Source organism: Coregonus clupeaformis, chromosome 24 (genome assembly GCF_020615455.1).
Source record: "Coregonus clupeaformis isolate EN_2021a chromosome 24, ASM2061545v1, whole genome shotgun sequence".
In the NCBI taxonomy this organism is placed as follows: domain Eukaryota; kingdom Metazoa; phylum Chordata; class Actinopteri; order Salmoniformes; family Salmonidae; genus Coregonus; species Coregonus clupeaformis.
Window position 1 is genome coordinate 48,709,105 of NC_059215.1, and position 144,179 is coordinate 48,853,283.

The 144,179-nt window shown below is 44.4% G+C and overlaps 5 protein-coding genes across 7 annotated transcripts in view; 3 read left to right on the top strand and 2 right to left on the bottom strand.

The window, feature by feature from the left end:
- LOC121537716 (S-adenosylhomocysteine hydrolase-like protein 1) overlaps positions 1-7,639 on the top strand; it is a 57,775-nt gene extending 50,136 nt beyond the window's left edge. For 2 of the 3 annotated variants that reach the window (XM_045207296.1, XM_045207298.1), the window contains exons 5-17: positions 61-163; positions 1,006-1,100; positions 1,489-1,595; positions 1,723-1,839; positions 1,979-2,042; positions 2,172-2,260; positions 2,373-2,443; positions 3,217-3,311; positions 3,470-3,568; positions 4,690-4,758; positions 5,492-5,570; positions 6,054-6,174; positions 6,982-7,639. In XM_045207296.1, coding sequence (XP_045063231.1) covers positions 61-163; positions 1,006-1,100; positions 1,489-1,595; positions 1,723-1,839; positions 1,979-2,042; positions 2,172-2,260; positions 2,373-2,443; positions 3,217-3,311; positions 3,470-3,568; positions 4,690-4,758; positions 5,492-5,570; positions 6,054-6,174; positions 6,982-6,988 — 1,116 coding nt within the window. In that variant the 3' untranslated portion in view covers positions 6,989-7,639. Of the gene's footprint in view, positions 1-60; positions 164-1,005; positions 1,101-1,488; positions 1,596-1,722; positions 1,840-1,978; positions 2,043-2,171; positions 2,261-2,372; positions 2,444-3,216; positions 3,312-3,469; positions 3,569-4,689; positions 4,759-5,491; positions 5,571-6,053; positions 6,182-6,981 lie in introns of those variants that run through there. The other variant, XM_045207297.1, reaches the window with a different exon arrangement.
- A 2,878-nt stretch (positions 7,640-10,517) lies between these two features.
- On the top strand, positions 10,518-14,855 carry LOC121537714 (heat shock 70 kDa protein). The gene is made up of 4 exons (XM_041845316.1): positions 10,518-10,938; positions 11,308-11,516; positions 11,819-11,923; positions 12,995-14,855. The coding sequence occupies exons 2-4, from the start codon at positions 11,337-11,339 to the stop codon at positions 14,642-14,644; spliced, it is 1,935 nt and encodes a 644-aa protein (XP_041701250.1). The 5' UTR covers positions 10,518-10,938; positions 11,308-11,336; the 3' UTR covers positions 14,645-14,855.
- Positions 14,856-16,399: 1,544 nt separating this feature from the next.
- On the top strand, positions 16,400-76,377 carry LOC121537713 (potassium voltage-gated channel subfamily C member 1). The gene is made up of 5 exons (XM_041845315.2): positions 16,400-17,869; positions 57,015-57,158; positions 58,727-59,516; positions 63,302-63,532; positions 75,468-76,377. Exons 1-5 carry the CDS (start codon positions 17,222-17,224, stop codon positions 75,533-75,535), a joined length of 1,881 nt encoding a protein of 626 aa, XP_041701249.1. The 5' UTR covers positions 16,400-17,221; the 3' UTR covers positions 75,536-76,377.
- Positions 76,378-92,114: 15,737 nt separating this feature from the next.
- Positions 92,115-102,965, bottom strand: LOC121537994 (putative uncharacterized protein ENSP00000383309). Its single transcript, XM_041845698.2, has 2 exons — positions 102,815-102,965; positions 92,115-93,928 (listed from the first exon to the last, which is right to left on the bottom strand). The coding sequence occupies exons 1-2, from the start codon at positions 102,963-102,965 to the stop codon at positions 92,115-92,117; spliced, it is 1,965 nt and encodes a 654-aa protein (XP_041701632.2).
- A 35,371-nt stretch (positions 102,966-138,336) lies between these two features.
- The window catches only part of LOC121537712 (sodium-dependent neutral amino acid transporter SLC6A17), a 50,892-nt gene continuing 45,049 nt past the window's right edge, over positions 138,337-144,179 (bottom strand). Inside the window, exons 7-12 of the mRNA XM_041845314.2 lie at positions 144,106-144,179; positions 143,377-143,569; positions 141,578-141,773; positions 139,922-140,081; positions 139,567-139,729; positions 138,337-139,042 (exon numbers count right to left, since the gene is read on the bottom strand). The exon at positions 144,106-144,179 is cut by the window's right edge and continues 168 nt beyond it. Of these exons, the coding sequence (XP_041701248.1) occupies positions 138,668-139,042; positions 139,567-139,729; positions 139,922-140,081; positions 141,578-141,773; positions 143,377-143,569; positions 144,106-144,179 (1,161 nt within the window). The 3' untranslated portion in view covers positions 138,337-138,667. The remainder of the gene's footprint in view (positions 139,043-139,566; positions 139,730-139,921; positions 140,082-141,577; positions 141,774-143,376; positions 143,570-144,105) is intronic.

Consider the following 144,179-nt stretch of genomic DNA (forward strand, 5'->3'; position numbering starts at 1 on the left):
AATCCTAATGAATACTAAAATGTAGTGTGTTGTGTGTTTTGTGTATTTTTCCCCCCTCAGGTTCTGATTGAAACCCTGGTAGCTCTTGGAGCTCAGTGTCGTTGGACAGCCTGTAACATCTACTCTACTCAGAACGAGGTGGCTGCTGCCCTGGCAGAGACTGGTGAGAACACATCATACTGTCCTCTGTCTTTCTCTCTCTGTCTGTCTCTCCCCTTCTCTCTCTCTCTCTCACCCTCCCGCTCCTCTCTCTCTCGCTCTCTCTCTCACCCCTCTCTCTCTCTCTGCCTCTCTCTCTGTCTCTCTCTCTCACCCTCCCGCTCCTCTCTCTCTCGCTCTCTCTCTCTCACCCCCTCTCTCTCTCTCTGCCTCTCTCTCTCTCTCTCTCTCTCTCACCCTCCCGCTCCTCTCTCTCTCGCTCTCTCTCTCTCTCTCTCACCCCCTCTCTCTCTCTCTCTGCCTCTCTCTCTCTCTCTCCCTCTCTCCCTATCTCTCGCTCTCTATCTCTCTCTCTCTCACCCTCTCTCTCTCTCTCTCACCCCATCTCTCTCTCTCTGCCTCTGCCTCTCTCTCTCTCTCTCTCTCTGCCCCTGCCTCTCTCTGTCTCTCTCTCTCTCTCTCTCCCTCTTCTCTCTCTCTCTCTCTCCCCTTCCCCTCTCTCTCCCTCTCTCTCTCACCCTCTCTCGCTCTCTCTCTCTCTCTGTCTCTCACCCTCTCTTGCTCTCGCACTCTCTCTCTCTCTCTCTCTCTCTCTCTCTCTCTCTCTCTCTCTCGCTCTCTCTCTCTCAATTCAATTCAATTTCAATTCAATTTAAGGGCTCTATTGGCATGGGAAACGTGTGTTAACATTGCCAAAGCAAGTGAAGTAGATAGTAAACAAAAGTGAAATAAATATTAACAGTAAACATTACACTCAGAAGTTTCAAAAGAATAAAGACATTTCAAATGTCATATTATGTATATATACAGCGTCTCTCTCTCTCTCTCTCTCTCTCTCCCCAACAGGTGTGCCTGTGTTTGCGTGGAAGGGCGAGTCAGAGGATGACTTCTGGTGGTGCATCGATCGCTGTGTCAACACGGAAGGCTGGCAGGCCAACATGGTACCTAATGACTAAACCATCCCATAATAATGTACTTTACATCTGTTGTGTAGTGACACGCTCACACATTGTGGAGGCTTATTTTTCCATCCATCACTTATCTTCCGTACATTAGCTATTTAGTATGCAGACTTAATGCTGCAGATGTCTCTATTTAGTATGCAGACTTAATGCTGCAGATGTCTCTATTTAGTAGGCAGACTTAATGCTGCAGATGTCTCTATTTAGTAGGCAGACTTAATGCTGCAGATTTCTCTATTTAGTATGCAGACTTAATGCTGCAGATGTCTCTATTTAGTAGGCAGACTTAATGCTGCAGATGTCTCTATTTCTTGAGTCCACCATCTGCTCTGCTACCATTGCTCTTCCTGTGTTTGTGTTACTGTAGATCCTCGATGACGGAGGGGATCTGACCCACTGGGTTTATAAGAAGTACCCCAGCGTGTTCAAGAAGGCTCAGGGCATCGTGGAGGAGAGTGTCACTGGGGTCCACAGGTGAGAAAGAACCTTCCCAAAACATTGGTCCCATACATCCAACGCATTGGTCTAGTTTATCCTCAGTCCGTTGGTCTGTGGCTCACCTAAAGCACTGTCTTTATTTCTTTCCATCCTTTATCCTCAGGTTGTACCAGCTGTCCAAGGCAGGCAAGCTGTGTGTCCCGGCCATGAACGTGAACGACTCTGTTACCAAGCAGAAGTTTGACAACCTCTACTGCTGCAGAGAGTCCATCCTGGACGGGTGAGGACCTTTTTTTAAACACTACATATCAAATGTTTTTCTCACAAGAAGTGTGTGATCGTTTTGTTCGTTTTTTGTTTGTAATTTATAAATGTATAATGTCTGATTTGTAATTGTTACCTTTCCCCGCTTGCTGCAGCTTGAAGAGGACCACTGATGTGATGTTTGGAGGGAAACAGGTGGTGGTGTGCGGTTATGGAGAGGTGAGTCCTTCAGATTCTGGATTCTTTTATTCTGATGACTGTTAGCTGACACCTTTAGTTTAAAAAGTTGACGTATGGCTTTTGAACATAGATTTGAGTGTACTGTCCTGGACTGTCCTCTGTCTGTAGGTGGGGAAGGGTTGCTGTTCTGCTCTGAAGGCCCTGGGTGCCATCGTCTGCATCACAGAGATAGACCCCATCTGTGCCCTGCAGGGCTGGTGAGTGACTGGAGCTTGTGCCCTACGTCTAATGTATCCAAATCTTTTAAAAGACGTGTGTTTTTTAGTTATTTTCTGCTACTTTTTCCTACAAATCTTCCTGTGTATACAGCATGGATGGGTTCAGGGTGGTGAAGCTGAATGAAGTCATTCGTCAGATGGACGTGGTGATAACCTGCGCAGGTAAACTAGATCAGTCCGAGCACGGCTCCTCCAGACTCCTCTCTGATAATTATACAAGCAGACCTCCCAGCCGCTGTCCTTGTTTATGACTCAGGTTTATCCAACAGATGTCAAGTTAGAGGTCACCCGTTTGAACGTGTATCTTTATCAAACAACTCGGTGACTCACTTACAGACACATCAATTATACTCTCTCCCTCTACTCTCGCTCTCTCTCTCTCTCTCCTTCTACTCTCTCTCTCTCTCTGTCCCCCTCCCTCCTTCCCTCTCTCTCTCTCTCTCTCTCTCTCTCTCTCTTCCTCTGTCCCTCTCTCTCTCTCTCTCTCTCTCTCTCTCTCTCTCTCTCTCTCTCTCTCTCTCTCTCTCTCTCTCTCTCTCTCTCTCTCTCTCTCTCTCTCTCTCTCTCTCTCTCTCTCTCTCTCTCTCTCTCTCTCTCTCTTCCTCTGTCTCTCTCTCTCTCTCTCTCTCTCTCTCTCTCTCTCTTCCTCTGTCTCTCTCTCTCTCTCTCTCTCTCCCTCTGTCTCTCGCTCTCCTCTCACTCTGTCTCTCCCTCTCCCTCTCTCTCTCTCTCCTCCCTCTCTCTCTCTCTCTCTCTCTCTCTCTCTCTCTCTCTCTCTCTCTCTCTCTCTCTCTCTCTCTCTCTCTCTCTCTCTCTCTCTCTCTCTCTCTCTCTCTCTCTCTCTCTCTCTCTCTCTCTCTCTCTCTCCCTCTCATTATTATTCATTTTAATCAGATCTGAGCTTAGCTGACTGTATTGTTGTTGTTGTCACTCAGGCAATAAGAACGTGGTGACCAGAGAGCAACTGGACCGGATGAAGAACGGATGTATAGTCTGCAACATGGGACATTCCAATACTGAGATTGATGTGGCGAGTTACTTTTACGTGTGTGTGTGTGTGTGTGTGTGTGTGTGTGTGTGTGTGTGTGTGTGTGTGTGTGTGTGCGTGCGTGTGCGTGTGCGTGCGTGCATGCGCGCTGTGTGTTTCTGCTGTGTCACTAATCCTGCCCTGGTCTCTCTCGCCCCTAGGCCAGCCTGCGGAGCCCGGAGCTCACCTGGGAGAGGGTGCGTTCTCAGGTGGACCATGTGATCTGGCCTGACGGCAAGAGGGTCGTCCTGCTGGCTGAGGTACGGTTACTGTCCTCTACGACCCCTGTGTCCCTGGCCTGGAACCAAACTGAGCATCACTCCCATTCGCTGTTGTTTCACCCTAGTGCAGCGTTTCCCAAACTCACCAAGGGGTGCACATTTTGGTTTTTGCCCTAGCGCTACGCAGCTGATTCAAATAATCAAAGCTTGGACCGAGTTTGGGGAACGCTGCTTTAGTGACATGGAGCAGTGAGTGAAGCAATAGTGAGACAGAATGACCTTTAGCTTGGATCTCAGGATACTTTATTCCCTCCCAAACCTTTGTCTGTGATTCAGAGAGCTACAAAAACATTCTAGAGTTACAAAATAGGGAGAGTTTCCCACCATGATATGTATCCTGGTGACCTTTCTGTCACCTTTGTCTGCTTCCAAACCTGTCTCTGTTATTGAAAACACAACAAAATAGTGACTTGGCCTGAGAGGTTTCCCAACATGTAACTAAAGGCTTTGTCTTCCCATCGTTGATCCATGTTGTGTAGTGTGTACTCTACTGTGAGGTGATAGTGTGTACTCTACTGTGAGGGGATAGTGTGTACTCTACTGTGAGGTGATAGTGTGTACTCTACTGTGAGGTGATAGTGTGTAGTCTACTGTGAGGTGATAGTGTGTACTCTACTGTGAGGTGATAGTGTGTACTCTACTGTGAGGTGATAGTGTGTACTCTACTGTGAGGTGATAGTGTGTACTCTACTGTGAGGTGATAGTGTGTACTCTACTGTGAGGTGATAGTGTGTACTCTACTGTGAGGTGATAGTGTGTAGTCTATTGTGAGGTGATAGTGTGTACTCTACTGTGAGGTGATAGTGTGTAGTCTACTGTGAGGTGATAGTGTGTACTCTACTGTGAGGTGATAGTGTGTACTCTACTGTGAGGTGATAGTGTGTACTCTACTGTGAGGTGATAGTGTGTACTCTACTGTGAGGTGATAGTGTGTACTCTACTGTGAGGTGATAGTTGATGACAGTTCATTATCACAACGTATCTCTTCTAATCTCTGTAATTGATTTCAAAGTTGTTTCCCTGAGAATGGCTACACAACTGACCAGTGTATTGATATAGTTACTTCGTGTGTGTGTGTGTGTGTGTGTTGTTTCCTATAGGGTCGTCTGTTGAATCTGAGCTGTTCTACAGTACCTACGTTTGTCCTGTCTATCACAGCCACTACTCAGGTGAGACATATTGTCCTGTCTTAACACAGCCACTACTCAGGTGAGACATATTGTCCTGTCTTAACACAGCCACTACTCAGGTGAGACATATTGTCCTGTCTTAACACAGCCACTACTCAGGTGAGACATATTGTCCTGTCTTAACACAGCCACTACTCAGGTGAGACATATTGTCCTGTCTTAACACAGCCACTACTCAGGTGAGACATATTGTCCTGTCTTAACACAGCCACTACTCAGGTGAGACATATTGTCCTGTCTTAACACAGCCACTACTCAGGTGAGACATATTGTCCTGTCTTAACACAGCCACTACTCAGGTGAGACATATTGTCCTGTCTATCACAGCCACTACTCAGGTGAGACATATTGTCCTGTCTTAACACAGCCACTACTCCGGTGAGACATATTGACATTGTTTATTTACATAGAGACAGATCCAATCAGAACATTGACACATGGAAATACAACAGTTAGATGCATTGTACCATCACAATTTAGCTAACACTAGTTTTCAGTGCTTGTCCCCAGATGTACACATACTAGTTTATTTTGAAATACTGGGCTGCATTCATTACAGACGTTGTATTAGTCCTACTTCTAGTTTTTGGCGGTTTGCTGAAGACAGACTGGAGTTACTCTGTGTCCTCTTGTTCCGCTGCTACCTGAGCTTTGTGAGAACGGGATGTTGGCAGCGTGGAGACTCTGTGGTGGTCTGTGTCTCTCTCTGTAGGCTCTGGCTCTGATTGAGCTGTTCAACGCTCCGGAGGGACGCTACAAACAGGACGTCTATCTGCTGCCTAAGAAGATGGGTAAGAACATGGATTGAGTCCCAAATGGCACCCTATTCCCTATATAGTGCACTACTTTAGACCAGGGCCCATAGAGCTCTGATTAAAAGTAGGGCACTATTTAGGAAATAGGGTGCCGTTTGGAACGCACTTGGCGCTGCACATATACAAGTCGTCTCTGACTGAGCCTTATTGATAAAATCGTAATAAACACTGTAGATGTCAAATCTGAATAAATACCGTAGATATCAAATCTTGATGAATAGAAACCACACAGTTTTCAATGCTCAGTTTGTTGTGTGTGGGTTCAATGTCACAACCTAAAGCGTTTACCATAAAACTGCATTTTCCAAAGTGTTGTTTTGTCCCAAATGGCACCCTGTTCCTTATATAGGGCACTACTACCATATGGGCCATGGTCAGATGTAGTGAACTAGGTAGGGAGCCATCCGTACTGTTGTTGCGATCCGTGTACCGCTTCACAAGCCCACCCATGTATTTCAGATGAGTACGTGGCCAGCTTGCATCTGTCCAACTTTGACACACACCTGACAGAGCTGTCTGATGAGCAGGCTAAGTACATGGGCCTGAACAAGAACGGCCCCTTCAAACCCAACTACTACAGGTACTGAGAGATTCTGACACACACACACACACACACACACACACACACACACACACACACACACACACACACACACACACACACACACCTTATTACATTTCTCTTTTTCACCTAGTCAGCTCAGGGATTCGAACCAGCGAGCTTTCAGTTACTGGTCCAATGCTCTTAACCACTAGGCTACCTGCTGATGTTACAGCTCTAGGATAGGGTTGGAGTGAGGCTAACTAAACCATTAGGCTATGGCTACAAACAAAAGAATATAAACAAATATAAAGGGTAAAGTATTTGGTGAAAAGGAAAGGACAACTCCCATAATCATTGACACGTTCAGGGAAATAAGGAATTTGATATACAAACGGTTAAGAACCACTGACGTACAGAACCCTGTGATACACAGCCGGTTAAGCCATGCAAAAAGAACCAGGTCAGCTTTTCAAAACAAAACAAAAACATTCTCTCAAACATTTCAGATAATGGTTTCCCCTGTAATTACTCTGACAGGTGAGGCTATTTAAGTGGGTGTGGGTAGAAGTCCCGCCTTCCTTTCTAGTGTGGTGATTGGCTGTTGGGGAAAGCAGTCAAGTAGGAGTGATCTGGGTTTTTGTTTGTTTGTTTCTTTTGTTGGTTGAGTAGTTTAGAGGTAGTAGTCGTAGGACAGCACAAATCATATTTTATTTATGGTTCTGTATGGCACAGATATTGGCTTCCTTTTGTGGGTGATTTTTTTTGTTTTTGAAGTTATAAATCCCACTGTAGTTTTACATGGTTGTTTTTAATGAAATCATATCTATTGTCTATTGCTCCAAGGTATTGACAGGACAATGCACTGACCTGCAACCAACATCCGGGGGGAAAAAAACAAGATCATTTCTCTTTTATTTTCTAAATTGTAACAAAAGGGAAGAAAGAAGAATTATTTTTGCTTTTATGCTGAATATAAAACTGTATTATTAACACTGTCAGTAATAATTATAATTATAATAACATAATAACATAACATTGAAATAATATCTAACTTGTCTGTCAGGTATCTGAATCAATTCATGCATTTCAAGCATATGAAACAAGACCAAGTGTATTCCAAATGGCACCCCACTCCCTATGTAAATGGGACCCTATTCCCTATGTAGTGCACTACTTTTGACCAGAGCCCTATAGGCCATGGTCAAAAGTAGTGCACTACATAGGTAATAGGGTGCCATTTGGGACACATCACAAGAGAAGTAACCATTAAAAAAAAATGTCATTCATATATTTTAAAATAGTCTGCTTTTATCTTTAAGATTATTCATTTTGTTGCTAATGCTAATTGTTGCTAAATCACAATGTTTATCACTGGCGGCTGGTGGCAGGAGCTATAGGAGGAGGGGCTCATTGTAATGGCTGGAACAGAATAAATGGTATGGTATCAACACATCAATCATATGGAAACCACGTTTGACACCGTTCCATTAATTCCATTCCAGTCATTACAATAAGCCCATCCTCCTATAGTTCCTCTCACCAGCCGCCACTGATGTTTATTCATGGTTAATTGTCAGTGTGCTGTAGTCTTATTTGCTCCTGAAAGTCATGTGATGGTGTTACTGTTCGAGAGGAGAATGACAGGGATATGTTTCCACACACCACACCACACCACACCACACCACACACACACCACACCACACCACACCACACCACACCACACCACACCACACCACACCACACACACACCACACCACACCATACACACACACACCACACCACACCACACCACACCATACACACACACACCACACCATACACACACACACCACACACCACACCACACCATACACACACACACCACACACACACCACACCATACACACACACACACCACACCACACCACACCACACCACACCATACACACACACACCACACACACACCACACCACACCATACACACACCACACACAGACCACACCACACCACACCACACCATACACACACACACCACACCACACCACACCATACACACACACACCACACCATACACACACACACACACACACACCACACCACACCACAACACACACACACCACACCACACCACACACACACACACACACACACCACACCACACCACACCATACACACACACACCACACGCACACCACACACACAAGAACACACACCACACACAAGAACACACACACACCACACACACACACACACACACACACCATACACACACACACCACACACACACCACACGCACACCACACACGAACCACACACACAAGAACACACACCACACACAAGAACACACACACACAAGAACACTCACACACACCACACACACATTGTCAGCACACTGACATCTTAATTAAAGTCCATTCCATGAACCAGAATTGGTGTTGTGAACCCAATTGGGCTCCTTTTATGTCTAATACGGTAATCGACAAGTGTTTCATAACTGAAGCAAAGCGATGATGAAACTCGCTGACTGGTCTCTGCATACATACTTGCCATTCATGTCAGAGTGTGGATGTGCCTTCTGAAGCACTTGCTTATCAGTTAACTTCAATATTCAGTTAAACTCATTGGTTGGGAGTTCATTATATTTGAGAAATTCCAAGATTTAGATTTGAGATTATTTTCGAGTTCTAGAAGAGTTATTAGTCTGTTGGCCTACAGTGACCTACTACATAGAATCCGGTTTTTTCTGCTTCTGTTCATTGTTAAATAAGTTAAATGTCAACATATGATAAGGGACTCTTCATATGTTTGCCTTACCTGTTTCTGCTTCCATGTCCTTCATATGTTTGCCTTACCTGTTTCTGCTTCCATGTCCTTCATATGTTTGCCTTACCTGTTTCTGCTTCCATGTCCTTCATATGTTTGCCTTACCTGTTTCTGCTTCCATGTCCTTCATATGTTTGCCTTACCTGTTTCTGCTTCCATGTCCTTCATATGTTTGCCTTACCTGTTTCTGCTTCCATGTCCTTCATATGTTTGCCTTACCTGTTTCTGCTTCCATGTCCTTCATATGTTTGCCTTACCTGTTTCTGCTTCCATGTCCTTCATATGTTTGCCTTACCTGTTTCTGCTTCCATGTCCTTCATATGTTTGCCTTACCTGTTTCTGCTTCCATGTCCTTCATATGTTTGCCTTACCTGTTTCTGCTTCCATGTCCTTCATATGTTTGCCTTACCTGTTTCTGCTTCCATGTCCTTCATATGTTTGCCTTACCTGTTTCTGCTTCCATGTCCTTCATATGTTTGCCTTACCTGTTTCTGCTTCCATGTCCTTCATATGTTTGCCTTACCTGTTTCTGCTTCCATGTCCTTCATATGTTTGCCTTACCTGTTTCTGCTTCCATGTCCTTCATATGTTTGCCTTACCTGTTTCTGCTTCCATGTCCTTCTTTTTTGATCACGTAAAGGATTTATACTTTGCTTGTGATTGTTGTATCGTTTATGTGAATGAATGTCTAATATATCAGCAATAAACTCATCCTATATAATAAATACAAGCATACAATTTGTTTGTAGACTATGATTTGCTGTGTGCGTGTGCGCGTGTGCGTGCGCGCGCGTGTGTGCGTGTGTGCGTGTGTGCGTGTGTGTGCGTGTGTGTGTGTGTGTGTGTGTGTGTGACGTCCACCTGACAATAGTTGACATTGTCCTTTTTTACATCCGAGGGAGCTCAAAAAGTATTGGGAGGGTGACCATTGTTGTTGTTGTTTTTGGCTCTGTACTCCAGCACTTTAGGTTTGAAATGATACAATGACGGAGGTTAAAGTGCAGACTGTAAGCTTTAATTTGAGGGTATTTTCATCCATATCGGTGGTTAGAAATGACGGCAGTTTCTGTTCATAGTCCCCCCATTTTAGGGGAACAGAATGTATTGGGACAAATTCACTTATGTGTGTATTAAAGTAGTCAAACGTTTAGTATTTGGTCCCTCTACAAACGTGTTGGATCCATTTGCTGTTTATTTTGGTTGTGTTTATTATTTTGTGCCTAATAGAAATGAATGGTAAATAATGTATTGTGTCATTTTGGAGTCACTTTTATTGTAAATAAGAATACAATATTAAACTACTTTATTACACATATAAGTGATTTTGTCCCAATACTTTTGGTCCTCTAAAATGGGGGGGACTATGTACAGAAAGTGATGTAATTTCTAAACGGTTCACCCAATATGAATGAAAAAAAACCTCACATTAAAGCTGACAGTCTGCACTTCAACCCATTGTTAAATTTCAAACCCAAAGTGCTGGAGTACAGAGACAAAACAACAACAAATGGTCACAGTCCCAATACTTTTGGAGCTCACTGTACGTTTTTCATGATGCCACTGAGGCCCTGAGGCGCATGTCTAAAACTAATTTCCATGTCTTGTTTATAATGCTCTTTCGCGCGCTTTCCGGAACCTGCCTCGCTGCACCGCTTTTCCCTATTTAAACAGTACAGCGTGTTGACTATCCGCCCGGTGTTGAGCGCTACTGGTGCGGTGTCGGGTTTCGTCGATGGGGCCTAGAATATTCACCGGCTTTCCCAGAGCGCCCAACTAGCTGCAGTTACTAATATTACCGGCTGTGTCACAAAATGTCATAGCAGACGTGCGATCATTCTAGAAAGGTGCTTTTAGTATATAAGCCATGGATCTCTCTGTTGACGCATACCTTTTGGAGTAACCACACGACTCAGAAGCAAGACCCAAACAGGGAAAACTACTCAGGACTCATCCGAGATCCTTCAATATCTCAAGAGAAGAACAAGCTGTCAATCATTGTAAGTAAGGTTAATCTATAATGCTACAATGTTGATACTGACAGGCAGTTTTCAGATAATGCCTAAACAGTTGGCTTAGATGGACTAATTATTGATTGTGCCCATGAACAGGGAAAGAAAAATCATGATCTAACGAAAGAATTTCTAATAAAATTTAAAATAAGCAGTTTTGACTAATACATTTGCATTGGTATATTGAAGATATGTAGAATATTCATATCCAATATTAGATTATACACCTCTAGACCATCTCAGTTGAGTGTACATGAGTGAAATATAATTGTCATAATAATAACAGTAAGACATTAATAAAAGACAAAATATTAAATCATGATAATAAAATGTTGTTCTTAATCTTTACCCATGCAGAAACAAACAAAACAAAAATATACACCAAGATGTCTTCAGCAAAGGGAGTATCCATTGGTATTGACCTGGGCACCACATACTCCTGTGTGGGGGTGTTTCAGCATGGCAAGGTGGAGATCATCGCCAACGACCAGGGAAACAGGACCACCCCCAGCTACGTGGCCTTCACCGACACAGAGAGACTCATCGGGGACGCAGCAAAGAACCAGGTAGGTCCCACTTCTGTCTCTGTCTGTCTATAAGTGTTTTTAATAAATGCTATCAAAGTAATAGTCTCTGGGATCAAATGTTGATCATATCTTGTTGATTTTAAATTTTAGTCATTTAGCAGAAGCTCTTATCCAGAGCGACTTACAGTTAGTGAGTGCATACATATTTTTTTTCTTCATACTGGCCCCCCGTGGGAATCGAACCCACAACCCTCTACCCACTGAGCTACACGGGACTTGTTGATGCATGTATTGTTTTGTTTACCCAAAATAACATTGAATTGTAATTAATTTCAATGCAGGTGGCCATGAACCCCACCAACACTGTGTTTGATGCAAAACGCCTGATCGGCAGGAAGTTCGACGACCAGATCGTTCAGTCAGACGTGAAGCTGTGGCCTTTCAAGGTACAGGGTTAGACGCATACAGGGTTAGACGCATACAGGGTTAGACGCATACAGGGTTAGACGCATACAGGGTTAGACACATACAGGGTTAGATACATACAGGGTTAGATACATACATGCAGGTTTACATACATACATGCAGGTTTACATACATACATGCAGGTTTACATACATACATGCAGGTTTACATACATACATGCAGGTTTACATACATACATGCAGGTTTACATACATACATACAGGGTTAGTAACATACAGGGTTAGATACATACATACATACATACATACATACATACATACATACATACATACATACATACATACATACATACATACATGCATACAGGTTTACATACATGCAGGGTTACATACATACATACAGTACCAGTCAAAAGTTTGGACACACCAGGGTTTCTCTTTATTTTTACTATTTTCTACATTGTAGAATAATAGTGAAGACATCAAAACTAATAAATAACACATATGGAATCATGTAGTAACCAAAAAAGCCTTGAAGACAGCTTTGCACACTCTTGGCATTTTCTCAACCAGCTTCATGAGGTAGTCACCTGGAATGCATTTCAATTAACAGGTGTGCCTTCTTAAAAGTTAATTTGTGGAATTTCTTTCCTTAATGCGTTTGAGCCAATCAGTTGTGTTGTGACAAGGTAGGGGGAGGGCGGGTGGTATACAGAAGATAGCCCTATTTGGTAAAAGACCAAGTCCATATTATGGCAAGAACAGCTCAAATAAGCAAAGAGAAACGACAGTCCATCATTACTTTAAGACATAAAGGTCAGTCTATCCGTACATTTTTCATATTCATATGTGTTATTTCATAGTTTTGATGTCTTCACTATTATTCTACAAAGCATAAAATAGTAAAAATAAAGAAAAACCCTTGAATGACTAGGTGTGTCCAGACTTTTGACTGGTACTGTACATACATACATACATACATACATACATACATACATGGTTACATACTGTACATACAGGGTACATACATTAAAATACATTTGAAAAGCTTGAGTATATCAATAGATTACCTTGGTCTTCTCACCCTTCTAGGTGATCAGCGATGGTGGGAAGCCCAAAGTCCAGGTGGAGTACAAGGGAGAGACCAAGGCCTTCTACCCCGAAGAGATCTCCTCAATGGTCCTGGTCAAGATGAAGGAGATCGCTGAGGCCTACCTGGGCCAGAAGGTGTCCAATGCAGTCATCACAGTCCCAGCCTACTTCAACGACTCCCAGAGGCAGGCTACCAAAGACGCTGGGGTGATCTCCGGTCTAAACGTCCTTAGGATCATCAATGAGCCCACGGCGGCGGCTATCGCTTACGGCTTGGATAAGGGAAAGAGGGAGGAGCGCAATGTACTCATCTTTGATCTCGGCGGAGGCACCTTTGACGTCTCAATCTTGACCATCGAGGATGGGATATTCGAGGTGAAGGCCACAGCTGGGGACACTCACCTGGGAGGGGAGGACTTTGACAACCGCCTGGTCAATCACTTTGTGGAGGAGTTCAAGAGGAAGTACAAGAAGGACATCAGCCAGAACAAGAGGGCAGTGAGGAGGCTGAGAACAGCCTGTGAGAGGGCCAAGAGAACCCTCTCTTCCAGTTCCCAGGCCAGCATTGAGATTGACTCCCTCTTTGAAGGCGTCGACTTCTACACCTCCATCACTAGGGCTCGGTTTGAAGAACTCAACTCCGAGCTCTTCAGGGGAACCCTGGACCCTGTGGAAAAAGCCCTGAAAGACGCCAAGATGGACAAGGCTCAGATCCACGAGATCGTCCTGGTTGGTGGCTCCACACGAATCCCTAAGATCCAGAAGCTCCTGCAGGACTTCTTCAACGGAAGGGAACTCAACAAGAGCATCAACCCAGATGAAGCGGTGGCATACGGTGCTGCCGTCCAGGCGGCCATCTTGATGGGCGACACCTCTAAGAATGTCCAGGACCTTCTCCTCCTGGACGTGGCTCCTCTGTCCCTGGGCATCGAGACGGCTGGAGGGGTCATGACCGCCCTGATCAAACGTAACACCACCATCCCCACCAAGCAGACCCAGATCTTCTCCACCTACGCTGACAACCAGCCAGGTGTGCTCATCCAGGTGTACGAGGGAGAGAGAGCCATGACCAAGGACAATAATCTGCTGGGAAAGTTTGAGCTCACGGGTATCCCTCCCGCTCCGAGAGGAGTTCCCCAAGTCGAGGTGACTTTCGACATCGACGCTAACGGCATCCTGAATGTGTCGGCAGTGGATAAAAGTACCGGCAAAGAGAACAAGATCACCATCACCAACGACAAGGGGCGGCTCAGCAAAGAGGACATCGAGAAGATGGTGCAGGATGCCGACAAATACAAAGCTGAGGACGATGCCCAGAGGGAGAAGATAGCAGCCAAGAATGGGTTGGAGTCCTACACGTTCAACATAAAGAGTAGTGTAGAAGAACCAAACCTGGCAGGGAAGATCAGCGAGGATGACAAGAAGAAGGTCGTTGAGAAATGCAACCAAACTATCTCCTGGTTGGAGAACAATCAGATGGCTGAGAAGGAGGAGTTTGAGTACCAGCAGAAGGAGCTGGAGAGAGTGTGTAACCCAATCGTATCCAAGCTCTACCAGGGGGCGGGAGGGGCTCCTCCAATGGGGAGCTGTGGAAGCCAGGCCGGGGGCGGGGCTAGCTCTCAGGGCCCTACCATTGAGGAGGTGGACTAGTCAATCAATAAATCACTAAAAAGAGACCTGTTCATGATAGAACTACTGTTTGTCAACTAGCTTTGCATTCTTAGAACTTTGCATGTACATAGATTTGCAGTCACTGCAAGATCACTTTAGGTTGTTGTGTCAAAACTTCAACCCTAAACGGTATGATCACGTTAGACCAATATTATGAGTGCGCTATTTTTTTGTTATTCATTTGACTTGTTACAATAAAAAAATATGAAAAATAAACTTTTTTAAAGTATTTTCATTAACACTGTCTCATATTCACAGTTAAGGGTATTCTCTGTAACAATGTTACCTTTCAAATTGGTAATACAAAATAACAAATACTATACTCACATTTATAATCAAGTAATAATCAAGTTTATAAACAATGTACAGTACAACAGTACATAATAGTGGTTATCATCATTTTTAATTGCTCACAATATAATTACATTTCTGGTATTATATTGACATTGATATTCAAATCAAACTTAAATGTACATGTTTGGGTAGATGACTCACTCAATGCCCACAGAACAACTATTGACTAAATTCAATTAAAATATATGCAGCCCAAATGGTAGGTGGCTATATAGGGAGTAGGGTTTCATTAATCTATTGTGAACCAATATGGCCACTAGATGGCAATCTTAGGTAACCAAAAACACATTTTTCAAAATGCCACAAATGCTGTCATTTTGAACCTGTTCACCTGTTGGACTAGACTATCTTATGAAATATGAATATGCTAATATTTTCCTAGAAAAGCTCTGAACAAATGTTTAACCACTAAGCACGCTTTGTGAGCTGAATTGAATTGAACTGAATTTGATTTGGGGTTTGTTAAGAAAACATCTTCACAAGATGCACATTCGAAGAGGATGGATGACACATGAACGCATTCATATTTAAAACATGTCTTTCCGTAGTGGTCCTAGCATTCGGACGCAACAGGTAGTGTTAACCGTTATTCTAACCTTAGCCAATTGTTGGTTACAAATTGATAAAGATTACTTGGTGCTGATGAGTTTTGTAAAATCTGTCTCTTAAAATGAAGGAGAAAGCATCGGTAAGAGGAAGAGAGCAATGAAGAACTGTAGAAGCATCGCTTCTGATGACAAGGGGATCCACGTGTTATTGAGAGACGTCTTTATACAAGTGGCCACAGCTCAAAGGACGGATAAGTGCTCCAGTTAACTAAATCATTCTGGTAGATACAATGATGTGGGCTAAACGTGCTTGGCATGGTCTATAGAACACGAGTGAGTCAGCGGTGAGGAAGTGCTATAGTCTGAATGGTACCTGTTGCCTTACAAAGAGCAGTGGCAAAATAAACTATGTTTCATGGGATCTCCCAATAATGTGACTTTGAATTCATATAAATGTGTGTGTGTGTGTGTGTGTGTGTGTGTGTGTGTGTGTGTGTGTGTGAATTCATTGTTTTAGTTATCCTAATTGAGGATCAATATATTTAATGATGGATACCCTGTCTGTCCACAGCCTACATTGTGGCACAAAGATACAGTATTATAATAGACCTGCATGAATCTACAGTCCTAATAGTCCTATTAACGTTTTCAAATGATATCAACGGAAATCATGAGTAGAATTAAAGGTGTGGTATAGAAAATAATAACCTCTCATATAGGCTAAATTAATCATATTATAATTAATTTATCGAGGCTGTTGCGTGCCCCGGTCAGCCTACAGGGTGGGTCGTGTGTTATCTGTCTGACTGGACTATGGTGTGGCTAAGCTGAGGGAGGATACTTCTGGGGCACAGATACTAAACCTTCCCTGAAAAACAACCTCACATCACATCTCATTCGCCTCGAGGAAGACATCATCGCAAATTGATGGAATATTCCAATGCACGCGTCGTGCTCGTTTATTAATTTGGATCATTATGGCGGTCAATTTCCATGTTCAGGAAACTTGTTAGATTTTTGGGGGGTCAGACGGATTTTGTGAATTTTGTGAATTTTCGTATAAGGAATAATACAAGAATAGGTGAGGACCTTGCGTTATTGCTCCAATATTTTAAAAAAAATCGTCTAGAAATAGTGGTTCTTTAAATTGGCGTATTTTGTAGATTCGATGTAGAATACAACACTCCCAATATTCCATAGCCTAACCTGAAACTATCGCTGAAGGTCGCCAAGTATCCGTGACTGAACTGTTGAATCTTTGAAGCCTATTTTCGGCTACAACTTCTGCTTATTTATAGACATTTAGCTATAAATAATTTATATTATTCAACAAATATCTTGACCACAAAAGTCTGCCTAGTCCAGATTTATAGAGATGTTTGAGATTCCAACCATAGATAGAGTCGTTAAGGGAGTTGTATTGTAGCCTATAACAGGTGGTTTTAGTCAAGGGCACTCTGCCTGCCTGCCGCGCGCATTGGACTTGTTGAAGCAACAACCCGTACAGTTGGATAAATCAGTAGTGTTACAACAAGGACTGACATGAGGACAAACTCAACTGTCACCGTGTGATTTTTGATTTTGCTTCAGCGGTATATAATAACGGAATAACAAAACAAACCAACGGAATAACCAACCATCTCCATCTAAATCTATGATCAGCTCGGTGTGTGTTTCGTCTTACCGAGGACGGAAATCAGGCAACAAACCCCAGTCCAAGACATGTCTGAAGGAAGAGATGGCCAGGGGGGAAGAATCGGAAAAAATAATAATCAATGTTGGTGGCACAAGACACGAAACCTACAAGAGCACACTTAGGACCCTACCGGGGACGCGCCTGGCATTGTTAGCCGACCCGCCAGAGCCGGTGAACGACCCAGACACGGACTCCCTCCCACGAACGCCCTCCCAATCCAGACCCATATCTCCATATCCAACTACAAACGAGTTATTTTTCGACCGGCACCCTGGCATATTCGCTTACGTGTTGAACTATTACAGGACTGGCAAGCTTCATTGCCCCGCGGATGTCTGCGGGCCTCTTTTTGAAGAGGAGTTGGCGTTTTGGATGATAGATGAGACCGACGTGGAGCCGTGTTGCTGGATGACATACCGGCAGCACCGGGATGCAGAGGAGGCACTGGACATATTCGAACCACCGGACCCAAATGACACGGACGATGAACTACCCAGACGGTTCGGGATCGATGACTGCCCGGGCAGATCGAGGGGATGCTGCGAAGTTTGGCAACCAAAGATATGGGCTCTCTTTGAGGACCCATACTCATCCAGGGCTGCTAGAGTAAGTTTACATTTCTTTGCATATGAATACTATTGTAATATATAGGATTAGGCTTTCTGTTCATAAACTCCCACAGTTAGTCATTACAATCATGCAATGCAATCAACAGGTGTTCTAGAGCCTGTCATTTTCGCGCGCAATGAGGCGCCGATGCGCCACTGACAACCAACAGGTGTCTGTTCTCTCACTAATACTGCGTGACAACAAACACGACAAGACAGTAGCAGGACAGCATGTGCAAATAGCATCATGGGATGATGATGTTGTGTCGTTAAGTTCAAAGCTATATTATTTTACTGTGGTAGTTATTAGAAGTCTGTGACCCGAATTCAATCTACATTTGTACATTTTAGTCATTTAGCAGACGCTCTTATCCAGAGCGACTTACAGGTGCATACATTTTCATACTGCCCCCCGTGGGAAACGAACCCACAACCCTGGCGTTGCAAGCGCCATGCTCTACCAACTGAGCTACAGGGGACTATTGTGTTATGTTCTATATTAAGGGACACTAAAGTAAATCATTCAAGTCCAATTCTGACCTTGAAGTCTTAGGCCTGGCTATGTTCAAATATGACTGTCTGGCACCCAATTGGTTTACAGTCAATGACTGGTGGTTATCTCTGTCATGAGTGTGTACCATAGGCCTATGTGTGATATGTAATGGTTGTGTCTCATGCCCCTTGTATATGTCTCCTAGAAGTGATTTGATGATAAGAGCCTTTCAAATGAGAACATCACTTCAGGACAATATACCATTTGGTAGCCTATAATATAATAATAATATGCCATTTAGTAGACGCTTTTATCCACAGCGACTTACAGTCAGGTGCGCATACATTTTTACGTATGGGTGGTCCCGGGGATCGAACCCACTACCTTGGCGTTACAAGCGCCATGCTCTACCAATTGAGCTACAGAGGACCACACACACTACTAATTGGGAAAATTGACCTTTGAACAGTTAAATCTCTTTTAATTAATGACAACATGCTATATCACTTATAGCCTATAATACACTGCTCAAAAAAATAAAATAACACATCCTAGATCTGAATGAATGAAATAATCTTATTAAATACTTTTTTCTTTACATAGTTGAATGTGCTGACAACAAAATCACACAAAAATTATCAATGGAAATCAAATTTATCAACCCATGGAGGTCTGGATTTGGAGTCACACTCAAAATTAAAGTGGAAAACCACACTACAGGCTGATCCAACTTTGATGTAATGTCCTTAAAACAAGTCAAAATGAGGCTCAGTAGTGTGTGTGGCCTCCACGTGCCTGTATGACCTCCCTACAACGCCTGGGCATGCTTCTGATGAGGTGGCGGATGGTCTCCTGAGGGATCTCCTCCCAGACCTGGACTAAAGCATCCGCCAACTCCTGGACAGTCTGTGGTGCAACGTGGCGTTGGTGGATGGAGCGAGACATGATGTCCCAGATGTGCTCAATTGGATTCAGGTCTGGGGAACGGGCGGGCCAGTCCATAGCATCAATGCCTTCCTCTTGTAGGAACTGCTGACACACTCCAGCCACATGAGGTCTAGCATTGTCTTGCATTAGGGGGAACCCAGGGCTAACCGCACCAGCACATGATCTCACAAGGGGTCTGAGGATCTCATCTCGGTACCTAATGGCAGTCAGGCTACCTCTGGCGAGCACATGGAGGGCTGTGCGGCCCCCCAAAGAAATGCCACCCCACACCATGACTGACCCACCGCCAAACCGGTCATGCTGGAGGATGTTGCAGCCAGCAGAACGTTCTCCACGGCGTCTCCAGACTCTGTCACGTCTGTCACGTGCTCAGTGTGAACCTGCTTTCATCTGTGAAGAGCACAGGGCGCCAGTGGCGAATTTGCCAATCTTGGTATTCTCTGGCAAATGCCAAACGTCCTGCACGGTGTTGGGCTGTAAGCCCAACCCCCACCTGTGGACGTCGGGCCCTCATACCACCCTCATGGAGTCTGTTTCTGACCGTTTGAGCAGACACATGCACATTTGTGGCCTGCTGGAGGTCATTTTGCAGGGCTCTGTCAGTGCTCCTCCTGCTCCTCCTTGCACAAAGGCGGAGGTAGCAGTCCTGCTGCTGGGTTGTTGCCCTCCTACGGCCTCCTCCACGTCTCCTGATGTACTGGCCTGTCTCCTGGTAGCGCCTCCATGCTCTGGACACTACGCTGACAGACACAGCAAACCTTCTTGCCACAGCTCGCATTGATGTGCCATCCTGGATGAGCTGCACTACCTGAGCCACTTGTGTGGGTTGTAGACTCCGTCTCATGCTACCCGCCAGCATTCAAAAAGTGACCAAAACATCAGCCAGGAAGCATAGGAACTGAGAAGTGGTCTGTGGTCACCATCTGCAAAACCAGTCCTTTATTGGGGGTGTCTTGCTAATTGCCTATAATTTCCACCTGTTGTCTATTCCATTTGCACAACAGCATGTGAAATATATTGTCAATCAGTGTTGCTTCCTACGTGGACAGTTTGATTTCACAGAAGTGTGATTGACTTGGAGTTACATTGTGTTGTTTAAGTGTTCCCTTTATTTTTTTGAGCAGTGTAGATTATTTGGTAGCTTATAATTAAGATAATTGACCTTTGATTAATTATCATATAAATCTATTTATCTAATTAAATAAATATAATCTATCTATTTATATAAATCTAGCTATGACCATAATACAAACCATAAAAGGTGGACCAGGTGGTGTTTTGTGCGTATTTCATCAGTGTAATAGTTCATGTTAATCTTTCCTGCCAGTTGAGATGATCTTCGATTTCCAGCTAAATATTTCCCAGAGGACATTGCATTATGAGGCAGTGTGAGAGTTTAACAGCTAATGGCTAGTATCTAGCAGCTAATGGTATCTCAACAAAGGCTTAGAAAGAGAGAGAGAGACAGAGACAGAGAGAGAGAGAGAGAGAGAGATGGACAGAGAGAGAGAGAGCTGGACAGAGAGAGAGAGAGAGAGAGAGAGAGCTGGACAGAGAGAGAGAGAAAGAGAGAGAGGGATGGAGAGAGAGAAATTATTGAGGCTAATGTGAAGGCAGGTACCAAGTTACATTATACACTATACCAGCAGCTGCCTCTTAAATGGGAGGCAAGGCCAGGTTGCTGTATGCATTGTGATCAAGTGCATTTATCATTTGATGGACCTGTGATTGCATTGCGTTCAAGGAGAATGCCCTACTAGCCATAGGCTTTCTATCATGTCTATTGACAGTTCTAAAGATTTATGTTAACTGTGCAATGTTGCCTTCAATGCCTTGGTGGAAAGGACAGTTTGCTTTTAAAGATGCCACACAAGTCTTCTCTTCTCTATAAAGAAACATGATATTTTCCATTCATACACCAGTCAAAAGTTTGGACACACCTACTCATTCAAGGGTTTTTCTTTATTTGTACAATGTTTTACATTGTAGAATAATAGTGAAGACATCAAAACTATGAAATAACACATATGGGATCATGTAGTAACTAAAAAAGTGTTAAACAAATCAAAATATATCTTATATTTGAGATTCTTCAAATAGCCACACTTTGCCTTGATGACAGCTTTGCACACTCTTGGCGTTCTCTCAACCAGCTTCATGAGGTAGTCACCTGGAATGCATTTCAATTAACAGATGTGCCTTCTTAAAAGTTAATTTGTGGAATTTCTTTCCACATTAATGCATTTGAGCCAATCAGTTGTGTTGTGACAAGGTAGGGGGAGTATACAGAAGATAGCCCTAATTGGTAAAAGACCAAGTCCATATTATGGCAAGAACAGCTCAAATAAGCAAAGAAAAACAACAGTCCATCATTACTTTAAGACATGAAGGTCAGTCAATACGGAACATTTCAAGAACTTTGAAAGTTTCTTCAAGTGCAGTCGCAAAAACCATCAAGCGCTATAATGAAACTGGCTCTCGTGAGAACCACCACAGCAATGGAATACCCAGAGTTACCTCTGCTGCAGAGGATACGTTCATTAGAGTTACCAGCCTCAGAAATTGCAGCCCAAATAAATGCTTCACAGAGTTCAAGTAACAGACACATCTCAACATCAACTGTTCAGAGGGGACTGTGTGAATCAGGCCTTCATGATCTACCTTTTGGGAGGTTTATAACAACGTGTTGTTCAGTATAATGGAGAACATAGTCAAATGGTTATTTTCCCCAACAATGTTTTACTCACTGACTCCATCCCACTTCTGACACCAATGTAGCGATCAGATGGGTCTGCCAGCCCATAGGCAAATGTAATAACCACTGCTCCAATAGGGTTAACCTGCTTGGGGGAACATACCCAGGCAGGGGGTTGTTACAATATTTATGCATGCTTACTGTGAACATGTGTACGTTATTAAAATATGACCCACAACATATAGGAGGACTCCCATTACCTTTATAGCCGTTATATTCGCAGAGAGCTCCTTGGTCTGTGGCTCAACCCCACCCAGAAAATGTGATTCTAGCCTGGTCCCAGATCTGTTTTTGCGGTACAGCCAACTCCTATGGTCGTTAATGTGATGTTAAAGAGCAGATAGAGGCGAAGCAAATCCGATCCATCATCACAGGACAGACAGGAGCAATACATCTACCTCTTCAACACCAGAGCATAGGGATAGTAGCATACTGCATAGAATACAATGTTATCTTTACCATCTCTGACTGGGCGTGGAGACAGTAGCATAGAATACAATGTTACCTTTACCATCTCTGACTGAGCAGAGAGACAGTAGAATAGCATACAATGTTACCTCTACCATCTCTGACTGGGCGTGGAGACAGTAACATAGAATACAATGTTACCTTTACCATCTCTGACTGAGCAGAGAGACAGTAGAATAGCATACAATGTTACCTTTACCATCTCTGACTGAGCAGAGAGACAGTAGAATAGCATACAATCTTTACCATCTCTGACTGAGCAGAGAGACAGTAGAATAGCATACAATCTTTACCATCTCTGACTGAGCAGAGAGACAGTAGAATAGCATACAATGTTACCTTTACCATCTCTAACTGAGCAGAGAGACAGTAGAATAGCATACAATCTTTACCATCTCTGACTGAGCAGAGAGACAGTAGAATAGCATACAATGTTACCTTTACCATCTCTGACTGAGCAGAGATACAGTAGAATAGCATACAATCTTTACCATCTCTGACTGAGCAGAGAGACAGTAGAATAGCATACAATTTTTACCATCTCTGACTGAGCAGAGAGACAGTAGAATAGCATACAATCTTTACCATCTCTGACTGAGCGTGGAGACAGTAACAATCTTTACCATCTCTGACTGAGCGTGGAGACAGTAACAATCTTTACCATCTCTGATTGGATGATGGGTGCAGAAAGTGCTAGGCAGATGTTGTTGCCTTCAGCCACAAAGCTGGAATTAGATGATTTCTACCCCCCGGTCCTAACCTTAACCATTAACATAAAAACATAATATATGACCCTGGCCTGGATCAGTAGTCATGTGCAACCAGGGGACATTGGCTGGCAGACCTGCGAACCTAGTGGTGAACTATGGTAATGCAGGGGACATTGGCTGACAGACCTGCGAACCTAGTGGGGAACAATGGTAATGCAGGGGACATTGGCTGGCAGACCTGCGAACGTAGTGGTGAACAATGGTAATGCAGGGGACATTGGCTGGCAGACCTGCGAACCTAGTGGTGAACAATGGTAATGCAGGGGACATTGGCTGGCAGACCTGCAAACCTAGTGGTGAACAATGGTATAGCATACATTGCCAGAAAGCCATGTCCTGCTTTGAAAGCCATAATAAAGTAGATACTTACAGTGTTCAAATAAAACTATTTATGACAGCAACTTTAGGTTTCAACTTTCTCTACCAACTCACCTCCCAGACTTTACCAACTCTTCTTCTGGGACCACCCAACTAGCAGGGTATTGGAGACTGGGTGATGAGGAAATAGTTGAGATAGGGAAGCACTCCTATCTTTATAGTTAATCTTTATAGTATAGGACAGAGGTGATAGACCACCAGAGCTAGCATTATTTGGTCCTCTGTAGCTCAGCTGGTAGAGTGGGTTCGACCTCCGGGACCACCCATACACAAAAAAAAACCCCCACAGAGACAGGAAGGAACAAAGTGGTTGCCTCGAGGCAGGCTGGAGAGAGGAATGAATTTATTGCCACAGTAACAAAAATACAATTTAAAGGTTGGACCGTTTGGGCAAATTAGAAATTAGAATGCAGACAGTGACAATGAGGACAATTGTGGCATCAATGGTAGCCTGAAATTGCATCCCAGCTGTTGTTGAGCTAACTATCGGGCTGAGAGGTACAAACAGAGCCATAGATCTGGCAGTGGGAAATAACCTGTTGCTATAGAGACTGAGAGTTTGTAATGTTCTGTGTTGTTTTTCTATCGCTGTTCGCACCTGGAATGGGATTTTTTTGTATAATATTATGATTGTTAGTAGCATCAATATTGTTAGTAGCATCAGTACAATCTAACTGTCAATAACAAAATAGCTGGCATTTAAGCACTTATTCTTGAGTGTTCACGAAGTGCAAAGAAGAAGTGATTTTAAATGAATCAATGATTGAATGCTTGTTGACTGAAGCTCTCCTTATTCAATAGTGTTCTAGGGTGATCCCGTCACGCTGATGTGGTGGATTGATTATTCCTCCGCCTCAAATCAGAAATAACAGACAGACACACACTGACATGCACACACGCATACATGCAGGCACGCACACGCACACGGACACCGACACACACACACACCGACACACACACACACACACACACACACACACACACACACACACACACACACACACACACACACACACACACACACACACACACACACACACACACACACACACACACACACACACACACACACACACACAGACAGACAGACCCCTCTCTGAGCCTGGCTCTCACCACACTGTTTGACACCCCTCTCTGAGCCTGGCTCTCACCACACTGTTTGACACCTCTCTCTGAGCCTGGCTCTCACCACACTGTTTGACACCCTCTCTAAGCCTGGCTCTCACCACACTGTTTGACACCCCTCTCTGAGCCTGACTCTCACCACACTGTTTGACACCCCTCTCTGAGCCTGGCTCTCACCACACTGTTTGACACCCCCTCTCTGAGCCTGACTCTCACCACACTGTTTGACACCTCTCTCTGAGCCTGGCTCTCACCACACTGTTTGACACCCCCTCTCTGAGCCTGGCTCTCACCACACTGTTTGACACCCCTCTCTGAGCCTGGCTCTCACCACACTGTTTGACACCTCTCTCTGAGCCTGGCTCTCACCACACTGTTTGACACCCCTCTCTGAGCCTGGCTCTCACCACACTGTTTGACACCCCTCTCTGAGCCTGGCTCTCACCACACTGTTTGACACCTCTCTCTGAGCCTGGCTCTCACCACACTGTTTGACACCCCTTTCTGAGCCTGGCTCTCACCACACTGTTTGACACATCTCTCTGAGCCTGGCTCTCACCACACTGTTTGACACCCCTCTCTGAACCTGGCTCTCACCACACTGTTTGACACCTCTCTCTGAGCCTGGCTCTCATCACACTGTTTGACACCCCTCTCTGAGCCTGGCTCTCACCACACTGTTTGACACCCCTCTCTGAGCCTGGCTCTCACCACACTGTTTGACACCTCTCTCTGAGCCTGGCTCTCACCACACTGTTTGACACCCTCTCTGAGCCTGGCTCTCACCACACTGTTTGACACCCCTCTCTGAGCCAGGCTCTCACCACACTGTTTGACACCTCTCTCTGAGCCTGGCTCTCACCACACTGTTTGACACCTCTCTCTGAGCCTGGCTCTCACCACACTGTTTGACACCCCTCTCTGAGCCTGGCTCTCACCACACTGTTTGACACCCCTCTCTGAGCCTGGCTCTCACCACACTGTTTGACACCCCTCTCTGAGCCTGGCTCTCACCACACAGTTTGACACCCCTCTCTGAGCCTGGCTCTCACCACAGTGTTCTCTTTGACACCCCTCTCTACTACTTCTCTGTTCATTTCTTTTCATTAATCCATTATTGATCCTTTATCAATCTATTTTGACAGGTAGACCTCCTCCGATAATCAATTATCACAATCGAAACAAAAAAAACACGTTACACAAATATATGAATGAACCAAATGAGGGACTGGATCTCCATCAATGTATTTCTCTCATTTAATCTAAGCCTATTATCCCCCCTTCCTGTTATATTAACACAGGTTCCAGATCAGTGCCTCCCCTAAAAAGGCGATTAACATCAGGTGTGAGTGAATATATTTGCTGTTTAATTCTACTGTGGGCTATGCTGTTTGTACACTGTCTGGAAGACAGCAAGGGCCCCTTGCTGTGAAATCATTAGACGCATCAGAGGAGCAGGAAATAATCAAGTCTAAGAGTGTGTGTGTGTGTGTGTGTGTGTGTGTGTGTGTGTGTGTGTGTGTGTGTGCGTGAAAGACAGTCAAGGCTATAATTACCCACAGTAAAAGCAAAATAGCTCAGGCAAAAAAAGCCTTCCAACAGGTAAAAATATAAAATATGACCTTTTCATTCAAGACAGGATAAATCAAATCAAATTGTATTTGTCACATGCGCCGAATACAACAGGTGTAGACCTTACAGTGAAATGCTTACTTACAAGCCCTTAACCAACAATGCAGTTTTAAGAAAAAGAAGTGTTTAATAAAAAATAGATAAGTAAAAATAAAAAAAGAAGAACAGTTAAAAATTATTAAAGAGCAGCAGTAAAATATAATAGCAGTAGGGAGGCTATATACAGGGGGTACGGGTACAGAGTCAATGTGAAATAACAGTAGGGAGGCTATATACAGGGGGGTACCGGTACGGAGTCAATGTGAAATAACAGTAGGGAGGCTATATACAGGGGGTACCGGTACAGAGTCAATGTGAAATAACAGTAGGGAGGCTATATACAGGGGGGTACCGGTACAGAGTCAATGTGAAATAACAGTAGGGAGGCTATATACAGGGGTACCGGTACAGAGTCAATGTGAAATAACAGTAGGGAGGCTATATACAGGGGGTACCGGTACAGAGTCAATGGGAAATAACAGTAGGGAGGCTATATACAGGGGGTACCGGTACAGAGTCAATGTGAAATAACAGTAGGGAGGCTATATACAGGGGGTACCGGTACAGAGTCAATGTGAAATAACAGTAGGGAGGCTATATACAGGGGGTACCGGTACAGAGTCAATGTGAAATAACAGTAGGGAGGCTATATACAGGGGGTACCAGTACAGAGTCAATGTGAAATAACAGTAGCGAGGCTATATACAGGGGGTACCGGTACAGAGTCAATGTGAAATAACAGTAGGGAGGCTATATACAGGGGGTACCAGTACAGAGTCAATGTGAAATAACAGTAGGGAGGCTATATACAGGGGGGTACCGGTACAGAGTCAATTTGCGGGGGCACCGGTTAGTCGAGGTAATTGAGGTAATATGTACATGTAGGTAGAGTTATTAAAGTGACTATGCATAGATAATAAACAGAGAGTAGCAGCAGCGTTAAAAGAGGGGGTGGGGGACAATGCAAATAGTCCGGGTAGCCATGTCAGGCTTTTGGATGTCTCAGAGTTATTTGACTTTAAAGCCACAATTCTGAGTCTGTGTTTTAGCCCAATTGCATTCCTGCCACTTGATTTGGTATAAAGCTGAGAGATGGGGCTGGGAAACTGTAACCACTCTCAAATTCATAGACAGATCTATGGAAGCAAAGACTGGCAGTCCATGATATCCACATGTCATTATCAGGATCAATATTTTGAAACTATACTACTAGTGATAGTATTTGTTTACAGTGACTGAAATTACAAAAAAACAAGCAGTTGTCCTAAACTCATCATATTCTTCAGGAGTCGATGGGTAGGCCTATAGATCATTAACTGGCCTATAGATCATTAACTGGCCTATAGATCATTAACTGGCCTATAGATCATTAACTGGCCTATAGATCATTAACTGGCCTATATATCATTAACTGATTAACTGGCCTATATATCATTAACTGATTAACTGGCCTATAGATCATTAACTGATTAACTGGCCTATATATCATTAACTGGCCTATATATCATTAACTGGCCTATATATCATTAACTGGCCTATAGATCATTAACTGGCCTATATAGCATTAACTGATTAACTGGCCTATATATCATTAACTGATTAACTGGCCTATATATCATTAACTGATTAACTGGCCTATAGATCATTAACTGATTAACTGGCCTATATATCATTAACTGATTAACTGGCCTATAGATCATTAACTGGCCTATATAGCATTAACTGATTAACTGGCCTATATATCATTAACTGGCCTATATATCATTAACTGGCCTATATATCATTAACTGGCCTATATCATTAACTGATTAACTGGCCTATATATCATTAACTGATTAACTGGCCTATATATCATTAACTGATTAACTGGCCTATAGATCATTAACTGATTAACTGGCCTATAGATCATTAACTGATTAACTGGCCTATAGATCATTAACTGATTAACTGGCCTATAGATCATTAACTGATTAACTGGCCTATATATCATTAACTGATTAACTGGCCTATATATCATTAACTGATTAACTGGCCTATAGATCATTAACTGATTAACTGGCCTATAGATCATTAACTGATTAACTGGCCTATAGATCATTAACTGATTAACTGGCCTATATATCATTAACTGATTAACTGGCCTATAGATCATTAACTGATTAACTGGCCTATAGATCATTAACTGATTAACTGGCCTATATATCATTAACTGATTAACTGGCCTATAGATCATTAACTGATTAACTGGCCTATATATCATTAATTGATTAACTGGCCTATATATCATTAACTGATTAACTGGCCTATAGATCATTAACTGATTAACTGGCCTATAGATCATTAACTGATTAACTGGCCTATAGATCATTAACTGATTAACTGGCCTATATATCATTAACTGATTAACTGGCCTATAGATCATTAACTGATTAACTGGCCTATAGATCATTAACTGATTAACTGGCCTATATATCATTAACTGATTAACTGGCCTATAGATCATTAACTGATTAACTGGCCTATATATCATTAATTGATTAACTGGCCTATATATCATTAACTGATTAACTGGCCTATATATCATTAATTGATTAACTGGCCTATATATCATTAACTGATTAACTGGCCTATATATCATTAACTGATTAACTGGCCTATATATCATTAATTGATTAACTGGCCTATATATCATTAACTCATTAACTGGCCTATATATCATTAACTGATTAACTGGCCTATATATCATTAACTGATTAACTGGCCTATATATCATTAATTGATTAACTGGCCTATATATCATTAACTGATTAACTGGCCTATATATATTAACTGATTAACTGGCCTATAGTTCATTAACTGATTAACTGGCCTATAGATCATTAACTGATTAACTGGCCTATATATCATTAACTGATTAACTGGCCTATATATCATTAACTGATTAACTGGCCTATAGATCATTAACTGATTAACTGGCCTATATATCATTAACTGATTAACTGGCCTATAGATCGTTAACTGATTAACTGGCCTATAGATCATTAACTGATTAACTGGCCTATATATCATTAACTGATTAACTGACCGATATATCATTAACTGATTAACTGGCCTATAGATCATTAACTGATTAAGTGGCCATATATCATTAACTGATTAACTGGCCTATTTATCATTAACTGGGTTAACTGGCCTATATATCATTAACTGATTAACTGGGCTATAGATCATTAACTGATTAACTAGCCTATATATCATTAACTGATTAACTGGCCTATATATCATTAACTGATTAACTGGCCTATATATCATTAACTGGGCCTATATCATTAACTGATTAACTGGCCTATATATCATTAACTGATTAACTGGCCTATATATCATTAACTGATTAACTGGCCTATATATCATTAACTGATTAACTGGCCTATAGATCATTAACTGATTAACTGGCCTATTTATCATTAACTGATTAACTAGCCTATATATCATTAACTGATTAACTGGCCTATATATCATTAACTGATTAACTGGCCTATATATCATTAACTGATTAACTGGCCTATATATCATTAACTGAGTAACTGGCCTATAGATCATTAACTGATTAACTGGCCTATAGATCATTAACTGATTAACTGGCCTATAGATCATTAACTGGCCTATATGTCATTAACTGATTAACTGGGCTATAGATCATTAACTGATTAACTAGCCTATATATCATTAACTGATTAACTGGCCTATATATCATTAACTGATTAACTGGCCTATATATCATTAACTGGCCTATATATCATTAACTGATTAACTGGCCTATATATCATTAACTGATTAACTGGCCTATATATCATTAACTGATTAACTGGCCTATAGATCATTAACTGATTAACTGGCCTATTTATCATTAACTGATTAACTAGCCTATATATCATTAACTGATTAACTGGCCTATATATCATTAACTGATTAACTGGCCTATATATCATTAACTGATTAACTGGCCTATATATCATTAACTGATTAACTGGCCTATAGATCATTAACTGATTAACTGGCCTATAGATCATTAACTGATTAACTGGCCTATAGATCATTAACTGATTAACTGGCCTATAGATCATTAACTGATTAACTGGCCTATAGATCATTAACTGATTAACTGGCCTATATATCATTAACTGATTAACTGGCCTATATATCATTAACTGATTAACTGGCCTATAGATCATTAACTGATTAACTGGCCTATATATCATTAACTGATTAACTGGCCTGTATATCATTAACTGATTAACTGGCCTATATATCATTAACTGATTAACTGGCCTATATATCATTAACTGATTAACTGGCCTATAGATCATTAACTCATTAACTGGCCTATAGATCATTAACTGATTAACTGGCCTATATATCATTAACTGATTAACTGGCCTATATATCATTAACTGATTAACTGGCCTATATATCATTAACTGATTAACTGGCCTATAGATCATTAACTGATTAACTGGCCTATAGATCATTAACTGATTAACTGGCCTATAGATCATTAACTGATTAACTGGCCTATAGTTCATTAACTGATTAACTGGCCTATAGATCATTAACTGATTAACTGGCCTATATATCATTAACTGATTAACTGGCCTATATATCATTAACTGATTAACTGGCCTATATATCATTAACTGATTAACTGGCCTATAGATCATTAACTAGCCTATATATCATTAACTGATTAACTGGCCTATATATCATTAACTGATTAACTGGCCTATATATCATTAACTGATTAACTGGCCTATAGATCATTAACTGATTAACTGGCCTATATATCATTAACTGATTAACTGGCCTATATATCATTAACTGATTAACTGGCCTATATATCATTAACTGATTAACTGGCCTATAGATCATTCATTGATTAACTGGCCTATAGATAATTCATTGAAATAACCTTTGAACAGCGGGGAATATCCCAGATTGACGAGCAGGGAATATCCCAGATTGAACAGCGGGGAATATCCCAGATTGAACAGCAGGGAATACCCCAGATTGAACAGCAGGGAATATCCCAGATTGAACAGCAGGGAATATCCCAGATTGAACAGCAGGGAATACCCCAGATTGAACAGCAGGGAATATCCCAGATTGAACAGCAGGGAATATCCCAGATTGAACAGCAGGGAATATCCCAGATTGAACAGCGGGGAATATCCCAGATTGAACAGCAGGGAATATCCCAGATTGAACAGCAGGGAATATCCCAGATTGAACAGCGGGGAATATCCCAGATTGGAAGCGCGGGAATACCCCCAGATTGAACAGCAGGGAATATCCCAGATTGAACAGCAGGGAATATTCCAGATTGAACAGCAGGGAATATCCCAGATTGAACAGCAGGGAATATCCCAGATTGAACAGCAGGGAATATCCCAGATTGAACAGCAGGGAATATCCTAGATTGAACAGCAGGGAATATCCCAGATTGAACAGCAGGGAATATCCCAGATTGAACAGCGGGGAATATCCCAGATTGAACAGCAGGGAATATCCCAGATTGAACAGCAGGGAATATCCCAGATTGAACAGCAGGGAATATCCCAGATTGAACAGCGGGGAATATCCCAGATTGAACAGCAGGGAATATCCCAGATTGAACAGCAGGGAATATCCCAGATTGAACAGCGGGGAATATCCCAGATTGAAGCGCGGGGAATACCCCAGATTGAACAGCAGGGAATATCCCAGATTGAACAGCAGGGAATATTCCAGATTGAACAGCAGGGAATATCCCAGATTGAACAGCAGGGAATATCCCAGATTGAACAGCAGGGAATATCCCAGATTGAACAGCAGGGAATATCCCAGATTGAACAGCGGGGAATATCCCAGATTGAACAGCAGGGAATATCCCAGATTGAACAGCAGGGAATATCCCAGATTGAACAGCAGGGAATATCCCAGATTGAACAGCAGGGAATATCCCAGATTGAACAGCAGGAAATATCCCAGATTGAACAGCAGGGAATATCCCAGATTGAACAGCGGGGAATATCCCAGATTGTGCCTTGCAAATATCACTAGAGTTATTTTACAGACAATGTGAATTTAGATGACACACTAACCCCAGGATTCTTATCTATCCTCTGCTCTTCTCCTCCCAGCTAGCTGCTCATTACTGCTCATGAATATGGCTTCTTCTCACTCTAAGATCAGATATTCTCTTGCTACTTTTCAGCCGTTCTTTTCACTTGAGCTCGTTGTTTCAATGGACCTGTTCGAATGTGTAATGGAGTTATGGAATGTTCTACATTGACATGGTGGATGTGTAACCAGGCCAGCACAGTACAGCTCGGCTTGGCTCAGTTCAGTAGTGTGAAAAGGGTACAACAGTACTGACAGCTCTGCGGGCCCCCAGCACAGACCAGTTGCTCCAGCAGGGCCCAATCAGGACTAGAGTAACCCAGGCCAGTAGGCGACCAGTGACAAGGCACGGTGTGGGCTCAGCTTGGTTGGTGTACTGTAAGAAGAATCCCAGATTAGATAAACAGCCAGCAGGGCAGCTGGGAGGTAGCAGCTGGGGTGTTCTCTCTCTCTCTCTCTCTCTCTCTCTCTCTCTCTCTCTCTCTCTCTCTCTCTCTCTCTGCTCTCTCTCTCTCTCTCTCTCTCTCTCTCTCTCTCTCTCTCTGTCTCTCTCTCTCGCTCTCTCTCTCTCTCCTCTCTCTCTCTCTCTCTCTCTCTCTCTCTCTCTCTCTCTCTCTCTCTCTCTCTCTCTCTCTCTTCCCCTCCTCTCCTCTGGGAGGTAGCAGCTGGGAAGTCCTCTCTCTCTCTCTCTCTCTCTCTCTCTCTCTCTCTCTCTCTCTCTTCTTTCTTTCTCTCTTCTTTCCTCTCTGGAGGTGGGAGGTAGCAGCTGGGAAGTCCTCTCTCTCTCTCTCTCTCTCTCTCTCTCTCTCTCTCTCTCTCTCTCTCTGGGAGGTGGGAGGTAGCAGCTGGGAAGTCCTCTCTCTCTCTCTCTCTCTCTCTCTCTCTCTCTCTCTCTCTCTCTCTCTCTCTCTCTCTCTCTCTCCTCTCTCTCTCTTCTCTGGGAGGTGGGAGGTAGCAGCTGGGAAGTCCTCTCTCTCTCTCTCTCTCTCTCTCTCTCTCTCCTCTCTGGGAGGTGAGTGCAGCTGGGAAGTCCTCTCTCTCTCTCTCTCTCTCTCTCTCTCTCTCTCTCTCTCTCTCTCTCTCTCTCTCTTTCTCTCTCTGCCTCTTTCCTTTTTTCCTCTTTCCCTCCAGTCCAGCTGTTTATCTTCACAGTTTGTTAGTTCTGTTAGCAGCACAGTGACACTGTTTAAGGCAACAGCCTTGTGTTGACAGCCTTGTCTTGACAGCCTTGTGTTGACAGGCTTGTGATGACAGCCTTGTGTTGACAGCCTTGTGTTGACAGCCTTGTGTTGACAGCCTTTTGTTGACAGCCTTGTGTTGACAGCCTTGTGTGGACAGTACAATGGCATAACAGCTGGAGACTTAATAAGAGCAGTGACTGCTGATTTGGCCCACTATAGTTGTTCTGAGTTCATGTCAAACTGGATCATATCTCTGTGATACAGGTGGCAGTGAACCCATTTAATCCTACTCTCTCAGTGAACCCATTTAATCCTACTCTCTCAGTGAACCCATTTAATCCTACTGTCTCTCTCAGTGAACCCATTTAATCCTACTCTCTCAGTGAACCCATTTAATCCTACTCTCTCAGTGAACCCATTTAATCCTACTCTCTCAGTGAACCCATTTAATCCTACTCTCTCAGTGAACCCATTTAATCCTACTCTCTCAGTGAACCCATTTAATCCTACTCTCTCAGTGAACCCATTTAATCCTACTGTCTCTCTCATTGAACCCAGTTACTCCTACTGTCTCTCTCAGTGAACCCAGTTACTCCTGCTGTCTCTCTCAGTGAACCCAGTTACTCCTGCTGTCTCTCTCAGTGAACCCAGTTACTCCTGCTGTCTCTCTCAGTGAACCCAGTTACTCCTGCTGTTTCTCTCCTGTTCCCATGTGCTTATACCCTTCCACACTACAGAGCCAAGCCGAGTTGAAAGAACAATGCAAGGAAAATGTCAGAGCCAGCACAGTACTGTAGCAGCCAGCACAGAGCTGTGTACGTTACCTGACCTGGGGGTGTAAAGTAAAGCAGACCCTGTTTATACAGTCACCGGACCTGGGGGTGTAAAGTAAAGCAGACCCTGTTTATACAGTCACCGGACCTGGGGGTGTAAAGTAAAGCAGACCCTGTTTATACAGTCACTGGACCTGGGGGTGTAAAGTAAAGCAGAACCTGTTTATACAGTCACCTGACCTGGGGGTGTAAAGTAAAGCAGACCCTGTTTATACGGTCACTGGACCTGGGGGTGTAAAGTAAAGCAGACCCTGTTTATACGGTCACTGGACCTGGGGGTGTAAAGTAAAGCAGACCCTGTTTATACAGTCACCTGACCTGGGGGTTTAAAGTAAAGCAGACCCTGTTTATACGGTCACTGGACCTGGGGGTGTAAAGTAAAGCAGACCCTGTTTATACAGTCACCTGACCTGGGGGTTTAAAGTAAAGCAGACCCTGTTTATACGGTCACTGGACCTGGGGGTGTAAAGTAAAGCAGACCCTGTTTATACAGTCACCTGACCTGGGGGTGTAAAGTAAAGCAGAACCTGTTTATACAGTCACCGGACCTGGGGGTGTAAAGTAAAGCAGACCCTGTTTATACAGTCACTGGACCTGGGGGTGTAAAGTAAAGCAGACCCTGTTTATACAGTCACCTGACCTGGGGGTGTAAAGTAAAGCAGACCCTGTTTATACGGTCACTGGACCTGGGGGTGTAAAGTAAAGCAGACCCTGTTTATACAGTCACCGGACCTGGGGGTGTAAAGTAAAGCAGACCCTGTTTATACGGTCACTGGACCTGGGGGTGTAAAGTAAAGCAGAACCTGTTTATACAGTCACCAGACCTGGGGGTGTAAAGTAAAGCAGACCCTGTTTATACAGTCACTGGACCTGGGGGTGTAAAGTAAAGCAGACCCTGTTTATACAGTCACCCAGGGACGGCCTGTTCAATAGGGCGATATGGGCGACGCACTGCCAAACGGGGAAAAGGAAGGGATTTTTTTCTAATCAATTATATCACGGCAACAGTAGTTATCAGTGTTGTAATCTATACGTCTGATCTGCCACAGTGCCACACTGCCACTAAATGTCGAATCAGGCTAAAGTCGTGCTTCAAATGGCTCCACCCCCTTTTTGGGGCGATTTCAGTCAGATTGAAAATCGCCCAGAACTTCTGTCATAGACTCCCATGTAAAATCTATTTTTTTCAAATTTCAGAGCCTTCAATACAATCTCAATGGGTGTCTGTGGGCTTGCACTTACGCGCTTCGCCATATGTTACGTAACCATGAACGTAACTGAGAAAAGAGTGGATTGTTTGAAAGAAGTTCCTTTTTGTCGGCGAACAAATGAAGATAAATTGGCAACGAAACAATTAGGACCTCCCAGACCAAATTTAATAATTCAACAGGTTTCTACTAAAGGCGGAAAGTCCTACACCCGAGGATTTTCCAAAAATTGGTACTGAACGAAAAAGACATTGCCACTCACTCAACTGGATGACGAGGGATACAGGCTAGCTGTCCGCCGCCACAACGATGAGGTTAGTGTTGATAATCACAAGTTTACTGGATGTGGATATGGTGTAATAAAGGCAGTTTATTCAGAGGTAAATATATCTGGAATCGCGTTCACGGACCCGTTCGTCAAACTCTTAGGGAGCTATAAATTAAGCCCCCTTACTTACCATATCAGATAAGAGAAATTGCTGCAGCTACATATATTTTACATCCTGGCCCTACATAGTTCACTATTTGCATCACTTACCAAAATATTACATGTGGTCATATATGCTTGGAAAGTGGAGATGCCATAGAACGTCAAAAAAGTAAACATTGCTGGAGACACATTGCCGTTTTGGAGAAGACATCGCGTTTGCTAGCGAAGAGATTTGTTGTGGCAAATGAACTTGGGCTGGGAATTGCCAGGAACCTCACGATAAGATATATGCATCAGCATTGCGAGTCTCATGATTCTATACGTATTGCGATTCGATACTGTGATTTTATTGCGCACCATATGTCTGTTGCAGAGGGATCAGAAAGCCATGAGAACGAGTTTTGATCAGTCATGGAAATAAAAGTGCTGAAAACAAATTGGCTCCCAATGTGGAAAGATTGAGAACAAGCTATGAAGGAACAATAATGGTGTTTTGGTGCAGGTACAGCCAACTAGCGCTAAAATATTGCGATATTGTCAATACAGTATATCGTAAAGTATCACTATGTAACTCGATTTCTTTCACCCCAATCCCTCAAATTAACGGTAAATAACTGAATTGTTTGCCCCACATTTAGCTAAGATGATTAGCTAGCCAGCTAAAATGTTTTAGTTAGTTAGCAGTCGCATCTACAATAGTTTACTGTCAATAACATGTCTCCAAAAATGACGTGGTGTCTCCAATTGTGTTGACATTTTACAATTGCAATGCGCATCCATGAGTATCCACTTTCTGTAGCTCAGCTGGTAGAGCATGGTGCTTGTAACGCCAAGGTAGTGGGTTCGATCCCCGGGACCACCCATACACAAAAATGTATGCACGCATGACTGTAAGTCGCTTTGGATAAAAGCGTCTGCTAAATGGCATATTATTATTATTATTATTATTATTATTATTATCTGAAGAGAGCCCCGAAACATTGTGTGCAGACATTTTATGCAATAAATGAAGTAGGTTCAATCTAGTAGTTCTGATCTTCTGATTGGTCCTGATGAGTTGGGCGAGGTCCCCTGCAGGCTACTGTCACTGTTGCATTGGCTCTGAGTCGGGTTCTCTGTCTTCAAATGTTCAGCCTAAGAGAGGGGATTTTTGTGTGTGTGTGTGTGTGTGTGTGTGTTTAACAGTGATGATGTGTGTGTGTGTGTGTGTGTGTTTAACAGTGATGATGTGTGTGTGTGTGTGTTTGTGTGTGTGTGTGTCCTCAGAGCAAGAACTCGTGAGTTGGAAGAACTGAGAGGCCTATGGCGTGGGTGTTGTCCTTGGCCACCTGCTGACAAGGCTGACAAGATAGGACCCTTTTGTCCATTGTTATTGGATAGGAACAGAACTTATAACCAGCTCCTGACCTAAATAGATCTTAGCACAACATTTTACTCAACATATCATATTCCATATTCACTATAACAAATATATTTACTACGACATTAGCAAGAACCGCCACATCCTCAGCCGGCTAATCCAGTGTGTGAAGTTTTGCGGAGTGTTTGAGTTAGCTTTGCGAGGCAAAGATGAAACTGAGGGCTCCACCAACCTGGTAAGCCAACACTTTTGAGATCTGTCAATAAATGCTTCTGGTATTGACTTATATGCTGCCCCTGTCTTCATGTTGTTGCTGGACATATCTTTTTTTAAATGTGTGTAGGTCACCTAAATCATCAGAAAAATTGCCCCTCCTGAGAATTTTTTCAGGAGCCGCCACTGCAGTCACCTGACCTGGGGGTGTAAAGTAAAGCAGACCCTGTTTATACAGTCACTGGACCTGGGGGTGTAAAGTAAAGCAGACCCTGTTTATACGGTCACTGGACCTGGGGGTGTAAAGTAAAGCAGACCCTGTTTATACGGTCACCGGACCTGGGGGTGTAAAGTAAAGCAGACCCTGTTTATACAGTCACTGGACCTGGGGGTGTAAAGTAAAGCAGACCCTGTTTATACGGTCACTGGACCTGGGGGTGTAAAGTAAAGCAGACCCTGTTTATACAGTCACCGGACCTGGGGGTGTAAAGTAAAGCAGACCCTGTTTATACAGTCACCGGACCTGGGGTTGTAAAGTAAAGCAGACCCTGTTTATACAGTCACCGGACCTGGGGGTGTAAAGTAAAGCAGACCCTGTTTATACAGTCACCGGACCTGGGGGTGTAAAGTAAAGCAGACCCTGTTTATACAGTCACCTGACCTGGGGGTGTAAAGTAAAGCAGACCCTGTTTATACAGTCACCGGACCTGGGGGTGTAAAGTAAAGCAGACCCTGTTTATACAGTCACCGGACCTGGGGGTGTAAAGTAAAGCAGACCCTGTTCAGGGTTTTTTATTTGAACACCATACACCTCTGAAGATGGAGACCAACTGGTGAGTGGAAAGTTATGGGGATGAATTAGTTTGTGTTGAGTTTTTTTCAGTATTGTGGTATCTACAGTATAGCAATGTGAGCATGTAGAGGATACATGGAATCATGTATTCATTCCGTTGCACAAACAAACAGGTTAAGTGAAACAAATGGCTAGCTCTGCATGGTGTACAGTAGCTATTCTAGTTTCCGTAGGCCTCCCTTTCCCCAGCTTGGCGTCACTTGTTCGTTCTGCTTGTATAACGGTGAGGAATTATTCAATCCAACATGGCAACGCACCCTGGAAAAAAGTCTGGGGACACTGGCAACTGTTCAAACATTTGACAGTGTTTAAATTCTCTGATACTAAATAGTCAACGTTAATATATTGAAGTGCATCCCAAGTTGCAACCTATTTCCCATAGGTCCACAGGGTCCATATGGGCTCTGGTCAAAAGTAGTGCACTATATAGGGAAAAGGGTGCCATTTGGGACTCAGGTAGACCGTGTCAATGTATAAACAGACTGACATGCAGGTTGAAATGCTGACTAACCCTCTCACACATGGGTACGGATGGTATCTAGGATGGTATCTAGGATGGTATCTAGGATGGTATCTAGGATGGTATCTAGGATGGTATCTAGGATGGTATCTAGGATGGTATAGACATCTAGGCTTTGTCTCTTTCACACACACACACACACACACACACACACACACACACACACACACACACACAGACACACACACACACACACACACACACACACACACACACACACAGAGACAGACAGACAGACAGACAGACAGACAGACAGACAGACAGACAGACAGACAGACAGACAGACAGACAGACACAACACACACACACACACACACACACACACAGACAGACACATCACAGACAGACACATCACACACACACACACACACACACACAGACAGACACATCACACACACACACACACACACACACACACAGGTGCAGCCAGCCAGTTCATATTATTATTAGGCTACAGAGCCTTTCATGACTACCAGAGTGATTCCTGTTACTCCCATCATTATATCCAGGCTTATACCACCTGTGTGTGTGCATGTGTGTGTGTATGTGTGTGCTTGTGTTCTTGTGTGTATGTGTCTGTTCCACCTCCATACACTCCCAAAGCGCCTCCGGAAAAGATTGTGTGCAGACCAGATCTCCAGCTCTGTTTAGATCTGGGGTATAAACTGTAAACCGTTTTGTGTTTAAATACAGCAGATGCTTATGTAGCCTGTTCTGTTGGGCTCTCCACACACAGATATTAGACAAGCTGACGGGTTAGTGTTTTTAATTAGGTGACACCGGACAAACCGGCCTGGGCCCAGGTCTATTTGTGCAGTGTTGTTAACTCCTGTGGTCATTGTCACGCCAAACAACTAACAATAGGAGTGGTTGAATTTAATGGAGTGGCTTTTCTGTTATTAGAATCAGCATTCTACCCTCCCTGTGTACTAATGGTAGGTCGTTTCATGTTTCATGTTGATGTTTCATGTTGAATGTTTCTTGTTGAATGTTTCATGTTGAATGTTTCATGTTGAATGTTTCATGTTGAATGTTTCTTGTTTAATGTTCATGTTTGATGTTCATGTTGAATGTTTCATGTTTCATGTTGAATGTTCATTGGTTCTAATTCTAAGAATCTGCGAGGACTATTCTATCAATAGATGCCAATTCTATTGTTCTGTGAGATCTGATACACTTGTTGGTCTGAGTTTGATCAAATCTGTTGGATTCCAATCAACTTATCTCATGAACGTGGAACATTATACGTTATTGATGGTTCTCTGTGAGATATTACTGAGAAAGTGATTCTGACAGCATACAATTTCCTTTCTAAATACTTGTTTTCTATGTGCGGCCACATATTGCATTTCTAGATGATTGTCTAATTTAATCAGAGCAGCGATTAAAGCTGTCACTGAGAGACCAATTTGATTTGCCAAGTTCTGAATAGGCTACCGTAAAGGAAGGATAATGCAGATGATCCTATCCATCCATAATAAGCACCATTCCCCGACTCATATTCAAGAGGAATTCACCCTTTAGTTTGTGTCCCAAATGTCACCCTGTTTTCTATACAGTGCACTACTTTTGTAGGCAATAGGATGCCATTTGGGATGCAGCCTCAAAATATTCCATTCACACATTTTGCAGAGCTGTGCTTTCCTATACAATGTCATGCTTGGATGCGTAGCATGATTGAGGTGATGAGATTACACAAAGAGTAAACCATGAGATCTTAACCAGACTGGTCTTGATATGCACTCACTTTACTGTAAGTCCCCTTTGCATAAGTATTGTTATGTTGATCACATAAATACACTGTGATGGATAGTGCAATAACACAGACTCTGGCTTGAAGGACCAATCTGATAAATAAGGGATGGCTTTTTTTAATGGCTGTGATAGGAGAAAACTGAGGATGGATCAACAACATTGTATTTACTCCACAATACAAACCTAATTGACAGAGTGAAAAAATTAAGTCTCTACAGAATAACACATTTTCCAAAACATGCATCCTGTTTGGAATAAGGCCCTAAAGCAAAACTGCAAAAAAATAAACGTTTTGTCCTGAATACAAATTGTTATGTTTGGGGAAAATCCAACACAACACATCAATGAGTACCACATTTCTTATTTTCAAGCATGGTGGTGGATTTTCAAGCAAAGGATTTATTATTATTATGCTAATGGCCTTGGTCTTTTACCAAATAGGGCTATCTTCTGTATACCACCCCTACCTTGTCACAACACAACTGATTGGTTCAAACGCATTAAGAAGGAAAGAAATTCCACAAATGAACTTTTAAGAAGGCACACCTGTTAATTGAAATGCATTCCAGGTGACTACCTCATGAAGCTGCTTGAGAGAATGCCAAGAGTGTGCAAAGCTGTCATCGAGGCAAATGGTGGCTAGTTTGAAGAATCTAAAATATAGAATATATTTTGATTTGTTTAACACTTTTTTTGGTTGCTACATGATTCCATATGTGTTATTTCATAGTTTTGATGTCTTCACTATTATTCTACAATGTAGAAAATAGTAAAAAATTAAGAAAAACCCTTGAATGAGTAGGTGTGTCCAAACTTTTGACTGGTACTATATGTAATTTCTCATGTCTCACAAGAAGCTCTGTCAATGTATTCTTTCTGTGCTTGGCTATACTCCGTCTCATCAGCATCAGTAGGAGCATTAGAAGAGAAGTTACAGCGAGATGTATGCAACCAGTCAATAACACTGCTGGAGCTTCTGAGAATATAAATATAATTACTAGAATGGACATTCCTGTTGAAGTCCATGTTCTGTAATTGCATTTCTATGGTTCTGGGGCCATGGTAGAGAAGGGAGACAGGACGTTCTGACAGTCTGAGCCACACACGTCTGACTGGCATTGGACATTTCTGTGATGATCGGAGCAAGGAGGGAGAGATGGGGGAGAGAGGAAGGTAGGGAGAGAGGGAGGAAAGGAGAGAGGGAGGTAGGGAGAGAGGGAGGGAAGGAGAGAGGGAGGTAGGGAGAGAGGGAGGGAAGGAGAGAGGGAGGTAGGGAGAGAGGAAGGTAGGGAGAGAGGAAGGGAAGGAAGGAGAGAGGAAGGTAGGGAGAGAGGAAGGTAGGGAGAGAGGGAGGGAGGGAGAGAGGGAGAGAGGGAGAGAGGAGGGAGGGAAGGGAGAGAGGGAGGGAGGGAGGGAGAGAGGAAGGAGGGAGAGAGGAAGGGAGGGAAAGAGGAAGGTAGGGAGAGGGAGGTAGGGAGAGAGGAAGGTAGGGAGAGGGAGGGAAGGAAGGAGAGAGGAAGGTAGGGAGAGAGGAAGGTAGGGAGAGAGGGAGGGAAGGAAGGCGAGAGGAAGGTAGGGAGAGAGGAAGGTAGGGAGAGAGAGAGCGAGAAGGAGGGAGGGAGGGAGAGAGGGAGAGAGAGAGAGCGAGAGGAAGGTAGGGAGAGAGGAAGGTAAGAGAGAGGGAGGGAGGGAGAAAGGAAGGTAGGGAGAGAGGAAGGTAGGGAGAGAGGAAGGAGGGAGGAAGGTAGGGAGAGAGGAAGGTAGGGAGAGAGGGAGAGAGAGAGAGCGAGAGGGAGGGAGGGAGAGAGGCCGGATGCATGGATGTCTTTTCTACTAGGCACCAACAGCTGCACACATCGTATCCGCACCTCATAATGCACCTGTTAGTCAGACTCTACTGTTTTAATGGTCTGGATATAACAGCTGGCTCTCTTTTGTCTGTCTGTCTGTCTGTCTGTCTGGATGTGTCTGGTCTGGTCTGGAAAGTTGTTGATAAGGGGACACAATGGAAACATCTGCATCAGTTCGGTTTGTGAGGTGGTTGGTGTGAACGGACTGTAGAGTATCTCACAGTGCAGTGCTTAAAGTTCTGTGCAAACAATCTGTACAGAGCAAGTCACAGTGGTGAGAAATGATTAGAGTTAGACAATATACTGAAGTAGGCCCTCTGCTTCCCAATTTGGAATCCCAATGTCTCTCTGCAATGTTGATTGATTGATTTGACGCTCTGGATAAGAGCGTCTGCTAAATGACGTAAATGTAAAATTTGACAATGTTGTACTGTTCTGTTAACCACAATGAATTGGCAGAAACATACTCAAAGTCTCGCATTAAATAGAAGTCAGAGGAGAGAGACTAAATCTCTGGTAACTGGGTTTGTTTCTGCATCCGGGGGTATCGTTCTTCCAGGGCCGGACACAAGGCAGGCTAACTAGCTTCAGTAGCTGGCCTTGTACACTGGCTGGCCCTCATGCCTCCATAACTCCACAGCTCCCTGGTAATTGGGTTTCTAATTGTCAACCAGGGGGATTGTCTTGTTGTTTCTCCTGAGGTAGGCAGGTAGACAGGGGCAGACAAAGCAGAGCAGGGAGGGAGGCAGGGCTATTTGTCCTTGTCCTCTGGCTCGCCGCTCCACATCTCCACAGTTCCAAAGTTCCCTGGAGAAGTGTCTTCACGCCCTTCTGTTGTGCAGGAGAAACCGAAGGGACCGGCACACTCTGTGGGGCAAGATAAACCTAAGGGACCGGCACACTCTGTGGGGCAGGAGAGGGCCTTGTGAGACACATGGGACTGTACAGCCTTGAGACCCTGTGTGACCAGAGACCTGGAGACCCTGTATGATCAGAGACCTGGAGACCCTGTGTGATCAGAGACCTGGAGACCCTGTTTGATCAGAGACCTGGAGACCCTGTGTGATCAGAGACCTGGAGACCCTGTGTGACCAGAGACCTGGAGACCCTGTGTGATCAGAGACCTGGAGACCCTGTTTGATCAGAGACCTGGAGACCCTGTGTGATCAGAGACCTGGAGACCCTGTTTGATCAGAGACCTGGAGACCCTGTTTGATCAGAGACCTGGAGACCCTGTGTGACCAGAGACCTGGAGACCCTGTGTGATCAGAGACCTGGAGACCCTGTTTGATCAGAGACCTGGAGACCCTGTTTGATCAGAGACCTGGAGACCCTGTGTGACCAGAGACCTGGAGACCCTGTATGATCAGAGACCTGGAGACCCTGTGTGATCAGAGACCTGGAGACCCTGTGTGATCAGAGACCTGGAGACCCTGTGTGACCAGAGACCTGGAGACCCTGTGTGATCAGAGACCTGGAGACCCTGTTTGATCAGAGACCTGGAGACCCTGTGTGATCAGAGACCTGGAGACCCTGTTTGATCAGAGACCTGGAGACCCTGTTTGATCAGAGACCTGGAGACCCTGTGTGACCAGAGACCTGGAGACCCTGTGTGATCAGAGACCTGGAGACCCTGTGTGATCAGAGACCTGGAGACCCTGTGTGATCAGAGACCTGGAGACCCTGTTTGATCAGAGACCTGGAGACCCTGTGTGATCAGAGACCTGGAGACCCTGTTTGATCAGAGACCTGGAGACCCTGTTTGATCAGAGACCTGGAGACCCTGTGTGACCAGAGACCTGGAGACCCTGTGTGATCAGAGACCTGGAGACCCTGTGTGATCAGAGACCTGGAGACCCTGTGTGATCAGAGACCTGGAGACCCTGTGTGATCAGAGACCTGGAGACCCTGTGTGATCAGAGACCTGGAGACCCTGTTTGATCAGAGACCTGGAGACCCTGTGTGATCAGAGACCTGGAGACCCTGTGTGATCAGAGACCTGGAGACCCTGTGTGCTCAGAGACCTGGAGACCCTGTGTGATCAGAGACCTGGAGACCCTGTTTGATCAGAGACCTGGAGACCCTGTGTGATCAGAGACCTGGAGACCCTGTTTGATCAGAGACCTGGAGACCCTGTTTGATCAGAGACCTGGAGACCCTGTGTGATCAGAGACCTGGAGACCCTGTGTGCTTTACACACACTGATGAATGTTGTTCTGATTATAGACTAGATGGGCTCAGATAGTAGATGTTCTGTATTGATGACACTCATTCTGCAGAGAAAAACATTAGTCAAACTCATTATAGTGCCCAGACCCTTGACTCCAGAGACCTGACAACCTCCCCCTGGTGCGTTACATTAACTAATGAATGTTGTAATGATTTTTTATTTTACCTTTATTTAACTAGGCAAATCAGTTAAGAACAAATTCTTATTTACAATGACGCCCTAACCCGGACGACGCTGAGCCAATTGTGCGCCTCCCTATGGTACTCCCAATCACGGCCGGTTGTGATACAGCCTGGAATCGAACCAGGGGGTCTGTAGTGACGCCTCAAGCGCTGAGATGCAGTGCCTTAGACCGCTGCGCCACTCGGGAGCCCTGATATTGAGGAGCTACGGCTTTTCTTTGTAGAGGTGTACTCTAGATTTGTCTTTCCATTAAAAATGTTTCATTCCCCCGTCACAAGATTGATGGTGCTCATTCTGTCCAAATAAATATTGAAATGTGATGTAACCATTACAAGATGTAGCTGTTAATCATTTAACCTTCAATTGAAGTCGAAAGTTTTCACAATTCCTGACATTTAATCCTAGTAAACATTCCCTGTCTTAGGTCAGTTAGGATCGCCACTTTATTTTAAGAATATGAAATCTCAGAATAATAGTAGAGATAATTATTTCTTTCAGCTTTTATTTCTTTCATCACATTCCCAGTGGGTCAGAAGTTTACATACACTCAATTAGTATTTGGTAGCATTGCCATTAAATGGTTTAACTTGGGGTAAAACGTTTTGGGTAGCCTTCCACAAGCTTCCCACAATAAGTTGGTTGAATTTTGGCCCATTCCTCCTGACAGAAACTGGTGTAACTGAGTCAGGTTTGTTGGCCTCCTTGCTCGCACACACTTTTTAAGTTCTGCCCACAAATTTTCTATAGGATATAGGTCAGGGCTTTGTGATGGCCACTCCAATACCTTGACTTTGATGTCCTTAAGCCATTTTGCCACAACTTTGCAAGTATGCTTGGGGTCATTGTCCATTTGGAAGACCCATTTGCGACCAAGCTTTAACTTCCTGAATGATGTCTTGAGATGTTGCTTCAATATATCCACATAATTTTCCTTCCTCATGATGCCATCTATTTTGTGAAGAGAACCAGTCCCTCCTGCAGCAAAGCACCCCCACAGCATGATGCTGCCACCCCCGTGCTTCATGGTTGGGATGGTGTTCTTCTGCTTGCAAAGGCCCCCTGTTTCCTCCAAACATAACGATGATCATTATGGCCAAACAGTTCTATTTTTGTTTCATCAGACCAGAGGACATTTCTCCAAAAAGTACGATTTTTGTCCCCATGTGCAGTTGCAAACCGTAGTCTGGCTTTTTTATGGCGGTTTTGGAGCAGTGGCTTCTTCCTTGCTGAGCGGCCTTTCAGGTTATGTCGATATAGGACTCGTTTTACTGTGGAGGTCCTTTGCTGTTGTTCTGGGATTGATTTGCACTTTTCACACCAAAGTACCTTCATCTCCAGGAGACAGAACGCGTCTCCTTCCTGAGCGGTATGATGGCTGTGTGGTCCCATGGTGTTTATACTTGCGTACTATTGTTTGTACAGATGAACGTGGTACCTTCAGGCGTTTGGAAATTGCTCCCAAGGATGAACCAGACTTGTGGAGGTCTACACATTTGGCTGATTTCTTTTGATTTTCCCATGACGTCAAGCAAAGAGGCACTGAGTTTGAAGGTAGGCCTTGAAATACATCCACAGGTACACCTCCAATTGACTCAAATGAAGTCAATTAGCCTATTAGCTTCTAAAGCCATGACATGGAATTTTCCAAGCTGTTTAAAGGCACAGTCAACTTAGTGTATGTAAACTTCTGACCCACTGAAATTGTGATACAGTGAATTATAAGTGAAATAATCTATTTGTAAACAATTATTGGAAAAATTACTTGTGTCATGCACAAAGTAGATGTCCTAACCGACTTGCTAAAACTATAGTTTGTTAAAAAGAAATTAGTGGAGTGGTTGAAAAACGAGTTTTAATGACTCCAACCAACCTAAGTGTATGTAAACTTCCGACTTCAACTGTAACTGTCTTCAGTGTGATGTAGTCATTAGAACAGTGGTCACCAACCTTTTCTGAGTCAAGATCACTTCCTGAGTCAGAATGCAAGCCGAGATCTACTGCTCTGATATATATATTTTTAAAGACATAAGCCTATGCAACATTAACCAATTAAAAACAGTTCTGTAGCAATGAGGTTTGTGCACTAGGCTATAGGCCCAATACATTATCTCACTGCATATTGGCTACGCTTGAATTGCCCTGCCAATGTTGTTCTTCTCAGACCATTCTGAAATTATATTATATTATACTTTAAGGTATATGATCACACTGGTAATAGATCATTTGTTGTATTACTTGTGAGGCACAGCTGTTGGTGAAACTTAATTAGAACTGCATTACTTCTGCCTCATGCACCGATTCATGTTGTTACTCCTATGACCAGAGAAAGTGAAATATTCCTTCGAAATTAAAAACAGACACAAGATGCAAATAATAACAACGCTAGCTTATCGGAACACTTTGCTACACTCATTCAATGCAGCTGCAGTGCTGGTTGTAGCGTGAGTGGAAGTAGGGAGAACGCATTTTATGGCTCATAAAACTGTTGAACAAAGTGTTGACAGTGCTGAATAACAACTTAAACTTACTCATATAAACAGCAGCTCTTTGCTGTATTTGTTGAGTCTCTCTCTAGTTGTGGTTTTAAATGTTTTGAAATCTCACATGATCAACTTTGCTGTGCGTTCGCGGTTTATTTTTACCAGTCTAAAAGGCTCTGCACTGACACGGCCTCTGCAGATGTCAGGGTGTTCATTATTTTTGCGCTTCACGGAGCAGAATGAAGCTGTTGTGAAGGAAGTTGTGAAGGAAGTGAGTTTGTGTTTATACAGGACGTCCCGCCCCCAACTACCATCAACCAATCATGTTATAGCTATACGGAATTATACGGAGCCCTCTGCATTGTTAGAAAATTTGGGAGGCGCACGGCGATGCGGTACGGAGCTCAATTTGGCCTCCGCAATTGCGTCCCTCCCGAGGAACCTGCGCAGACACTGTGATCTGAGCTATCTGACTGGCCAGCAGTAGGTCTATTTTTTTTATTTTTTTTTTTTATGTAGAAAATAGTAAAAGTAAAGAAAAACCCTTGAATGATGTAGCCGTTAGAAGATGTAGCTGTCTTCAGGGTGATGTAGCCATTAGAAGATGTAGCTGTCTTCAGTGTGATGGTGCCATTAGAAGATGTAGCTGTCTTCAGTGTGATGGAGCCATTAGAAGATGTAGCTGTCTTCAGTGTGATGGAGCCATTAGAAGATGTAGCTGTCTTCAGGGTGATGGAGCCATTAGAAGATGTAGCTGTCTTCAGTGTGATGGAGCCATTAGAAGATGTAGCTGTCTTCAGTGTGATGGAGCCATTAGAAGATGTAGCTGTCTTCAATGTGATGGAGCCGTTAGAAGATGTAGGTGTCTTCAGTGTGATGGAGCCGTTAGTCATCTAGCTACTCATTAAAACATGTATGATGCTCATCATCAAACTGGTGTTGATTAGGATGTGACCAACTGAGTATGGAGGTCGACAAACATCACTGTAAACAATCAGCACGTCTGAAAATTGGCAGTTTTCATATTCCCTCGTATAGTCTGGGGCTGCATTCCAAATGGCACCCTTTTTTCCTGTATAGTGCACTACTTTGGACAAGGGCCCTGATCAAAAGTAGTGCACTGTGTAGGGAATAGGGCACAATTTGAGCTGGCCCTGTGACTGTGAGAAGACTCTAGGGTTATCTGTCGTCCTCTCCCGTCCTCCTGCTCAACGTGATAGCAGCTGGTTAAATATGTACCTTGCCGTCGATGCCATTCAGGCACTTAGTATCTGCCATCTCTACAGTCAGCCCTCCAACACAAATCAATCAGCTGTGCAGTACTTTGGATGTATTTACAATGCTAACACAAAACACAATGATAACCCGATCCCATACAGAGTTATTGTGGGAGATGAGCAGGAAATCGGGTGAATGCTCGGCCAGGGACTCTCAGTGGTGAAACTGAGTTTAAGGTCAGAAGCAGAGCGGACACCTGCCATGATTCTCTTCTGTAAACAGTTTAACTGGACGGGTGGATGCTGCTGAGGGGAGTACGGCTCATAATAATGTCTGGAATGGAGTCAATGGAATGGTATCAACCCCATGGAAAACACGTATTTGATACATTTCCATTATCTCCATTCCAGACATTATTATGAGCCGTCCTCCTCTCAGCAGCCTCCACTGATAGACGTAGGTGTATTCTCAATCATTTAATAATTCTTTATCATCCTAGATTTGATCGGAAATCGATGGCAACACATGAAAAGAATAGAATACACAGAATGTACAGTGATATAAAAAAGTCTGGTAGTTGTCAGGTGAGATATAATGGAGAGCTGATGGAAACAGGTGAGATATAATGGAGAGCTGATGGAAACAGGTGTGTGTTTCCAACCCTCTCTGGGCCTCCCTCCCCCATCCCTGATGGGCCTTGTGGCTGCATAGTGGCTGATGGCTGGGTAGATGATGGGCCTTGTGGCTGATGGCTGGGTAGAGGATGGGCCTTGTGGCTGCATAGTGGCGGACGGCTGGGTAGAGGATGGGCCTTGTGGCTGCATAGTGGCTGATGGCTGGGTAGATGATGGGCCTTGTGGCTGCATAGTGGCTGATGGCTGGGTAGAGGATGGGCCTTGTGGTTGCATAGTGGCTGATGGCTGGGTAGAGGATGGGCCTTGTGGCTGCATAGTGGCGGACGGCTGGGTAGAGGATGGGCCTTGTGGCTGCATAGTGGCGGACGGCTGGGTAGAGGATGGGCCTTGTGGCTGCATAGTGGCTGATGACTGGGTAGATGATGGGCCTTGTGGCTGATGGCTGGGTAGAGGATGGGCCTTGTGGCTGCATAGTGGCTGATGGCTGGGTAGATGATGGGGCTTGTGGCTGCATAGTGGCGGACGGCTGGGTAGATGATGGGCCTTGTGGCTGATGGCTGGGTAGAGGATGGGCCTTGTGGCTGCATAGTGGCTGATGGCTGGGTAGATGATGGGCCTTGTGGCTGCATGGTGGCTGATGGCTGGGTAGATGATGGGCCTTGTGGCTGCATGGTGGCTGATGGCTGGGTAGATGATGGGCCTTGTGGCTGCATGGTGGCTGATGGCTGGGTAGATGATGGGCCTTGTGGCTGCATAGTGGCTGATGGCTGGGTAGATGATGGAGCTTGTGGCTGCATAGTGGCTGATGGCTGGGTAGATGATGGGCCTTGTGGCTGATGGCTGGGTAGATGATGGGCCTTGTGGCTGCATGGTGGCTGATGGCTGGGTAGATGATGGGCCTTGTGGCTGCATGGTGGCTGATGGCTGGGTAGGTGATGGGCCTTGTGGCTGCATAGTGGCTGATGGCTGGAGGCCCTGTTTTACAGCACTGCCAGATTAAAGAGGCTGTTGCTCTGGAATCTGGGTTGTTCTCTGGTCTGAGTGTGATCTGTTTTTGAATGCTGACCAGATTCATCCTCTCGCCCTTGTAAACCATTAGCTTTAAATCATCAATTGTGTACTAGATTAGTGATAGTTTCTCGAGTCGTGAAACAGTTTCCACTGGATAGTAATGGTTACCATTACTCTCTGTCTCTGTTCCTGCCTCCTCCTTTATGAGTCAGCATAGATGGCTGTTAGTGCTGTGATGTGACTTTTCCCTGCTGTTGGTGCTGTGGGTGTGACTGTTCCCTGCTGTTGGTGCTGTGGGTGTGACTGTTCCCTGCTGTTGGTGCTGTGGGTGTGACTGTTCCCTGCTGTTGGTGCTGTGGGTGTGACTGTTCCCTGCTGTTGGTGCTGTGGGTGTGACTGTTCCCTGCTGTTGGTGCTGTGGGTGTGACTGTTCCCTGCTGTTGGTGCTGTGGGTGTGACTGTTCCCTGCTGTTGGTGCTGTGGGTGTGACTGTTCCCTGCTGTTGGTGCTGTGGGTGTGACTGTTCCCTGCTGTTGGTGCTGTGGGTGTGACTGTTCCCTGCTGTTGGTGCTGTGGGTGTGACTGTTCCCTGCTGTTGGTGCTGTGGGTGTGACTGTTCCCTGCTGTTGGTGCTGTGGGTGTGACTGTTCCCTGCTGTTGGTGCTGTGGGTGTGACTGTTCCCTGCTGTTGGTGCTGTGGGTGTGACTGTTCCCTGCTGTTGGTGCTGTGGGTGTGACTGTTCCCTGCTGTTGGTGCTGTGGGTGTGACTGTTCCCTGCTGTTGGTGCTGTGGGTGTGACTGTTCCCTGCTGTTGGTGCTGTGGGTGTGACTGTTCCCTGCTGTTGGTGCTGTGGGTGTGACTGTTCCCTGCTGTTGGTGCTGTGGGTGTGACTGTTCCCTGCTGTTGGTGCTGTGGGTGTGACTGTTCCCTGCTGTTGGTGCTGTGGGTGTGACTGTTCCCTGCTGTTGGTGCTGTGGGTGTGACTGTTCCCTGCTGTTGGTGCTGTGGGTGTGACTGTTCCCTGCTGTTGGTGCTGTGGGTGTGACTGTTCCCTGCTGTTGGTGCTGTGGGTGTGACTGTTCCCTGCTGTTGGTGCTGTGGGTGTGACTGTTCCCTGCTGTTGGTGCTGTGGGTGTGACTGTTCCCTGCTGTTGGTGCTGTGGGTGTGACTGTTCCCTGCTGTTGGTGCTGTGGGTGTGACTGTTCCCTGCTGTTGGTGCTGTGGATGTGACTGTTCACTGCTGTTGGTGCTGTGGGTGTGACTGTTCCCTGCTGTTGGTGCTGTGATGTGACTGTTCCCTGCTGTTGGTGCTGTGGGTGTGACTGTTCCCTGCTGTTGGTGCTGTGGGTGTGACTGTTCCCTGCTGTTGGTGCTGTGGGTGTGACTGTTCCCTGCTGTTGGTGCTGTGGGTGTGACTGTTCCCTGCTGTTGGTGCTGTGGGTGTGACTGTTCCCTGCTGTTGGTGCTGTGGGTGTGACTGTTCCCTGCTGTTGGTGCTGTGGGTGTGACTGTTCCCTGCTGTTGGTGCTGTGGGTGTGACTGTTCCCTGCTGTTGGTGCTGTGGGTGTGACTGTTCCCTGCTGTTGGTGCTGTGGGTGTGACTGTTCCCTGCTGTTGGTGCTGTGGGTGTGACTGTTCCCTGCTGTTGGTGCTGTGGGTGTGACTGTTCCCTGCTGTTGGTGCTGTGGGTGTGACTTTTCCCTGCTGTTGGTGCTGTGGGTGTGACTGTTCCCTGCTGTTGGTGCTGTGGGTGTGACTGTTCCCTGCTGTTGGTGCTGTGGGTGTGACTGTTCCCTGCTGTTGGTGCTGTGATGTGACTGTTCCCTGCTGTTGGTGCTGTGGGTGTGACTGTTCCCTGCTGTTGGTGCTGTGGGTGTGACTGTTCCCTGCTGTTGGTGCTGTGGGTGTGACTGTTCCCTGCTGTTGGTGCTGTGATGTGACTGTTCCCTGCTGTTGGTGCTGTGGGTGTGACTGTTCCCTGCTGTTGGTGCTGTGGGTGTGACTGTTCCCTGCTGTTGGTGCTGTGGGTGTGACTGTTCCCTGCTGTTGGTGCTGTGATGTGACTGTTCCCTGCTGTTGGTGCTGTGGGTGTGACTGTTCCCTGCTGTTGGTGCTGTGGGTGTGACTGTTCCCTGCTGTTGGTGCTGTGGGTGTGACTGTTCCCTGCTGTTGGTGCTGTGGGTGTGACTGTTCCCTGCTGTTGGTGCTGTGGGTGTGACTGTTCCCTGCTGTTGGTGCTGTGGGTGTGACTGTTCCCTGCTGTTGGTGCTGTGGGTGTGACTGTTCCCTGCTGTTGGTGCTGTGGGTGTGACTGTTCCCTGCTGTTGGTGCTGTGGGTGTGACTGTTCCCTGCTGTTGGTGCTGTGGGTGTGACTGTTCCCTGCTGTTGGTGCTGTGGGTGTGACTGTTCCCTGCTGTTGGTGCTGTGGGTGTGACTGTTCCCTGCTGTTGGTGCTGTGGGTGTGACTGTTCCCTGCTGTTGGTGCTGTGGGTGTGACTGTTCCCTGCTGTTGGTGCTGTGGGTGTGACTGTTCCCTGCTGTTGGTGCTGTGGGTGTGACTGTACCCTGCTGTTGGTGCTGTGGGTGTGACTGTTCCCTGCTGTTGGTGCTGTGGGTGTGACTGTTCCCTGCTGTTGGTGCTGTGGGTGTGACTGTTCCCTGCTGTTGGTGCTGTGGGTGTGACTGTTCCCTGCTGTTGGTGCTGTGGGTGTGACTGTTCCCTGCTGTTGGTGCTGTGGGTGTGACTGTTCCCTGCTGTTGGTGCTGTGGGTGTGACTGTTCCCTGCTGTTGGTGCTGTGATGTGACTGTTCCCTGCTGTTGGTGCTGTGGGTGTGACTGTTCCCTGCTGTTGGTGCTGTGGGTGTGACTGTTCCCTGCTGTTGGTGCTGTGGGTGTGACTGTTCCCTGCTGTTGGTGCTGTGATGTGACTGTTCCCTGCTGTTGGTGCTGTGGGTGTGACTGTTCCCTGCTGTTGGTGCTGTGGGTGTGACTGTTCCCTGCTGTTGGTGCTGTGGGTGTGACTGTTCCCTGCTGTTGGTGCTGTGATGTGACTGTTCCCTGCTGTTGGTGCTGTGGGTGTGACTGTTCCCTGCTGTTGGTGCTGTGGGTGTGACTGTTCCCTGCTGTTGGTGCTGTGGGTGTGACTGTTCCCTGCTGTTGGTGCTGTGATGTGACTGTTCCCTGCTGTTGGTGCTGTGGGTGTGACTGTTCCCTGCTGTTGGTGCTGTGGGTGTGACTGTTCCCTGCTGTTGGTGCTATGGGTGTGACTGTTCCCTGCTGTTGGTGCTGTGGGTGTGACTGTTCCCTGCTGTTGGTGCTGTGGGTGTGACTGTTCCCTGCTGTTGGTGCTGTGGGTGTGACTGTTCCCTGCTGTTGGTGCTGTGGGTGTGACTGTTCCCTGCTGTCAGCTGTTCTCTGCATGGCAGCACACATGAAGGTGTTAAACTAATTGAATCACTTTTCACCTCTCAGCAGGACCCCATCTCTCTCTGTGTGTGTGTGTGTGTGTGTGTGTGTGTGTGTGTGTGTGTGTGTGTGTGTGTGTGTGTGCGCATGCGTGTGTGTTACCATAGATGTAATTTATTTGAAATGGCAGTGATTTTCTCTCAAAGCATTTTTTTGTCCTGGACTGGTGTTTCTACAGAGTAATTGTCAGCTTGCTGAAGTGAAAACAGCAGAAATCAGCCAGTAATGTTGAAATAAAAAGCTGTAGGGAGGTAAATGTAACACTGTTTCTCTCCAAAAGTTTAAACATATCCTCTGTAAGTAGAATGGGCCATGTTACCTGTCTATTTTTCAGTAACACCTTACATTAGTAACAGCATGGAATAAGCAACAGTCCCTATCGCTGTCAACAGTCCCTATCGCTGTCAACAGTCCCTATCGCTGTCAACAGTCCCTATCGCTGTCACGTAAGTAGAATGGGCCATGTTACCTGTCTATTTTTCAGTAACACCTTACATTAGTAACAGCATGGAATAAGCAACAGTCCCTATCGCTGTCACGCCCTGGCCTATAGAACTCTAGCTAGTTTGGTCAGGGTGTGAATATTCTAGGTGTTGTATTTCTATGTTTGGCCGGGTGTGGTTCCCAATCAGAGGCAGCTGTCGCTCGTTGTCTCTGATTGGGGATCATACTTAGGCAGCCTGTTTTCCTGACTGTTGTTGTGGGATCTTGTTGTGTTCCTGTTTAGGCTTGTGTGTTAGCCCTTTGGACCGTCACGGTTAAGTTTGTTATTTTGGTTACTGCGTCGTGTGTTTATTAGTTAATAAACATGTACGCCTTTCACGCTGCACCTTGGTCCGACCCGTCTCTTAACGTCTGTGACAATCGCACTTGTGTGATAACAGAAAATGCTCCACTCCATTGCTATGCTAGTACAATTTAGTTACTAAAGTACTAGTACAGTGAGGGAAAAAAGTATTTGATCCCCTGCTGATTTTGTACGTTTGCCCACTGACAAAGAAATTATCCGTCTATAATTTTAATGGTAGGTTTATTTGAACAGTGAGAGAAAGAATAACAACAAAAGAATCCAGAAAAACGCATGTCGAAAATGTTATAAATTGATTTGCATTTTAATGAGGGAAATAAGTATTTGACCCCCTCTCAATCAGAAAGATTTCTGGCTTCCAGGTGTCTTTTATACAGGTAACGAGCTGAGATTAGGAGCACACTCTTAAAGGGAGTGCTCCTAATTTCAGCTTGTTACCTGTATAAAAGACACCTGTCCACAGAAGCAATCAATCAATCAGATTCCAAACTCTCCACCATGTCCAAGACCAAAGAGCTCTCCAAGGATGTCAGGGACAAGATTGTAGACCTACACAAGGCTGGAATGGGCTACAAGACCATCGCCAAGCAGCTTGGTGAGAAGGTGACAACAGTTGGTGCGATTATTCGCAAATGGAAGAAACACAAAATAACTGTCAATCTCCCTCGGCCTGGGGCTCCATGCAAGATCTCACCTCGTGGAGTTGCAATGATCATGAGAACGGTGAGGAATCAGCCCAGAACTACATGGGAGGATCTTGTCAATGATCTCAAGGCAGCTGGGACCATAGTCACCAAGAAAACAATTGGTAACACACTGCGCCGTGAAGGACTGAAATCCTGCAGCGCCCGCAAGGTCCCCCTGCTCAAGAAAGCACATATACAGGCCCGTCTGAAGTTTGCCAATGAACATCTGAATGATTCAGAGGAGAACTGGGTGAAAGTGTTGTGGTCAGATGAGACCAAAATCGAGCTCTTTGGCATTACATTTACATTTACGTCATTTAGCAGACGCTCTTATCCAGAGCGACTTACAAATTGGTGCATTCACCTTATAGCCAGTGGGATAACCACTTTACAATATGTTTTTTTTTTTTGGTGGGGTGGGGTAAGGGGGGGTAGAAGGATTACTTTATCCTATCCCAGGTATTCCTTAAAGAGGTGGGGTTTCAAGTGTCTCCGGAAGGTGGTGAGTGACTCTGCTGTCCTGGCTGTCTCCGCTGTCCTGGCTGTCTCCGCTGTCCTGGCATCAACTCAACTCGCCCCAAGAACACCATCCCCACCGTCAAACATGGAGGTGGAAACATTATGCTTTGGGGGTGTTTTTCTGCTAAGGGGACAGGACAACTTCACCGCATCAAAGGGATGATTGATGGGGCCATGAACCTCCTTCCCTCAGCCAGGGCATTGAAAATGGGTCGTGGATGGGTATTCCAGCATGACAATGACCCAAAACACATGGCCAATGCAACAAAGGAGTGACTCAAGAAGAAGCACATTAAGGTCTTGGAGTGGCCTAGCCAGTCTCCAGACCTTAATCCCATAGAGGGAGCTGAAGGTTGGAGTTGCCAAGCGTCAGCCTCGAAACCTTAATGACTTGGAGAAGATCTGCAAAGAGGAGTGGGACAAAATCCCTCCTGAGATGTGTGCAAACCTGGTGGCCAACTACAAGAAGCGTCTGACCTCTGTGATTGCCAACAAGGGTTTTGCCATCAAGTACTAAGTCATGTTTTGCAGAGGGGGTCAAATACTTATTTCCCTCATTTAAAATGCAAATCAATTTATAACATTTTTTGACATGCGTTTTTTTCTGGATTTTGTTGTTGTTATTCTGTCTCTCACTGTTCAAATAAACATACCATTAAAATTATAGACTGATCATTTCTTTGTCAGTGGGCAAACATACAAAATCAGCAGGGGATCAAATACTTTTTTCCCTCACTGTATGTACCTGTTTCCTGTAACCATGTCCCGTCCAACATGTTTCCTCTCACTGACTTAGAGTGTTTTGTACTATGAAAGCGCTTTCTGACAACTGCTGACGTAAAAAGGGCTTTATAAATACATCTGATAGGTTGATTTGTCCAAGTGATTGAAGTGTCAATTTATTGATTGATTGATTGATTGATTGTCTCGTTGCAGGGCATAGCGTTTGCCTCCCTGTTCTTTATCCTGGTTTCCATCACTACGTTCTGTCTGGAGACCCACGAGTACTTCAACGACCTGCAGAACCGCACGGAACGCGTGGTGGTGGGGAACCACACTAAGGAGGTGGTCTTGGTGGAGGTGAGAGAGATTCTTAGATGTAAATAGACTATACGTAGTACCGCTATATGTACAACAGAACGCGTGGTGGTGTGGAACCCACACAGAGGAGGTCTCAGTGGAGGTGAGAGAGAGGGATCCTCATTGTCAATAGATTATGATCCTGTCGAGAAAGAACCCTGAGCAGCTACCCCCTCGACTCTAGTGGAGATCTGGTGAAAGCAATATGGTGATAATTTAATTGTTTCTGGATAGGACCTAAACGTATTGGGCCTTTTTTTCAATGCATTGTACTGTACTGTATTGTACTGTACTGCATTGTACTGTAATGTAGTGTATTGTATTGTACTGCATTTTACTTTATTGTATTGTACTGTATTGTACTGCATTGTATTGTACTGTATTCCATCGCATTGTCTTGTATTTTTGTATTATGGCAAATGCTTTTAAGCACATTTTAGTGACCAAATGAATTTCTCCTGTTGGGATAATAGTTAATCTAATAGATTGATAGATTGATACTTTAATGATCCCTGAATTTAAATTCAATAGTCTAATGTATAGTCTAATCTAATGTATAATCTAATCTAATGTATATTCTAATCTAATCTATAATCTGATCTAATCTATAATCTAATCTAATGTATAATCTAATCAAATGTATAATCGAATGTATAATCTAATCGAATGTATAATCTAATCTATAATCTAATGTATAATCTAATCTAATGTATAATCTAATGATAATCTAATCTAATGTATAATATAATGTATAAACTAATCTATAATCTAATCTAATGTATAATCTAATGTATAATATAATCTAATGTATTATCTAATCTAATGTATAATCTAATGTATAATATAATATAATGTATAATCTAATGTATAATCTAGTCTAATGTATAATCTATTGTATAATCTAATCTAATGTATAATATAATGTATAATATAATGTATAATCAAATATATAATCTAATCTAATGTATAATCTAATGTATAATCTAATCTAATGTATAATCTAATCTAATGTATAATCTAATGCATCATCTAATGTATAATCTAATGTGTAATCTAATCTAATGTATAATCTAATCTAATGTATAATCTAATGTATAATCTAATGTATAATCTAATGATAATCTAATCTAATGTATAATCTAATGTATAAACTAATCTATAATCTAATCTAATGTATAATATAATCTAATGTATAATCTAATCTAATGTATAATCTAATGTATAATATAATATAATGTATAATCTAATGTATAATCTAATTTTATGTATAATCTAATGTTTAATCTAATGTATAATCTAATGTATAATCTAATGTATAATATAATGTATAATCAAATATATAATCTAATCTAATGTATAATCTAATGTATAATCTAATCTAATGTATAATCTAATCTAATGTATAATCTTATGTATAATCTAATGTTTAATCTAATCTAATGTATAATCTAATGTATAATCTAATCTGATGTATAATCTAATGTATAATCTAATGTATAATCTAATCTAATGTATAATCTAATTTATAATCTAATGTATAATCTAATGTATAATGTGATCTACTCTAGGTGGTGACCAAGCCCATTCTGACCGTGGTGGAGGGCGTTTGTGTGGTCTGGTTCACTTTTGAGTTCTTGGTCCGCATCGTGTGCTGCCCCGACAAGCTGCTCTTCATCAAGAACATGTTAAACGTCATTGACTTCGTGGCTATCCTGCCCTTCTATCTGGAGATGAGCCTCAGCGGTCTATCCTCTAAAGCAGCCTCCGACATCCTCGGATTTCTACGAGTAGTCCGCTTCGTCCGGATCCTCCGGATCTTTAAGCTGACCAGGCATTTCGTCGGTCTGAGGGTTCTCGGCCACACGTTGAAAGCCAGCGTCAACGAGTTCTGCCTGCTTATCGTCTTCCTGGCGTTGGGCGTCCTCATCTTCGCCACAATGATCTACTACGCAGAGCGGATAGGGGCCCAACCGGACGACCCCCGCGGCTCCAACCACACCCACTTCAAGAACATCCCTATCTCCTTCTGGTGGGCCGTGGTCACCATGACTACCCTGGGCTACGGGGACATGTACCCCAAGACGTGGCTGGGCATGATGGTGGGCGCTCTGTGCGCCCTATCGGGGGTGCTTACCATCGCCATGCCCGTGCCTGTTATTGTCAATAACTTTGGGATGTACTACTCCCTGGCCATGGCTAAACAGAAGCTGCCTAAGAAGAAGAAGGCGCACAACCCGAACCCGGACGCTCCCACGGACACGGCCTCGTTCGGGAAGTCCGTCACAACCTCTCCCAGGGACAGTATTCAGAGTGATACGTGTCCGCTGGCTGCAGAGAATATCAACAGGAACCGCTCAGGTCAGGCCAATTCAAATTAGATTCTGAAATCAAATTCAATTTTTTTGCTGGCACTAATATCACCCCATACTCTACTGTACTAATCCATCTACCACATCATTTACACATATGTTTTTGAAGCATCGTTATTATATGCCATAGGCCACAATGATAAGTGGATGTTTCATTTATTTAAAACCCATCAACCATTCCACTAATTCAAACTCTGACCTCATTCAACCTTTTCAAACCGCTACTCCATTACACATCACACTACCTTGACTTTATTCACCCTGAAACATTCATAGACCATATTCTTTGTGCACTTATCCCTTCACTAAATCCTTTGGTGCTATAATGGTACAGTAAGTGGAGACATCATTTATTCAACCCATTCACACTCATAACTCATTCAAGTCATTCAAACCCATTCACACTCATAACTCATTCAAGTCATTCAAACCCATTCACACTCACCCTTTAACTCACACATTCAACTTAAACACATTACTAATGAGCACGTCACTACAGTATTGCAGTTCTTTACTGACATAAGGTATTGTCGTGACGTGACTTACTTTAATGTATGACTGTTATTTATCGAATCACCTAACTATGTTTAATTGTCACTCAATTAAATTAATAATGTAAAAATTAACTCATTAGGAATTTGGGGCACCACGGAAGAAGTTGTTTAATGAGTTACCATCTCCCGAATTAAACTCTTAGAAGATAGGTTATATATCGATAACAGTCACTTATCAAATAACTACCTCTTATCAGTCTCATTCTGAACGTCGCATAATCCTTGAACCTGGAAGAACCCTAACCTTATTGATGAATCAGCAATACACAAATTGGCTTAATTATTTATTTACTAACTAACTAAATAATAACACAATACAAACACACATAGGTTATTGATTACTAACGTAATACAATGAAAACAGGACCCTAGTGGATTGGACTAACAATAGCATGACTGCTTGGGTAGAAGGAGGGTCAGAATGGAAGGGAGAGAGAGATTCAAACTATCGTGGTTACTTTGGAGACTATTCTCACAGTAATCATAATACTTATGCACCCTAATAACGCTAATTCTGATTAGAAACGCAACATGTATTTACGTGTTGCTGTCCTCATGAGTTGAGTTGATGGCCATCCGTGTAGCTCAGTTGGTAGAGCAACGCCAGGGTTGTGGGTTCGATTCCCACGGGGGCCAGTATGAAAATGTATGCACTCACTAACTGTACAGTGGGGAAAAAAGTATTTAGTCAGCCACCAATTGTGCAAGTTCTCCCACTTAAAAAGATGAGAGAGGCCTGTAATTTTCATCATAGGTACACGTCAACTATGACAGACAAATTGAGAAATGTTTTCTCCAGAAAATCACATTGTAGGATTTTTAATGAATTTATTTGCAAATTATGGTGGAAAATAAGTATTTGGTCACCTACAAACAAGCAAGATTTCTGGCTCTCACAGACCTGTAACTTCTTCTTTAAGAGGCTCCTCTGTCCTCCACTCGTTACCTATATTAATGGCACCTGTTTGAACTTGTTATCAGTATAAAAGACACCTGTCCACAACCTCAAACAGTCACACTCCAAACTCCACTATGGCCAAGACCAAAGAGCTGTCAAAGGACACCAGAAACAAAATTGTAGACCTGCACCAGGCTGGGAAGACTGAATCTGCAATAGGTAAGCAGCTTGGTTTGAAGAAATCAACTGTGGGAGCAATTATTAGGAAATGGAAGACATACAAGACCACTGATAATCTCCCTCGATCTGGGGCTCCACGCAAGATTTCACCCCGTGGGGTCAAAATGATCACAAGAACGGTAAGCAAAAATCCCAGAACCACACAGGGGGACCTAGTGAATGACCTGCAGAGAGCTGGGACCAAAGTAACAAAGCCTACCATCAGTAACACACTACGCCGTCAGGGACTCAAATCCTGCAGTGCCAGACGTGTCCCCCTGCTTAAGCCAGTACATGTCCAGGCCCGTCTGAAGTTTGCTAGAGTGCATTTGGATGATCCAGAAGAGGATTGGGGAGAATGTCATATGGTCAGATGAAACCAAAATATAACTTTTTGGTAAAAACTCAACTCGTCGTGTTTGGAGGACAAAGAATGCTGAGTTGCATCCAAAGAACACCATACCTACTGTGAAGCATGGGGGTGGAAACATCATGCTTCGGGGCTGTTTTTCTGCAAAGGGACCAGGACGACTGATCCGTGTAAAGGAAAGAATGAATGGGGCCATGTATCGTGAGATTTTGAGTGAAAACCTCCTTCCATCAGCAAGGGCATTGAAGATGAAACGTGGCTGGGTCTTTCAGCATGACAATGATCCCAAACACACCGCCCGGGCAACGAAGGTGTGGCTTCGTAAGAAGCATTTCAAGGTCCTGGAGTGGCCTAGCCAGTCTCCAGATCTCAACCCCATAGAAAATCTTTGGAGGGAGTTGAAAGTCCGTGTTGCCCAGCGACAGCCCCAAAACATCACTGCTCTAGAGGAGATCTGCATGGAGGAATGGGCCAAAATACCAGCAACAGTGTGTGAAAACCTTGTGAAGACTTACAGAAAACGTTTGACCTGTGTCATTGCCAACAAAGGGTATATAACAAAGTATTGAGAAACTTTTGTTATTGACCAAATACTTATTTTCCACCATAATTTGCAAATAAATTCATAAAAAATCCTACAATGTGATTTTCTGGAAAAAAATATCTCATTTTGTCTGTCATAGTTGACGTGTACCTATGATGAAAATTACAGGCCTCTCTCATCTTTTTAAGTGGGAGAACTTGCACAATTTTTGGCTGACTAAATACTTTTTTCCCCCACTGTATATTCATCGATCTACATCCCAAGACTTAAAGGCCCAGTGCAGTCAAAAACGTGAATTTCCAGTGTTTTATATATATATTTCCACACTATGAGGTTGGAATAATACTGTGAAATTGTGAAAATGATGATAACGCCCTTTTAGTGTAAAAGCTGTTTGAAAAGACCGCCTGAAATTTCAGCCTGTTTTGGTGGGATGGAGTTTTGGCCTTCCGTGGTGACATCACCATGTGGTAAATTAGTTAATAGACCAATAAGAAAGAGAGTTCTCAGCCAATAATAGCACATTTCTGTTTTCCCCTCCCCAACTCAGGCCACTCCCAGACAGTCCTAGCAAAATTCTTGCTTGAGAAATTGCCCTTTGCAAAGAAGCTATTTTTGCTTTTTGACAATTTTCATTGAAAACAGTAAGGTACTTACTTTTTACCCAGAAATGATTTAATATTGAGGAAAAAAACGGCCTCATTGGACCTTTAAATCATCTTCTTATAAGGTTGCTGCTGTACAATAAATGGAATTTGCCAGAAAAATTGTGTTTTCACAGTAAAAATGACATTGTGGCTCTGTAGCCCGACCTTCTCTCGAAGACCTGAGGGGATCTTTGGCATTTACTGTCAGCCCGGCCCTGTGTCTCCTGCAGACCTGGGTTCAAAAACTACTCAAAACATGTCCAATAGTTTGAGCGTTTGCTCCAGTTTGCCTGCGGTGCCAGATGGGTGGGGATAGCAGTTTGGGGAATATTCTATTGGTTCCGATTTGCCTGGCATGCTCAATCAAGCCCAGCTAAAGTATTGCATTTATTACAAATAGTATTTTGACCCCAGGTCTCAGAGTAGGAGTGTTGATCTAGGATCAGTTTAGCCATTTATATCCTAATGAATAAGATTACATGGACTGGGAGGACCTGATCCTAGATCTTACTCTTTATGAACCATGTCTGTCCTCCTGTCAGACTCCAAGCAGAACGGAGACGCCAACTTGGCTCTGTCGTCGGATGAGGGGTGCAGCCTGACCCAGCCGCTGTCACCCAGCGAGGGGTGGAACCTACGGCACGCCCACGGTCATGGTCGAGAACACGCCCGGACGGTCAGGGGGAACGAGACCGCCAAGAAAGAGGCAACCTGCTTCCTGCTCACCTCTGGAGACTTCTCCTGCTCTGGAGGAGAGCACACCATACGCACTGGTAGGTTGACCCACATACAGGTACGCAGGCACAGACGCACATACACATACGCGCTCTCTCTCTCGCTCTCCTTCTCTGAAACATGGAGCCCACCATCCGCAACCATAGATAGCACAACACACACTCTGAAGCAGAGGAATTGATGGGAATGATAACTGTAAATACTGGACCATGACAAAGGAGGCTGGTCAATAGAGGTTGAAACCTAGAAAACCATTATTCAGAACCCTCTTATCCTCCCCATGACAACCATGACACCCATGGCAACCATGACAACCATGACACCCATTACAACCATGACAATCATGACAACCATGACAACGATTACACCCATGACAACCATGGCAACCATGACACCCATTACACCCATGGCAACCATGACACCCATTACACCCATGACAACCATTACTCCCATGACAACCATGACAACCATTGCAACCATTTCAACCATGACAACCATTGCAACCATTTCAACCAATACACCCCCAGTAGAATAAGAGGAGTTATTTAGTCAATCAATTGAGCAGCTTTGTGGTTCTGTTCTCTCTGTGGGAATAACCCTTCAGACCACGCTTAAGAACTAGCAACAGTGTGTATGTCTCTTTCTCTCTCTCCCCCCCACTCTCTCGTTCTCTCTCTACTCCTCCTCTCTCTCTTTCTCTCTCTACCCCCCACACCCACCTTCTCTATCTTTCTCTCTCTCTCCCCACCCCCCTCTCTCTTTCTCTCTCTCTCCCCCTACACCCCCTCTCTCTCTCTCTCTCTCTCTCTCTCTCTCTCTCTCTCTCTCTCTCTCTCCCCCAACACCCTCTCTCTTTCTCTCTCTCCCCCCCACTCCCCCCTCTCTCTTTCTCTCTCTCTCTCCCCACCCCCCTCTCTCTTTCTCTCTCTCCCCCCACTCCCCCCTCTCTCTCTCTCTTTCTCTCTCTCTCTCTCTCTCTCTCTCTCTCTCTCTCTCTCTCTCCCAAATACCCCCATCTCTCTCTTTCTCTCTCTTCCCGAAACACCCCCTCTCTCTTTCTCTCTCTCTCTCCCCCCCACTCCCATTCTCTCTTTCTTTCTCTCTCTCCCCCCCACTCCCCCTCTCTCTCTTTCTCTTTCTCTCTCTCTCCCCCAAACACCCCATCTCTCTCTTTCTCTCTCTCCCAAACACCCCCTCTCTCTCTTTCTCTCTCTCTCCCCCACTCCCCCCTCTCTCTTTCTCTCTCTCTCCCCCAAACACCCCTCTCTCTCTTTCTCTCCCTCTCTCCCCCCACTCCCCCTTCTCTCTCTTTCTCCCTCTCTCCCCCAAACACCCCCCTCTCTCTCTTTCTCTCTTGCTCCCCCCACGCCCCTCTCTCTATTTCTCCCTCTCTCCCAAACACCCCTCTCTCTCTTTCTCTCTCTCTCCCCCCCACTCCCCCTTCTCTCTCTTTCTCTCTCTCTCCCCCAAACACCCCCCTCTCTCTCTTTCTCTCTTGCTCCCCCCCACGCCCCTCTCTCTATTTATCTCTCTCTCTCCCCACGCCCCCTCTCTCTCTCTCTCTCGCTCCCCCCACACCCCCTCTCTCTCTTTCTCTCTCTATCCCCCCACGCCCCCTCTCTCTCTTTCTCTCTCTCTCCCCCCACTCCCCCTCTCTCTCTTTCTCTCCCCCCCACTCCCCCTCTCTCACTTTCTCTCTCTCTCCCCCACACCACCTCTCTCTCTTTCTCTCTCTCTCCCCCCCACTCCCCTCTCTCTCTTTCTCTTTCTCTCTCTCTCCCCCACTCCCCCTCTCTCTTTCTCTCTCTCCCCACACCCCACCCCTCTCTCTCGTTCTCTCTCTCTCCCCCCACTCCCCCTCTCTCTCTTTCTCTCCCTTTCCCCCCACCCCCCTCTTTCTCTGTACCCCCCACGCCCCTCTCTCTATTTCTCTCTCTCTCCCTCCCCCTCTCTCTCTTTCTCTCTCTCTCCCCACACCCCCACCCTCTCTCTCTTTCTCTTTCTCTCTCTCTCCCCCCTCTCTCTTTCTCTCTCCCCCACACCCCACCCCTCTCTCTCTTTCTCTCTCTCTCCCCCCACTCCTCCTCTCTCTCTTTCTCTCCCTTTCCCCCTCACCCCCCCTCTTTCTCTGTACCCCCCCACGCCCATCTCTCTATTTCTCTCTCTCTCCCCACGCCCCCTCTCTCTCTCTCTCTCGCTCCCCCACACCCCCTCTCTCTCTTTCTCTCTCTCCCCCCCACTCCCCCCTCTCTCTTTCTCTCTCTCCCCCACACCCCACCCCTCTCCCCCTCTCTCTTTCTCTCTCTCTCCCCCCACTCCCCCTCTCTCTCTTTCTCTCTCTCTCCCCCCACTCCCCCTCTCTCTCTTTCTCTCCCTTTCCCCCCCACCCCCCTCTTTCTCTGTACCCCCCCACTCCCCCTCTCTCTCTTTCTGTCTCCCCCCACCCCCCTCTCTCTCTCTTTCTCTCTCTCTCTCCCCCCCACTCCCCCTCTCTCTCTTTCTCGCTCTCTCTCCCCCCACACCCCCCTCTTTCCCCCACTCCCCCCTCTCTCTTTCTCTCTCCCCCACTCCCCCCTCTTTCTCTCCCTCTCACCCCTACTCCCCCCTCTCTCTCTCTCTCCCCCCATGCTCCCCCTCTCTCTTTCTCTCTCTCCCCCCCACTCCCCAACTCTCTCTTTCTTATTTATTTGGCATGGTATGTTAACATTGCCAAAGCAAGTGAAGTAGATAGTAAACAAAAGTGAAATAAACAATAAATATTAACAGTAAACCTTACACTCAGAAGTTCCAAAAGAATAAAGACATTTCAAATGTCATATTATGTATACAGTTGAAGTCGGAAGTTTACATACACCTTAGCCAAATACATTTAAACTACGTTTTTCACAATTCCTGACATTTGTTCCTAGTAAAAAATTCCCTGTCTTAGGTCAGTTAGGATCACCACTTTATTTTAAGAATGTGAAATGTCAGAATAATGGTAGAGAGAATGATTTATGTCAGCTTTTATTTCTTTCATCACATTCCCAGTGGGTCAGAAGTTTACATACACTCAATTAGTATTTGGTAGCATTGCCTTTAAATTGTTTAACTTGACCAAACGTTTCGGGTAGCCTTCCACAAGCTTCCCATAATAAGTTGGGTGAATTTTGGCCCATTCCTCCTGACAGAGCTTGTGTAACTGAGTCAGGTTGTAGGCCTCCTTGCTCGCACACGCTTTTTCAGTTCTGCCCACATATTTTCTATAGGATTGAGGTCAGGGCTTTGTGATGGCCACTCCAATACCTTTACTTTGTTGTCCTTAAGCCATTTTGCCACAACTTTGGAAGTATGCTGGGGGTCATTGTCCATTTGGAAGACCCACTTGCGACCAAGCTTTAACTTCCTGACTGATGTCTTGAGATGTTGCTTCAATATATCCACATACATTTTCCTTCCTCATGATGCCATCTATTTTGTGAAGTGCACCAGTCCCGCCTGCAGCAAAGCACCCCCACAGCATGATGCTGCCACCCACGTGCTTCACGGTTGGGATGGTGTTCTTCAGCTTGCAAGCAACCCCCTTTTTCCTCCAAACATAATGATGGTCATTTTGGCCAAACAGTTCTATTTTTGTTTCATCAGACCAGAGGACATTTCTCCAAAAAGTACGATCTTTGTCCCCATGTGCAGTTGCAAACCGTAGTCTGGCTTTTCTATGGCGGTTTTGGAGCAGTGGCTTCTTCCTTGCTGAGTGGCCTTTCAGGTTATGACAAAAAAAAATCTGAGGTCTTGGCTGATTTCTTTTGATTTTCCCATGATGTCAAGCAAAGAGGCACTGAGTTTGAAGGTAGGCCTTGGAATACATCCACAGGTACACCTCCAATTGACTCAAATGATGTCAATTAGCCTATCAGAAGCTTCTAAAGCCATGACATCATTTTCTGGAATTTTCCAAGCTGTTTAAAGGCACAGTCAACTTAGTGTATGTAAACCTCTGACCCACTGGAATTGTGATACAGTGAATTATAAGTGAAATAATCTGTCTGTAAACAATTGTTGGAAAAATTACTTGTGTCACGCACTAAGTAGATGTCCTAACCGACTTGCCAAAACTATAGTTTATTAACAAGAAATGTGTGGAGTGGTTGAAAAACGAGTTTTAATGACTCCATCCTAAGTGTATGTAAACTTCCGACTTCAACTGTATCTTAAGATGACTCTGTAAGTCGCTCTGGATAGGAAATAAATAACACCCACCTTTTTACCAGCTTTATTTTAGGGTTTTATCATTTAGATGAGATGACCACTCTGATTTGAAACAGGATGCTTGGAGGCATTGATTGAGACACAAAATATGTCAGAGTAGATTTGCCAGTGTTTGTATTGTGATGGTATACCTTCTCTGGTGATCAGTAACAACATGGCACAACACTGTTTATGTTGGGGGTGTTGATTGTGTTTTATCATTTAAATCAAACAGTTTGATTTGAAACAGGAGGCTTGGAGGCATTGGACCAGACAGCCTCTTCCTGTAATTCCCTTCATTACCAGCTGGCTGTCAGACTGGCAGCACTCATTCCCTGCTTGAACAGGCCTGCTGCTGCCTGAAACACATACACACACACACACACACACACACACACACACTATGTAAAGCATCTCATCGCATCACATCCCCAGAGTCCCCAGAGCCTGGAGTGACAACCAGACTCTATATTTGGACATAATGGATTCATTTCTCACATCCTGAACAAACATTTTCCACCCCTTAGCATCCTGAATCGTATCTACAGATGGTGTGTATCTGTGTGTGTGTGTGTTGTTTGTTTGTGTGTTGTTTGTGTGTGTGTGTTGTTTGTGTGTGTGTGTGTGTGTGTGTGTGTGTGTGTGTGTGTGTGTGTGTGTGTGGTGTTTGTTCTAAACTGTATACCTATGATATTGTCGTGAGACAGACAAGACCTCTGCCAAAACTCATTAGTACAGATGAGTCACCTTTTTTTTCCACACACCCTTATCAAAGGAAATTAGATTTCAGTGTGTTGTTTATAGCCTGGCCTAGCATGGTGGAAGGTGTTAAGTGGTGGAGATTATAAACAGTGGTGGAGCTGTGAGGAACTTCAAAGTGTTCTGTTGTTTTTGGTTGATATAATCCACAATCATTCTAGAACTCTAATCAAGTGGGGGAGAGAGTGAGAGGGGATGTGTTGTTCATGTGTGTGGACCTGTTGTGACAGCCAGATTGGATTTTCTTTATTCTATCTTGGCTTTAAGGTCAACTCTGACTTATGGTTGGAAAGAATTTGAGGTACAGCTGCCCTCAGAACAAGATTGAATAAGGAAAACTGGACTGAGCCTTGTCCTCTGAGTGAGAAGCCTTACGATTCTTCTTATCCCCTACCTTCCCCCCTGCCTGTCTGTCATGCCAAAGCCAAAGAGAGAGACAGAGAGACAATGAAAGAGAGAGACAGAGCAGAGACAGAGCAGAGACAGACAGAGAGAGAGACAGAAAGACAATGAGAGACAGAGCAGAGGCAGAGACAGAGACAGAGACAGAGACAGAGACAGACAGACAGATCCATCGAGGGGAATGAGGAGATCAATACAGGGAGGAAAGTCTTGACTGGGATCTGGACGTTTCTCCATCATCATAACACTACAGAGGCTGCTCTGTAATCTAAACACAACGCAATGCCCCAAGCCTTACTCGGTCGCAGCGCCGGCCCTAGCCTTTCTGGGACCCTAAGCGAGATTTGGTTGGGGTGCCCCCCACCTCGCGGCAAAACATTTTAGTTGACCCCCTCTTGAGAGAGGAGAGAAACATTTTTCGTTTTAAAAGAACAATTCCTGCAACTACACATTTTAACATGGGGCATAGAGAAAATGTTACAGTTTTATAACAAATGTCATGCAATTCTACTAATTTTGCCATGGGGCAGAGAAAAAAAGTTGCAGTTTTACAGCTAAATTCCTGCAATTCTACACATTTTGCCATGACTTATGCCATGTTAGTATGATATCTGAGGGAGAATAACAAACAAAATCAATGAGGGACCCCTGGAGGTCAGGGCCCCTGGGCACCTGCCCTGCGTATCCGGTCGGTATTCGGCCATGATTACTACAAGTTTAAATAGCTGGCTAGACTAACTACCAATCCCCCCCAAAAAATCAGCTGAATTAGACACGGCTAAAATTATATAAATTGCACCTGGTGTATCCTATACTATTCTTACTCTCAATAGTTGAGACCCTGACTGAGTTCTCCCCACATTTTTTAATAATAATTGGTCGGGGGCCTGTCATGACAAATAGTGTTCCCCTGCCAAAAAGTGTCCCCCTCCCCACGTCACAATGGGATTCGAGAAGCTATTATCGTCCGTTGCTATATCAACGGTGTGATGAGCTAATGCGTCAAATTTTGGAGATCATTACAGCCAAAATGACATTATTTTCATCCCAGCTATGTAAACAAAGATTATTTTTTGATTTCATTACGTAGCCAGGCAGAATTTGGCATGTTCTAGCAACGGCCCTAGCAACGGACTTTTTGGCAGGAGGACACTAATTGGCATGACAGGCCCCCTAGTGGTCGGGGGCTTATGTTGCTTATACCGGCCCTGCTGGGCCATGCTCATTAGGTTATCACTCAGCAGAAATGTTTTTGAAAAACAAAAACAAAAATAGGGTTTCTTATTGGTATTGTCCCTTCCTGTTTTAGACTGTTTCTGCCATTTGGTGCCTAATGAACACAACCCTGACCTATTCAGGTGGGTAGAGGTTGTCAGGTCATTATAGAAATAGAGAATGTTTTCTCTATAACTTACTTGGTTAAATAAACGCAATAAGGTGGGCTGATCTAACTCATTGTTCCGTTAAAACTAGCAGCAACGATAGCAAGTAGTAAACGTTCCACGGGTAATGGCGGCTTGTGTTGTCAACTACAAGGAGGACGTGGTGCGTTGATGGATTTAGGAGAGAGAGAGAGAGAGAGAGAGAGAGAGAGAGGGAGAGGGAGAGGGAGAGGGAGAGAGAGAGGGAGAGGGAGAGGGAGAGAGAGAGGAAGAGAGAGAGAGAGAGAGAGAGAGAGAGAGAGACAGAGAGAGAGAGAGAGAGAGGGAGAGAGAGAGGGAGAGAGAGAGAGAGAGAGAGAGATAATTCAATACCTCAGCTCTGTATCTGTCAAAGTATGTGGGTAATGACATCCCAGCCTATTAAACGGGAATATCACACTCTCACATTTGAGTGTACATTAGCTGCAGGGAGACAGAGGCTGCAGACAATAGGGTGCCATTTGGGACACAGCTAGGAGGTTTGGGATATGCACTGCAGCATTATTATAAATCAATTAATTAGATCAGAATTCACTTTCTGCTACCAAAATAGTCACATGTATTATACAGAAGTGGCTGCCTATATTAATGTAGCAGTTTTACAACTGAACGCTCCCTAACCGCTTCTGCTCACAAGACCTGGGTTCAAACACTATTCAAAATACTTAAGCTTGGCTTGATTGAGTTTGCCTGGCGAAATGGAACCAATGGAGTAAACCCTGCCCATCTGGGATTCCTGGCAGGCTAAAGCAAACGCTCAATGAATTTGAAAGCTTTAAAAGTATTTAGTATTTGAACCCAGGTCTTCTCTGCTCTGCTCTCAGGGTTGGGTTGTGGTCATAGTGGAAAAAGCCAGGCTAATGCCTTTATGTCTGTATCAAGCAGACAGGAAACAGGATAACATGTCAGGGGAGGGTGCATTATGGCAGGAAGCTGTTAACTGTCTGATAGAAACAAGTCAGAAGAACTACCTATAGATGGATATTAAAGGGGAATGGAACACAGGGTAGAAGAACAACGTATAGATGGATATTAAAGGGGAATGGAACACAGGGCAGAAGAACTACCTATAGATGGATATTAAAGGGGAATGGAACACAGGTCAGAAGAACAACGTATAGATGGATATTAAAGGGGAATGGAACACAGGGTAGAAGAACAACGTATAGATGGATATTAAAGGGGAATGGAACACAGGGCAGAAGAACTACCTATAGATGGATATTAAAGGGGAATGGAACACAGGGCAGAAGAACAACGTATAGATGGATATTAAAGGGGAATGGAACACAGGGTAGAAGAACAACGTATAGATGGATATTAAAGGGGAATGGAACACAGGGCAGAAGAACAACGTATAGATGGATATTAAAGGGGAATGGAACACAGGGCAGAAGAACAACGTATAGATGGATATTAAAGGGGAATGGAACACAGGGCAGAAGAACAACGTATAGATGGATATTAAAGGGGAATGGAACACAGGGCAGAAGAACAACGTATAGATGGATATTAAAGGGGAATGGAACACAGGGCAGAAGAACAACGATAGATGGATATTAAAGGGGAATGGAACACAGGGCAGAAGAACAACGTATAGATGGATATTAAAGGGGAATGGAACACAGGGCAGAAGAACAACGTATAGATGGATACTAAAGGGGAATGGAACACAGGGCAGAAGAACAACGTATAGATGGGGAATGGAACACAGGGTAGAAGAACAACGTATAGATGGATATTAAAGGGGAATGGAACACAGGGTAGAAGAACAACGTATAGATGGATATTAAAGGGGAATGGAACACAGGGCAGAAGAACAACGTATAGATGGATATTAAAAGTAAATGGAACACAGGGTAGAAGAACAACGTATAGATGGATATTAAAGGGGAATGGAACACAGGGCAGAAGAACAACGTATAGATGGATATTAAAGGGGAATGGAACACAGGGCAGAAGAACAACGTATAGATGGATATTGAAGGGGAATGGAACACAGGGCAGAAGAACAACGTATAGATGGGGAATGGAACACAGGTCAGAACAACAACTTATATATGGATTTTAAAGGGGAATGGAACACAGGGCAGAAGAACAACCTATAGATGGATATTAAAGGGGAATGGAACACAGGTCAGAAGAACAACGTATAGATGGATGTTAAAGGGGAATGGAACACAGGGCAGAAGAACAACGTATAGATGGATATTGAAGGGGAATGGAACACAGGGCAGAAGAACAATGTATAGATGGATATTAAAGGGGAATGGAACACAGGGCAGAAGAACAACGTATAGATGGATATTAAAGGGGAATGGAACACAGGGCAGAAGAACAACGTATAGATGGATATTGAAGGGGGAATGGAACACAGGGCAGAAGAACAACATATAGATGGGGAATGGAACACAGGTCAGAAGAACAGCGTATAGATGGGGAATGGAACACAGGTCAGAACAACAACTTATAGATGGATATTAAAGGGAAAAATGAAAATGGAAATGGAACACAGGGTAAAAGAACAACGTATAGATGGGGAATGTAACACAGGTCAGAAGAACAACGTATAGATGGATATTAAAGGGAAATGGAACACAGGTCAGAAGAACAACTTATAGATGGATTTTAAAGGGGAATGGAACACAGGGCAGAAGAAGAACGTATAGATGGATATTAAAGGGGAATGGAACACAGGGCAGAAGAACAATGTATAGATGGATATTACAAGTAAATGGAACACAGGGCAGAAGAACAATGTATAGATGGATATTAAAGGGGAATGGAACACAGGGTAGAAGAACAACGTATAGATGGATATTAAAGGGGAATGGAACACAGGGCAGAAGAACAATGTATAGATGGATATTAAAGGGAAAAATGAAAATGGAAATGGAACACAGGGTAAAAGAACAACGTATAGATGGGGAATGGAACACAGGTCAGAAGAACAATGTATAGATGGATATTAAAGGGAAATGGAACACAGGTCAGAAGAACAACTTATAGATGGATTTTAAAGGGGAATGGAACACAGGGTAGAAGAACAACGTATATATGGATATTAAAGGGGAATGGAACACAGGGTAGAAGAACAACGTATAGATGGATATTAAAGGGGAATGGAACACAGGGCAGAAGAACAACGTATAGAAGGATATTAAAGGGGAATGGAACACAGGGCAGAAGAACAACTTATAGATGGATATTAAAGGGGAATGGAACACAGGGCAGAAGAACAATGTATAGATGGATATTAAAGGGGAATGGAACACAGGGCAGAAGAACAATGTATAGATGGATATTAAAGGGGAATGGAACACAGGTCAGAAGAACAATGTATAGATGGATATTAAAGGGGAATGGAACACAGGTCAGAAGAACAACGTATAGATGGATATTAAGACTGGCAAAGTACCTCTTGCTCTTTATGTACCACTGAAACACTGAAATCAAATGTCCCCTTTATAATGTCAAGCACTTCAAGCATCTGGCAAATGCTCTAAGCATCCGGAAAAGCGCTATATAAATCCTATCAATTATTCTTAATATCATTATAGCTAGAATCCTTAATTGAAACAATTACAAAGCATTCTGCCCGCCTCTGTTTTGGTAAAAAGCTGAGGGATGGGCCTGGAGAAATGTAACCACTCTCAGAATAATAGACAGAGATATGGATGCAAGGACTGACCATCCATGACATCAACATGATATAGTTTTAACCATGTTCTGAGGCTATACACTGCTTGTTTACATTGACTTTGTTTACCCTCATTGGAGTAAGAAAAGCTTCTATTTCGGGTTCTGATGGGGGATGACAGTTGAACTAAGGTAATGAGGCATTTATAAATCATATTCTTCAAGAATCAATTGGTATATATAATTAATTAATTAATTTCTCCAACCCCATTTAAACCTCATTGGCTCAAGGATCTGACAACCACCTGCTAATTTCCTCATGTCCATGACATGACTGTGTAATGATATGGCAGACCATTCAACTGCCACTAAGCTGTTGACAGGATGCAATAGCTATAGTGTCAGTCACAAATAATGTTTTTTTGACATAGGACCATGTGCTTTATTTTACCACAGAGAATGGTTTTTGACTTAGGACCATGTGCTTTTACCACAGAGAATGGTTTTTGACATAGGACCATGTGCTTTATTTTACCACAGAGAATGGTTTTTGACTTAGGACCATGTGCTTTTACCACAGATAATGTTTTTTGACAAAGGACCATGTGCTTTTACCACAGAGAATGGTTTTTGACATAGGACCATGTGCTTTTACCACAGAGAATGGTTTTTGACATAGGACCATGTGCCTTTACCACCGAGAATGGTTTTTGACATAGGACAATGTGCTATTACGTCAGAGAATGGCTTTTGACATAGGACAATGTGCTATTACCTCAGAGAATGGTTTTTGACATAGGACCATGTGCTATTACCTCAGAGAATGGCTTATGGCTTACGATGATATACTTTTTAGCCATAGAGATGCATGTGCTTTTACCCTTAAACCAAGCCATAGGGACTTAGGATGTGCTTTATCGTTCACAGAGTCTGACTGTTCAACTTGATGGCAACTAATTAGGAATAATGGTCATGACCATCAGCCTGAGGCTTCTGCTTCCACTGGACTCTCTCACTCTCTGGTCCAGGTTATGATCTGCAGACAGTAAAGCTTTCAATTGGCCTGAGGTTTTCCTTTCAATATATGGCTAAATTCAGGGGAGGCTGCTGAGGGGAGGACGGCTCATAATAATGTCTGGAATGGAGTCAATGGAATGGCATCAACCACATGGAAAACACGTATTTGATACATTTCCATTATCTCCATTCCAGCCATTATTATGAGCCGTCCTCCTCTCAGCAGCCCCCACTGGCTAAATTACAGTCAGCGTGTAGTCTAGTCCTCATCAATCCAAGTATCTTGTATTTACTCATGCCTTTTCCCTCTGTGGTTAGCTAAGGATTTCTGGTCCCATACAGTATAGGATATTTGTCTCGAAGGCCCAATATTGAATTAACGTTATATTATCCCACTGCCTTTCACACAGTGCTGTTGCCAACTCTTCCATCCTTGCCATGCCATATATACATAAAGAGAACATTGGTTTGACTGTCCTGTCTCTAATGTTTGTTTCTCTGTTTACAGAGAGCTGTAAAGACATCCTGGCAGCTACTGGAATCTACACCCAACCAGAAATCACCACTCTGACCTGAAGAAGCCATTTTGGTCGATGAAGGACAAGTGGGTGTGAACCAGGGTGCATGGGGCGGAGCTTTAGATATAGGCCCCTCCTTCCTTCTCTAACTAATGTGGAAGGTCTGGATCCTTCCGGAAGGTTCCAGAAGAAGAAGAACACTTGTCTTTCTGCCGAGTACACAGTACCCAAACTCTGCGGTAGAATACTTCTATCTGATGCTTTAGAATATATAGTGTTGTATGTACACACATCTGTCTGTTTCCAAGCATTTAGCATGTATTGTATTGCATGATCTAGCTCTATATAATGCACCTTGAGAAAATAAAGATCAGTGAACTTAATGCTAAGGGGCACATCTACAGTTGAGGAGCGTTTTGAATATCAATAGTATCTCCTCTGATGTTAATTCTCTGAGTTTCAATCAAAGAACAATATTTCCAAATGGTGTTTTCAAGAAATTGCTACTATGGCATTTGTGTATTCTGTTTTGAAAGTTTGCAATACAGTATATGATCAGTTCATAGTCCTTGTGGAGAACCCTGAGACCAGAAACAACATTTTATGTTTCAGTTAAAAAATGCTGCAGTCTTTCATCAATGTAGCATAATTGGTCAATATTGACTAACTAAAATACTACAGAAGTGTTTAGAGTTGCATTGTGTAGAAAAGTGACTGTGAACAAATTACAGTAGGATTAGAGCTAGTAGTCATTGTTCCAAGTTGACTGACTCCCAACAAAAAGATCCCATTATGTCCAGCTTTGTTTTGATTAAAACATAATGGTAAATGGCCTCCCGAGTGGCGCAGTGGTCTAAGGCACTGCATCGCATTGTTGCGGCGTCACTACAGCCTGGGGTTCGAACCGGCCGTGACCGGGAGTCCCATAGGGCGGCGCACAATTGGCCCAGCGTCGTCCGGGTTAGGGGAGGGTTTGGCCGGGGGGCTTTACTTGGCTCATCGCGCTCTAGCAAATCCTTGTGGCGGGCCGTGTGCCTGCAGGCTGATTTCGGTCGTCGGTTGAACGGTGTTTCCTCCGACACATTGGTGCAGCTGACTTGGGGGTTAAGCGAGTGGGTGTTAAGAGGCGCGGCTTGGCGGGTCATGTTTCGGAGGACGCATGACTCGACCTTCGCCTCTCCCGAGACCGTTGGGGAGTTGCCGCGATGAGACAAGATTGTAATCAGGTTGGTCTCTGCCTGGTGTCATGCCAGTCAACAGACAGGCCGTAGTCAGTGACTATAAAAGCTCACATTACTTTTCTTTCACAAACAAAGTGTCTTTAAATCCTTGTACAAAATAAGAGAAAAACTCATGTAAAAATGTCAAATGCCTTGAGAGCATGTGACTGAGGAATCTCACACTACTTCTCTTTACTCTCTCTTTTCACAAAGAAAGTGTCTTGCAAATCCTTGTACAAACAAGGGAGAAAAAATTATATATAAATGCTATTGTATTTCTATGACATTAGCTGTGTTCCATCAATACATTTGCTGGTTGAAAGGGGACCAAACTTTGGGCGGCCATATTAGTTGAAAATAGATTATCTCAACATCACCATTAGTAAATGCATTGTTAAGATCCATATCGACACATACTGTGGCATCATCTGTACATTCCAGTCGTGCCTAATGTCAAAGTGATGGAGCTTAATGTGTTATGGAGTAACATGATGAGGTTTAGCTTTGTTCCTAAAACTGCTTATCTTGGTTCTTTAAGATCTCGGTTATTTTAAGCGCTTGGTCGTTGGAGATCTTGGTTGTTGAAGATCTTGGTTGTTCGATAATCTTTGTACACGATGCCAAGGGGGAAAAAAATGTCTGCATCTCAAATGGCGCACTATTTCCTGTATAGGCTCTGGTCAAAAGTAGTGCACTATATAAGGGATAGGGAGGCCATTTGGGACGCAACCAAAGAGAGTATGGTTTCTTTCACATTGTGTCTTAATATATTCCTCTTGGTCGACCGTAGTTGCCTTATGTTTATTAACAGTTACGTTTTATTTTGCTTTTATTTTTATTTAGATCTCAACCCCATTTTAACTCCTCTGACACAAAATTCTGTATATAAAAGCAGTTGTATGTAGCATGGTATAGGCCTAGTGACTCATTACCCTAATCCTGTAGAAAACCCTCTAGAAATGGATTAGCTGAACAGTGACCATCAATACATTCAATTGTTATTCGTTTATAGAAATACGATTATTTTTATTTTGATAACTTAACTCTGTTCATCTATACAGCCTCCTTTTCCCCTTTTTACTGTTGTGTTTTAGCAGGGATGAACTGAAGCGCAGCTATTTGAGTCTGAGCTGGTTTCTCCATAGAATTAGAATGATTCTACGATTCTATAGATTTCATTCTAATTCTCTGTGTTTCTTTCTGGGGTGCCGTTCGTAAAGTTGAACAGTCATTTTGGGAACGAAACACAGTGAAAGATGTCAGATGTTGTGTGTCTAAAGCAATGTACTTGATATCTTGTATCATGTAGGCATGTGTTTCTATACAAGAATACAAATAAAATACATTTCCCTATGATAAATGATAAAACTGTCTTTCTTGTCCATCTGTCCGTCTACCTATCTACCTATCTGTATGTCTGTCTGTCTGTCTGTCTGTCTGTCTGTCTGTCTGTCTGTCTGTCTGTCTGTCTGTCTGTCTGTCTGTCTGTCTGTCTGTCTGTCTGTCTGTGTGATGCGTGATTTGAAGGAGTCAGGCGCAGGAGGGTAAATCACAGTATACAGAGTTTATTAATCCAGCGTAACAAGTCCAGTGCGCAAAACAGGCGCACTGGAACAATCATGCACATGGGGAAAATACCCCGGCAATACAAAATACTGAGCTCAACCGAGCTACTAATCCTCACAATGAACAATCACCCACAAGGACAAGGGGGTCAGAGGGAACACTTAAACACGTACTAATGAGGGGAATATGAACCAGGTGTGTGTAAATGACAAGACAAGACAAATGGAATGATGAGATATGGAGCGGCAGTGGCTAGAAGGCCGGTGACGACGAACGCCGAAGCCTGCCCGAACAAGGAGAGGAGGCAGCTTCGGAGGAAGTCGTGACAGTACCCCACCCTTGACGCACAGCTCTAGCAGCGCGCCGACCCCAGTTTCAGGGACGGCCAGGAGGACGCGGAGCAGGGCGAGCCGGATGGCGACGGTGGAAATCCCGCAACAGGGCGGGATCGAGGATATCCCTCACCGGGACCTAGCACCGTTCCTCCGGACCGTACCCCTCCCACTCCACGAGGTACTGAAGGCCCCCCACCCGACGCCTCGAATCCAGGATGGAACGGACGGAGTACGCCGGGGCCCCCTCGATGTCCAGAGGAGGCAGAGGGATATTAAAGGGGAATGGAACACAGGGTAGAAGAACAACGTATAGATGGATATTAAAGGGGAATGGAACACAGGGTAGAAGAACAACGTATATATGGATATTAAAGGGGAATGGAACACAGGTCAGAAGAACAACGTATAGATGGATATTAAAGGGGAATTGAACACAGGGTAGAAGAACAACGTATAGATGGATATTAAAGGAGAATGGAACACAGGGTAGAAGAACAACGTATAGATGGATATTAAAAGGGAATGGAACACAGGTCAGAAGAACAACGTATAGATGGATATTAAAGGAGAATGGAACACAGGGTAGAAGAACAACGTATAGATGGATATTAAAGGGGAATGGAACACAGGTCAGAATAACAACATATAGATGGATATTAAAGGAGAAGGGAACACAGGGTAGAAGAACAACGTATAGATGGATATTAAAGGAGAATGGAACACAGGTCAGAAGAACAACGTATAGATGGATATTAAAGGAGAATGGAACACAGGTCAGAAGAACAACATATAGATGGATATTAAAGGAGAAGGGAACACAGGGTAGAAGAACAACGTATAGATGGATATTAAAGGGGAATGGAACACAGGGTAGAAGAACAACATATAGATGGATATTAAAGGAGAATGGAACACAGGGTAGAAGAACAACTTATAGATGGATATTAAAGGGGAATGGAACACAGGTCAGAAGAACAACGTATAGATGGATATTAAAGGGAAATAGAACACAGGTCAGAAGAACAACATATAGATGGATATTAAAGGAGAATGGAACACAGGGTAGAAGAACAACATATAGATGGATATTAAAGGGGAATGGAACACAGGTCAGAAGAACAACGTATAGATGGATATTAAAGGAGAATGGAACACAGGGCAGAAAATCACATTGTAGGATTTTTAATGAATTTATTTGCAAATTATGGTGGAAAATAAGTATTTGGTCAATAACAAAAGTTTCTCAATACTTTGTTATATACCCTTTGTTGGCAATGACACAGGTCAAACGTTTTCTGTAAGTATTCACAAGGTTTTCACACACTGTTGCTGGTATTTTGGCCCATTCCTCCATGCAGATCTCCTCTAGAGCAGTGATGTTTTGGGGCTGTCGCTGGGCAACACAGACTTTCAACTCCCTCTAAAGATTTTCTATGGGGTTGAGATCTGGAGACTGGCTGGGCCACTCCAGGACCTTGAAATGCTTCTTACGAAGCCACTTCTTCGTTGCCCGGGCGGTGTGTTTGGGATCATTGTCATGCTGAAAGACCCAGCCACATTTCATCTTCAATGCCCTTGCTGATGGAAGGAGGTTTTCACTCTAAATCTCATGATACATGGCCCCATTCATTCTTTCCTTTACACGGATCAGTCGTCCTGGTCCCTTTGCAGAAAAACAGCCCTAAAGCATGATGTTTCCACCCCCATGCTTCACAGTAGGTATGGTGTTCTTTGGATGCAACTCAGCATTATTTGTCCTCCAAACACGACCAGTTGAGTTTTTACCAAAAAGTTCTATTTTGGTTTCATCTGACCATATGACATTCTCCCAATCCTCTTCTGGATCATCCAAATGCACTCTAGCAAACTTCAGACGGGCCTGGACATGTACTAGCTTAAGCAGGGGGACACGTCTGGCACTGCAGGATTTGAGTCCCTGGCGGCGTAGTGTGTTACTGATGGTAGGCTTTCTTACTTTGGTCCCAGCTCTCTACAGGTCATTCACTAGGTCCCCCCGTGTGGTTCTGGGATTTTTGCTCACCGTTCTTGTGATCATTTTGACCCCACGGGGTGAGATCTTGCGTGGAGCCCCAGATCGAGGGAGATTATCAGTAGTCTTGTATGTCTTCCATTTCCGAATAATTGCTCCCACAGTTGATTTCTTCAAACCAAGTTGCTTACCTATTGCAGATTCAGTCTTCCCAGCCTGGTTTAGGTCTACAATTTTGTTTCTGGTGTCCTTTGACAGCTCTTTGGTCTTGGCCATAGTGGAGTTTGGAGTGTGACTGTTTGAGGTTGTGGACAGGTGTCTTTTATACTGATAACAAGTTCAAAAGGTGCCATTAATACAGGTAACGAGTGGAGGACAGAGGAGCCTCTTAAAGAATAAGTTACAGGTCTGTGAGAGCCAGAAATCTTGCTTGTTTGTAGGTGACCAAATACTTATTTTCCACCATAATTTGCAAATAAATTCATTAAAAATCCTACAATGTGATTTCCTGGAATTTTTTTTCTCAATTTGTCTGTCATAGTTGATGTGTACCTACGATGAAAATTACAGGCCTCTCTCATCTTTTTAAGTGGGAGAACTTGCACAATTGGTGGCTGACTAAATACTTTTTTCCCCACTGTACACACACATACACACACATACACACACACACACACACACACACACACACATACACATACACATACACATACACACACACACACACACATACACACACACACACACACACACACACACACACACACACACATACACACACACACACACACATACACACACACACACACACACACACACACACACATACACACACACACACACACACATACACATACACATACACACACACACACACACACACACACACACACACACACACACACATACACATACACATGTTCTTATCATAGTCTACTCCTTGCTCGGGGAGGCTGCATTCCTTAGTTATCGCCGTTCTCGCAATATTCTGACTGGCTCATTGTACTTCTAACTAAGATACACATATTATCAGATTATAGTCTTATGATTCTAACACTTTTCACACAGTTTCGGGGTGTAATAATTAGTCATTAATAATTAGTCATTACCAAATTCTTCTGTCAGTGAGAACCTCCTTCCCTCAGCCAGGGCATTGAAAATGGGTCGTGGATGGGTATTCCAGCATTACAATGACCCAAAACACACGGCCAAGGCAACAAAGGAGTGGCTCAAGAAGAAGCACATTAAGGTCCTGGAGTGGCCTAGCCAGTCTCCAGACCTTAATCCCATAGAAAATCTGTGGAGGGAGCTGAAGGTTCGAGATGCCAAACGTCAGGCTCGAAACCTTAATGACTTGGAGAAGATCTGCAAAGAGGAGTGGAACAAAATCCCTCCTGAGATGTGTGCAAACCTGGTGGCCAACTACAAGAAACGTCTGACCTCTGTGATTGCCAACAAGGGTTTTGCCACCAAGTACTAAGTAATGTTTTGCAGAGGGGTCAAATACTTATTTCCCTCATTAAAATGCAAATTAATTTATAACATTTTTGATATGCGTTTTTCTGGATTTTGTTGTTGTTATTCTGTCTCTCACTGTTCAAATAAACCTACCATTAAAATTATAGACTGATCATTTATTTGTCAGTGGGAAAACGTACAAAATCAGCAGGGGATCAAATACTTTTTTCCCTCACTGTATATTAAATTGATGATGTTATTTGTTAGATGTATTTGAAAATGCCCTTTAATTGCAAATTATTATTTTCTTACCTACTAGCTTTCATGAGCTTTATATATTGTTTGTTTCTATAGTCTCTAGGCCCTGTCTATATGTTCTATAGTCTATAGGCCCTGTCTATATGTTCTATAGTCTCTAGGCCCTGTCTATATGTTATATAGTCTATAGACCCTGTCTATATGTTCTATAGTCTATAGGCCCCGTCTATATGTTCTATAGTCTATAGGCCCTGTCTATATGTTCTATAGTCTATAGGCCCTGTCTATATGTTCTATAGGCCCTGTCTATATGTTCTATAGTCTATAGGCCCTGTCTATATGTTCTATAGTCTATAGGCCCTATCTATATGTTCTATGTTCTATAGTCTATAGGCCCTGTCTATATGTTCTCTAGTCTATAGGCCCTGTCTATATGTTCTATAGTCTATAGGCCCTGTCTATATGTTCTCTAGTCTCTAGGCCCTGTCTATATGTTCTATAGTCTATAGGCCCTGTCTATATGTTCTATAGGCCCTGTCTATATGTTATATAGTCTATAGGCCCTGTCTATATGTTCAATAGTCTATAGGCCCTGTCTATATGTTATATAGTCTATAGGCCCTGTCTATATGTTATATAGTCTATAGGCCCTGTCTATATGTTATATAGTCTCTAGGCCCTGTCTATATGTTATATAGTCTATAGGCCCTGTCTATATGTTATACGCTTAGGTTTGCCTCCACTTTACTCATGTCCTTCCATATCCTTGTCTGTTCATAATGCCCTGAATCTTTTCTATAACACCCGGAAATCTGCCCCCTTTATTCTATGTACCCAACGCACTAGAAGACCAGTTCTTAAAGCCTTTAGCCGTATCCTTATTCTAGTCCTCCTCTGTTCCTCTGGTGATGTAGAGGCTAACCCAGGCCCTGTAGCCCCCAGTATCACTCCTACTCCCCAGGAGCTATCATTTGTTGACTTCTGTAATCGCAAAAGTCTTGGTTTCTTGCACATAAATATCAGAAGTCTACTTCCTAAGTTTGAGTTATTCACTGCGTTAGCACACTCTGCCAACCCTGATGTTCTAGCAGTGTCTGAATCCTGGCTCAGGAAGGCCACCAAAAATTCTGAAATTTCCATCCCCAACTATAACATTTTCCGTCTAGATAGAACTGCCAAAGGGGGTGGAGTTGCAATCTACTGTAGAGATAGCCTGCAGAGCTCTATCATACTATCCAGGTCTGTGCCCAAACAGTTTGAGCTTCTACTTCTAAAAATCCACCTTTCCAGAAATAAGTCTCTCACTGTTGCCGCTTGCTACAGACCCCCCTCAGCCCCCAGCTGTGCCCTGGACACCATATGTGAATTGATTGCCCCCATTTATCCTCTGAGTTTGTACTGCTTGGTGACCTAAATTGGGATATGCTTAATACCCCAGCCATCCTACAATCCAAGCTAGATGCCCTCAACCTCACGCAAATTATCAACGAACCTACCAGGTACAACCCTAAATCCTTAAACATGGGTACCCTCATAGATATCATCCTGACTAATATACCCTCTAAATACACCTCAGCTGTCTTCAACCAGGATCTCAGCGATCACTGCCTTATTGCCTGCGTCCGTAACGGGTCCGCGGTCAAACGACCACCCCTCATCACTGTCAAACGCTCCCTAAAACACTTTAGCGAGGAGGCCTTCCTAATTGACCTGGCCCAGGTATCCTGGATGGATATAGATCTCATTCCGTCAGTAGAGGATGCCTGGTTGTTCCTTAAAAGTAATTTCCTCTCAATCTTAAATAAACATGCCCCATTCAAAAAATACAGAACTAAGAACCGATATAGCCCCTGGTTCTCCTCAGACTTGACTGCCCTTGACCAGCACAAAAACATCCTGTGGCGTACAGCATTAGCATCAAATAGCCCCCGCGATATGCAACTTTTCAGGGAAGTTAGGAACCAATATACACAAGCAGTCAGGAAAGCAAAGGCTAACTTTTCAAACAGAAATTTGCATCCTGTAGCACTAACTCCAAAAAGTTTTGGGACACTGTAAAGTCCATGGAGAATAAGAGCACTTCCTCCCAGCTGCCCACTGCACTGAGGCTAGGAAACACTATCACCACCGATAAATCTACAATAATCGAGAATTTCAACAAGCATTTTGCTACAGCTGGCCATGCTTTCCATCTGGCTACCACTAACCCGGCCACCAACTCTGCACCCTCTGCTGCAACTTGCCCATGCCCCCCCCGCTTCTCCTTCACACAAATTCAGACAGTTGATGTTTTGAAAGCGCTGCAAAATCTGGACCCCTACAAATCAGCTGGGCTAGACAATCTGGACCCTTTCTTCCTAAAACTAGCCGCCGAAATTGTCGCAACCCCCTATTACTAGTCTGTTCAACCTCTCTTTCATAACGTCTGAGATCCCCAGAGATTGGAAAGCTGCCGCGGTCATCCCCCCTCTTCAAAGGGGGGTGACACTCTAGATCCAAACTGCTACAGACCTATATCCATCCTGCCCTGCCTTTCGAAAGTATTCGAAAGCCAAGTTAACAAACAGATCATCGACCATTTCGAATACCACCGTACCTTCTCCGCTATGCAATCCGGTTTCCGAGCTGGTCACGGGTGCACTTCAGCCACGCTCAAGGTCCTAAACGATATTATAACCGCGATTGATAATAGACAGTACTGTGCAGCCGTCTTCATCGACCTGGCCAAGGCTTTCGACTCTGTCAACCACCGCATTCTTATTGGCAGACTAAATAGCCTTGGTTTCTCAAATGACTGCCTCGCCTGGTTCACCAACTACTTCTCAGATAGAGTTCAGTGTGTCAAATCGGAGGGCCTGTTGTCTGGACCTATGGCAGTCTCTATGGGGGTGCCACAGGGTTCAATTCTTGGGCCGACACTTTTCTCCGTGTATATCAATGATGTCGCTCTTGCTGCTGGTGACTCTCAGATCCACCTCTACGCAGACGACACCATTTTGTATACATCTGGCCCTTCATTGGACACTGTGTTAACAAACCTCCAAACGAGCTTCAATGCCATACAACAATCCTTCAGTAGCCTTCAACTGCTCTTAAACACTAGTAAAACTAAATGCATGCTTTTCAATCGAACGCTGCTAGCACCCGCCCACCCGACTAGAATCACCACTCTCGACGGGTCTGACCTAGAGTATGTGGACAACTACAAATATCTAGGTGTCTGGTTAGACTGTAAACTCAACTTCCAGACTCACATAAAGAATCTCCAATCCAAAGTTAAATCTAGAATCGGCTTCCTATTTCGCAACAAAGCCTCCTTCACTCATGCTGCCAAACATGCCCTCGTAAAACTGACTATCCTACCGATCCTTGACTTCGGCGATGTCATTTACAAAATAGCCTCCAACACTCTACTCAGCAAATTGGATGTAGTCTATCACAGTGCCATCCGTTTTGTCTCCAAAGCCCCATACACTACCCACCACTGTGACCTGTACGCTCTTGTTGGCTGGTCCTCACTACATGTTCGTCGTCAAACCCACTGGCTCCAGGCCATCTATAAATCACTGCTAGGCAAATCCCCGCCCTATCTTAGCTCATTGGTCACCATAGCAGCACCCACCCGTAGTCTGCGCTCCAGCAGGTATATCTCACTGGTCATTCCCAAAGCCAACACCTCCTTTGGCCGCCATTCCTTCCAGTTCTCTGCTGCCAATGACTGGAACGAATTGCAAAAATCTCTGAAGCTGGAGACTCTTATCTCCCCAATAACTTTAAGCATCAGTTGTCAGAGCACCTTACCGATCACTGCACCTGTACACAGCCCATCTGAAATTAGCCCACCCAACTACCTCATCCCTATATTGTTATTTAATTTGCTCTTTTGCACCCCAGTATCTCTATTTGCACATAATCTCTTGCACATCTAGCATTCCAGTGTTAATACTATTGTAATTATTCTGCACTATAGCCCATTTATTGCCTTACCCCCATAACTTGCTACATTTGCACACACTGTATATATATTTTCTGTTGTATTTTCTGACTTTATGTTTTTTTTCTTTACCCCATATGTAACTCTGTGTTGTTTTTATTGCACTACTTTGCTTTATCTTGGCCAGGTCGCAGTTGTAAATGAGAACCTGTTCTCAACTGGCTTACCTGGTTAAATAAAGGTGAAATAAAAAAAAAATAAAAAAATAGTCTATAGGCCCTGTCTATATGTTATATAGTCTATAGGCCCTGTCTATATGTTCTTGTACATGCTGACAGATGCTGTTTCTTTCTCTGTGTGTTCATCCATGGTGATGTGTCTCTCTCTCTCTCTCTCTCTCTCTCTCTCTCTCTCTCTCTCTCTCTCTCTCTCTCTCTCTCTCTCTCTCTCTCTCTCTCTCTCTCTCTCTCCTCCCATCAGCAGACTGTATGTAATAACACTCTGTCAGTGTGTCATCTCCTATTGGACAGGGCTGCTCATATCAACAGCCAGCTATCCACCTATTATTCTGACACAAGATATTATTAGGCAAATGTGACAGTGTGGTGGAGATTCAGTTCTATCTATCACCAGCCCAACACATCCATCCACATCAAATGGCTGTAGAAAGAACCATGACTTTTCGCCATGGCCAATAGGGCTCTGGTCAAAAGTAGTGTACTACAAAGGGAATATAGTGGTCTTTTGGATGCACACAGCTGTATCTATTACCCTTCCAACACATCCTCCATATAGAGATCAGCTGTATCTGTTAATCCTCTATCTTCCATTCAACTCAAAAGGCTGAAGATAGACAAGAAAGTTCCCTTGACAGTATTGCTGTATGCAATCACTCTCATTCATATTCAAATGTTTAATATTATCATAACAAAGGCAACTGAAAACATCAATGTAGGCTACTGCTTGCAGATAGAAATGTGTGTTGTTGGTTATAATCAAGCCTTAACGATTTTGGGTCTTCGCTGTCACTTTTTGCTTGTATAAGTCCTCTTCTTCTCGCAGTTTACGATGTTATTCCTCATGTCTAAGCTTAGAACCCATCCTTGTAGGAGATCTGGTGAAAGTGTATTCCCAGAGCCTCCTACATTGAGGGAAAAAAGTATTTGATCCCCTGCTGATTTTGTATGTTTGCCTACTGACAAAGAAATGATAAGTCTATATTTTTAATGGTAGGTTTATTTGAACATTGAGACACAGAATAACAACAAAAAAATCCAGAAAAACGCATGTCAGAAATGTTATTGATTTGCATTTTAATGAGGGAAATAAGTATTTGACCCCTCTGCAAAACATGTCTTAGTACTTGGTGGCAAAACCCTTGTTGGCAATCACAGAGGTCAGACGTTTCTTGTAGTTGGCCACCAGGTTTGCACACATCTCAGGAGGGATTTTGTCCCACTCCTCTTTGCAGATCTTCTCCAAGTCATTAAGGTTTCGAGGCTGACGTTTGGCAACTCGTACCTTCAGCTCCCTACACAGATTTTCTTTGGGATTAAGGTCTGGAGACTGGCTAGGCCACTCCAGGACCTTAATGGGCTTCTTCTTGAGCCACTCCTCTGTTGCCTTGGCCATGTGTTTTAGGTCATTGTCACGCTGGAATACCCATCCACGACCCATTTTCAATGCCCTGGCTGAGGGAAGGAGGTTCTCACCCAAGATTTGATGGTACATGGCCCCGTCCATCATCCCTTTGATGCGGTGAAGTTGTCCTGTCCGCTTAGCATAAAAACACCCCCAAAGCATAATGTTTCCACCTCCATGTTTGACGGTGGGGATGATGTTCTTGGGGTCATAGGCAGCAATCCTCCTCCTCCAAACATGGCGAGTTGAGTTGTTGCCAAAGAGCTCCATTTTGGTCTCATCTGACCACAACACTTTCACCCACTTTCACCCTCCTCTGAATCATTCAGATGTTCATTGGCAAACTTCAGACGGGCATGTACAGTATATGTGCTTTCTTGAGCTGGGGGACCTTGCGGGCGCTGCAGGATTTCAGTCCTTCACGGTGTAGTGTGTTACCAATTGTTTTCTTGGTGACTATGGTCCCAGCTGCCTTGAGATCATTTACAAGATCCTCCCGTGTAGTTCTGGGCTGATTCCTCACCGTTCTCATGATCATTGCAACTCCACGAGGTGAGATCTTGCATGGAGCCCCAGGCCGAGGGAGATTGACAGTTATTTTGTGTTTCTTCCATTTGTGAATAATCGCACCAACTGTTGTCACCTTCTCACCAAGCTGCTTGGCGATGGTCTTGTAGCCCATTCCAGCCTTGTGTAGGTCTACAATCTTGTCCCTGACATCCTTGGAGAGCTCTTTGGTCTTGGCCATGGTGGCGAGTTTGGAATCTGATTGATTGATTGCTTCTGTGGACAGGTGTCTTTTATACAGGTAACAAGCTGAGATTGGGAGCACTCCCTTTAAGAGTGTGCTCCTAATCTCAGCTCATTACCTGTATAAAAGACACCTGGGAGCCAGAAATCTTTCTGATTGAGAGGGGGTCAAATACTTATTTGCCTCATTAAAATGCAAATCAATTTATAACATTTTTTACATGCGTTTTTCCGGATTTTTTTGTTGTGATTATGTCTCTCACTGTTCGAATAAACCTACCATTAAAATTATAGACTGATCATTTCTTTGTCAGTGGGCAAACGTACAAAATCAGCAGGGGATCAAATACTTTTTTCCCTCACTGTATGTGTTCATTTGTCCTTGATGGAGCATGTGTACGCACAATCATTTACTGTATATGTTTACATGTGTATGTACATACAGTGGGGAGAACAAGTATTTGATACACTGCCGATTTTGCAGGTTTTCCTACTTACAAAGAATGTAGAGGTCTGTAATTTTTATCATAGGTACACTTCAACTGTGAGAGACGGAATCTAAAACAAAAATCCAGAAAATCACATTGTATGATTTTTAAGTAATTAATTTGCATTTTATTGCATGACATAAGTATTTGATACATCAGAAAAGCAGAACTTAATATTTGGTACAGAAACCTTTGTTTGCAATTACAGAGATCATACGTTTCCTGTAGGTCTTGACGAGGTTTGCACACACTGCAGCAGGGATTTTGGCCCACTCCTCCATACAGACCTTCTCCAGATCCTTCAGGTTTCTGGGCTGTCGCTGGGCAAAACTGACTTTCAGCTCCCTCCAAAGATTTTCTATTGGGTTTAGGTCTGGAGACTGGCTAGGCCACTCCAGGACCTTGAGATGCTTCTTACGGAGCCACTCCTTGATGGAGCATGTGTACGCACAATCATTTACTGTTTATGTTTACATGTGTATGTACATACAGTGGGGAGAACAAGTATTTATTATATTTTATTTATATTTTAGTCATTTAGCAGACGCTCTTATCCAGAGCGACTTACAGGAGCAATTAGGGTTAAGTGCCTAGCTCAAGGGCACATCGACATTTTTCACCTAGGGGCACATCAACATTTTTCACCTAGTTGGCTCGGGGATTCGAACCAGCGACCTTTCAGTTACCGGCCCAACGCTCTTAACCACCCCCCCGTTCTTCACTGTCTCCACACATATGCTTCCCCATGTACCACTCCAACTTTACTTGTTTCTATCTGTCTACCACCCACGCATTGTCTATCCATTCTACACCCTCTTCTCCCGTATCCCTCAATCCCTGCCTGCTGTCCCAGCTACACCTCTGTATGATCGGCAGTGTATCAAGTATTTGATACACTGCCGATTTTGCAGGTTTTCCTACTTACAAAGAATGTAGAGGTCTGTAATTTTTATCATAGGTACACTTCAACTGTGAGAGACGGAATCCAAAAAAAATTATCCTGAATATCACATTGTATGATTTTTAAGTAAGTAATTTGCATTTTATTGCATGACATAAGTATTTGATCACCTACGAACCAGTAAGAATTCCGGCTCTCACAGACCTGTTAGTTTTTCTTTAAGAAGCCCTCCTGTTCTCCACTCATTACCTGTATTAACTGCACCTGTTTGAACTCGTTACCTGTATAAAAGATACCTGTCCACACACTCAATCAAACAGTCTCCAACCTCTCCACAATGGCCAAGACCAGAGAGCTGTGTAAGGACATCAGGGATAAAATTGTAGACCTGCACAAGGCTGGGATGGGCTACAGGACAATAGGCAAGCAGCTTGGTGAGAAGGCAACAACTGTTGGCGCAATTATTCGAAAATGGAAGAAGTTCAAGATTTCGGTCTGGGGCTCCATGCAAGATCTCACCTCGTGGGGCATCAATGATCATGAGGAAGGTGAGGAATCAGCCCAGAACTACACGGCAGGACCTGGTTAATGACCTGAAGAGAGCTGGGACCACAGTCTCAAAGAAAACCATTAGTAACGCACTATGCCGTCATGGATTAAAATCCTGCAGCGCACGCAAGGTCCCTCTGCTCAAGCCAGCGCATGTCCAGGCCCGTCTGAAGTTTGCCAATGACCATCTGGATGATCCAGAGGAGGAATGGGAGAAGGTCATGTGGTCTGATGAGACAAAAATAGAGCTTTTTGGTCTAAACTCCACTCGCCGTGTTTGGAGGAAGAAGAAGGATGAGTACAACCCCAAGAACACCATCCCAACCGTGAAGCATGGAGGTGGAAACATCATTCTTTGGGGATGCTTTTCTGCAAAGGGGACAGGACGACTGCACCGTATTGAGGGGAGGATGGATGGGGCCATGTATCGCGAGATCTTGGCCAACAACCTCCTTCCCTCAGTAAGAGCATTGAAGATGGGTCGTGGCTGGGTCTTCCAGCATGACAACGACCCGAAACACACAGCCAGGGCAACTAAGGAGTTGCTCCGTAAGAAGCATCTCAAGGTCCTGGAGTGGCCTAGCCAGTCTCCAGACCTGAACCCAATAGAAAATCTTTGGAGGGAGCTGAAAGTCCGTATTGCCCAGCGACAGCCCCCAAACCTGAAGGATCTGGAGAAGGTCTGTATGGAGGAGTGGGCCAAAATCCCTGCTGCAGTGTGTGCAAACCTGGTCAAGACCTACAGGAAACGTATGATCTCTGTAATTGCAAACAAAGGTTTCTGTACCAAATATTACAGACCTCTACATGCTTTGTAAGTAGGAAAACATGGGGCGGCAGGTAGCTTAGTGGTTAAGAGCGTTGTGCCAGTAACCGAAAGGTCGCTGGTTCTAATCCCCGAGCTGACTAGGTGAAAGATCTGTCGATGTGCCCTTGAGCAAGGCACTTAACCCTAATTGCTCATGTAAGTCGCTCTGGATAAGAGCGTCTGCTAAATGACTAAAACATTGAAATAATATATAAAAAAAATAAAAAAAAAACCTGCAAAATCAGCAGTGTATCAAATACTTTTTCTCCCCACTGTACAATATATTTACTCTGTTCCATCATGGAGTACCACCTGTTATCATCACAGTGTATAGGAACATCCCAGAGTTCATTTCACCCATGATTTATGTTATAATTATACACCTGTATGATTCCTGCTGTTCAATGCCTCTTTTTTCTGGATGGCTATACCTAAAGAAAGAAGAGCAATCATCTCCATCTGATTATGCTGTACACCTGAATCCACTCCATGATATAGCAGGCAGACCTGCTGGGTTCAAATACTATTTGAAATCTTTCAAATATATTGAGCGTTTTCTTCAGCCTGCCTGGAGTGCTAGGTGGGCGGGGTTTGCACTATTGGGACTCTTCCATTGGTTCCATTGCTTCATGCAAGCTCAATCAAACGCAGCTTTAAGTGTTTGAAAGAAAACAAATACTAGTTTAACCCAGGTCTGCGGCTGTGCACCTGACTCCACCTCATGATGGTGTAGGCATCATCACCCCCAGAGGCCAGAAAACATATCCCATAAACAGACAGGCAGGAGGTTGAGAGATGCTGTGACAGGCAGGAGGTTGAGAGATGCTGTGACAGGCAGGAGGTTGAGAGATACTGTGACAGGCAGGAGGTTGAGAGATGCTGTGACAGGCAGGAGGTTGAGAGATGCTGTGACAGGCAGGAGGTTGAGAGATGCTGTGACAGGCAGGAGGTTGAGAGATGCTGTGACAGGCAGGAGGTTGAGAGATGCTGTGACAGGCAGGAGGTTGAGAGATGCTGTGACAGGCAGGAGGTTGAGAGATGCTGTGACAGGCAGGAGGTTGAGAGATGCTGTGACAGGCAGGAGGTTGAGAGATGCTGTGACAGGCAGGAGGTTGAGAGATGCTGTGACAGGCAGGAGGTTGAGAGATGCTGTGACAGGCAGGAGGTTGAGAGGAGCTGTGACAGGCAGGAGGTTGAGAGATGCTGTGACAGGCAGGAGGTTGTGAGATGCTGTGACAGGCAGGAGGTTGAGAGATACTGTGACAGGCAGGAGGTAGAGAGATGCTGTGACAGGCAGGAGGTTGAGAGATGCTGTGACAGGCAGGAGGTTGAGAGATGCTGTGACAGGCAGGAGGTTGAGAGATGCTGTGACAGGCAGGAGGTTGAGAGATGCTGTGACAGGCAGGAGGTTGAGAGATGCTGTGACAGGCAGGAGGTTGAGAGATGCTGTGACAGGCAGAAGGTTGAGAGATGCTGTGACAGGCAGGAGGTAGAGAGATGCTGTGACAGGCAGGAGGTTGAGAGATGCTGTGACAGGCAGGAGGTTGAGAGATGCTGTGACAGGCAGGAGGTTGAGAGATGCTGTGACAGGCAGAAGGTTGAGAGATGCTGTGACAGGCAGGAGGTTAAGAGATACTGTGACAGGCAGGAGGTTGAGAGATGCTGTGACAGGCAGGAGGTTGAGATATGCTGTGACAGGCAGGAGGTTGAGATATGCTGTGATAGGCAGGAGGTTGAGAGATGCTGTGACAGGCAGGAGGTTGAGAGATGCTGTGACAGGCAGAAGGTTGAGAGATGCTGTGACAGGCAGGAGGTAGAGAGATGCTGTGACAGGCAGGAGGTTGAGAGATGCTGTGACAGGCAGGAGGTTGAGAGATGATGTGACAGGCAGGAGGTTGAGAGATGCTGTGACAAGCAGGAGGTTGAGAGGTGCTGTGACAGGCAGGAGGTTGAGAGATGCTGTGACAGGCAGGAGGTTGTGAGATGCTGTGACAGGCAGGAGGTTGAGAGATACTGTGACAGGCAGGAGGTTGAGAGATGCTGTGACAGGCAGGAGGTTGAGAGATGCTGTGACAGGCAGGAGGTTGAGAGATGCTGTGACAGGCAGGAGGTTGAGAGCTGCTGTGACAGGCAGGAGGTTGAGAGATGCTGTGACAGGCAGGAGGTTGAGAGATGCTTTGACAGGCAGGAGGTTGAGAGATGCTGTGACAGGCAGGAGGTTGTGAGATGCTGTGACAGGCAGGAGGTTGAGAGATACTGTGACAGGCAGGAGGTTGAGAGATGCTGTGACAGGCAGGAGGTTGAGAGATGCTGTGACAGGCAGGAGGTTGAGAGCTGCTGTGACAGGCAGGAGGTTGAGAGATGCTGTGACAGGCAGGAGGTTGAGAGATGCTGTGACAGGCAGGAGGTTGAGAGATGCTGTGACAGGCAGGAGGTTGAGAGATGCTGTGACAGGCAGGAGGTTGAGAGATGCTGTGACAGGCAGGAGGTTGAGAGATGCTGTGACAGGCAGGAGGTAGAGAGATGCTGTGACAGGCAGGAGGTTGAGAGATGCTGTGACAGGCAAGAGGTAGAGAGATGCTGTGACAGGCAGGAGGTTGAGAGATACTGTGACAGGCAGGAGGTAGAGAGATGCTGTGACAGGCAGGAGGTAGAGAGATGCTGTGACAGGCAAGAGGTAGAGAGATGCTGTGACAGGCAGGAGGTAGAGAGATGCTGTGACAGGCAGGAGGTAGAGAGATGCTGTGACAGGCAGGAGGTAGAGAGATGCTGTGACAGGCAGGAGGTAGAGAGATGCTGTGACAGGCGCAGTGTTTGCTAGTAGCTTCATCCGGTAGCACACAGTTTTAGAAATAGCTTTTCTTGATCGAACGATATTCCTAAACAAATTCAGCATTTTATGCCTTGAGAATAACATATGACATTTTTTTATACATTTGTGTGTGTATGCGTGTGTTTGCACAGGCATGTGTGCATGTTGGGTGTGTGACAGAAAAAATGTGTGTGAGAGTGAGGCAACGAATGGAGCTCTTTATAGCACAAGTACAAAAGGCTTTATTGTAAACTTTCCTCAACAATATGGTTACAACGGGTTAGATTTATGGTTACAACGGGAAGCTAGATTTTAAATTTACAAACACACGCAACAACTGTAGTTGAAACATTTTCGGTGGAATGAGAGTTGTTTAGCCAATTCAGTTCAGTCAGGGTCGCTCTTTACTCCACACAAAGAATGTTTCAAATCCAAAACAAAGTCGTCTCCAATCCTACTTCTGTGTTCTAGTCAAGGAATCGGTGTTGTACAAACGTTTCTGTCTGTCTCTCGACAATATTGAAACGTTGTTTAGCACGCCCTCTCATGTACAATTGCTTTAATAAGTCTTGTGTGCTTCCCCATTGTTATCATTTGAATGTTCTGAAAAGTTCCATGGCAGTAATTTCAACAGTGGGAAGTTAGCTAAATGAGTTGATGCACCTAAAGCAGCTGCACCTCTTGATTGGTAGGATAAAAAAATGATGTTCTGATTCCAGATTTAAATAGCAGAGAAGTAGACCAAGATGTCATCCCCTCTAAGTTTTTGTCTGAAGTGCTGGGAAAGTGGTCAAAATGTCAGTTGTTTGTAAAAAATTGGGACGAAAAGTAGTTGATCCGGTTACTAAAACAGCTGTCATTTTTAATTGGTAGAAGATAATTCTGTTCTGTTTCCAGTGTTGGATACCAGAGAAGTAGACCAAAATGACATACCCTCTACATTTTTGTTTAATAAAGTGCTGGGAAAGCGGTGAAAATATCTGTTGTTTGTAAAAAGTTGGGTAATTTTTTTATTTTATGCGGTTACTAAAACAGCTGAATCGTTAGATTGGCAGAAGCTATTCCTGTTCTGATTCCATATTTGAATAGCGGAGAAGTACACCAAGATGTCATACTCTATACGTTTTTGTCTAACTTTTGGTCAAAGTCACATTGTTTACAGTGAATAGAATGGAATGTTGGAAGTCACGATGTCACAATGGGCCCTTTAGAATATTGAGGAAATCCCATGAAAGTGGATGGAGGACAAAAAGTTTAGTAGTTTAAAAAGTATAGATTATATCAAAAAGTTGTATGCAAGCACACTATTCCAGACCAGTTTACACGTTTTAAAGTTTGAATGGCATTTCTATCTTAAACGGTGTAGGAGAAGTAGCTTTCCAAAGAATAAAATGTCTGAAATAATTTGGACAATATTTACGGTGTGGCTGCTGCTTTCTCAAGCCTCACCAATAATATAGTACCTAGCTGGTGGGGATTCCGGTGGGGTACCCCCACCCAGGTAGTGGCAGTGCTGGCAACACTGGCTGCAGTAACCCATGGGGAGGGGGTCACACTCGGACAATCAGAGAGGGGGCATATTATTGTGGCCCTGGTGGCACAAAATAATTAAAGGTCTGACTACACAGAGATGCTTGGGAAATGGTTACAACGGGGGACCAGAGTGTGTGTGTTTCAGGGGAAGGGGGTGGATCTGATCTCCATCACCTAGGACTTGACATAGGATAATCAAATCTCACATTTTTGTCAATTTTTGCTCAATCTTGCATGCTTTCTCAAACAGCTTTAACTGTATATGCATTCGTAAATCAGGTCCTCTCTTGAGTTGGGCTCTGGGATGTAACAACCGTTGCGCATCTGCGTTTATGGTTGATTGTGGAGGAAAGGGGTTGTGTGTGTGTGTGTGTGTGTGTGTGTGTGTGTGTGTGTGTGTGTGTGTGTATCCCACATCTGTTGCAAGGGGGTAAGAATGTTAGGGAGAAAATTGGAAGAACCACAATAATTGTTTGCTAAAATAATAATTGCTTGACAAAAATGTAATGTAATACAATGGCAATCCGGGTTATAGGTAACAATCCTTTGCATGAACTGCTGACATTATTACGCATATTAATTGATAATGATGAAGGTTAAGATATGCAAGATATTTGAATAGATGAATCTTTTTAATAGCTATATAATAAGCTAATAGAGGTGAGAGCATTGGAAATGCTTTTGGCGGTTGACCTGCTTCTGTTTTGTGGGTGGCACTGTGTGCTGTTTTCAAAGAATGGGTCCTGGCCTCTCGGGGGGCCTAGAGATCCGGGGGGGACGGGGGTGGTCTGCTGATCACTGGGATGACGGCCCAACTTGGGATGGGGAGGGGCTTTAGCGGGGGGAATAGTGGAGAACAATTGGATGGTTACTTAGTAGCTATGCAAATATCATGGCACAGTTATATGGACACTCAAACCATATTTGATGGTAAATTTACAAATATACAGTATATTATGATAAATAGATTTGAAACTTGTATCTCATTATGGTAAATGGTGAAATAAGTATAGCCAGTTACAGTGGGGAGAACAAGTATTTGATACACTGCCGATTTTGCAGGTTTTCCTACTTACAAAGCATGTAGAGGTCTGTCATTTTTATCATAGGTACACTTCAACTGTGAGAGACGGAATCTAAAACAAAAATCCAGAAAATCACATTGTATGATTAATTTGTAATTAATTTGCATTTTATTGCATGACATAAGTATTTGATACATCAGAAAAGCAGAACTTAATATTTGGTACAGAAACCTTTGTTTGCAATTACTGAGATCATACGTTTCCTGTAGGTCTTGACCAGGTTTGCACACACTGCAGCGGGGATTTTGGCCCACTCCTCCATACAGACCTTCTCCAGATCCTTCAGGTTTCTGGGCTGTCGCTGGGCAAAACTGACTTTCAGCTCCCTCCAAAGATGTTCTATTGGGTTTAGGTCTGGAGACTGGCTAGGCCACTCCAGGACCTTGAGATGCTTCTTACGGAGCCACTCCTTAGTTGCCCTGGCTGTGTGTTTCGGGTCGTTGTCATGCTGGAAGACCCAGCCACGACCCATCTTCAATGCTCTTACTGAGGGAAGGAGGTTGTTGGCCAAGATCTCGCGATACATGGCCCCATCCATCCTCCCCTCAATACGGTGCAGTCGTCCTGTCCCCTTTGCAGAAAAGCATCCCCAAAGAATGATGTTTCCACCTCCATGCTTCACGGTTGGGATGGTGTTCTTGGGGTTGTACTCATCCTTCTTCTTCCTCCAAACACGGCGAGTGGAGTTTAGACCAAAAAGCTCTATTTTTGTCTCATCAGACCACATGACCTTCTCCCATTCCTCCTCTGGATCATCCAGATGGTCATTGGCAAACTTCAGACGGGCCTGGACATGCGCTGGCTTGAGCAGGGGGACCTTGCGTGCGCTGCAGGATTTTAATCCATGACGGCGTAGTGTGTTACTAATGGTTTTCTTTGAGACTGTGGTCCCAGCTCTCTTCAGGTCATTGACCAGGTCCTGCCGTGTAGTTCTGGGCTGATCCCTCACCTTCCTCATGATCATTGATGCCCCACAAGGTGAGATCTTGCATGGAGCCCCAGACCGAGGGTGATTGACCGTCATCTTGAACTTCCATTTTCTAATAATTGCCCCAACAGTTGTTGCCTTCTCACCAAGCTGCTTGCCTATTGTCCTGTAGCCCATCCCAGCCTTGTGCAGGTCTACAATTTTATCCCTGATGTCCTTACACAGCTCTCTGGTCTTGGCCATTGTGGAGAGGTTGGAGTCTATTTGATTGAGTGTGTGGACAGGTGTCTTTTATACAGGTAACGAGTTCAAACAGGTGCAGTTAATACAGGTAATGAGTGGAGAACAGGAGGGCTTCTTAAAGAAAAACTAACAGGTCTGTGAGAGCCGGAAATTCTTACTGGTTGGTAGGTGATCAAATACTTATGTCATGCAATAAAATGCAAATTAATTACTTAAAAATCATACAATGTGATTTTCTGGATTTTTGTTTTAGATTCCGTCTCTCACAGTTGAAGTGTACCTATGATAAAAATTACAGACCTCTACATGCTTTATGAGTAGGAAAACCTGCAAAATCAGCAGTGTATCAAATACTTGTTCTCCCCACTGTATAATTGTAATGGCTTAGCAGATAATAAGAAAAGAATAACAATATTTACATGGCTCAAAGAGAAGGAATATAATATATATTGTTTACATGAAGCTCATTCAACAATTCGAGATGAAGTGTGGAAAAAGGATTGGGGGCGAAAGAATCACATCCAGCAATAATATCAAGGGATTAGAAATCCAGGGCTTAAAAACAAATGTGTCATTGTACGCTGATGATTCAGTTTACCTATTTGCTTATGGTCTTGCCTACGCCTAGCGAATAGTTTTTTTAATTATATGAGAAAAATAGATTCCATTTTATTTGGAACGGCAAGCCAGACAAAATTAAACGGGCCTATTTATATAATGAATATGAATTTGGAGGACAGAAATAATTAAATATTAAAGCCTTAGACCTATCACTAAAAGCTTCGGTCATACAAAAGTTATATTTAAATCCGAACTGGTTCTCTAGCAAATTAGTAAGACTGTCTCATCCCATGTTCAAGAATGGCCTTTTTCTCTTTATTCAGATTACAACCACTCACTTTGTTATTTGAAAAGGAAATCATCGCCCAAATATCACTATTTCTAAAACAAGCCATAGAAAATTGGTCGACATAACAAATAATGCAACAAATATTGTGGTTAAACTCAAATATAATTAGTGATAAAAAAACATTATATTTTTAGAAACTGTTTACAAAAGGTATAATCTTTGTAAATGATGTCATAGGTAGAACTGGTGGAGTTATGTCGCACATGCAGCTAACAAAAACATATGGAAATGTCTTCTCTCCCAAAATTACAACCAAATAATTGCAGCATTACCACAAAAATGAAAGAGGAAAGTGGAAGGGGGAAAACGTAAGGAACTTGTCTGTCGGCCCTGCATAACAGACCATAATTGGTTAAAGAAAATTGTGATAAATAAAAAAGTATACCAGTTTCATTTAAGGACTAAGGATTGACAGCTGTCCCATATAGATTGCAAAATAGTTGGGAGGAGATTTTTGACGTACCGATTTCATGGCAAATGGTTTATGAACTGATACGCAAAATGAAACCGGATTCAATTAAATTATTGCAACCAATAGAATGTTATTTATATGGGGCATGCAATCTTCCCAGCTCTGCAGATTTTGCTGCAAAGAGACAGAATCATTAGATCATTTGTTTTGGTACTGACCATTTGTAGCTTGTTTTTGGTCACAGGTCCAGGAATGGCTGAAGGATTGCAATATTTACCTGGAGCTAACCCTGCAGATAGCACTACTGGGTGATCTGAAAAGTCATAGTCAATCGATCAATAATATAATAATACTTTTAGCAACAATGTTTACTTACAATCTGTAGAAACAATGAGAATAGAAGGGTTCAGAACTTTTGTGAAACATCACAGTACAGTTAAAAATTATATGGCAAGTAGAAATCCAATATGGATGGTGTTAAGAGATATAGATGGGAGGTGTTGAATGGAGCTGAAGGTTGGGACTAATAACAACAAAATAACTAATGTAAAACATACTGTGTCCATAATAAGTAGGTGCTCTGTAGCTCAGCTGGTAGAGCACCGCGCTTGTAATGCCAGGGTAGTGGGTTCGATCCCCGGGACCACCCATACACAAAAATGTATGCACACATGACTGTAAGTCGCTTTGGATAAAAGCGTCTGCTAAATGGCTTATTATTATTATATAGGTTGAGAACTTTTGTGAAAAAGAGCACAGTTTGGGGGATATGGCATGTAGAGGCAAACCGGAAGGACATCATGAAAATGATCGGAGAGGTTGAGGGTAGAGGAAGTTCAGGAGTAAAAACAAACAAAATATAATGATTGTAAAATTGACTGTGTCCATAAAATGTATATAGTATATATAAGTTGGAAGTAGAGGCCTAAGCGTTGTTGTTCACTAGTTTACTCCAATTATGGGAGGGGTGGTGGGGTTGGAAAGTAACAAAGGAAAATACATTTTAAAAAAAAGGATATGTATATATATACAGTTGAAGTCGGAAGTTTACATACACCTTAGCCAAATACATTTAAATTCAGTTTTTCACAATTCTTGACATTTAATCCTAGTAAATATTCCCTGTCTTAGGTCAGTTAGGATCACCACTTTATTTTAAGAATGTGAAATGTCAGAATAATAGTAGAGAGAATGATTTATTTCAGCTTTTATTTATTTCATCACATTCGCAGTGGGTCAGAAGTTTACATACACTCAATTAGTATTTGGTAGCATTGCCTTTAAATTGTTTAACTTGAGTCAAACGTTTCGGGTAGGCTTCCACAAGCTTCCCACACTAAGTTGGCTGAAATTTGACCCATTCCTCCTGACAGAACTGGTGTAACTGAGTCAGGTTTGTAGGCCTCCTTGCTCGCACATGCTTTTTCAGTTCTGCCCACAAATTGTCTATAGGATTGAGGTCAGGGCTTTGTGATGGCCACTCCAATACCTTGACTTTGTTGTCCTTAAGCCATTTTGCCACAACTTTGGAAGTATGCTTGGGGTCATTGTGCATTTGGAAGACCCATTTGCAACCCAAGCTTTAACTTCCTGACTGATGTCTTGAGATGCTGCTTCAATATATCCACATAACTTTCCTTCCTCATGATGCCATCTATTTTGTGAAGTGCACCAGTCCCTCCTGCAGCAAAGCACCCCTACAGCATGATGCTGCCACCCCTGTGCTTCATGGTTGGGATGGTGTTCTTCGGCTTGCAAGAACCCCCTTTTTCCTCCAATGATGGTCATTATGGCCAAACAGAGGACATTTCTCCAAAAAGTACGATCTTTGCAAACCGTAGTCTGGCTTTTTTATTTCGGTTTTGGAGCAGTGGCTTCTTCCTTGCTGAGCGGCCTTTCAGGTTATGTCGATATACTGTAGGGCTCGTTTTACTGTGGATATAGATATGTTTTAACCTGTTTCCTCCAGCATCTTCACAAGGTTCTATGCTGTTGTTCTGGGATTGATTTGCGCTTTTCGCACCAAAGTATGTTCATCTCTAGGAGACAGAACGCGTCTCCTTCCTGAGCGGAATGACGGCTGCGTGGTCCCATGGTGTTTATACTTGCGTACTATTGTTTGTACAGATGAACGTGGTACCTTCAGGCGTTTGGAAATCGCTCCCAAGGATGAACCAGACAAAAAAAAATTTCCTGAGGTCTTGGCTGATTTCTTTTGATTTTCCCATGATGTCAAGCAAAGAGGAACTGAGTTTGAAGGTAGGCCTTGAAATACATCCACAGGTACACCTCCAATTGACTCAAATGATGTCAATTAGCCTGTCAGAAGCTTCTAAAGCCATGACATCATTTTCTGGAATTTTCCAAGCTGTTTAAAGGCACAGTCAACTTAGTGTATGTAAACTTCTGACCCACTGGAATTGTGATACAGTGAATTATAAGTGAAATAATCTGTCTGTAAACAATTGTTAGAAAAATTACCTGTGTCATGCACAAAGTAGATGTCCTAACCGACTTGCCAAAACTATAGTTTGTTAACAAGAAATTTGTGGAGTGGTTGAAAAACAAGTTTTAATGACTCCAACCTGTGTATATAAACTTCCGACTTCAACTGTATGTATTTATATGTATCTATGTGTATGTATGTATGTATGTATGTATGTATGTATGTATATATATATATATATATATTTGCGGGAAAAAAACATATGGGGGATTGGAAGTGATGCAGACAATTATATTGATGGAAGTTACAACCTGTCTGCAATATTAAAGCTGATCTACCTCCTATGAAAAAATAAAACAATAATAAAATAAAAATAATATAGTATATGCTTCTTCTCTAGCCTTCATCCTGGCGCTGACTCTTCAGGGGCAACACTTTTCATGCCACTTCGATACCAAAGTGACTTTATCGTAGCAGGTTTGGAGAATTAACATAGCAGGTTAGGACACTGAGGTTAAGGTTAGGAAAAGGGTTAGGGTTTAGCGAAAATGCTCTCCTAACCTGCTACGAAAATCCCTTTGTATCGAAGTGTCGTGAAAAGAGTGTTTAAGCCCGACTGTTCAAGCCATGAATGAACTACTCTGCCTCCCATGATCGTCCATCTATTGAACTATTTATTTTAGTTTTTCAAAATTGCACTTTTCCGATTTGGAGTGCTTTGAGATTCTTTATGTAATAAAAGCTATACGAAAGTGTAATGAATATTAATAATAATAATAATAATAATAATATATTTTTTACTTTCACCTTAGAAAAACACATAGATCTCCCTCAATGTTATGTCATGTGAATTGTTCTTTCAAATAATTCACACATTGTAACCTAATTAGCACTGTGACAACCAACCCGTGACCCAACTAACCCCGATCTCCCCTACCATATAGGGAATTAGGTGCTATATGGGACTCAGCCTCTCAGGGGGATTCTGCATGTCATCCCTTATTACTCGCTTTCATATCATTCAATGTTTTTCCTAATTTGTTGTTGTCGTATTTTTAACCCCCCCCAACCTTCCCCGACCCCCTTCCCAAAGGGGGTTGTCATGGCGATATCGAACACAGTTTCCATGGAGAAGTGCTCATCCATTCTGCACGCAGCCCCAGTCACAGCCGGGTCACGAGAGTGGCCAGATGGGTTTAACCCCTGGAAGACTACAGACATCTTCATATCATGGGTGTGTGTGTGTGTGTGTGTGTGTGTGTGTGTGTGTGTGTGTGTGTGTGTAATAATATGCCATTTAGCAGACGCTTTTATCCAAAGCGACTTACAGTCATGCGTGCATACATTATTTTATTATTATTATTATTTTATTTTTTTGTGTATGGGGTCCCGGGGATCAAACCCACTACCTTGGCGTTACAAGCGCCGTGCTCTACCAGCTGAGCTACAGAGGACCGTGTGTGTGTGTGTGCGTGCGTGCGTGCGTGTGCGCGCGCGCGTGGACGTGTTTAACTATTCTTGTGGGGACCAGAAGTCCCCACAAGAATAGTAAACGAACAAACATTTTACCAACTGGGGACATTTTGTTGGTCCCCACAAGGTCACATTTTTAGGGGGTTTAGGGTTAAGGTTAGAATTAGTGTTAGGGTTAGAATTACGTTAAAGGTTAGGGTTAGGATTTGAATGGGACTGAGTTGTGTGTCCCCACAAGGTTAGCTGTACAATACTGTGTGTGTGGGCACCCCTGTGTGTGTGTATTCATAATAATATGCCATTTAGCAGACGCTTTTATCCAAAGCGACTTACAGTCATGCGTGCATACATTTTTGTGTATGGGTGGTCCCGGGGATCGAACACACTACCTTGGCGTTACAAGCGCCGTGCTGTACCAGCTGAGCTACAGAGGACCACTCTCACTTTGCATCCTTACACCTTCACTTTTGGTTCAAGTCCTGACCTGAAGACTTGTGTTCTCTGGCAACAGCTCTGGTGGACATTCCTGCAGTCAGCATGCCAATTGGACACTCCCTCAAAACTTGAGACATCTGTGACATTGTGTTGTCTGACAAAACTGCACATTTAAGAGTGGCCTTTTATGGTCCCCAGCACAAGGTGCATATGTGTAATGATCATGCTGTTTAATCAGCTTCTTGATATGCCACACCTGTCAGGTGGATGGATTATCTTGGCAAAGGAGAAATGCTCTCTAACAGGGATGTAAACACATTTCTGCACCAAATTTGAGAGAAATAAGCTTTTTGTGCATATGGTAAACTATTTGAATTGATCTCTTTTGTCTCATCACATATGTTGCTGTTACTGTTTATTATCTGTCCTGTTGCCTAGTCACTTTATCCCTACCTATATGTACATATCTACCTCAATTACCTCCTATCCCTGGTACATCGACTCGGTACTGGTACTCCGTGTATATAGCCAAGTTATCATTACTCATTGTGTATTTATTCCTTGTGTTATTTTTGTTAAACAATGTTGATCTCATCATTGTTGGGAAGGGCCCGTAAGTAAATGTTTCACTGTCAGTCTAAACCTGTTGTTTAGGAAGCGTGTGACAAATAACATTTGATTTGAAATTGATCCTGGGGCTCTGTGGGGTCTGTTTGTGTTTGTGAACAGAGCCCCAGGACCAGCTTGCTCAGGGGACTCTTCTCCAAGTTCATCTCTCTGTAGGTGATGGCTTTGTTATGGAAGGTTTGGGAATCGCTTCCTTTTAGGTGGTTGTAGAATTTAACGTCTCTTTTCTGGATTTTGATAATTAGCGGGTATCTTCCTAATTCTGCTCTGCATGCATTATTTGGTGTTTTACGTTGTATACGGAGGATGTTTTTGCAGAATTCTGCATGCAGAGTCTCAATTTGGTGTTTGTCCCATTCTGTGAATTATTGGTTGGTGAGTGGACCCCAGACCTCACAACCATGAAGGGCAATGGGTTCTATAGCTGATTCAAGATTTTTTTGCCAGATCGTAATTGGTATGTCGAATTTTATGTTAGTTTTGATGGCATAGAAGGCCCTTCTTGCCTTGTCTCTCAGATCATTCACAGCTTTGTGGAAGTTACCTGTGGTGCTGATGTTTAGGCCGAGGAAGGTATCGTTTTTTGTGTGTTCTAGGGCAATTGTGTCTAGATGGAATTTGTATTTTGTGGTCCTGACTCCTGGCAACTTGATCTTTATTGGAACACCATAATTAATTTTCGTCTTACTGAGATTTACTGTTAGGGCCCAGGTCTGACAGAATCTGTGCAGAAGATCTAGGTGCTGCTGTAGGCCCTCCTTGGTTGGTGACAGAAGCACCAGATCATCAGCAAACAGTAGACATTTGACTTCAGATTCTAGTAGGGTGAGGTCTCTCGCTCTCTCTTTTTCTCTCCTTTCTTTCTTTCCTGTCCATCTGTCTCTCTGTCTCTCTGTCTCTCTGTCTCTCCTTTCTTTCTTTCCTCTCTGTCTCTCTGTCTCTCTCTGTCTCTCTCTGTCTCTCTCTGTCTCTCTCTCTCTCTGTCTCTCTCTGTCTCTCTGTCTGTCTGTCTCTCTCTGTCTCTCTCTCTCTCTCTCTGTCTCTCTCTGTCTCTCTCTGTCTCTCTGTCTCTCTGTCTCTCTCTGTCTCTCTCTGTCTCTCTGTCTCTCTCTCACTGCCTCTCCACCCCCCCCCTCTCTCGCTCAATTCAATTCAATTCAAAGGGCTTTATTGGCATGGGAAACATATGTTTACATTGTCAAAGCAAGTGAAATAGATAAACAAAAGTGAAATAAATAATAGAAAGTGAACAGTAAATATTACACTCAGACAAGTTCCAAAAGAATAAAGACATTTAAAATGTTTCTCTCTCTCTTTCTCTCTCTTTCTGTCCTGCAGTTAAGACAGACAATCCATCCGTTGTCTTTGTCATGGCTGTCAAACCGTGTGTACGTCCCAAATAGCACCAATATACTGCACTACTTTTGGCCAGAGCCCAAGTTGACCATTTATTCCCTCCATTGTTGCTTTCATAGAGGAACAAACAGCACACAGTAAGGAAGAGAGACAGTGGAATACTGTTTTGTGTTTATTATTTAACAAAAAATGTGGGCACTACTTAGAATCAAATAATTTCATTGCATTCCCATCCTTTTCATCTGACTCAGTAGACTACTTGGATTCAGCAACCTGTTTGAGCTAATTTATGTTTTGTACAAGTTAATACACAATATATGCAAAGGTATGTGGACGCCCCATCAAATTAGTGGATTCGGCTATTTCAGCAACACCCTTTGCTGACAGATGTATAAAATCGAGCACACAGCCATGCAATCTCCATAGACAAACATTGGCAGTAGAATGGCCCATACTGAGGAGCTCAGTGACTTTCAACGTGGCACCGTCACAGGATGCCACCTTTCCAACAAGTCATTTCGTCACATTTCTGCCCTGCTAGAGCTGCCTGGTCAACTTTAAGTGTTGTTATTGTGAAGTGGAAACGTCTAGGAGCAACAACGTCTCCGCGGCAAAGTGGTAGGCCACACAAGCTCACAGAACAGGACCGCTGACTGCTGAAGCGCATAAAAGTCGTCTGTCCTCGGTTGCAACATTCACTACAGAGTTCCAAATTGCCTCTGGAAGCAACGTCAGCACAAGAACTGTTCGTCGGGAGCTTCATGAAATGGGTTTCCATGGCGAAGGAGCCGCACACTAGCCTAAGATCACCATGGTGAGTTGACTGCAATGCCAAGCGTCGACTGGAGTGGTGTAAATCTCGCCGCCATTGGACTCTGGAGCAGTGGAAACGGGTTCTTTGGAGGGATGAATCACGCTTCACCATCTGGCAGTCCGACGGACAAATCTGGGTTTGGCGGATGCCAGGAGAACGCTACCTGCCCCAATGCATAGTGCTAACTGTAAAGTTTGATGAAGGAGGAATAATGGTCTGGGGCAGTTTTTCATGGTTCAGGCTAGGCCCCTTAGTTCCAGTGAAGGGAAATCTTACAGCATACAATTACATTCTAGACGATTCTGTGCTTCCAAATTTGTGGCAACAGTTTGGAGAAGGCCTTTCCTGTTTCAGAATGACAATGCCCCCGTGCACAAAGCTAGGTCCATACAGAAATGGTTTGTTGAGATTGGTGTGGAAGAACTTGACTGGCATGCACAGAGCCCTAAACTCAACCCCATCAAACACCTTTGGGATGAATTGGAACTCCGACTGCGAGCCAGGCCTAATCGCCCAACATCAGTGCCCGACCTCACTAATGCTCTTGTGGCTGAATGGAAGCAAGTCCCCGCAGCAATGTTCCAACATCATGTGGAAAGCCTTCCCAGAAGAGTGGAGGCTGTTATAGCAGCAAAGGGGGGACCAACCCCATGTTAATGCCCATGATTTTGGAATTAGATGTTCGATGAGCAGGTGTCCATATACTTTTGGTCAGATAGTGTATGTCAACCACCTGCAGGATTCTGGATCTGATGCCAGGAAATTAAATGAAGCGCAAACCTGGGTTAAATTACTATTTGAAATCTTTCAGATACGTTTAGCGGTCGCTCTAAACTGCCTGGAGTGCCAGAGGGTGGGGTTTGCACTCTTTGTGACTATTCTATTTGTTCCATTGAATAGTCAAGCCCAGATAAAGTAATTTTTTTAGCGATATCCAATTGGTAGTTACAGTCTTGTCCCATCCCTACAACTCCCCTACGGACTCGGGAGAGGCGAAGGTCAAGAGCCATGCATCCTCCGAAACATGACCCTGCCAAGCCGCACTGCTTCTTGACACACTGCTCGCTTAACCCGTAAGCCAGCCACATCAATGTGTCGGAGGAAACACTGTACAGCTGGCGACCAAAGTCAGATTGCAGGCACCCGGCCCGACACACGGAGTCGCTACAACGTGATGGGACAAGGAAATCCCGGCCAGCCAAACCCTCCCCTAACCCGGACGACGCTGGGCCAATTTTGCGCCACCTCGTGGGCCTCCCGGTCGGTTGTGACACAGCCTGGGATCGAACCCGGGTCTGTAGTGACGCCTCAAGCACTGGCGATGCAGTGCCTTAGACCGCTGCGCCACTCGGGAGGCCCTCAAATAGTATTTGAACACGGGTCTCCTCTCCTCCATGCCTCCATGCCCTGGCCAATCAGTAGTCTGTTCCTCTTCTCGCCACCCCTATTCCATTCCAACAATTCTTCACCTCTACATTACAACTGAACAGAAGAGAGGATGGAATAACAACAGACAGTGGTTACCATGGTGACATGGCTTCAGGGCTTTGTTTTTTCCTTTCCTCTCCCCTCATCAACACAGTCATCAAGCATCAAGCATCATCCCCCTATTTGGAGAGCCAACAGCCTTTAGCCATTTGCCCAAGAATTGGAGAGCTGTGGAAATCTGGCCCCATCACGGACAGTCATCAGTCAGTCGTTGTCAAGGCATCCAGGAGTAGGCTGCTTTAGAGTCATAGGTCATTTTGGTGACATCTGGAAGCTGAACACCTGTTTGATTCCTTAACTGTTAGGAGCCTTTTCAAAACAAGGCAGAGGCTTGAGTGTCAATCAAATATGGCCGGTTGCTTGTGGACAGAGAGAAAGAGAGAAAGGTGTTTAACCTTTCGATTTTTTCATCTGATCCTTGTCATCACTGAAGAGAGGGCAGCAGCAGCCTACATGCAATTAACAGATATCTTGAAATGTCTTAAGAATCGCACAAGAATCGTACAGGTGCAGTACATTAATATTGTAGTGCTGTAGCCTTCATTTCTGCAGACTAATTTCATTTCAATTTGATTTGACATACAGTGCCTTCGGAAAGTATTCAGACCCCTTGACGTTACAGCCTTATTCTAAAATGGATTTAATTGCTTTTTCCCTCATCAATCTACACACAATAGCCCATAATGACAAAGCAAAAACAGGTTTTTAGAAATGTTTGCTAACAAAAAAAACGAAGAAAATGAAACATCACATTTACATAAGTATTCAGACCCTTTACCTAGTACTCTGTTGAAGCACCTTTGGCAGCGATTACAGCATTGAGTCTTCTTGGGTATGACACTACAAGCTTGGCACACCTGTATTTGGGGAGTTTCTTCAATTCTTCTCTGCAGATCCTCTCAAGCTCTGTTAGGTTGGATGGGGAGCAATGCTGCACAGCTATTTTCAGGTCTCTCCAGAATTGTTCGATCGGGTTCAAGTCCGGGCTCTGGCTGGGCCACTCAAGGACATTCAGAGACTTGTCCCGAAGCCACTGCTGCGTTGTCTTGGCTGTGTGCTTAGGGTCGTTGTCCTGTGGGAAGGTTAACATACGCCCCAGTCTGAGGTCCTGAGCACTCTGGAGCAGGTTTTCATCAAGGATCTCTCTGTACTTTGCTCCGTTAGTCTTTGCCTCGATCCTGACAAGTCTCCCAGTCCCTGCTGCTGAAAAACATCCACACCACATGATGCTGCCACGACCATGCTTCACTGTAAGAATGGTGCCATGTTTCCTCCAGACGTGACGCTTGGCATTCAGGCCGAAGAGTTTCATCAGACCAGAGAATCGTGTTTCTCATGGTCTGAGAGTCTTTAGGTGCCTTTTGGCAAACTCCAAGCGGGCTGTCATGTGCCTTTTACTGATGAGTGGCTTCCTTCTGGCCACTCTACCATAAAGGCCTGATTGGTGGAGTGCTGCAGAGGTGGTTGTCCTTCTGGAAGGTTCTCCCATCCCCACAGAGGAACTCTAGAGCTCTGTTAGAGTGACCATCGGGTTCTTGGTCACCTCCCTGACCAAGGCCCTTCTCCCCCGATTGCTCAGTTTGGCCGGGCAGCCAGCTCTAAGAAGAGTCTTGGTGGTTCCAAACTTCTTCCATTTAAGAATGATGGAGGCCAATGTGTTCTTGGGGACCTTCAATGCTGCGGAAATGTTTTGGTACCCTTCCCCAGATCTGTGCCTTGGACAACAACTGCAGCAAGCAGACACCCAGAAGTCTGTATCCAGCTAATATTGATCCAAAAACATTCAGCATGACCTTACAATACGCAGACACACACAACCCCACAGGCACATACTTCTCCTCAGTCCAAATCGGCTTACTATACAGTGCATTCGGAAAGTATTCAGACCCCTTGACATTTTCCACATTTTGTTATGTTACAGCCATTTTGTTACATTACAGCCTTTTTTTTTATTGTTTACAAATTTATATATATATATATATATATATATATATATATATATATATATATATATATTTTTTTTTAAAGTTTTACATAAGTATTCAGACCCTTTGCTATGAGACTCGAAATTGAGCTCAGATGCATCCTGTTTCCATTGATCATCCTTGAGATGTTTCTACAACTTCATTGGAGTCCACCTGTGGTAAATTCAATTGATTGGACATAATTTGGAAAGGCACACACCTGTGTATATAAGGTCCCACAATTGACAGTGCATGTCAGAGCAAAAACCAAACCATGAGGTCGAAGGAATTGTCCGTAGAGCTCAGAGACAGGATTGTGTCGAAGCACAGATCTGGGGAAGGGTACCAAAAAATGTCTGCAGCATTGAAGGTCCTTATGAACACAGTGGCCTCCATCATACTTAAATGGAAGAAGTTTGGAACCACCAAGACAATCGTGGGAGATGAACAGAGCAAAGTACAGAGAGATCCTTGATGAAAAGCTGCTCCAGAGCGCTCATGACCTCATACTGGGTTGAAGGTTCACCTTCCAACAGGACAACGACCCTAAGCACTGTTGTGGAAAATAACCACTATACTTTATTAAAAATCAAAGGTCTTACAGAGTTTTTGTTGCATCAAGAATGACTTTATTTTTAATTTAACAAAGCCAGGTCAATCTGCAGATTGGAACCCCCTCTTACTCTCTCCCTCCATCTTATATAGTGCCCTCTTCAGTTTCCCGCTCTTTTATTGCTCTGCCCACTTCCTTTGTCTCTGAGGGCGACTAAATCCGACTTTCATTAAGTTCAGAGTAGTACAATCAATCAATCCTTATCTTGCAAAAACACTCATGTTTAGTTTAAACTCTGTTCAACCCTGGCTCTTTTCACTGTGTTTGAAGATAGAAACAAAAGGCCCAAGCCAGTTTCAGTCTCTGATATGATAAGACAACCATGGAAGACTCATACCCAAGAAGACTCGAGGCTGTAATCGCTGCCAAAGGTACTTCAACAAAGTACTGAGTAAAGGGTCTGAATACTTATGTAAATATGATATTTCAGTAGTTTTTTTGCACACAAAAAAAACAAACAAAAACTGTTTTGCTTTGTCATTATGGGGTATTGTGTGTAGATTGACGAGGAAAAAAATCTCTGTCTCATCCATATCTCTGTCTCCTCCATTTCTCTGTCTCATCCATATCTCTGCCACCTCTACGTCTATGTCTACTCCATGTCTCTGTCTCCTCTGTGTCTCTGTCTCATCCATATCTCTGTCTCCTCTGTGTCTCTGTCTCCTCCATGTCTCTGTCTCATCCATATCTCTGCCACCTCCATGTCTCTGTCTCCTCCATCTCTGTCTCCTCTGTGTCTCTGTCTCATCCATATCTCTGTCTCCTCTGTGTCTCTGTCTCCTCCATCCTCTGTCTCATCCATATATTTGTCTCCTCTATGTCTCTGTCTTCTCAGTGTCTCTGTCTCCTCTATGTCTCTGTCCCCTCCATATCTCTGTCTCCTCTGTGTCTTTGTCTCCTCTATGTCTCTGTCTCCTCTGTGTCTCTGTCTCCTCTATGTCTCTGTCTCCTCTGTGTCTCTGTCTCCTCTATGTCTCTGTCTCCTCTGTGTCTCTGCCTCCTCTATGTCTCTGTCTCCTCTGTGTCTCTGTCTCCTCTATGTCTCTGTCTCCTCTATGTCTCAGTCGCATCCGTATCTCTGTCTCTTCTGTGTCTCTGTCTCATCCATATCTCTGTCTCCTCTGTGTCTCTGTCTCATCCATATCTCTGTCTCCTCCATGTCTCTGTCTCCTCCATCCTCTGTCTCCTCCGTGTCTCTGTCTCCTCTGTGTCTCTGTCTCATCCGTGTCTCTGTCTCCTCCGTGTCTCTGTCTCCCCTGTGTCTCTGTCTCATCCATGTCTCTGTCTCATCCATATCTCTGTCTCCTCCATTTCTCTGTCTCATCCATATCTCTCTCTCCTCTGTGTTTCTGTCTCCTCCATGTCTCTGTCTCCTCCGTGTCTCTGCCTCCTCCGTGTCTCTGCCTCCTCCGTGTCTCTGTCTCCTCCGTGTCTCTGTCTCCTCCATGTCTTTGTCTCCATGTCTCTGTCTCATCGGTGTCTCTGTCTCCTCTATGTCTCTGTCTCCTCTGTGTCTCTGTCTCATCCATATCTCTGTCTCATCCATATCTCTGTCTCCTCTGTATCTCTGTCTCCTCCATGTCTCCTTCTCCTCCATGTCTCTGTCTCATCCATATCTCTGTCTCCTCCATGTCTCTGTCTCCTCCATATCTCTGTCTCCTCTATCTCTGCCTCCTCCATGTCTCCGTCTCATCTGTGTCTCCTCTGTGTCTCTGTCTCCTCTATGTCTCTGTCTCCTCCGTGTCTCTGACTCCTCTGTGTCTCTGTCTCCTCTGTGTCCCTGTCTCCTCCATGTCTCTGTCACATCCATATCTCTGTCTCCTCCATGTCTCTGTCTCCTCCATATCTCTGTCTACTCCATCCTCTGTCTCATCCATATCTTTGTCTCCTCCATGTCTCTGTCTCCTCCGTGTCTCTGTCTCCTCCGTGTCTCTGTCTCCTCCGTGTCTCTTCCTCCTCCTTGACTCTGCCTCCTACGTGTCTCTGACTCCTCCGTGTCTCTGTCTCCTCAATGTTTCTGTCTCCTCCGTGTCTCTGTCTCCTCTGTGTCTCTGTCTCCTCCGTGTCTCTGCCTCCTCCGTGTCTCTGCCTCCTCCGTGACCCTGCTCCTCCATGTCTCTGTCTCCTCTATGTCTCTGTCTCCTCCGTGTCTCTGTCTCATCCGTGTCTCTGTCTCCTCTGTGTCTTATCCATATATCTGCCCCCTCTATGTCTCTGTCTCCTCCATGTGTCTGTCTCCTCCGTGTCTCTGTCTCCTCCATGTCTCTGTCTCATCGGTGTCTCTGTCTCTTCTATGTCTCTGTCTCCTCCGTGTCTCTGTCTCATCCGCGTCTGTCTACTCCTTGTCTCTGTCTCCTGTGTCTCTGTCTCATCCGTGTCTCTGTCTCCTCTGTGTCTCTGTCTCATCCGTGTCTCTGTCTCATCCGTGTCTCTGTCTCATCCGTGTCTCTGTCTCCTCTGTGTCTCTGTCTCCTCCATGTTTCTGTGTCCAGTTGGCCATATTCTCCAGGCTCTACTTTTAATTGTAATGTCCGGTCTCAACACCTGAATCTTCTGGACTGGGTATTCAGTCATGGGAAAGTGTCCGATCCATTACAGCCAAACTAAAGAAAACAGACCGTAGTGGCGTCTCGCTCTCTCCTTTAGAGAACTGGGCCTAACAAAGCAACCGAGACGCATTATTGACTCCTATTTAGGTCTACTTTGGCTAACTCTGTGTGAGTTTACCATGTTCAGCTGAAGGTATAACTGTTCACTGTATAATAGTTTCATCAGTAATGATATTTGCTTAAAATGAATGGAGGGAGATAATGGTGTACCACAACATGGTGCTTCCTTTTGGCTGAGTCAGGCTGATCAACATGTCTGGTTCAGTTTGTCCATGGCCTCTGGTTTTATTAGCAGTGTACTGTAGCATAAAGTCTGTCTGCCGCCACTTAGCTAGCCAGGGATAAACACATCTCCTGGCTCATTAGCTGACACCTAGCCTTCACTGCAGCCCCACAGTCATCGGCACCATAGGTGGACTTTTGACCCATTGTACACTTAAAAGTATGTTGTTGACTAGTCACATTATCAACTAATAACTCACAGTGCTCTTTAGTACTCATTATGTTTTTTCGACTCTTTAAAAAAATATATATATATATATAATTCTACTGTGTACACGATGCTGTATCCTGTGCATGTGACTGACATTATCAACGCATAGTTATATATCTGTATATCTTGCCATGAGTCAACTGGAGCTCTATTAAAATAACTCTGAAAGATACAGGGACGGATAACTTCAGACAGACAGTGCCTCTCTTACAGGGGCAATCAGCAGTTGCTACATCCATTCGTGGACTTATAAATGAATGATTTATACCCAATGATTCTTGAAGAATATTATTTATAAATGCCTCGTGAGCTTTAGTTCAACTGTCATCCTCCATCAGAACCCAAAATAGAAGCTTGTTTTAGTCTAATGTTTGTAAACTAAGTAAATGTAAACAAACACTATGTACCCCCCAAAAAAAAATGCCCTGACTGACCCTCCATGTTGATATCATGCACGGTCAGTCCTGGCATCCATAGCTTTGTCTAGGAATTTTAGAGTGGTTACATTTCTCCAGCCCCATCCCTCAGCTTTTTACCTAAACGGGCCCAGTGAACGCTTTGTTATTGATTAAACAGCTGATTGCCGCTTTAACGTTTAGATTATTCATCTTAAAAAGGAACGGATGGTCGTCTTCTGAGAAGCGCTTTGCCTGTCATTGTCTATCTGAAGATTCAGGGAATAATAACATCCCATTAGTAAGTCCATTTACTTCCACGTTCAAGCTATGGGACTGTTTTAGTTCTGCTAACCACACTAGCGTGTACTGGGCGTGCATTCTGAGTAGGATAAGTGGTATGCTAATGTGGACATTGGAACTTAGTGTCCATTTAAATACATTCCATTGCGGACACAGTCAGACACATTTAAAAAGCTCAGATAAAGAAATGTTACCAGAGTGGAGTCATTGAGAGCCTAGATATTGATGAACAACAGGATGTCAAGAATATTAATTTAACAATTTTTTACCTCGCTCTCTTCAAATGGAGGAACATTATCATACAACCCACTGATTGCTTGGATCTTGTTCATTACTTATGTAAAACACCAGTTGCAAAAGTCTTTCCACTTGTAAAATCAATGGGGAGGAAGACATAAAAGCATACATTTTCTGTGCTAATTGTCTAGGTCCAATCATTCCCTTTGACTGTCTAACTGCGGAGTGTGAACCACTAAGTGGATGTTGAATTAGTGATGAGACCTTCCTTCCCCAGGTAGGCTGGCTGAGGAATCGTGTGCACGCTTCCGTATGGCAGAAGGCGTTGTGTTGTTGTGATTCTGGGTGGCCAGATAGCTAGAAACAATGACTATGAAGCTGCCTTGTCTGGAATCGTAGGTGGCTAGTTACAGCTAGTTTTTTTTTATCTTGATCTTGATACCATGTCTTATTTTGAGGTGTTTTGACTGATGTCACGTCTATGCTAATATGGCTAAACTTCACTAGCTAGCTAACTAACAACCGTAACGATGTACAGCGCCTTCAGAAAGTATTCACACCCCTTGACTTTTCTCACATTTTGTTGTGTTGCAGCCTGAATCAAAAATGGATTAAATTGAGATTTTGTGTCACTGGCCTACACACAATAACCCATAATGTTAAAGTGGAATTATGTTTTTAGAAATTAATTACAACTGAAACGCTGAAATGTCATGAGTCAATAAATATTCAACCCTTTTGTTATGGCAAGCCTAAATAAGTTCAGGACAAAAATATTTGCTTAACAAGTCACATAATAAGTTGCATGGACTCACTCTGTGTGCAATAATAGTGTTTAACATGATTTTTGAATGACTACTTAATCTCTGTACCCCACACATACAATTATCTGTAAGGCCCGCAGTCGAGCAGTGAATTTCAAACACAGATTCAACCACAAAGCCCAGGGAGGTTTTCCAATGCCTCGCAAAGAAGGGCAACTATTGGTAGATGGGTAAAAATGAAAAAAGCAGACATTGAATATCCCTTTGAGCATGGTGAAGTTATTAATTACACTTTGGATGGTGTATCAATACACCCAGTCACTACAAAGATACAGGCGTCCTTCCTAACTCAGTTGCCGGAGAGGAAGGAAACCGCTCAGGGATTTCACCATGAGGCCAATGGTGACTTTAAAATCAGTTACAGACTTGAATGGCTGTGATAGGAGAAAACTAAGGATGGATCAACAACATTGTAGGTACTCCACAATACTAACCTACAGTGCCTTGCAAAAGTAGTCATCCCCCTTGGGGTTTTTCCTATTTTGTTGCATTACAACCTGTAATTTAGATGGATTTTTATTTGGATTTCATGTAATGGACATACACAAAATAGTCCAAATTGGTGAAGTGAAATGAAAAAAATAAAAAATTCTAAAAAATAAATAACGTAAAAGTGGTGTGTGCATATGTATTCACCCCTTTGCTATGAAGCCCCTAAATAAGATCTGGTGCAACCAATTACCTTCAGAAGTCACATAATTAGTTAAATAAAGTCCACCTGTGTGCAATCTAAGTGTCACATGATCTGCCACATGATCTCAGTATATATACACCTGTTCTGAAAGGCCCCAGAGTCTGCAACACCACTAAGCAAGGGGCACCATGAAGACCAAGGAGCTCTCCAAACAGATCAGGGACAACGTTGTGGAGAAGTACAGATCAGGGTTGGGTTATAAAAAAATATCTGAAACTTTGAACATCCCACGGAGCACCATTAATAAAAAATTGAAAGAATATGGCACCACAACAAACCTGCCAAGAGAGGGCTTCCCACCAAAACTCACGGACCAGGCAAGGAGGGCATTAATCAGAGAGGCAACAAATAGACCAAAGATAACCCTGAAGGAGCTGCAAAGCTCCACAGCGGAGATTGGAGTATCTGTCCATAGGACCACTTTAAGCCGTACACTCCACAGAGCTGGGATTTATGGAAGAGTGGCCAGAAAAAAGCCATTGCTTAAAGAAAAAAATAAGCAAACACGTTTGGTGTTCACCAAAAGGCATGTGGGAGACTCCCCAAACATATGGAAGAAGGTAATCTGGTCAGATGAGACTAAAATTGAGCTTTTTGGCCATTAAGGTAAACGCTATGTCTGGCGCAAACCCAACACCTCTCATCACCCCGAGAACACCATCCCCACAGTGAAGCATGGTGGTGGCAGCATCATGGTGTGGTGATGTTTTTCATCGGCAGGGACTGGGAAACTGGTCAGAATTGAAGGAATGATGGATGGCGCTAAATACAGGGAAATTCTTGAGGGAAACCTGTTTCAGTCTTCCAGAGATTTGAGACTGGGACGGAGGTTCACCTTCCAGCAGGACAATGACCCTAAGCATTATGCTAAAGCAACACTCGAGGGGTTTAAGGGGAAGCATTTTAATGTCTTGGAATGGCCTAGTCAAAGCCCAGACCTCAATCCAATTGAGAATCTGTGGTATGACTTAAAGATTGCTGTACACCAGCGGAACCCATCCAACTTGAAGGAGCTGGAGCAGTTTTGCCTTGAAAAATGCCAAGCTTATAGAGACATACCCCAAGAGACTTACAGCTGTAATTGCTGCAAAAGTTGGCTATACAAAGTATTGATTTTTTTTTTTTTTTTGGGGGGGAATAGTTATGCACGCTCAAGTTTTCAGTTTTTTTGTCTTATTTCTTGTTTGTTTGACAATAAAAAATATTTTGCATCTTCAAAGATGCATGTTGTGTAAATCAAATGATACAACCCCCAAAAAAGGCAACAAAATAGGAAAAATGCCAAGGGGGGTGAATACTATCGCAAGCCACTGTAAATGCAGAGTGAAGCCTGGACATAATACACATATTCCAAAACATGTATCTTGTTTGCAATAAGACACTAAAGTAAAACTGCAAATAATGTGGCAAAGAAATTCACTTTATGTCCTGAGTAAAAAGCGTTATGTTTGGGGCAAATCCAACACAGCACATCACTGAGTACCACTCTTCATATTTTTATTTTATATATGGTGGTGACTTCATCATGTTATGGGTATGCTTGTCATCGGCAAGGACTAGGGAGATGTATTTTTATTTTTATACAAATAAATGGAATAGAGCTAAGCATAGGCAAAATCCGAGAGGAAATTGTCCCGATCGTCTACGAGAGAGGACCAAGGCGCAGCGTTGAAAGTGAACATATCCTTTTATTTTACTGATCACACGATCAAAACAATAAACGATAACGTGACGTCTACGGTTTAACACGAACCGAAATGAACAAGAAACCACAACACAAAGTGAAAAGACCGATAGTTAAATATGGCTCCCAATCAGAGACAACCAGCTGACACTCGTTGCCTCTGATTGGGAGTCACTCAGGCCAACATAGATATACAAAACATAGACTTACACACCCTGGCTCAACATAACATAGTCCCCAGAGCCAGTGCGTGACAGTAATGCCTGGTTCAGTCTGCTTTCCAACAGACGCTGGGAGACACATTCACCTTTCAGCAGGACAATAAACTAAAACACAAGGCCAAATATACACTGGAGTTGCTCACCAACACAACATAAAATTTTCCTGAGTGGCCTAGTTACAGTTTTGACTTAAAGTGGCTTGAAAATCTATGGCAAGACTTGAGAATTGCTGTCTAGCAATGACCAACAACCAACTTGACAGAGTTTGAAGAATATTTTAAAGAATAATGTGCAAATATTGTACAAACCAGGTGTGCTAAGCTCTTAGAGCTTTTCCCAGAAAGACTCACAGCTGCCAAAGGTGATTCTAACGTGTGAATACTTATGTAAATGAGATATTTCTGTATTTCATTTTCAATAAATTTGCTAAAAATGTCTAAAAACATGTTTTCACGTTGTCATTATGGGGTATTGTGTGTAGATGGGTGAGAAAAATAATCAATTTAATCCATTTTGAATTCAGGCTGTAACACAACAAAATGTGGAATAAGTCAAGGGGTATGAATACTTTCTGAAGGCTCTGTAGGTGGCTCGATCTAAACTGTATTTGAGAGACAACAAGTGCTCATTGTGCTTATATAGATATATTTATTTATGTTTTTAATAAACATTGGAGACAAAATACAGTTTACACGTTGTCAAAAATCTAAGCCAACCCCGTCTATTTTGCCCCATAGTTTTTTTTTGCTAAACAACCAACCCGTCTATATGTCTAGAAACTCATTTCCTGGACCCTAAATTCCTCATTTAATTGAAGTGGTCTTTCTGCGTACATCAGGGAAGCTACACTATCTGCTTTACACAGCATATTGCCTTTGAAATCCTGTCTCGTCTTGTTCATATTCACCACCATGGTATCTGATAAACTATTGTATTTCCATCAAGGTGTCCGATTGACTCAGATCAATATGTTAATGTTGATCCTTAGGCGTGATTTCAGTACTGTACTGTGAATTTGGCTATCGATAGGTAGGGTTTTAACATGCACTGTTGCCCCCTCTCCTATCCATTGATGCCTGTCACCCAGGCTAGGACCCTAGGATTCATTGCTTTAATAATAAGTCCAGCTCATTTGGACACAACAAGAGAACAGATAAGCCAGTAGCCTAGTGCTGCCTCTGTACAGCTAGTTTGCATCCCAAACAGCACCCTGTTCCCTACATAGTGCACTACTTTTGACCACGGTCCATATAATTGAACTATATGCATGAACCATAGGGCTCCGGTCAAAAGTGTAGTGCACTAGACATGGAATAGGGTGCCATTTGGGACTTGCTTGCCAGGTGGTGGGAAGACAACCATCATTGCCCCATTCTGTTGACACTGATTAAAATACCAGGAAGTGATGAATAAAGGGAAAAGGACACAGGTTGTTTCTGGTTTGTTTACTTCAGAACGGAGGGAATCCAGTGGGTCTCTGCACTCTCCCCTCTGTCTTCCTGAGGCCTTTCAACCTCTTTCCTGTTTATCTGTGACTCTTATAGCAGGCTGAGACCAACACCCTTTACTGAGAGAGAGAGAGAGAGAGAGAGAGAGAGAGAGAGAGAGAGAGAGAGAGAACCTCTGGGAAAATTGGAAAACACTAAACAAACAACAACACGAAGAGCTATCTATCCAAAACGGAGATGTATGGATAAACCACCTTCAATATTTTTGGCCCTATAACAAAGAACAAACAGCAAAAACATATTATTGATCAAATACAAATCTTCGAATCAACTATTAAAGTCTACCAGAACCCATTGGATTCTCCAATTACATTGAATGAACTACAGGACAAAATACAAACCCTCCAACCCAAAAAGGCCTGTGGTGTTGATGGTATTCTCAATAAAATGATAAAATATACAGACCACAAATTCCAATTGGCTATACTTAAACTCTTTAACATCATCCTTAGCTCTGGCATCTTCCCCAATATTTGGAACCAAGGACTGATCACCCCAATCCACAAAAGTGGAGACAAATTTGACCCCAATAACTACCGTGGGATATGCGTCAACAGCAAACCTTGGGAAAATCCTCTGCATTATCATTAACAGCAGACTGGTACATTTCCTCAGTGAAAACAATGTACTGAGCAAGTGTCAAATTGGCTTTTTACCAAATGACCGTATGACAGACCACGTAGTCACCCTGCACACCCTAACTGACAAACAAACAAACCAAAACAAAGGTCATGCTCTTGCTTCTCATGCTTTGTTGATTTCAAAAAAAGCTTTTGACTCAATTTGGCATGAGGGTCTGCTATACAAATTGGTGGAAAGTGGGGTTGGGGGAAAAACATATGACATTATAAAATCCATGTACACAAACAACAAGTGTGCTGTTAAAATTGGCAAAAAACACACACATTTCTTTCCACAGGGCCGGGGGTTGAGACAGGGATGCAGCTTAAGCCCCACCCTCTTCAACATATATATATCAACGAATTGGCGAGGGCACTAGAACAGTCTGCAGCACCTGGCCTCACCCTACTAGAATCTGAAGTCAAATGTCTACTGTCTGCTGATGATCTGGTGCTTCTGTCACCAACCAAGGAGGGCCTACAGCAGCACCTAGATCTTCTTCACAGATTCTGGCAGACCTGGGCCCTGACAGTAAATCTCAGTAAGACAAAAATAATGGTGTTCCAAAACAAATTCCATCTAGACACCGTTGCCCTAGAGCACACAAAAAACTATACATATCTTGGCCTAAACATCAGCACCACAGGTAACTTCCACAAAGCTGTGAACGATCTGAGAGACAAGGCAAGAAGAGCCTTCTGTGCCATCAAAAGGAACATAAAATTCGACATACCAATTAGGATCTGGCAAAAAATACTTGAATCAGTTATAGAACCCATTGCCCTTCATGGTTGTGAGGTCTGGGGTCCGCTCACCAACCAAGAATTCACAAAATGGGACAAACAACAAATTGAGACTCTGCATGCAGAATTCTGCAAAGATATCCTCAGTGTTCAATGTAAAACAGCAAATAATGCATGCAGAGCAGAATTAGGCCGATATCCGCTAATTATCCAAATCCAGAAAAGAGTCGTTAAATTCTACAACCACCTAAAAGGAAGCGATTCCCAAACCTTCCATAACAAAACCATCACCTACAGAGAGATTAACCTGGAGAAGAGTCCCCTAAGCAAGCTGGTCCTGGGGCTCTGTTCACAAACACAAACAGACCCCACAGAGCCCCAGGACAGCAACACAACCAAATCATGAGATTACAAAAAGAAAGTTACTTGACACATTGGAAAGAATTTACAAAAAAAACAGAGCAAACTAGAATTCTATTTGGCCCTAAACAGAGAGTACAAAGTGGCAGAATACCTGACCACCGTGACTGACCCAAAATTAAGGAAATCTTTGACTATGTGCAGACTCAGTGAGCATAGCCTTGCTATTGAGAAAGGCCGCCGTAGGCTGACCTGGCTCTCAAGAGAAGACAGGCTATGTGCACACTGCCCACAAAATGAGGTGGAAACTGAGCTGCACTTCCTAACTTCCTGCCAAATGTATGACCATATTAGAGACACATACTTCCCTCAGATTACACAGACCCACAAAGAATTCGAAAACAAATCCAATTTGGATAAACTCCCATATCTATTGGGTGAAATACCACAGTGTGCCATCACAGCAGAAAGATTTGTGATCTGTTGCCACAAGAAAAGGACAACCAGTGAAGAACAAACACCATTGTAAATACAACCCATATTTATGTTTATTTATTACTGTCTGTCTGTCTGTGTGTGTCTGTCTGTGTGTGTCTGTGTGTCTGTCTGTGTCTGTCTGTCTGTCTGTGTCTGTCTGTGTGTCTGTCTGTGTGTCTGTCTGTGTGTGTCTGTCTGTGTGTGTATCTGTCTGTGTGTGTCTGTCTGTGTGTCTGTCTGTGTGTGTCTGTATGTGTGTCTGTCTGTGTGTGTGTCTGTCTGTGTTTGTCTGTGGGTGTGTGCATGCGTGTGTGTATGTGTGCACTCTTACCCCCTTCATTCAGTTTTGCCCGAGTGCAGACAGTGTCAGAGCAGCCAAAGAAACAAAGCATCCAACATCAGCCTTCTTCCTTCCTCTCTGGCTCTCAGGGCACATGGCTTTTAAACCATACTCCTAAAGTCTGATATCTCAGCCCTGAAACTGACATGACCCTGTAAGAGTGAGAGGAGAGTCAGGGTGACCTACACACACACACACACACACACACACACACACACACACACACACACACACACACACACACACACACACACACACACACACACACACACACACACACACACACACACACACACACACACACACACACACACACTAATGGGATTCCCATCTTCATAGTTAATGACGGAAGACGATGTGCCATTCTGCAGGTTCCCAAGTTCCCCTCCAGATGTTTACCTGGTCACAGCACCAAGCCAAGACAATTAGTGTGTGTGTGTGTGCATGTGTCCTGCATCTGAAGCCAAGAGGCCACTTCCCATTTTCCCACTGTCCATCTACCTGATCTAGAATCCAGGAAGAGGCTCTTGGCAGCAACAAAATAATTTCACACTCTAAAGTCCCGCTTCCTGTTAGGAAGGACTAGAAGACATTGGGATGTGGGGGTGGAGAGCTATGAGTCATATTCTCACATCTGCTGCTGTTTCAATGTCAGCTATCTTCCAGACCAAGGAGGTAAGCTATCAATCATATTCTCACATCTGCTGCTGTTTCAACGTCAGCTAGCTTCCAGGCCAAGGAGGTAAGCTATCAGTCATATTCTCACATCTGCTGCTGTTTCAACGTCAGCTATCTTCCAGGCCAAGGAGGTAAGCTATCAGTCATATTCTCACATCTGCTGCTGTTTCAACGTCAGCTATCTTCCAGGCCAAGGAGGTAAGCTATCAGTCATATTCTCACATCTGCTGCTGTTTCAACGTCAGCTATCTTCCAGACCAAGGGCCCAGTTGGTCTCCATACAAGTCATAGTGATGCTGGTGTGGGCAGCAGAGCGATACAGGGAAGTACTTTATATGGGCCTTCTCTCACTTCACACACCTCACTTTGAATAAAAACCCCACTGTAGGACTTTAGATGAGGTTATTATCCATAACATTTCATAAGTTAATGCATTCATTTTTGGGGGAAATCCTCAGAGCTAAAGCTTAGGCATTAACACCGGGAACTAAAGCAAGTCTTCAGGTCTCGGGCTAAAGGTTACTCATTAGTTCATCGTGGTTCTCCAAACAACCTCCATTACAGAGAAGTGACGTGAAGCTTGATAGACATAGGCTGAGAAACAGGTAGAACAGGGAAGGATATCCATGGCTGCTATCCCTCAATAATTTTTTTCCTGATGGATGAGATGAGAAGAGATGTACGTGATTCTTTCTCTGAACAATGATGGCAGAAAATGAGAACGGAGTAGGTTATTATTGTGGCTTAAAGGCCCAGTGCAGTCAAAAACATGATTTTTTTGGTGTTTTAAATACAGTTTATTAGGTACACTACCACGTTCACAAAAATGGATTTCTCCTACAGACAGTAAGTCACGTGGCTTGCTCATTTATATAAAGCAGGCAGACAGGCATCGAGGCATTCAGTTACTGTTCGATTGAACGTTACAATGTGCAAAACGAGTGAACTAAGCGACTGAGCATGGTATGATCGTCGGTGCCAGGCGTGCCAGTCCCAGTACCTCAGAAACAGCCGGCCTCCTGGGCTTTTCACGCACGACAGTGTCTAGGGTTTACCGAGAATGTTGCGACAAACAAAAAAACATTGTCAGCGGCAGTCCTGTGGGTGAAAACGGCTCGTTGATGAGAAAGGTCGAAGGAGAATGGCAAGAATCGTGCAAGCTAACAGGCGGCAAAAAAAACAGACAAATAACAGCGTAGTACGACAGTGGTGTGCAGAACGGCATCTTGGGAACGCACAACTCGTCTATACTTGTCACGGATGGGCTATTGCAGCAGACGACCACACCAGGTTCCACTCCTATCAGCTAAAAACAATAAGCGTCTCCAGTGGGCACCCGATCACCAACACTGGACAAGTGAGGAGTGGAAAAACATTGCCTGGAACATTACAGCGAGTTTGGATTACCTGAGTGGCCTGTGCAGTCCCCAGACCTCAACCCAATAGAGCATCTTTGGGATGAGATGGAACGGGCTGTTTACAGCATGAATGTACCTGCCGTCCAATCTGCAGAAACTTCGTGAATGCCATCGAGTCAGCATGGACCAACATCCCTGTGGAATGTTTCCGACACCTTGTAGAATCCATGTCCCGAAGAATTCAGGCTGTTCTGGAGGCAAAGGGGGATCCGACCCGGTACTAGATGGGTACCTAATAAACTGGCCGGTGATTGTATATTTCCACACTATGAGGTTAGAATAATAGTGTGAAATTGTGAAAATGACGACAATGCCCTTTTCGTTTAAGAGCAGTTTGAAACGAATGCCTGAAATTCCAGCCTGATTTGATCGGATAGAGTTTTCCCCTCCCCACTCACACCACTCCCAGACTGTCCTAGCCAAATTTATGTTTTAGAAATTGCTCTTTGCTAAGAAGCTATTTATTTAAATGTTTTACAATTTTTATTGAAAACAATCACACTAAGGTATTTCATTGTTTCCCAGAAATGATTTTATATTGAGTTAAAAAATGTCTGAATGGAACCTTTAACCTCTAGGACCTGGAACAATCGTCCGGTTATGTGTCGGTCAAACAATCCAGCAACTCTTCCGGCCAAATAAAATACATTCTACTCTGCACTTGGTTTGGTGATTAAAACCATCAGTTGTTAACTCTAGTCAGACAAGATACCACTCCAGTGTTGTTTGTATGCTAGATTCCTTACTAGAATATTTGCTTTAAAAGGTGTAAATATTTAATGTCATGGACACATCACACCGATCACAGTCACACACACGTGCATGCACGCAAGCACACACACAAACTCCCACGCTCCTGTCCCAATTCTCTTAAATACTTCACCAGAGAGCACTGTGTCTTACTGGCCAATGTGGAGGCCTTAATTGCTCCCAGTCAACTGGTAGTGACTGGTGGAGGTGGAGGTGTGTAAGTGTGTGTGTGTGTTTGAATGCCTGCGTGTCTGTTTGTGTGGTGCTGGTCAGGACATGACTGTGCCTGGTGAATGGATCCCATCTCATCCTATGGCTTGTCAGTCATGGGCAGTTAGAGACAGAGGCAGTGGGGCTAAGTCAGCTGAAAGGATGGAGAGGATGGGTCTTTACCCCAGAGGACAGGATGGGTCTTTACCCCAGAGGAGAGGATGGGTCTTTACCCCAGAGGAGAGGATGGGTCTTTACCCCAGAGGACAGGATGGGTCCGTACCCCAGAGGATCAAGAGGAGAGGGTCCATTTATGGCAGACCAGACTAGACCATAACAGACCATTGTGGTGTAATTACCAGAGTAATGATGGGGTTTGGTATTTGGTATTTTATACATTGCAAAAGCAGCAGCTACTCTTCCTGGGGTCAACACAAAACATGAAACATGACATAATACAGAACGTTAATAGACAAGAACGGCTCAAGGACAGAACTACATAATTTTTTTAAAAGGCACACATAGCCTACATATCAATATATACACACAAACTAACTAGGTCAAATAGGGGAGAGGCGTTGTGCAGTGAGGTGTTGATTTATCTGTTTTTTGAAACCAGGTTCGCTGTTTATTTGAGCAAAATTAGATGGAACGGAGTTCCATGCAATAATGGCTCTATATAATACGCTACGCTTTCTTGAATTTGTTCTGGATTTGGGGACTGTGAAAAGACCCCTGGTGGCATGTCCTTACACAGAAAGCGGCACAGGTCCTAATCCAGGCACTTGTCATCTCCCGTCTGGATTACTGCAACTCGCTGTTGGCTGGGCTCCCTGCCTGTGCCATTAAACCCCTACAACTTATCCAGAACGCTGCAGCCCGTCTGGTGTTCAACCTTCCCAAGTTCTCTCATGTCACCCCGCTCCTCCGCACACTCCACTGGCTTCCAGTTGAAGCTCACATCTGCTACAAAACCATGGTGCTTGCCTACGGAGCTGTGAGGGGAACGGCACCTCCTTACCTTCAGGCTCTGATCAGACCCTACACCCAAACGAAGGCACTACGTTCATCCACCTCTGGCCTGCTAGCCCCCCTACCTCTACGGAAGCACAGTTCCCGCTCAGCCCAATCAAAACTATTCGCTGCTCTGGCACCCCAATGGTGGAACAAGCTCCCTCACGACGCCAGGACAGTGGAGTCACTGACCACCTTCTGGAGACACTTGAAACCCTACCTCTTTAAGGAATACCTGGAATAGTATAAAAGTAATCCTTCTACCCCCCCAAAAAAAAAAGTGGTTGTCCCACTGGCTATCATAAGTTGAATGCACAAATTTGTATGTCTGGTGGGGTAAGTGTGTGTGTCAGGGCTGTGTGTAAGTTGACTATGCAAACAATTTGGGATTTTCAACACATTCATGTTTCTTATAAAAAGAAGAAGTGATGCAGTCAGTCCCTCCTCAACTCTTAGTCAAGAGAGACTGGCATGCATAGTATGTATATCAGCCCTCTGATTACAATGAAGAGCAAGACGTGCTGCTCTGTTCTGGGCCAACTGCAGCTTAACTAAATCTTTCCTTGCAGCACTGGACCACACGACTGGACAATAATCAAGATTAGACAAAACTAGAGCCTGCAGAACTTGCTTTTTGGAGTGTGGTTTCAAAAAAGCAGATAATCAGACCTCTCCCCATCTTTACAACCATTGAATCTATATGTTTTGACCATGATAGTTTGCAATCTAAGGTAACGCCAAGTAATTTAGTCTCCTCAACTTGTTCAACAGCCACACCATTCATTACCAGACTCAGCTGAGGTCTAGAACTTAGGGAATGATTTAAACCAAATACAATGCTCTTAGTTTTAGAGATGTTCAGGACCAGTTTATTAGTGGCCACCCATTCCAAAACAGACTGCACCTCTTTGTTAAGGGTTTCAGTGACTTCATTAGCTGTGGTTGCTGATTAGTATATGGTTGAATCATCAGCATACATGGACACATATGCTTTGTTTAATGCCAGTGGCAGGTCATTGGTAAAAATAGAAAACATTAGAGGGCCTAGAGAGCTGCCCTGTGGTACACCACACTTTACATTAGAGAAGCTTCCATTAAAGAAAACCCTTTGAGTTCTATTAGATAGATACCTCTGAATCCACGATATGGCAGAGGTTGAAAAGCCATAACACATACGTTTTTTCAACAACAGGTTATGGTCAATAAGATCAAAGGCTGCACTGAAATCTAACAGTACAGCTCACAATCGTCCCACAATCATCTTATTATCAATTTCTTTCAACCAATCATCAGTCATTTGTGTCAGTGCAGTACATGTTGAGTGCCCTTCCCTATAAGCATGCTGAATGTCTGTTGTTAATTTGTTTACAGAGAAATAGCATTGTATTTGGTCTATCTTCTTGGTTAGCAAATCCAGTGTAGAGTTGGCCTTGTGTTTTAGGTTATTGTCCTGCTGAAAGGTCAATTAATCTCTCAGTGTCTGGTGTAAAGCAGACTGAAGCAGGTTTTCCTCTAGGATTTTGCCTGTGCTTAGCTCCATTCCGTTTCCTTTTACCCTGAAAAACTCTCCAGTCTTTGTCGATGTCAAGCATACCTGTGTCATAATGCAGCCACCACCATGCTTGAAAATATGGAGCCAGTTCCTCAGTGATGTGTTGTGTTGGATTTGCCCCAAACATAAGGCTTTGTTTCATTGTTGAGAATCTTCATGCATAGCAGGAAATGCAAACGTGTAGTGTATTCAAGGTACAAAAAGGCTTCTAAAGTTTGTAATTTCCGCTTTAGAATGTCAGACTTGATTTGCCCTAATGAAAAATGTATCAACCCCTACAAAAAATCTCCATTAATTATAATCCACATAATAATTCACATTTCCCTGTTGCTGTAGGTGTCACATCCTGATCGGATTCACCTGTCTTTGTGCTTGTCTCCACCACCCTCCAGGTGTTGCTCATCTTCCTCATTATCCTCTTTGCATTTATACCTGTGTTCTCTGTATGTCTGTTGCCAGTTCGTCTTGTCTTGTCAGGTCTTACCAGGGTGCTTTCCCGTTTTCCTTTTCTCAAGTGTTTATTTCCTAGTTTTCCCGGTTCTGACCATTCTGCCTGCCCTGACCCCGAGCCTGCCTGTCGTCCTGTACCTGCCTGACTCTGACCTGATTATGAGCCTCTGCCTGCCCTCGACCTGCCCTTTGCCTGCCACGTGTTCTAATGAATTATTATTGAGAACTGTAGTCTTCCTCCTGTGTCTCAGACACAGACTCAGACTCAGACTAGCTCCACAACGCTGTCTCGCAGCAAGGAGCCACCATTGGAAGACAAGAAGAGTTACTTCAATGCCTTATGGAGGGACTCCATACCCTGGCAGAACGCCATGACCATGCGTTCGATACATTGCTGGAGCAATTCCGTGGATTCCCTACAAGGCATCAAGCCACAATAGTAATTATCCAGACTCTCAGCAACCCCGCCACTAGGGCGCTTCTTCCCAGCCTACCCTAGTGTCCCAATAACACTCGCTTACCTCCTTCGTAGCACTACACTGGAGATTCTGGAACCTGCCGGGCCATTCTCTCCCAGTGCTCCCTCATCTTCGAGCTGCAGCCTTCTTCATTCCCCTCAGACTGCTCGAGGATAGCGTACCTCATAACGCTGATGTCTGGGAGGGCACTCACCTGGGCTACGGCGTTGTGGGAGCAACAGTCCACCGTCTGCCTCAGTCTGGAGGAGTTCGTGGCGGAAGGCACGGAAGGTGTTCGATTCTCTGTTGTCCAGGAGAGAGGCTGCTCGTAAACTGCTCCAGCTACGTCAAGACTCTCGTAGTGTGGCTGACTACGCAGTGGATTTTCACACGTTGGCGGCTGAGAGTGCCTGGAACTCGGAAGCAATGTTCGACATGTTCCTTCACGGATTATCTGAGGTGATCAAGGATGAGCTCGCAGCCTGGGAGCTGCCCATGGACCTCGACTCCCTCGTAGACTTGACCATCCGGATCGATGGGCGGCTACGAGAATGTGGGAGGTAGAAGGAATCTGTTCCCTGTCGCCCTCGCTCGTCCTCGATTCCCACCTCGCCTCCAAGGAATCCCGGAAACCCCCGAAGTCATTTCCGAGAGAATCCGATGTCACCCAAGTGCTCACGGGAATCACAGAGGGCGGTCGACTCGCCTCCTCCCGAGCCCAAGCTACTGGGAAGGGCTAGATTGTCTCCGGATGAACGTTTATGTAGACTGAACACCAGGAGCTGTCTGTATTGCGGGACTACAGGACATTATATTTCCACCTGTCCATTAAAAAGACCAGGCTCATCAGTAGGTACGAGTACTCTGGTGAGCCGTACGGTGATTTTCCAATCTCCCATTACTTGCACCCCTCTCCATGCCACCCTGTTGTAGGGTGACCAGGCAAAATCACTCTGGGTGCTCATTGACTCTGGGGCCGATGAGAGCTTTATCAATGCTACCTTGGACATCAGAACGCTGGATGGGCGCTCTATTAGCAGAGTCACTGAGCTACTGGTTCAATCGTGGGTTGGAGCCTGTTCTGCCATGCTCATTGTCTTAAGTCGGCCCAGCCTGCCCCGGGCCGTCTTACTGCAGGCTTAAGAGAAGCCTCGGATCTCTTCGCCATTCCCGCGGAGTACCTGGACCTTCGGGAGGTCTTCAACAAGGCCCGCGCTACGTCTCTCCCTCCGCATCGACCCTACGACTGCGCCATTGACCTTCTCCCGGGAACTACACCCCCCCGGGGGCGGCTTTACTCCCTGTCGGGTCTGGAGACCAAGGCTATGGAGTACATTGATAACTCTCCCGCTGCAGGGTCCATTGGCCTCTCCCGCCGGCGCAGGGTTCTTCTTTGTGGAGAAGAAGGACAAAACCCTGCGCCCGTGTATCGACTACAGGGGCCTTAATGACATCACGGTTAAAAAACGTTACCCTCTACCACTCATCTCCTCCGCTTTAGAACCTCTTCAGGGAGCAACCATCTAAGTTGGACCTTCGGAACTCCTACCATCTGGTTCTGATACGGGAAGGAGATGAGTGGAAGACAGCCTTTAACACGGCTAGCGGGCACTATGAGTACCTGGTGATGCCATTCGGACTAACCAACGCTCCCGCTGTGTTCCAGGCCCTGGTCAACGATGTGCTCCGGCACATGCTGAGCCGGTTCGTGTTTGTCTACATCGACGACATCCTTGTGTTTTCCCGTTCAGCTCAAGAACACGTCCGACAAGTCCTTCAGCATCTCCTGAAGAACCAGCTTTTGTTAAAGCGGAGAAGTGTGAATTCCATCGCTCCACCATCTCCTTCCTAGGATACATCATCGCTGAAGGACATATACAGATGGATCCAGACAAAGGTGAGAGCAGTGGTGGATTGGCCTCAACCCACATCCAGAGTGCAGCTGCAACGTTTCCTGGGGTTTGTTAATTTCTACCTCCGCTTCATCTGGGGTTACAGCATCCTGGCTTCCCCCCTCTCAGCACTAACCTCTCCCAAGGTTCCCTTCACGTGGTCTCTAGCAGCTGTCCGGCTAACCGGATGTTTGTCCAGGACTCTGCCCGTTCCCCGGTCCTGGAATAGGCACATTCCTCAAGACTGACCTGCCATCCTCTCTACCCACATGTACATATTACTTCAACTACCTCAACTAGCCGGTGCCCCCGCACATTGACTCTGCACCGGTACCCTGCACTGTTGGTTGCACTGTTGGTTAAGGGCTGTAAGTGAGCGTTTCACTGTAATGTCTGCACCTGTTGTATTCGGCGCATGTGGCCAACAAAATTTGATTTGATTTGATCCAGGCTCCCGTAGGACCCTGGCTTTCGTCCGACTACACTTTGGTGGCCTTTCCATGGTGCCAGATGCCTCCGCATTCGTCGCCGCCTGCACGGTGTGTGTGCACAAAATAAGACTCTGCGGCAAGCTCCGACTGGACTTCTTCAACCACTCCTTGTTCCTCACCACCCCTGGTCCCATATATCCCTGGACTTTGTTACTGGGATTCCCCCATCAGACGGCAACACTACTATCCTGACGGTGGTGGACAGGTTTTCTAAAGCCGCCCATTTTATTCCCCTTTCCAAGTTACCCTCAGCCAAGGAGACGGCTCAGCTCATGGTGCAGCACGTCTTCCGGATTCATGGTCTTCTGGTCGACATGGTCTCCGATCGTGGTCCCCAGTTATCGTCCCGGTTCTGGAAGGCGTTCTGCACCCTCATTGGGTCGTCGGCCAGCCTGTCCTCCTCTGGTTTCCACCCCCAATATAACGGCCAGTCGGAGCGAGCCAATCAGGACCTGGAGACGGCCCTACGTTGCCTCATCTCCGCCAACCCCACCACCTGGAGCCAGCAACTCGTGTGGGTGGAATACGCCCGTAACACCCTTCCCTGCTCTGCCACTGGCCTCTCGCCCTTCGAGTGTTCCTTGGGATATCAGCCCCCGCTCTTCCCTGAGCAAGAGGAAGAAGTCAGCCGCTGTCGCCGTACCTGGAAGAGAGCCCGGGCCGCTCTTTTGAAGACCACATCCAGGTATCGGCGACAAGCGGATCGCCACCGGACCACTGCTCCCCGCTTTCGGCTTGTGCAGAGGGTATGGCTTTCCACTCGGGACCTGCCCCTCCGGGTGGAGTCCCGTAAACTTTCCCCGGTTTATCTGCCCTTTCTCCATCTCTGAAGTCCTTAGCCCCTCTGCTGTTCATCTTCTGTTGCCCCGCACCCTCCATCCTTGTTGACAGACAGATCCAGTGTTAGACTCCAAGCTGCTTGTTGACAGACACAGTGTTAGACTCCAAGCTGCTTGTTGACAGACAGATACAGTGTTACACTCCAAGCTGCTTGTTGACAGGCAGATACAGTGTTAGACTCCAAGCTGCTTGTTGACAGACAGATCCAGTGTTAGACTCCAAGCTGCTTGTTGACAGACAGATCCAGTGTTAGACTCCAAGCTGCTTGTTGACAGACAGATACAGTGTTAGACTCCAAGCTGCTTGTTGACAGACAGATACAGTGTTAGACTCCAAGTCTCTCGGCTGAAAAGATAAACAGAAATGTGATTTCTACAACACTTTTCCTGAAGCGTTGAACATACAGGGTAAGACTCACATTCAAATTAAATATCTATTTGTAAAATAAAATACACTGTATAACGTGGTTCACAAAAGTGGTAACTTTTATTTCATTTTGTCTAAGACAAAAATATAGATTGTTACAGTACTAATGCTCATGAATTGTCACACACTATTTTTGACCACGTTCAAGTTGTCATTTCTGTGGAGTCAGAGAGCAGCTGAAGACGCACAGGACACTAATAGATTGCTTATAGAAGTCAGTGGTCTCAAGTCATTACAACTGAGTCATATCTACTTGATTGTAATCACTGAAGGTGGAAATCAAGAAACACACAACCAGTTATAGCAACGACATCTACATGTACACAGAAACAGACACTCACACCACACACACACACACCGCATACTCACACACAAGCACACAGACACACACATCAAAGTACAGTCTCTCCAGTTATTTTGATGGAGAACAACAATCTCACACTAATAATATCTTTACATCATAAATCTACAGACACAATAAGGGTACATTACGTACAAAAATATCTAAAAATATACAATTATTATATACAGCTCAAGTATTCACCCTGTCACTCCTACTGTATAGATAGATATATATATTCATTGTGAATTTGACAGAATGTACATCAACATCTACAGAGGTATACAGAAGAAAGTATACAGAATAAATGGGAAGTTTGTGATTTTACAACTTGATGATAAATGGTTCCTCACCCTGAAAGTAGTCTCTGGCCAGGAGAAACTGTAACCCACGGGTCGGTTTTCGTTAAACTGCCACTACAACCTTTAGCTACCTTTAGCCACCACTAGCTAACAATCAATGGAAGTGAATGGGGGCATATAGACGACTTTCAGGGTGAGGAAATCATCTAACATCAAGTTGTAGAATCCTAAACTTTCCCTTTAAAAGTACTGTAGTTTAGATATTGATATTTCACAGAATAAAGCATGTTATCACTGTTAGATAAATACACTCACTGTAATTTGAGAGAAATTGAGTTAGTCTACACAGGATTAATTTATTGTACTAATGTAGTAACGAGACAGTGATAATACATACAGGCCCTGGAGTTGACAGTGCATTACCTCAATAAGGGATTTAGGGAATTTAACACCCTTTTTGGCAAATTAATTATTAAAGGCAATGTGCAATATACACATTATTGTGTCTCTCCACTTTTTGTGCAGTTTGTAGGTCTACATGTTTTTAGAATCCTTTTTAGACTATTCCGCTCTTCCTCTCTCTCTTCCTCTCTCTCTTCCTCTCATCTCTCTCTCTCTCTCTCTCTCTCTCTCTCTCTCTCTCTACCTCCTTTGCTCCGGGTCATTCTCTCTCATCTCTCTCTCTCTCTCTCTCAATCTCTCTTGCTCTCTCTCTCTCTCTACTTCTTTCTATCCCTCTCTCTCTCTCCTCCCTCCCCCCCTGGCCTCCCTCCATCAATAATAGTTCAAGTGATTCTAGCTCTCTAATTGGTAATCATTTCCTCTATGACCATTTAGCATGATTAATTCATTAACCATTTTAGTCTGTTTACGTGCTATACAATCCGTAACGTGGCTTTTTTAAAAGGGAGCAAGAGTTAGGTTTCCTGTGTTTTTGCATTCCAAATGCACTGTATAGGGAATAGGATTCCATTTGTGATACAGCCTGTGAGTTCCTGCCGTACACATTGGCCCATACACGGACTGTAGCCAATATGGGAATGTAGCTAAGTGATGTGCGTGCTCGTCTTCCAACATTACCATTTAGTCCCTAGCCACCATTGGCTGTGATCCACAAGCCAATACAATGCTATGAGTAAGTGCTGTGCTCTATTTGCTGGAAAACAATGCAATAATCTATTCTGTTTTCTCAGGTCCTTTGTGCTTCAGATGTTTGCTTTACTGCTGCGCTGCTGAAATCTAGAGGCCTTCTGTGTTTGTGCACTTTAGATCCTGTGCTGTGTATTGTGTATTGGCTGCCACCATTAGAGATCTATCACTTCTAGGGTCGCAACATTTTCGGTAACTTTCCCAAAATTCCCAGGTTTTCCCGAAATACTGGTTGAAAGATTCCCGGAATGAAGTGAGAAAAACCAGGGAATCCGGAATCCTCTGGAAAACATGGGAACTTTGTTAAAGTTACCAGAATTTTTGCAACCCTAATTCACATCTAATAAAATTAAAATAAATAGAAAACGCATTTTGTGAAAGTCCTGTTGTGACCACTGCTTCAGAGACAGACAAGCCATGCTCTGTTGCTGGTTTTCTGTTTGATCAGTGCTTGATGTTCAACTCCAGGGTCTCTGCCTGCTGTACAGTGCTCACTTGGCTGGAACTACAGACTACATAACAACTCTACATAATGTCTCCACAAAGACCACTTTAACAAAAGGCTAACAGACAGACACAGAGATGCTGTTCAGGCAACGGCAACAGGTTGGCCAAAGCCTGTCTCAACATTATAAACCATGTCTGGGTTGGCCAAAGCCTGTCTCAACATTATAAACCATGTCTGGGTTGGCTGCCAGCAACAGGTTTGCTCGATCTCATTCGCTTACAAATCTGTTCTCTCATGATTTTCTCCCCTTCATCTGCACTGTTTAGAAAGTACTTTCACCGAGGTCTGGATTCAATCTGTATCGCGGAAGTATCGCCGCAGATCTGCGTTAAGATTTTAGGGTAATTTCCAATTGACCAACATGCATGCGCTTACCATGAATGCAGTCTCCATGAATGCGGGAACATTGCCTTTAAATTTCAATCAAGCTATAAAGTGAATCTTCCGGCTACTTTGGAGATATGGATTGAATCCAGCCCCTAGTCAGTTCTTTCAGATCAGAGCAATTAAGTAGTGGTGGTAAGGAGAGTAGGCAAGGAGAGGATGGATTTTTAGAAGAGCCACAGTGTGATCTGTGTGTGTCATCACTGTCTTCAGGGAGGGGCAGGAGACACAAAGGTACTGTCAGGTACTCCTCTGGTGGCCAACACTGCCACACTGTGGTTCAAGTCTGCTATTGCAACAACAAAAAAACGAGTTTCATTTTGTACACTACAATATACACTACATTATATCCACATAATAGTTATTTAGACAAATTACACACTATCATACAAATATTTCAGCCATGAAAATAAAACATATATTTTTTCAAACTTGACAATTCACAGAAATAAATGTATTATTAGTGCCATCAATTGATCAGAGTGCTTATCGAAGAAGATGATTAGAGGAATGTACAATATTAATTAACCCTACAGTTCCCATTGATCCATTTTGGAACAACGGTCAACAGCAATCCCCATATAATGGCTTGGCGGTACACCTGGGTAGTGTTCAGTAGGGCATACCATAGCAAAACGTTTTGCAACGGAAAATGACAATCTGTGCTCTTATTTTTAGGTAACACTTCCCTGTTTTACTCTGCCGCAAAACATTTTCTCCCTAATGAACACAACCCGGCTTGGTAACAGCTGGTTTCACTCTGCTCCAAAACGTTTTCTCACTAATGAACACAACCCGGCTTGGTAACAGCTGGTTTCACTCTGCTCCAAAACGTTTTCTCACTAATGAACACAACCCGGCTTGGTAACAGCTGGTTGACGAAGCGCAACGACCTGCTGTCCTGTGTGTGGCTTCCTCCACGACCTCACAGGAGGATTCGTCTCCAGGGCGGTGCGTTGCCAAGGCGGGTTGCAAATGTCTCGGACACGCTTCCCCTGGGTACACAGTTCTATTTCTAATACTGGGGTCACCTGGGCTGGCTGGGGAGTACACACACACTACGACACACACGCTGCCTGATGATCAAATGCTAGCTGCTTGGCTTATCTGTGCTCAGATGAATCATACTGCCTTCTAAGACCAAATTAAAAATGGGGGCCTCATTCTTCATCTGATGTATGATAAATGAAGACTGCCATCAACATCCGTACTGGCTCTGCTCTGCTTGGTTTCTTAGGGGGAAATGTTTTGTTTGGTTCAGGGGCGACGTGGGGTTTAGGGGCGACGTGGGGTTTAGGGGCGACGTGGGGTTTAGGGGCGACGTGGGGTTTAGGGGCGACGTGGGGTTTAGGGGCGACGTGTGGGGTTTAGGGGCGACGTGGGGTTTAGGGGCGACGTGGGGTTCAGGGGCGACGTGGGGTTCAGGGGCGATGTGGGGTTTAGGGGCGACGTGGGGTTTAGGGGCGACGTGGGGTTTAGGGGCGACGTGGGGTTTAGGGGCGACGTGGGGTTTAGGGGCGACGTGGGGTTTAGGGGCGATGTGGGGTTTAGGGGCGATGTGGGGTTTAGGGGCGATGTGGGGTTTAGGGGCGATGTGGGGTTCAGGGCGATGTGGGGTTTAGGGGCGATGTGGGGTTTAGGGCGATGTGGGGTTTAGGGCGACGTGGGGTTCAGGGGCGACGTGGGGTTTAGGGGCGACGTGGGGTTTAGGGGTGACGTGGTGTTTAGGGGCGACGTGGGGTTTAGGGGCGACGTGGGGTTTAGGGCGACAGTGGGTTTAGGGCGATGTGGGGTTTTAAGTAGGCGAACGTGGGGAAGGTCACTGTAGATTAGAATGAAACTACTGTTTTGTGTTAAGGCTTAGATATGGGGGGGATCTGTGCTTTACAGCTAGGTGAACAGTAGGGGGGCTGTGCTTTACAGCTAGGTGAACAGTAGGGGGGGCTGTGCTTTACATCTAGGTGAACAGTAGAGGGGGGGGTGTGCTTTACAGCTAGGTGAACAGTAGGGGGCTGTGCTTTACAGCTAGGTGAACAGTAGGGGGGGGCTGTGCTTTACAGCTAGGTGAACAGTAGAGGGGGGGCTGTGCTTTACAGCTAGGTGAACAGTAGGGGGGGCTGTGCTTTACAGCTAGGTGAACAGTAGGGGGGGCTGTGCTTTACAGCTAGGTGAACAGTAGGGGGGCTGTGCTTTACAGCTAGGTGAACAGTAGAGGGGGCTGTGCTTTACAGCTAGGTGAACAGTAGGGGGGGCTGTGCTTTACAGCTAGGTGAACAGTAGGGGGGGCTGTGCTTACAGCTAGGGTGAACAGTAGGGGGGGCTGTGCTTTACAGCTAGGTGAACAGTAGGGGGGGCTGTGCTTTACATCTAGGTGAACAGTAGGGGGGGCTGTGCTTTACAGCTAGGTGAACAGTAGAGGGGGGGGCTGTGCTTTACAGCTAGGTGAACAGTAGGGGGGAGGGGGCTGTGCTTTACAGCTAGGTGAACAGTAGAGGGGGGGCTGTGCTTTACAGCTAGGTGAACAGTAGGGGGAGGGGGCTGTGCTTTACAGCTAGGTGAACAGTAGAGGGGGGCTGTGCTTTACATCTAGGTGAACAGTAGGGGGCTGTGCTTTACAGCTAGGTGAACAGTAGAGGGGGCTGTGCTTTACAGCTAGGTGAACAGTAGGGGGGGGGGGCTGTGCTTTACAGCTAGGTGAACAGTAGAGGGGGGCTGTGCTTTACAGCTAGGTGAACAGTAGAGGGGGCTGTGCTTTACAGCTAGGTGAACAGTAAGGGGGGCTGTGCTTTACAGCTAGGTGAACAGTAGGGGGCTGTGCTTTACATCTAGGTGAACAGTAGGGGGGGCTGTGCTTTACAGCTAGGTGAACAGTAGGGGGGGCTGTGCTTTACAGCTAGGTGAACAGTAGGGGGGGCTGTGCTTTACAGCTAGGTGAACAGTAGGCCAGCAGAGGGGGCTGTGCTTTACAGCTAGGTGAACAGTAGGGGGGGCTGTGCTTTACATCTAGGTGAACAGTAGAGAAGAGGGGGCTGTGCTTTACAGTAATAATATATAATAATAATAATAATAATAATAATAAACAGCAAAGTGAACAGTAGAGGGGGGGGGCTGTGCTTTACATCTAGGTGAACAGTAGGGGGGCTGTGCTTTACAGCTAGGTGAACAGTAGGGGGGGCTGTGCTTTACAGCTAGGTGAACAGTAGGGGGGCTGTGCTTTACATCTAGGTGAACAGTAGGGGGGCTGTGCTTTACAGCTAGGTGAACAGTAGGGGGGGGCTGTGCTTTACAGCTAGGTGAACAGTAGAGAGAGGGGGCTGTGCTTTACATCTAGGTGAACAGTAGAGGGGGGCTGTGCTTTACATCTAGGTGAACAGTAGGGGGGCTGTGCTTTACAGCTAGGTGAACAGTAGGGGGGGCTGTGCTTTACAGCTAGGTGAACAGTAGGGGGGGGCTGTGCTTTACAGCTAGGTGAACAGTAGAGGGGGGGGCTGTGCTTTACAGCTAGGTGAACAGTAGAGAGAGGGGGGGCTGTGCTTTACATCTAGGTGAACAGTAGAGGGGGGGGGCTGTGCTTTACATCTAGGTGAACAGTAGGGGGGGGGGCTGTGCTTTACAGCTAGGTGAACAGTAGAGGGGGGGAGTGGAGGAATGGAGTGGAAGGGGTTAGGTTGTGCTAAAACATCCCCCGGCAGTGCTCTTTCTCTCTTTCTCTCTCTCTGGAGGGGTTGTGCTGAGTTGTGTTTGATAGATAGGGTGTCTTGTGCTTCAATCAGTCAGATCGATCATAGTACGGACTCTGGTGAATTAATATTCTGATAACCCGTCTTGGTCGGTGTCCCGGTACCATATCCAGCCGTGTTGGTCATCTCCTGGGCTCCGCCGGGCCCCAGGTAGGGGCGGTGAGAGGGCATGGGCGAAGGGTTGGGGCTGGGGGTGCCTTTACTGAGGATGAAGCGGGACTCGTTCTCCTCCTCCAGGCCAGAGAGGTCCTTGGTCATGCCTTTACGGTAGGAGACGGACAGCTTGTTGGAGCCGTCAGAGAGCAGGTTGAAGTGGCGGGCGATGAAGACACAGGGGAGAGGAAGCATGGCGGCGATGATGAGGGAGTAGGCCACGCCCAGAGCCCACGGAGGGTAGGAGAGGAACTTCTCCGACGCCTAGCGGAGGGGGAAGACGAGAGGAAGGAGAGAGGAGAGGGAGGAGGAAGAAGAGGGAGGAGAGAGGAGAGAGTGAGTGAATTTATTAAATAATTAAAACATACACTGCTCAAAAAAATTAAGGGAACACTTAAACAACACAATGTAACTCCAAGTCAATCACACTTCTGAGAAATCAAACTGTCCACTTAGGAAGCAACACTGATTGACAATAAATGTCACATGCTGTTGTGCAAATGGAATAGACAACAGGTGGAAATTATAGGCAATTAGCAAGACACCCCCAATAAAGGACTGGTTTTGCAGGTGGTGACCACAGACCACTTCTCAGTTCCTATGCTTCCTGGCTGATGTTTTGGTCACTTTTGAATGCTGGCGGTGCTTTCACTCTAGTGGTAGCATGAGGGCAAGCAAATGGGGCAAGCAAATGCACATCTGAATACAAAGCAGATCGAAGGAGTGAGAAAGAGAGAGAAAAAGAGAGCGAGACAGAGAAGCTACCATGAGAGAGATGATTCACTGACCAGTTCCTCTACCCAGGCGTTGTACCCTGCTGGACTGACGGCCATCTCTATCACAGTGGCCACGATGAGCACGGTGAGACAGGCAGGAGACACGTACTTCCACATATAGAAATAGAAAGAGTAGGGTCTGAAACCCAACATGTCCTCTAGGTCCTGCATGAACCTGAGAGAGAGAGAGAGAGAGAGAGAGAGAGAGAGAGAGAGAGAGAGAGAGAGAGAGAGAGAGAGAGAGAGAGAGAGATTACACATGAGTTCTGAGCACATTCACCATGATACAAATCTACAAAGCCATTTCTCTGTGGCACTGCTGTAAAGTAATATTTAAGTGGCCCGTGTCACGTTATGTAACCAGTACCTCTTGGTGCCGTAGATCCAGGCCACAGATATATTCTCCAGTATGACCACCACAGTGAGAGGCAGGCCGGCGGAGTAGTCGTCAAACATGGTCACAAAGTAGTTCCCGGAGCGCTGGACGAACAGCAGGCCGCAGAAGAACGCCACAATGCAACAACCAACTGAGAAGAGGATAGGAGGAGGAGGAAACATTAATAATCATACATACAGAACACAAAAGAAGGCCCACTGAGAGAGGAAGATCCACGTTTCATCAGATCCATCATGGCTATTCAGACAGCCCTAACACATTTAAACAAGAGGAACACCTATTTGAGAATGCTGTTCATTTTACTACAGTTCAGCATTCAACACTATTGTTCCCTCCAAGCTCGACACTAAGCTCAGAGCCCCTGGGTCTGGACACCACCCTCTGGAACTGGATCCTGGATTTCCTGATGGGCATACCACAGGATGTGAGGATTGGCAACAAAACCTCCTCCACACTGGCTCTTAAAACAGGGCCCCCCCCCAGGGGTGTGTCCTCAGCCCTTTGCTGTACTCACTGTTCACCCACGTCTGTGTTGCTTCGCACGACACCAACTGCATCATCAAGTTTGCTGATGACACCACGGTTGTAGGCCTGATAACCAACAATGACGAGTCAGCCAATAGGGAGGAGGTAAGTGAACTGGCATTGTGGTGTCATGACAACAACCTCTCCCTCAACGTCATCAAAACAAAGGAGTTGATTGTTGACTTCAGGAAGTAGAGGAGGGAACATGCCCCTATCCACATCAATGGGACTGCAGTAGAGAGAGTCAGCAGTTTTAAGTTCCTTGGCGTCCACATCACCGAGGACTTGACATGGACCAACACCACCACTCTTGTCAAGAGGGCACAACAGCGTCTCTACTTCCTAAAGAGGCTGAAGAAATTCGTCATTGCCGCCCCAGGTCCTCCCCAATACCACCGCTGCACCATCGAGAGCGTCCTGACCGGTTGCAACACGGCCTGGTACGGGAATTGCTCCGTCCACGACCGAAAGGCGCTCCATCACTGGGACCGTGCTTCCACCCATCCAGAGACCACAGGATGTTGTTGGGGGAGACAGGCTCGTGGTAACGACTGAATAGGTGGAATGGAATCAAACACATCAAACACATGGTTCGATGCCATTCCATTCGCTCCATTCCAGTCATTATTATGAGCCGTCCTCCCCTCAGCAGCCTCCACTGCCAGAGACAGTTTCTATCTACAAGCCATCAGACTGCTGAACACTTTAACTGGACTAACCACCTGCACTGACTCTCGGAATCTTATCACACATGTTTATTCTGTTCTACTGAGACATTTACTTTATGTTCCTATTCTTATCTTTCATTATTTCTTATTGTTGTTGCATTGTCCAGAAGGAACCTGCCAGGAAGCATTTGGTTGGACGGTGTATACCATGCGTAGCTTGTACACAGGACTAATAAAACAAATGAAACTTGAAGAGTCGAGAGGAAAGATGTCAGGCTGATTATGTGACTACATCTCTAATGCAAAGTAAGGCGTTCAACAAGTTGTGTCTTTCAACAGCCATTGGCTGATGCCAACAGACCTTTGACTAATGACTGATGAAGAATCAATCTATCGACCAATCAACCAACCAACCAATCAACAGAAGCCTCACCACAGAGGAATTCCTTGCGTATCTTGGGGAAGGCGTCCAGTACAGGTGTGGTGATCCCTGTCATGGTGCCGATCATGGACCCCAGCCCCAGGTTAATCAGCATGAAGAAGAACATGACGGACCAGAACGGAGAGGCAGGGAAGTGGGTCATGGCCTCAGTGAAGGCAATGAAGGCCAGGCCTGTACCCTGCACTGACTGGAGAGAGAGAGAGAGAGAAAGAAAAACCAAGAGAGATGTTTTATGTAGGGGAGAGTGGGGTAAGTTGAGCCATTTTTTTACATTCAGCATCACTCCGTCAAGGGGTATTCTTTCTAACAAAGATATCTACATATATTTCAGGATGTTGTTTATCCCTGGAAATAATCAGAATTCATGTAAACATTACAGTTTTAAAACATAGCTTGCCCCAAAAAAGTGGTCTCTTGGCACAATTTACCCCGGGTATGGGGTAAGCTGAGCCGCGGGACAGGGTAAGATAAGCCCTGAAATATTACCACTACCTTTTTAAAACCACGTCTATCTCAATTTACCAAACACAATTCAACACAATCACAATCACTTTTTTTTTTTTAAAGCATTTTTTACACAGGCTTAACGCCTAACAAACACTGTGTACTTTTAAAAAAACACTTTTAACATCGGCCAGGCCCTGTTGTTACCATATTATCCCAGAGATAATGCCTTGCATTACGCCTAGGAAGAAAACATTTCCATTTGCTCAACTTGCCATTGGCTCAACCATTGGCTCAACTTACCCCAAGGCTATTGGATCAATTTACCCCATGGCTATTGGATCAACTTACCCCATGGCTATTGGATCAATTTACCCCATGGCTATTGGATCAACTTACCCCATGGCTATTGGATCAACTTACCCCATGGCTATTGGATCAACTTACCCCATGGCTATTGGCTCAACTTACCCCATGGCTATTGGATCAACTTACCCCAAGGCTATTGGATCAACTTACCCCATGGCTATTGGATCAACTTACCCCATGGCTATTGGATCAACTTACCCCAAGGCTATTGGATCAACTTACCCCATGGCTATTGGATCAACTTACCCCAAGGCAAACATTTTGACTATATTAGTCCACACAGCGACAAGGATGCACTTTCATGCTAGGCTCAGGATACAGTGGTCCAGGCCAACATACCTTGTTGAGTTCGTCCTCCAGGATACAGGGGTCCAGGCCAACATACCTTGTTGAGTTCGTCCTCCAGGATACAGTGGTCCAGGCCAAAATACCTTGTTGAGTTCGTCCTCCAGGATACAGGGGTCCAGGCCAAAATACCTTGTTGAGTTCGTCCTCCAGGATACAGGGGTCCAGGCCAACATACCTTGTTGAGTTCGTCCTCCAGGATACAGGGGTCCAGGCCAACATACCTTGTTGAGTTCGTCCTCCAGGATACAGTGGTCCAGGCCAACATACCTTGTTGAGTTCGTCCTCCAGGATACAGGGTCCAGGCCAACATACCTTGTTGAGTTCGTCCTCCAGGATACAGGGTCCAGGCCAAAATACCTTGTTGAGTTCGTCCTCCAGTACAGGGGTCCAGGCCAACATACCTTGTTGAGTTCGTCCTAGGATACAGGGGTCCAGGCCAAAATACCTTGTTGAGTTCGTCCTCCAGGATACAGGGGTCCAGGCCAACATACCTTGTTGAGTTCGTCCTCCAGGATACAGGGGTCCAGGCCAACATACCTTGTTGAGTTCGTCCTCCAGGATACAGGGGTCCAGGCCAACATACCTTGTTGAGTTCGTCCTCCAGGATACAGGGGTCCAGGCCAACATACCTTGTTGAGTTCGTCCTCCAGTACACAGGGGTCCAGTCCTAGCTGATCGAAGCTGTCCTCCCTGACAGTCTTGATCACTCCATACATCTCCTGATAGTCCACAGCTGACAGGTGAGAGAAGTTGATGTGGGGAGGGATCAGCTCAGGACTCAACACACCTGAGTTCAGGTAACCTAGGATCTTCTCTGCACTCCTGTAGACAGGAGGAGAGAAGAGAGGAGGGTAGGGTTAGGGTTAGTACTGAAGAAGAGCTCATCTATTTTTTACAATGACAATATGCGATTGGTTAAGCTATTTGAGTTTGATTAAACTATTTGAGTTTGGTTGAGTTATCTGTTGACAAGAGTGAGATCCGAATTCAAACAAAAACAGATTAACGACCTGTGCACTGTCATTTACTGTAGTGTTTACAGAGATCACCATCTCAGCCAATGTCTGGTAGATTGTGTCTAAAAGTGTATTGCTGTGCCCAGGTCATTAGTCCTGCGTTGGATTGAATCCTGGCCTAAGCTTTTTTGAATTAGTATGCACTGCAAAACAGACATAAACTGTCCCATAATGATTCAAACGTAAGCCAAGAGGAACGACTGAGTGGACAGCAGATTTACTCCAACGACACATAATATTAAATCAGGATTACAAAGCAGATTTACTCCAGAAGACAGCACAAACAGATCTGGGACCAGAAGACAGCACAAACCGATCTGGGACCAGGCTAAATATACTCACTCCACAACACATTTCTCGTTCATGATGTTGGCCTTGAACCCCAGCACGGCGAACACCACCAGCGTAGCCAGGAT

Coding starts and splice junctions, on each gene's coding strand:
- LOC121537994 (XM_041845698.2), bottom strand. CDS start 102,965: ATGTCTGTAGTCTTCCAGGGGTTAAACCCATCTGGCCACTCTCGTGAC. Junction 93,929..102,814: donor TGGGAAGGGGGTCGGGGAAG/GTTGGGGGGGGT, acceptor TGCCTGTCACAG/CATCTCTCAACCTCCTGCCT.
- LOC121537714 (XM_041845316.1), top strand. CDS start 11,337: ATGTCTTCAGCAAAGGGAGTATCCATTGGTATTGACCTGGGCACCACA. Junction 11,517..11,818: donor GGGACGCAGCAAAGAACCAG/GTAGGTCCCACT, acceptor ATTTCAATGCAG/GTGGCCATGAACCCCACCAA. Junction 11,924..12,994: donor TGAAGCTGTGGCCTTTCAAG/GTACAGGGTTAG, acceptor TCACCCTTCTAG/GTGATCAGCGATGGTGGGAA.
- LOC121537713 (XM_041845315.2), top strand. CDS start 17,222: ATGATCAGCTCGGTGTGTGTTTCGTCTTACCGAGGACGGAAATCAGGC. Junction 57,159..58,726: donor AGGAGGTGGTCTTGGTGGAG/GTGAGAGAGATT, acceptor GATCTACTCTAG/GTGGTGACCAAGCCCATTCT. Junction 63,533..75,467: donor AGAGCACACCATACGCACTG/GTAGGTTGACCC, acceptor CTCTGTTTACAG/AGAGCTGTAAAGACATCCTG.